The sequence below is a fragment of the Rattus norvegicus genome, chromosome 7 (assembly GCF_021556685.1).
Source record: "Rattus norvegicus strain SHRSP/BbbUtx chromosome 7, alternate assembly SHRSP_T2T, whole genome shotgun sequence".
Lineage (NCBI taxonomy): Eukaryota > Metazoa > Chordata > Mammalia > Rodentia > Muridae > Rattus > Rattus norvegicus.
Window position 1 is genome coordinate 143,857,487 of NC_141540.1, and position 122,514 is coordinate 143,980,000.

A 122,514-nucleotide genomic window follows, 5' to 3' on the forward strand; every position below is an offset into this window, starting at 1 on the left:
TATTCTTCTTAAAATGTTTAAAGAACAATGAAAGGAAGGGCTAGCAACGTGTCTCATCAGCTGAGGGGTAGCCACTGTTCTTGCAGAGGACATGAATTCTACTTCCAGCATGCTGGGCAACTCAAGACACCTGTAACTCCAGCTTCAGGTCCCTCCCCTGGCCTCATTCATATACATACACCCACCTACAGACACATGCATACCCAAAATAAATCAAAAATCTTTTATTTTAAAGGATTCTCGATGTGGTGGAGGCAGGAGGATTCCTGTGAGATCCAAGCCAGCCCTGGTTAAACAGAAGGAACCTCTCTCAAAATTAAAAAAATAAGTAAGAAAAAAATGTGATCGTAATAACAAGGATTTGGCTCGTTCTCATCACTACACACATTCTAGACTTTTTTCCTTGAGATGGGAGGCAGAGAACCTTTGTTATGGAACTGGAGGGCGGCTGGGTTGAAAGAATTTGAGGTCTGAGAGAAATGGAGAAAGTAGAGGTCATGGTGCCCCACAAAAGCTCTCCCAGAGCAGGGAAGCTGAATCCAAGGAGAAGGCCAGTTCCTCAGTGTGTTTCCTGCTCCAAACTCACACACACACACACACACACACACACACACACACACACACACACACACACACAGCATCTCACATATCCTAGATTGCCCTAGAACTCACTATGTAGCCCAGATACCCTTGAAGTTCTGACCCTCCTGCCTCTGCCTCTCGAGTGCTGGAATTGCAGCTGTGTATACCTCAGTGTGCCTGGTCTGAGAGGCAGTTTGGCCTACAGTTGAGTGTTGAGAATAAAAAGTGCACATCTGGGCTCAGCTCAGTTTTCTCTTTGTGACTCACAGGGTTCCCAGAGTAAGGAGACCAACTAGAGACTAGGGGGAGGCAGTCACTTCAAGAGCCCTGTCCCCCATCGTGGGTAGGGCCTTGGAGAAAGAGGCTTTGATGTGGTGGGTGCTGTAGGTGCTCCCGGACTTCCTCAAACTGTCCAGCTAGGGACTTCTGGGGACCTTTGGGAGCTTTGGGGTTTCTTTGTTTGGCTCTTCTCTCACTGCCTCTCTCCCTCAGTCTGTAATCTCTTAATTTTAGGTTGAGGGTGCCTTGTGCATGAGAATGGTCTCTCAAAATGGAGCCTGAGAAACATCCGCATATGCGTGTCCAGAAGACTGCTGGAAATGCAAGCTCTTGGCCCTGCCCCCGGACCCATTCAGTCCCATGTAAAGCGTGTGATCATCAGGTGATTCAGAACACATTAGAGTTGAAAGCTGTAGCCTACACTTCCAGAAAGGCAGACCAGGGACCCCCACAGGCAGAGTGCCCAAGCCATTCATTCATTAAAGCTCCTATTTGATAAACAAGCACCTGCTGAGTAAAAGATGCCAGGCACTGGGGATAAAACTGTGAATTACTCGGGGGCTGGAGAGATGGCTCGGCAGATAGGAGAACTGGATGCTCTTTTAGAGAACCTGGGTTGGTTCCCAGTACCCACATGGCAGCTCGTGACGATGTTACTTCAGTCCCAGAGGAACCTACACTTTCTTCTTCTAGCCTGCATGGGCACCAGACAGTCACCTGGTACACAGATACCTGTGGGTGCCTAGGTCTGTGTGGCCAGGCTGAGAGAACAGGTTTGTTCTCACCTAGTTGTCTAAGCCTAGCCAGCACCCCAGCTCTGCAGAACAGGGCCTTATTTAACGGAAGGCTGTCTCAACCCTGTGGCTGATGAGATCCACCCTTTGGATCAAAAAGGAGATAGGATTAGGAGCAGTGAGAATCAGAATCTGAGCAAAAGGTGGGAACTCCTGAATGTGCCCCACCATCCCAGGGGCACACTAAAGCTTGTTTCCCCACCCCCAGTGCTGAGAGGGGACGCTATACACTGAGCTATACCCCAGCCCTTGGCCTCTCTATTAGAACCCCTCCAGGGTGCCACTCTGACCTCCCACAACGGTCTCCTGACAGAAACCTCCCATGGATAACATCATGCCAGTTTCTCTTTAACCCAGAAGCTGAGACAGTGAAGGCAGGGTCCACCTAACAGGGTGACCACGGGATAGGAGACCAATGGAGACTGGTTGGGACTGGTTGAAGGACACTGAAGAAAAGTAAGGAACACACAGACTCAGGGGTTGGGTGAGAGTAAATGCTGCATGCAGAATGGGACCAGCAAGGGGAATCAGTTAGAAGTCTGCAGCAGTCAGCAACATAGGTGAGCAAAACCGGCTTTGTCTGAAATTCTTCAGGTGGAGAGAGTGAAGTCTGAGGTTCAGAATCATGTTACATTTTGATAAAAGGGCTGAGCAGTATAAATATATTCTGGCCATTAAGAACTCAGGAGAAAGGAAGAAGATGGCTGGCTGTTGGGTTCAGGGCCTGAGCCAGCTGACAGGATCAGCCATCCAAGAGGATCTTGGGATTGGTTCCGGAAGATCTGGTCAGAGTAAGGTTTGTAGCATACAGAGGACTTAGGGTAGAGAGTCACCAAGAACAAAAGCAAAGAAATAAGGAAAGAGTAGATGACACACCTCTGTGTACCTCTGTTGTCTCCTTCGAGCCTCTGTCTCATGGATGGGCATAGTCCTGTGCTCAGTAGCCCTCTGCTGCCTGTGGCAGGGCAGGTACATGAGGAACAGTCAGTCCTGGTCACTTGCTGGCAGGAGTCCCCAAGCAAATCGTTTCTCAAGGCCTCAGTTTCCCTATTGGCAAAGCAGTAAAGAGAAGGCAGGATTTCAGACCCTATTGATCTGTGCTTTCCCCCCCCCCACCGGCCAGAATGCTGAGCATCTGGAATCTTGCAGGCCCTGTCAAGAGTGAGCGGCACAAGGTGTCCAGAGTGTCTGTTGTGTGGAGTTCCCAGGCGAATGAAGTAGAGCCAGCAAGTAGCCAGGACCATGTAGATAAGGGCCAATGAGGGTTGCTCAGAATGAGGAACGACCAAAAGACCTCATCCCACATCTCTTCCCCAAATCCTTCTCAGCATGTGTTTTGTTTTTTCACTCTGTTGCAGTATTGAAGTTTCTGTGCTCTTGTCTTTGGACTCCTTAAGGATCTCACCCAGCATCACTGAACACTCCTGAATCTCTATCCCCAGTCTGGTCTTCACAGGAATCTAAGACCCACGAGCCTCCTCTACTTGGATACTTAGCAGGCATCTCACACTAAATGTGTCCAAAGCATGTCTCCTGAGGCCAGCTTCTTGGTACTCCATGACACCAGGTGATGGCAAGTTCCATATTCTGGTCACTGATGGGAAGCAAAACAACACAAAACACCTCTTAGTTTATGCTTGACTTTACTGCTTTCATAGTTCCCATCTGACTCACCGCAAACCCCCCTACAGCTGACTCTGCAAAATCCATCCAGACTGTGCTTTCCATGATGCTCCACTGCATCCTCCTGGCCCAGGCCCCACTCTCTCCTCGCTGCTACAGTGCTCTCTTGGACGTCCTCGCTCCCCACTGCATTCTCAACATGGCGGCATCACTCTCAGGCCCTGACTCTCCAATGGCTCCCTGTTCATTCAGAGTGTGAGTGGAAGTTTTGCTGTGACTCATTAGTCCCCAACACGATCGTGATTAGCTTCCCGTGACCTCTAAGAAGCCACAGCTCATTCCCTTCCTTATTTTCCCTACTCCAGTCACATCGGCTTCAATGCAGTTCCTCCAGCGTGCCAGACATGCTCGCAGGAGGATTCCCCCTTGCTGTTTGTCTGCCAGGAAAGATCTTCCCCTAAATCTGCCTGGGCCATCAGCATCTGGTAAATGCCAGGCTCCATATGTTGGGAGTGGGGGGACAGAACACAGATATGCTAGGGAGAGAACGGGAAGATGAAACAGGGGAGTTGGGTCCCTCACAAGACGTGAAATGGCTTGTCTTGCTGTCTCCCTGGGACACTGTCTTCAGAAAAGCAGGGATCTCGGGTGGGTCTGCTCTTGGTTCTTCAGCAAGTGACCCTTTTCTGTACTAATCACAAGGCTGATGGGCCCGTGTCTATCAACCTCAGGATTTCCGGACAGGAGCTGTCTGATGGTCCTGAATGTACAGGCCGGTCCTTTCTGTGCCGAGAGGATACAGAGAAGCCACCTTTTTCAATCATGCACTTGTTACCACCACCTCCAGCCTCTCCTTCAGGCCTCTTACTCTGATGCTAGGATGTGGGCTTGAAGAGGAAAGGGAATGGCTCAGGGAAAAGGGCACAGGAGGCTTAAGAGAGGAAACTGACGCAGAGAAACACAAGCTGTGTGGGGCCAGTGACCCAGAGATAGACGGGAATTGCACAGGCCAAAAGGAGTCCAGGTCAGAGGTGGATGCAGGCAGCAGGTGAAAAACAGCCATGCACTGAGGGTTGGGCGCTCTGTCCAGAGGGACAGACCCACAGGATGGGAAGGAGCCAGGAACATCCCAAAAGAGGAACGGGAGGGGCGGCACGGGCAGCAGGACCACGCGCTGCCGGGCTGCGCGGGCGGAGGCGGACGGAGGCGGACGGAGGCGGGAGGAGGCGGCGGGCTCAGCGGAGCGGGCGGGCGCCGGGAGCGGGCTCGTAAAAGCCGCGCGGCGCGGGGAAATTGCCGCCAGAATCGCTGAGCTCCACAAAACGCCGCCCGCGCAGCCCGCCGCCGCGCCCGCTCCAATCTCCAGCCTCATCGGCGCGCGGGCTGGTTATGCATTTAAATGTTATTTAATTGGATTGCGGAGGAGCTGGGGGCCAGAGTGCCCCCGCCTCCGCCCCGCACGCGCTGCACGTCTGTTTTTCCGAGTCACAGATTGCCACGCACCCCCTCCTGCCCAATCCTTTGCCTCCGACGCTTCTCTCCCTCCCTCCTGAACCCGGCCAGAGGACACTCAGAAAGACATCAGCCTATGAAGACTGAAAACTCAGAGGCTCCACACGAACACACACACACACACACACACACACACACACACACACACACACACACACACACCCTGAAGACGCACAAAGACATAGCAGCAGCATAAATTGGCTACACTCACTTATACGAGTGTCCATCTGGAAGATTAAGAATGGCATACAAAGATGGTCCCCGGGACCACAGAAGTACACAAGTGCGTATTAACACACTGGGAGCTCGTGCTGCAAAACAAAACATCACCTAACCTCTCCCGGGATAATGGCATCCACAAAGCGACATTCCCGAGCACGGGCAGGAGATGGCAAAGCATGATCCACATAGGATGAGGCAGAGACCCTCCCCAAAGCTGGGTAAGAAGGGAAGCCTGTGTTCATGCTTACACTCAGGCAGACCATCACATATTTGCTGTACCCTTTCAGGGTTGGAAAACAAAACCTTTTGTTCAGTGACATGCTGTCCTCCCAAACCCTAGCACACAAAGCTTCAAGAGGCAACTGCCTTTGTAAGGAAGTTCTTTAAACTGAACAAAGAAACAAAATCGAGTCCCGATTACAGCAAGCAGGATGGTGGATAGACACCAGGAGGGCCTTCCTGAGAGGATAGAAGCTGGAACCCCCAAGAGGTGAGGTTGGCCATGTGTGTGAGGTGGGTTTCTCCCATCTCCATAGGGAGCTAGCTAAGAAGTCAGCCGCACCATCGAGGTGCATGGGAGGACAGCATGTCCTGCAGGGGCATGTCCTCCACATGCTCCCAACCAGCAACAGTTAACTGCTGACCTGAGATGATCAGGATTACACCACTTCAATTAATGAAAATGGAAATGACAACCTGGCTTGGCCCAGGTCCCCATAGAGGACCATTCTGGGCTCTCCGCCATCCCTTATGCAAGCAGGGCCAGAGACTTGAGGATCTGAGCCGGCTGTGGGGACAAGAAGAACGGGAGAAATGTATGGGGGAGTGAGGGTGGGACTCTATCGCAGCTGGCCTGTTTGCATTGTCTGAGCATGAAGGCCCACTGGAAGAGGAGAAAGTGTCCTCACACACAGGATGATGCTCAGGCAGGCTGACAATGAGGCTTCTGAAAAGGAAAGCAATCGGTTTCCCCCTGAGCAACTTATTTCTGCCTCGCCCGATGACCACTGCTGTGCAGTCTATCCATGTGTCTAACCTCAATGTCTTATGCTCCAGTTGAACTTACTTACTTCTTTGGGGAATTATCAGGAGTGGGGCGGTGGAGGGTGTTGGGGGAGACTGACATCCTAAATAGGAATGCTAGAAAAACAGAGAGTTGGTTTGGGATAGGCCATAATCTCTAATCTCTATTCTTTTTCCCCTCTACTACTAACTAGCTCTTGGCCTCAGCTATGGCCAAGCTGCATTTCCAGAACATATTGGAGAGGGCTGGATTGTGAACCCTGGGCTTTATACATGCTGAGGGGGCAGTCTACGACCGCAACCCAGCCTTTAATTTAGTACCATAACACTCTCTGACACTGTGTCCCGAAGTTTTCCACCCCAGTAGCCACTTGAACAAGGTCTTCTTATAGAGAGCAAACTCTCTCCCCATCTTCCATGGAGATATGCCCAATCTTTGGCTCCTGCCTGACTCCTTCTGAGCCCCTCCCCTCAACCGGTTCCCCTAGCCCATAGCAGTCAGGGCTGAAAAGTATCTGACCACAGAGAAGGGAAGTTACCAAGTCTCTCTTACTGTTAAGCCGCCCTGTCCCGTCATTCCACACACCCAAACCCATCTGTCTAAGGAATGCCCAGAACACTGTGTGGACGACAACATGCTTGATCTGTCCCATAAAGTATATGCTTGTATCTCCAGTACTAGACAGTGAACACTGTGAGGATAAAGGATCATCTCAGCACCCCCACCACACACACACACACACACACACACACACACACACACACACACACACACTCCTGCAGTGCCTAGCATCCACAATAACACACAGAACATATAACGGACATCTGATGAAGTGAGAAGGGAAGTGAGAGCCCATGCAGTGGGCTTCATCCAATCTCCCTTTAAGACATTCTGTTTGGGGAAAGACGGGAAGAAGTGAGTGGATTCTTTCTTTCCTGAGACCCCTCAGTCTCAGAAGAGAGACCAAGCACAGCTTGGCCGAGAGAGAGAGAAAGAGAGAGAGAGAGAGAGAGAGAGAGAGAGAGAGAGAATGAATTAGTAAGAACTTCTAAGCCTCTATCACTCCTCAAAATCAGAACCTAAACCCTATCACAGAGCAAACACAATGACACTAGATAAACTTATGGTCATGGATTGGCACATGAACCCTCCCAAACTAGATTCATGCTTACTAGCATGTTCCTGTGAGGACCTACGTTGCACTAAGGCTAAGCACAGGGAAAAGGGGGAGAAGAGCCCTTCTCCCTGGCCTCAGGGCCTCTTGAGTACCTTGGAGAGTTAACCTGGGTTGTATAAGGGAAACCCCCATCTGGAGATCTAGACTCTGTTAAAATCCCAGCAGGAGGCTCCTTGAGTCTCTCAAATCAAAATCTCCCGAAGTAAAGCAGAGGGACTTGAATTTTTTTGAACCTCCGTGGCTGATTCTGATTCACAGCAGGGTTGCAAGACGTTGACCTCTACATTAGGGCTATCCAGCAGGACTTCCACAGTAATGGAGAAGTTCTTTATCTGTCCTGTCAGTGCCACCAGTCATGTGTGTGTGAGCACCTGAAATATGGCTAGTGAACTAAAGGAGGAAATTTTACTTAATTCTTATTAATTTAAAATGGCTTCTTCGCAGGCAGGGCAGGGGATGCAGTTCATTTAGTAAGTTGCCAGCCTAGCATGCACAGACCGTAGGTTCGATTCCCGGTACTATAAAAGACCAGACGTGGAAGCGCATACCTGCTATCCCAGCATTCAAAGAGTGAACCCTCAGCACCATAGCAGGTTCAAGGATAGCCCACGACACATGAGATTTATTATCAGTAAATAAGTTGGCTGTACAGGGCTTGTGATTGTTGTATCGGACCACAAAATTCTAGGTGACCCTAAGTTCTACACATCTTATGTTCTTTTTAGATTCATTTATTTTTATGTGTTTGAGCGTTTATATGTTTATGCACCACATATATGACTGGTACCCAAAGAGGTCAAAAGAGGGCTTTGAATTCCCTAGAACTGGAGTTATAGGCGGTTGGGGGCTGCCATGTGGGCACTGGAATTGAACCCAGGTCTTCCGCAAGAACAAATACTCTTAGCCATTGAGCCGTGTCTCCAGCCCCCTGTTTCATTTATTTTGAAAAATTTAAGGCCAGACATGGTATCACACACCTTTAACCCCAGCACTAAGGAGGTGCAGGCAGGCCAGTCTCTGAATTCAAGGCCAACCCAGTGTACAGAATGAGTTCTAGGACACCCGGGGCCACACAGAGAAACCTTGTCTATAAATAAATAAATAAATAAATAAATAAATAAATAAATAAATAAACGAACAAACGCATTATCACATGTGTGCGTGGGACTGATGTGTGCATGGGACTGATATGTGCCTATGAGTGCGATCAGGTGAACAGACAACTTTGTAGAATCGATTCTTTCTCTTACACCTTTACATGGGTCCTGGGCTCTAACCCAGACTGCCGGGTTTGTGTGGCTAGTGCATTTGCCCGGTGAGCCATCTGGAAAACCCTCAGCTTGATTTAAGACTTCACTTCTCATGGTAACGGGGTTTGCATGCGTGTTTGTACATGTGTATGCATGACTGTGTCTGTAACAGGTTTTGCATGTGTGTTTGTACGTGTGTATGAATGACTGTGTCTCTATGTATGTACATGCCTATGGAGGTTGACATCAGGTGTCTTCCTCAGCCGCCCTCCACAGTTTTGCATGTGTGTGGGGGCAGATGGGTGTATGTAAGTATTCATGAGGGTATGTGAACGAAGGCATGCAAGTGCATGTGTGTGTGCATGTCTGTGGAGACAGGAGGTCAATAGGTGTCTTCTTCTATTGCTGTCCTTACTTAAGCTTGCTATCCAGGTGGACTGACAAGCTCTAGGGATCTTGTCTCCCGCACTAGGATTAGGGCACAGGGATTAGCCTCCTCCCCTTAAAGATACTCTTATCTGAACTGAGGAATCCTCCTCTGATTTAATTGATAAAAACTGGCATGGTGGAACTAAGTCTGGACAGCTAGGTAAGTGCCCAGACCAGATTCTAAGCTTGAGGAGGAGGAGGGAGGCTTGGGGGGCTGGGGGGGAGACAGACAGGGACACTTCTCTCCTGAGCGCACTATCTTATCTGAAGTTAACCTTGGTGACAGATAAAACGACTTTGCTGCTATGAACTGAATTATGCCCCCACAGAATTCATATGCTACAGCCCTAATGTTTGGAGATAGACCCTTTAAATAAGTGAAGAAGCATTAAAGAAAGGTTAAATGAAATCCGGAGGGTAAAGCAATAATCCATTGATTGGTATCCTTCTAGGAAAGAAGAGGGACACCACGGAGCCACGCGTATAAAGATACGGAGGCCAGCTGCTGCAATGAAGAAAGGCCTGAGCAGGGCCTGAGCAGCTAACATTGTCATCTTGCACCTCCAGCGGCCAGAATTATGAGAAAATAAACTCCATTGTTTAAGCCATCTAGACTGGGTGTTTTTATTATGACAACCCTAGCAGGCACAGGACTCTAACCAGTCTCTGACAAGTCATACTGGAGGAATTGAGGGCATTAGCCCACTACAGTCAGAGCATGTAGTGACTGGGCCATAGGCTGGCCTTATGCACCACACTGGTCTCTACCAGCCTTCTGCATATTCTCACTACATGCTAATCCCCTCACTTCCCCACACCTTCCCTACTGCAGCCTCACCTCCACTATTGACTTCACTCCCTTTGCTGAACTTTGGATCTTCAGTGTTTCCCCAGAACCCATGCCTTTTAGACTCCACTAGTCTATCGTCCTACAGGGAGGTGTAGAACCTTTAAGAGGCAGACCCTAGTGGGAGGAAGTGAGGATGACACTGGGTGTGTCCTCAGAGGGGATTGTAGGACTCCTGCCCCCCGCCTCTGCCATGAGGCAAGCAGGATCTCTTCAAAGCACATCTAACATGGATGGACTATGCAGCTGAGGGCAGAAGCAACTCGATGAGCAACCATGGGTTGGGAACGCTCAAGTTGTACGCCTTCCAGACTAGGAATGTGGCTCTGTGATGTTTGCCAGCTTGGCTTGGGCTCCTTCAGCTGTGGGCTTCTATCAGATGTTTCCGCATGTGTATTCTGACTCTCCTCATTGGACTCTAACTTCTTCTACATTTCTTTTCCCACCTGGCCAAGCCTTTCCCCCTTGAATGTGATGATGCCCCTTCTACGCTCTGACCTTCCAGTCTTCCAGGCTACCCCCACCAGAGCTCCTCACCACCTCAGCTAAACATGCGAGGGTGCAGCAACTTCACCTCTCTAGCATCCACAATGCTACCACAAGGACCATCCTTGGCGGTAACTGCAGGCACACCAAGGAGACCACTGTGTGATGGTGTGATGCCCTGAGGTGGTTATGACAGTGGAGTCTGCACAAACTCTACCAGCTTGGGGAAGGCCCCCAGTATGACCGACTTCACTTCAGATACCGGCTGCACTTCTGACCAAGAGCTCCCAGAAACCCTTTGGCTTCAGTAATTTGCACAACAGAACTCAGGGGGGAAAACACTATGTTTATTTATTAAAATGTACTACAAATAAAAATCAAGGAATGTAGCTCAGTCATAGAAACTCACCCGCAAAATCCTGGGCTCCATACTCAGAATTCCAAAATGACATACAGAGCATATGAATGAATGAATGAATGAATGAATGAATACACAAACAAGCACCAAATAGCCAAAAAGAAACACATATACATGTGCTCACCAACCAGCAAGCTTAGAAGAGAGCTGGTCAGGGTTACTGTGGAGGTATAACTGGTTGAGACCATTGGCCATGAGGCTGAACTCAATCTCTATCCTTGTCCCATCCTGGCATTCAGGCTGAGCCCCAACACTCGGAGGGTCTTTCTGGAGGGCTGGCCTCCATCCTGAGCCAGACCTCGACAAATCCTGGGACACTCTGAGACTCCAACATCAATAATTACAACACTTCTATCACTGGGGAATCCTTGAAGATTTAGTCTCCCTCTCTAGAGCTGAGATAGAAATATACTAATGTTTAGAATGTTGGAGATGACTTGTATCCCAGGAGATAGGGAGACAACATGTCTTCATTAAGATGGTCCCAAGACCTGCTCCCACTGTGGCTCACTTTCCAGCCCTTATCACAGATCATCCAACCAACTATCAAAGAGACAGGTGAGACACCGGTTCCCCACTGTCCCCAACAGTGCCCAACAGTGTCCTGATGAACTTCAGGACAGGCCACTACCAGAACCCCTGTAGCTTGGCTAGGACAGAGGTCTCTGTCACCCCTCCCCAAGCTACCTGAGAAAAGTTTTTGCAAGCAGTGAGTAGGTAGGAAAAGGGAGGAAATATCCTAAAACCATCATTCTCCCACCAATAAAGTGCAGGAAGAGAGAACCAACATATGGCTTAGGAGTCTTTAATGCTTAGTCTAAAAAAAATCAGAGGCCGAGCTTCGCATAGCGTTGGTCCTTCTCCAGTGGGGCTATAGGCAAAGGTGTTCAGCATGGACAGGGAATTCCCTTGTAGAGCACGGATACGCCCCACCTCAAAGGGAGGGGAGCAGGAGTGTGTAGTGAGGACCATAAGACAGTCCTTTGCAAAGCACTCTGCAGTGTTATCTCAGTTGATCCTCACCTCACACCAGTGCAGCAACAATCCCCCACCCCCTTTTAAAAAAAGGATCTTGGTGCTTAGAGAGGTTGTTCACAAGCAGGGCAGGCAGGGTGGCACCTCCTTTTAATCCCAGCACTCAAGAGGCAGAGGTAGGCAGAGGTCAAAGTGGACCTGGTCTCCATAATGAGTTAAGGGCCAACACAATGAGACCTTGTTTCAAAATTTAAAAACAAACAGACAACATTAACAGAACCCAAACAGAGGGAGTTGTGTTTTTTTGTTTCTTCTTTTAAAATATAAGTTTTCTGAGTTTGAGGCCAGCCTGGTCTACAAAGTGAGTTCTAGGACAGCAAGGGCAACACAGAGAAACCCTGTGTCAAAAAACCAAAATAAATAATTTTTTTTAAAAAGTTCACAGGCCTTATAGGGAGGGGAAAAAGGGGTGAGGGATGAAAATCTAGATCTTTCCTAGTCCACCACACAGAAGTCTCCCTCAGATACAGCTTCAGTCTCCCTGAAGTTCACTTTTTTATTACTTATTTACTTATTTTTGAGACAGAGACTAATATATTCCAGGCCGGCCTTGAACTCAATATGTAGCTGGAGGTGGCCTTGAACTCCTGATCCTCCTGCCTCTGAGTGCTTGGATTATAGGAGTGTGCCAGACACCTGGCTAAGAAGTCCATTCTCAACATGATGTCTGTCCTAGACCCTGGAAGGACAGGAGTCTGCCAGGTGCTCTGTAAGGATGAGTAAGGATCCTGAAAAGATCACCCACTGACTGGGGAAGAGGACTGATAAGGGAGGCTGGACTCCATCAGTGTGTGGAAGCATCACACTGAACCCCACTAGTATGCACAATTAGTGTCAAAAAAAGGCTGAGGTAGATCAGCATTGGAGAACTTCCCTAGTGTGCATGACTCAATGCCAAACATAATGCCAATAAAAAGCAAAACAGGAAAGATTAAAACGAAAACTCTCTTTCCTCCAAAACTGTGACTATGACTTCAGACATCCTGATCTGGGACCTTCTGCACACAGGGGGATCCCCAGGCAAGGATGTGTGGTAGGTGGAGTGCACAAGCCCAACCCTCTGCCGATGCTGTGCATGACCAGGCACTGGAGACAAGAGGGTGAGGCTCGAGGGAAGGGGAAGACAGCAGGAGAGCTGCCCACTCTGGGCCATTAGAGGATGGCCCAGTAAGCTGAATGCAGCATGGAGCCCAGCAAGACCTGTGCAGTCATCAGCTGTGCAACACTGACTGGGTCTCTATGGTGTAGGCCTGACTGAACCCTCATCCGTTAGCAGAGGCAGCAGCCCCAACTCTTGGAGTCTTTCCCTGGCTGCTGTTTCCCAGCCTTTGTTGGCCTGCGGGCTTCGAGGAGATGGATGCAGGAGCCCCTCCACCTGCACCTCCGGGGTCAGCCCTGCTAGAGCTCTTCGAGCTCTCTGCTCTGCCAGCCGCCCCACTCCCACTACCAGCCGCACCCCTAGCAGCTGCACCTGCCGGCAGAGGGCGGCGTCGCAGATCGACAGTAGCTGCTCCCGGTGCTTGGCGGGCAGATCAGCCGGGGTAAGGTTTCGCCCGCTGGGAGCCAAGAAGAGTAGAGGACACAGATTGTGGACAAAGCAGTGCCGGAAGAAGACTTGAGGCTGTCCGCAGAGGGTCCGAAAAAAGCCCCAGAATCGGGCTCCGCTCACCTCTGACTGCGGGCACTCCAGTCCCAACACTGGTCGCTTAGGGTGCTCTTGGGGAGGGGACAGCACAGAGCCCCCAATGCCCAACCAGTCCCGGACCACATTCACTTCCCCAAAAGGTACCTGTGGGAGAAGGAGAGAGACACAAGGCGCTTCAGGCTGGAGACCTGAGCCTTTCTACCTACCTTTCCACCTACCATGACGATCTCAACTGCCCCCACAGTCAACCGACGATCTGTTAAGGACTCTCCGCCCTGTGGTTTGCCTCTGTCCATTTCCCTCCAGTTTTTCCCACCATGGACCATGACCAGCAGAAATTGTGCCTCCACTTTCTCCAGGCACAGGGGTCAAACACTGGCAGGAACGACACTGGGGCATTTGGCCCTACAGAGGGAGTGATGATTCTAATACTGGTGGACAGACAGAACGCTAGGGTAAAAGGAGATGGGACAGGCTGGCCACTGATCTCTGGGTACCCTCCCTGCCCCAGGCATCAGGCTGTCATTTCCATCGACCACCATTGATCACCTTTCATCACTCAGTTGGGGTCAATAAAAGCGATTGAGCCTCCTGCCCTGAGGCTTCTTTGCCTCCCCCATCTGCAACGCACCCCAGCTGAACAGCAGTCATTCATCCAGATCCCTCAGGGAGAGCAGGCAGCCCTAAGCCCGCCTCGCTCTAAACCTTTTGGAGACCCGGGGACTTGCCAGAAGAGTGCCCTGCAGTTCCTGTACACCCATCTCACCCCCCCACCCCCAGTCAGTCTTTCTCGGCTCCCAGGAGTCCCAGCCCTTCTCCTGACGCCAGCCACACTCAAGGGACAAGGGAGATCCGGCAAGGTAAGGCACAGGGCAGGAGGACGGAAGGAAGGGCTCTCAGAGGCAATTAGTGGAAAGCTCACAGGGGAAACGGAACTACTGTTAATGTGCTTGGTTAACTATGAGGGGAGAAGTGCTTGAGACCACAGGAGCCAGTGTGCGTCCTGTAGGGGATGGGGCAGGGGGACCCACCCGTGTCCCAGCCAATTACATACTCCTCCTCTACAGCACACCCAGGCACACATCCACACAGGAAGCCAGGCCTTTACCCCAGTTTGGGCCATGCCAAAAGGTCCTGGATTCATGCCCAGGAACAGCACTTCCTTGGGGCCTTGGCAGTAGCGAGTCACGTAGTTCCGGTGTGGCTCCCAAGCATAATCCACTGGGTTGTAGATGACACCCACAGGCTCTGGAAACTGCAGCTGGCTCAGCTCAGCATTGAGCCGAAGCTCTTCCTCCAGGAAGCCCTCAGCTAAGCTTCGAGCGCAAGGCTCCATCAGGGCACTGGCAGGCTCATGGGCAGGCCCCGGTGGGAAAGTCTGGGACACAGCCATGCCGTTGTGACCTGGAAAAGAAGTGGGGAGCATTTCCTTTAACCCCAAAAGAACGTTAGGATCTGTACTTGCTGGGAGCTCCTACTGCCATTTCCTGGGCTCGGAAGACACCCCAGGAAACCCTGTCAGTCACCACAAGCTCACCTGGTATGGAATGATGTTTTTGCTTCCCAACTCCAGAGTCCTCCCTCTTTCTGATACACCAAGCATCCTACCTTAGCTACTGGTCTTGTGGCTACAACGCAACCCGTAAAGGCAGGAGAAGGAAGGGTTTATCTCAGCTCTCAGAGAGTACAGTTCATCATGGTGGGTCATGGCTGCAAGAAAGCAAAACACATTGCAGCCCTAGTCAAAACTCAGAGTGATGGATGCCTATGTCCAACTAGATCTCTCTCTCTGAACAACCTCCCCTTGGTTCTATTAGACCGGTTCTCACTATGCAACCTTGGATGGCCTGGAGTTCGATATGCTGGCCAGGCTAGACTTGAACTCATGTCTCTACCTGGTATTAACGGTGCATGTTATCACCCCTGGCTAGAGTTCTTCTCTTTGTGCTGTGCTGGCTAGTTTTTATGGCAACAAGCTAAAGCCATGTTGGAAGATGGATCCTCAGTTGAGAGAACGCCCCCACCAGACTGGCCTATGGTGCATTTTCCTTGATTGATGATTATCATGGGAGAGCTCCCTGTGGGCAGGGCCAGCCCTGAGCTGCTGAGCCTGCTTGCTCTAAGACAGCACCTGAGCAAGCCATGGGAGCTAACCTGTAAGCAGCACTTCTCTACAGCTTCTGCTTCAGCTCCTGCTTCTATGCTCCTGTCCTGACTTCCTCGATAATGGACTGCGAGGTGGAACGGCAAGCTAAAACAAACTCCTTCCTCCCTTAGTTGCTTTTGGTCATGGTGTTATCGCAGCAAGAGAAACCCTACCACAGTCCAGGACCCCACCTCACGGGCGGTGCCACACACATTTAGTTCACGTTTTCTCATCTCGATTAACCTAATTTAGAAACTCTCTCACAGACATGCCCAGAGATCCATCTTCAAAATGATCCCAGATCTGTGGAGTTGGCACGGATATTAGCCACAGCAGTAACCCCATCCCAAACTTTCCATCAGGTGAGGCCAGAGCCACTGTTTCCTAGGCCACGCTGAACTCACAGAACCTTTTCTGTCTTCGTTCTTTCTCTGCCCTCTCTCCGTTTTTCCCCTTCAGTACTAAGAGTTAAACCTGGGTTTTCGACCATGCTAGGCAACTGCTCCACAGTCCTAACCCTTTCCACATTTTGATGGGTTGGGGGGTGGGGTGCACAGGGAGTGTCTCACTAAGTTCCTCAGGCCAGTCTTGAATTTACTCTGGAGACTGGCCCTGAACTTGTGATCCTGTTGCCACAGCCTCTGAAATAAATGGAATCACAACCTACGTAAGCAGGCGTGTTTGCTTAACATAATTTCTTTCCTCTCTCATTTGTGTTTGTGTGTGGGGGAGGGGGTACAACTCTTTTAAAAAAAAATTGTGCCAGACATCATGATGATACCTTTAATCCCAGCACTTTCAGAGGCAGTTGGATCCCTGAGTTCCAAGGCCAGCCCGGTCTAGAGTGAGTTCCAGTATAGCCAGAGCTACACAGAGAGACCCTGTCTCAAAAAAAACACAACCCCGACAAAAAAAGATTTATATTTATTTATGTGTGTGCGTGTACCTGTGCATGTGTGTACAATAAATATCTGTGGTGATCAAGGAGGCCAGAGAAGGCACTGGATCCCCTGGAGCTACAGTTACAGAAAGTTGTTGAGCTTAGGGTGGGTGCTGGGAACTCAACTCGGGTTCTCTGCAAGAGCAGTACACACTCTTAACCACTAAGTCAGATCTCTAGCCCCTTCTCTTAGTTATAGGGTCACAGGCAACCCAGAATGGTCTCGAGCTTGGTAGAAAGCTGATAGGGTTGGTCATGGACGCCTGATCTTCCTGCCTCCACTTCTAAAGAGCTGGGATTACAGTCTACAGCAGGCCAGACTACACTATCAGGACACATCTACTGTTATCCCTTCTCTCCAATGTCATCCTTAATAAAAACCAGTCCAGCCAGGATGAGCGTGTCCTGGAAACACCGTGCTGACAAATGGGATGCAGGTGCACAGCCACAGCCCAGAGACTCGGGAAGGCTAATTACAGCAGCTTCCAGGTGGCAAGCAATTGCTCTACGCCAGGTACACCTCATTGATCTTCATAACAACCCCATGAGGTGGGTATTATTGCTCCCATGTTACAAGCCAGGGGACTGAGGCTTAACAAGATCAAGCAAGTTGCCTAGGGTCCTGCAGTTAGCAAGTAATGAAGCTGGGATTTGAACCCATCACACTATGCTCTTAACCACCCGCCTTAGATGGTTTTATGAGCCACCCTACTAATTCTACAAGCCTCTAGCCCCCTTTCCCACACTCAAGAATCCTCAGAAGGAAGTAGGATGATTACGAGTCTCTGAATAGACTCTTACAAGCTACGGAACCATGGCCAGAGCCTCGGGTTTTCACATCTGAATACTAAGGATAATAATACCCACTTCATAAAGCTGTCTATGCAGGGGAGAGGGGAAGGAGCTCGGCAGCAAGCCTTCTAAATGCCAACAGCTGTGCTCTCTCACACTCCTATGCACACCCAGTGCTTGTCCCTGGCCATTCCACTCACTTTCAAAATGCTTCTCCTACCCCAACTCACAAAACTTTACACAGGTCATTTCTATAAATCCAACCAAATATGATCCTTGAGTTAACCAGGACATCAAACAGCAGCCAACCAGGAGGATAACCCAACACATCCAGTTCCCACTCACCCTTCAAGATGGCAGTGCAAACCACCTCCTTGGTAAGCTTTGCCTCTTCAGTATACGGAAACGTTCCTCAGAGCCCAGCACACCCCACAAGCTAGGATTATAAAATGTTGAAGGCTTGGTCTCCAGCTATAAGAGATGTCTGGATAAATGAAGATGCTAGCCCCATAGGCTACTGGAAGTCAGGTCTCATTGAAAGAAGTAGGTCCCTGGGGGTGTGTCACTGAAGGATGTATCTTGGCCTTGGTCCCTTCACCCCCAAGCCTCTTCTTTCTGGCTAACATATGTAGAACTTTTCCCTACACTCACCTTTCCACCATGATATTCAGCCTTAGCAGAAGCCATGAGGTCAAACAGCCAGGGACTGGAACCACTGAAACTGTGATCCAGGTTCTACTCTTCCTCTCTCTGAATTTCTGTTTTTCTCAGATATCTATCAGAGCAAAGAACGGCCTGGCATATCACACAAAGGGAGGTTGGCTGTGAAGCCAAGACATATGTATCTCAATCAAAGTGATTCAGATGTCAAGTGATGGCTGAGTCACTGGGTACTGCCTGAACTAGTAACTTCTTCATAAATTCACCCTTTGTCTCCCCAGTCAGAGTAAAGAAGACTCGAAGCCAGGTTCTAGACTATCCCCACCACACCTATAATGTCCTAGATCTTATCACCAACCCCTGACCAGCTCTAGCAGTCTTGCTTACAGCTACCTTTCAAACAAAGCATTTTTGTTTCTCTGTGCTAGGGGTAGAACCCTGGAGCCAAGCAGGCAGGGACTTTACTACTGAGCTGCCCTGATGAACCATTACTGATGGATCCCTCGCTACCACCCAGTATGAGAGAATGATAATAATATACCACTAAGCCACATCGATAGCCACTGCTGCCTCTGCTGCTTCTTCCTCCTCTTCTTCCTCTTCTTCTTTCTTTTAGACTTTTTTATCTTATGTGTTTTGAGACAAAGTCTCACTACATGGCCTTGCCTGTCCTGAGATTCAATTGACTAACCTCAAACTAGTGGCCTTCTTCCTGCCTCAGTCTCCCGAGTGCAGGGACCTGCATATGTCTTCAGCTTGTTTGTCTACATGGGCTCCCAGGACGCTCTGAAAGCTGAGGATGGTGTGGTGAACTGGGTTTTCCGGAACCTTGCTTTGTACTTGCTAGAAAAAGCAGCACAGTGATCTCTCTCAGGTCTAAGATGGGTCTGCTCTGGGCTAAAGACAGCAAGGATGGACATGCACAGAAGTGACAAGAGCCTGCTTTCACCGTTCACCTGATAGCAAGTACCACAGGCTAAGTCAGCTGACTTGAATGCTAGTCCTGGTTTTTTTCTCTCTTAAAATGTTCTTTCTCTTAACATTTTTTTTTCTTAAGTAGGGAGAGCAAGCATGCCTTAGCACTCATGTGGCAAGGGATAACTTCTGAGAGCTGGTTTTCCTCTACTGCCAAGGCTCTGAGGAGTACATAGAGGTCATCAGGTTTGGTGGCAAGAGCCCTATCAGCCAAAACATCACAGAAGGTTCTCTTGCACACGTCATTTTTAAGATTCTTCTCTCTAGGAACCACATAGTTCATTGACCTACCACCAGCAGTTGTTTATTTCTTAAATATTTATGAGTCCTTTCTTGCATGGGGGAATAACTCCTAAATAAATAAAATGTAAGACAGGCTTTGGGTAAGCCATGAAGAGCTAGGGGGAGAGGTAAACATACAGAAATACAATGCAGAAATACAATGTAATCTGAGCATTACTATCTCAGACGAAACGCGAAAGGAGCCCTAACGGTAAGTCTGACAGTCCTCCCTAAAGTCATCAACAGTCATAAGCTTAATGCCTGATGCTGCAACTCAGTAACGTGTTTACCAAAGATGAATGAAGCCTTGGGTTCAATCCCCAGCACCATAAACCAGGTATGGAAGCACATGCCTATAAACTCAGCACTCGGGCAGAAAGATGAAATCAGGGGCGTTTGTCCATCCATAGCAAAGGTGAAGGCAACGTGGACTATGTGCAATTTTTTCCCTCAAAAAGCAAACACCAAGAAGTTTAAGAAACATGTCACGCATTTAAGATTACATTTAAAAGCAAAGGACAATCCTGAGGTGCATCCAGGCCACAGTGGAATAGAGGCTCCTTAGGTAAGAGCACTGGCTACTTTTCCAATGGTCCTGAGTTTAATTCCCAGCACCCATAAAGCGGCTTGCAACAGTCAAACTGTAGTCCTATAGGATCCAATGCCCTCTTCTGGTGCGTAGACAAAACACCCATATGTATAAAATAGCATAAATAAATAAACCTAAAATAAAATTAAGAATCCAAGCCTCTAGCTGCTGCTGTCCCTTGTAGACCGTAAACCACAGGATTTAAATCAAAACAGAGCTGCAGGGCTCATAGGGGCCCCTTGTGGGCCTTGGCGTCACAGCGCGGCAACCCCTCCAGGGTCCCGCAAGCCCCCACCGCCCTGTGCAGAGATCCAGCCCACTACTCCCTCACCTGCATGAGCTCCCCATGCAGCTTCCGCTTCCTTTCTTCGTCCTGGCGCTAAGGACACTGGGAATCGTAGTCAACAGCATTTGAATAAGGAGAATGGCTAGCAGCGTCCGCTTCCGCCGGAAATGCCAAATCCCGGAAAGCTTGCGAAAAGAGCTCCATGGGTCGCTGGGGATTGTAGTTTAATATTATGATTTACCTCAAGACGTCACAGCAATCTGGATTCATCCAGCCTTCACCCACCAGAGACCTTTCCCAGACCTCCTGCTGCCCCAAGTTATAAGACATCATCTTTGCAGCCCTCCAAGGGCCATTAACTGTGTGCATAACATCTGCGGAGGCAACCGGGTACTTGTGGCAGATCTATAGAGTGAGTACCAGGGCAGCCAGGGCTACACAGAGAAACCCTGTCTCAACAAAACAAAACAACCAAACAAATATCCATGAAGGCATTTCTCTCAGCACCCAACTCTTGGACAGTGAACATCCCCGTTAACATTAGCATCCAAATCCACAGCCTCACCACTTTAATCTATTTCTCTCTTCCTTTGACATCTGCCAGCCTGTATCCTGGATTGGGTTTCTCCAGAGAAGCAAAATCAAAACCATCCTTTTATCTATGTGAGATGTATTGTGGAAATATGCTCACAGTCCTATTTAACCTGCTGTCTGTAAGCTGGAGAACCAGGAAAGCCCTCTGTGTAGTTCGGTCTGAGTCCAAAGTGTTTCTATAGATCCGCTTCTAATAGAAGCCTCAGAAATGGAAAGATCTGAGAACCAAGGCCCCCAGACAAGGCTCGAATGTTGTCTGAAGGGAGAGAGTAGATGGCCCAGTCCACAGAGGCAGAATTGGAGGCTAGTATGGCCTGTATGGTTGTATAAACCTGCAATCTAACCATTTGGGTGGCTGAAGCAGGACCATCAGTTGAAGGCCACACTGGCCTTCAGCTACACAGTGAGACCCTGGAGAGAGAGCTCTTCCTCAGTCATTTGTTGCACTGGACTCTGAACAAGTTGGTGGTGCCCACCCAGGTTGGTAAGGAGAATCTTCCTGATTTGGTCTGCCCTTTCACACCTTAGATTTTTGTTTGCTTACTAACTCTATGGGTGTCCCCTGGCCCACATAAGTAGACATATAAAAATAACACATTCTATCTTTCCAAACTCTCCTAGAAGAGTCTGCCCAGGAAGCTTTCCCCCAACAAATCCTAATCCCCAGTTGTGCCTGCCTATCCCCTCAGAACCGACTTCCAAAGCCATTCGACCCCTGCTTTGTTCCTGTCTAACTAAGCATTTCTGCGTGACTTTTCACCCAACTGGAATCTTCCATGGTATCTTCTGGGTCCCTTGCCTCCCGCAACACTCATGCCTGAGCGAGCCAGGGCTCTCTCATCACCAAAGCAAAGTCCCCAGTGGGTGCTAAGAAGAGCAGTGAACTCAGAACACAACCCCTTTCCTAAGCTCCTGCATCCAGACAAAAGCAGTGGTTGCAGCCATCGTGAGGAGTGACCCTCCAGCATTCCTGTCAGACTGCCCATTATTTGCTGAGCTGTAGTACTCAACAGCCTCTTCCCTAGGTGTCTTGCCACTTTCTTTTTTTGAAAGATTTATTTATTTATTATGTATGAGTACACTGTAGCTGTCTTCAGACACACCAGAAGAGGGCATCAGATCTCATTACAGATGGTTGTGAGCCACCATGTGGTTGCTGGGAATTGAACTCAGGACCTCTGGAAGAGCAGTCCGTGCTCCTAACCACTGAGCCATCTCTCCAAGTCACTGTTTTCTTTCTGTACAGTTTGTCACTCACCTCTTCCATAGCTTGCTTTCTGTCTCCAGGTGCCTCTGTCTTCCCCTGGGTGTACCTCAATGTCTCTACTTCCTCTGCAATGAATAAAAGTAAACTTCTAGAACAGGACTCCCTGTCTCTGTTATCTGCCATTTTCCTGTCTCCAAACAAAAATAAGCTAGAAGGTGGTTGTTGTTTTGAAACAAGGTCTCATCTTGGCTGCCTAACTCACAGCCTAAACCAGACTGAGCTCACAGAGATCTGCTAGAATTAAAGGCCCACCACCATTTAGTCTTTATACCCCCTCAGCATCTGCCTTCTCTCTGTGGGCAGGAGCTCTGCTAAAGATTCTTAGAAATGAGACCCAGAGGTGAGAGGTGGGCATTGCCCTTCCCTAGTCTCCAGACCCTCCAGATGTTTCCAACGGACAGATTGTCACTATTTGATGGCCTTGTGGGGACAGTAGATTCTGGCCGCAGCCAAGGAAGAGCTAGCAGGTGCGCCCTGAGCTGTGAAGCAGCCTCTGAGGCCCCGCAGCCTCTACTTGCCTCTTGGGTGCAGAAGGGTTAACTTGCTTTCTTGGTTCCCCCGTTTCCGCAGGCTGCAGGGGCTGTGTTGGGCCACGAGCGCCATCTATCGGCCGTTGAGGGAGTTAGCTTTGCCTCACTAAGATTTCTAAGCCACGCAGCCTTTCTCCTGCCAAGGGCTCTGGCTGCACAAAGCTTAAAATTGCCTTTTGGATGAATGCAACCCACGTTTTCCCCTCTCCGGGTACCAGGTGTCACCTGGCCACTTCCCTGGGGAACTCCAAAGGACTTTCTGGAGCTTTCTCTCCACGCTCTGATCTCCTCTCTCCCAGCCAGGTCAGCACCCGTGTGAGTGATTAGAATGAAAGCTGATAGTCTGGAACTAGGGCTTGATCTGCGGTCACGCTCTCAGCTTACTAATGGGGACCTCAGGCAGGTTACTTCACTTCTCTGTGCCTCGGTTATCCCAGCTGTAAAATGGAACAATCCTTGAAATCTCTTTGTCTTTCGTGATAAATTAACTGGCAAAGTGCTTTATTAAGGCCTGTCGAAGAAGGGACTGTGTGAAGGTTAGTCACACAGGTTGCTATGGCTACTGGCAAGCCTGAAAGAAGATGCTGGGCTGAACCCTCAACCTCCTGACCAGACAAAAAGGCACAGTACAGTACTAGTCAACTCATCCCTGCAGAGTCCCCATTACAGACCACGCCCTGCCCGAGTTAGGTGTAGGGACTGGGAGTTCAGGGATATAGAGAACCTTTCCGTTTCCGAAGGTCCGGAGATTTGATGAAAGGTCAGAAAAACGAAGGAGGGCAGGGTTTAGCTCAGTGGTGAACTACAGAGTAGCATGCACAAAGTCCTGGATCCTATTCCATTGTACACACACGCACACACTTCCATAAAAAGGCAATAAGGAGGAATTAGCAGGCATATAAAATGACCTTTTTGCTGGGTATGGTTTCACGCACCTATATCAGCACTGGAGACTGAGGCAGGAGGATCACAAGTTTGGCACCAGCCTGGGCTATAGAGCCAGAGTCTGTCTTAGAAACAAAACAAAACAAAAGACACTGGCAGAAAAGGATGGCTCCAAAAAAGTGCCTCTTACTAAGCCTGATGACCTAAACTCAATCTCCAAAACCCACTTGGTAGAAGGAGAGAACTGATTCCTGCAAGCAGTCTCTTCCCCCTCTACAAAAGGTGATGGTACGTGATCACACACTCATAAGTAATAAACGTCCAACAGACACCAAACCCACAGAATGTGCTGCTTTGGAGGAGGGCAGGCCCAGTATGTAGGGGAACCTGGGCCACTGCACCCCAACAACCTGTCCTTCACTCTGGCTCAGAACTCTCAAAGGCAGCCTGTAAAAGCATCTCTTACAGGACTCTCCAGTTCTTCAGGAACCTAACCTTCCCTGGCTTGTCTGGTGGATCAGAGACTAGAGTAGAGGAAGCTGTCTGGGGGTCCCCAGACCCATTCCCACTTACCTCCCAGAGTTGGGGAAGCAGAGCAGCCGAGTTCATATCAAGCCTTTTCCTGACATCTAATCTTTGTGTTAACCTTCCTGTATCTCGAAAGAGAAATGGGTACATAGATTTACCCAAGGGGTGAGAAGGCAGAAATGTGGGCAGAAATGTGGGCCTCCGTTGGCTAAGGCCTTACTCTGACCCTCAATCCCAAGACCACACAACACAACCCACTTAACTGGAGACAGGTGGCAGCTTCCTAATCTTACAACTCAGGTGTCCCCAGTCTCCTGGCTCTGGATGCCTTCCTTGATACCCAGGAGAGGGATGGGCAGCTACAGAGCTGACATTGCTTACTTGGGAAGCAATTATCGGAGGAGCCGTCAGCTCAGTGAGGCTCAGTTCTCACTAATCGGATTTCATCGGAGCCCCAGGCTGGGGGAGGGGGTACTGAGTAATTTGGCTTGATGCAGTGGTAGGAGATGTCCGGGAGGGGAGGAGGCTGCATAATCTGTCTGAGTGGTATTATAGTTGTCCAAAGCGGTTATCCTGAGTGGGCCACACAGACATCAGAAAGACAGTGTTCCGGGTTGGGGGAACTGATCCCCAGGTCTTGGAGAGAGAAAAATGGATGTTAGATTTTGCAGACTGAGAACATTGCCCACAGTTGAGCTGGGCTGAGCAAGTAGGAGAGGGAGGAGGTTCAGCCTGGGAGCAAGGCCACTAAGCCAAGTGAGAAGGTGCTCTGAGACCCAACATGCCACCTAGCCATCACCCAAACACCCTGGCTGTGTCCATAGCCAGTCAGACACAAAGGAAGACTTGAGTCCTCCCGTGGTACTTGCAGGCCACACTTAATCCTGTTCTGTCACCAGCCTTCTCCCACAGCCTCCCTAAACCGGTGTTCCCTTTTCTGCCCATATCACCCCAGTCCCACGTGGTGTCCTCCAACCCCTGCCCCCCTCACCCCGAAACACACAGATAACCCTCTCCTCACCTCTATAATCCACTCCACAGCTTACAGAACAGTGCAAGCATGACAGCAAGAGTCGCTTATCTACTGAGTCTCCTCCCACACCCGGCACCACACAAGTGCTTCAAGCTGGATTCACCTTCCTCTCAGCCCTCCCCATCCAGCATTTGGCCTTTCTCATCCTCACTGCCAAACCACTATTGTCCCTGGCCTGGAATTCTTTCCCTTTCTCAAGACCCCGCCCAACTCCATTAGAAGGATCCCCCTCTCTTTGCCTGTACCAGGCTTTGGAACCAATATGTCTGTTGGTGCTTTAGGGCTCATGGCTCTGCCAGCCTGTGTTTTACTGGAGGCTGGCACTTGCTTCTGTCCCGGGTGCTGCCTTGTGTCTAGTATATGCTCAGTGAATCCCTGTGCCAGGGTTGAGGTGGTGCTAAGAGGGGGACCCTGACTTAGCAGGTTCCGGGTACTAGGTTCTACCCTCAGCAACGAAGGAAGAAAGAAAATAGCAGAGTAGGCACGGTGGCTCACCCCTGAAATCAAGAGATAGCAGTGAAAGTTGGAGTCCGGAGCATCAAAAACTCAAGGTCATCCTCAGCTACATCGTGAGTTTGAATCCCGCTTGCTATGTATGAGACATTGTGTCGAAAAGACAAAGTATCAGAGCAGACCTGGGACGCCTAACTGCCACCTATGCTGGCTGTGACTCCCAGCCTTCCAAAAGGGAGAGCCTCCCTCCTAAGCTGATATTATTTCACCTGTACAGGCCACAACGACCTTCTTTCTGCTCCTTTCCCCAGAGGGTTGATGGCCTCTCCCAGCACTCAACAGTCCCTGTCACTGGGCCCACTCTCTGGTCACATCTCTTGGGCAGAGTGGCCTCGAGAACTGCCCCACCCTCACCCCCTTACAGCCATGATGAAGCCCCGGCACTCTGGGCACTAGGTGGAACCGGATGCAAACCCACCCTACCCCTCACCCAGAAGGGAGGACGCGGGAGCGGCGGGCCCCGCAGCACTAGCTCGCTTGCATACATTTGCATGCGATTTGCATGTGATCAACTTCACGTTCAAAGCCTGCCCCTCGGCCCGTGCGGGCGGGCCACCCCGCACATCCTCCTGGGTGCGGCCAGGGTCCCCGCGCCCCCGCGCCGGCCGAGCCGCGCAGCCGCGCGCCTCGCGGAGGATCCCAGCCCATTGAGGCCGCTGATTGATGGCGCTGCCCTCCGCGTGAACCCGCCTTTAATACCGAGGAAGTTATGAAACCGCCATACATCAGCGCCCGCCGCCCCGCCCGGCCGCCGCCCCGCCCGCCGGCTCCTCTTCAAAACCTCATTTGGGCTCCGGCCGCGGGGCTCACGGGGAGGGGGGGTGGGACCCCGCGCGCCCCCCACGGCTGCATCTCCGGACCCATTTAGAACTGCTGACATTTTATCTGTGTTCCATACATCACTCCGTCCCCAGCAGCTATCTCTCAGAGAGCGGCGGGGGGCTGGTCCGGGTCCTGAGCTGAAGATGCTAGGAAGCTGGATGAAGGTGGGGGAACCGCCGCTGCCTGAATGCCCCTTCCCAATCTGAGAGTTTGTGCAGGTGGGGTGCATCCTGTGCAAGTCCCTGTTGCCTTTTCTTGAAGTGGCTAGTTTTGTTGCCCATCCTCCTACTGAAGAGTATGATGGTGGTCGTTTAACCTCTTCTGTAGACCTCTTCTAATATTTACTGCACCTCCCTTCTCGGAAGTCCTTCTGAATGTCTAACCATTGTGCCTCATGCTGCTTTTTCTTCTCGTTTTTGTCCTTGGAAGATAAGAGAGCCAAGTCGCCTCGCACATGCTTTAAATCCTTTGTTACAATGTCAGAGCAGTCCAAGTACCTGCCCACACTCTAGAGTTTTACAAACATAATAGAAGGCAGACCGCTGCCTTTCACCTCAGAATGGAGAAAATGGAGACCCGAACTCCACAGGAAACAAGGCCAGGACCCAGGGCCCCGAGGCAGAGAGCAGGGACAGACAACCGATGTCTGGACTGACAGACAGCGGGTAGAGGAGGAAGAAAGGGGGATGGGAGAGAAGCGGGCAGACAAAGGGAGAAACACACAAAGCGCTGGACAGACAAAGGGACTGTGGCTGGGGACAGGCAGACAGCGGAGAGGCAGAGACAGCTGCACGTCCGCCGGCGGGTATGTGAGCGAGCCCTCCCGCCTGCCCATGTCACTCAAGGCTCTGCAGGAATGTGGCCCGGGTCCCTGGGGGTACTGCAGCTCTAGTTTACGTCTCTCTCATTTTCCTGCGGGTCTTTGCCTCCGAGCTCACCGCGCCTGCCCTCTGGTCTCCCCTGTCTGTGACCCCGGCCCAGTCACCGCACCTCATGGCCTGCCCTTCGCCCTGGCTCAGGGAAACAGACATCTCTGCGAGCGTAGGGATCTCCCCGGACTCCGCCAGTGCAGGAGGGCGCAAGGCACGTCTGGGGCTGGAGAAGGCCAAGGGCTGCCCGGCTCAACGACTAGAAGGCACGGGTGTGGCTCATTGAGCCCCAGAGGGTAGGTGTGGTCGCGCATCATTTGCATCTCATTTGCATATCCGAGTTCCCATTCCTCCCCTCAGGCTCTGCAGTCCACCCCCAAACCCCATCCTGCCTTGAACTTCAGCTAGGCCCCAGTAGCCCTAGAGAGGTGAGGAAGGGCAGGGCGAGCATGAGAAAGACGCCCGGTGGATCCTGGAGGAGTCACTACACTGCAGCACAAGTCACCCCTGCGCAGATTAAAGCAACATCTCCCCGGGGCTGCAGGGCATCAGGTCCTCTATGACCCCTGGAGCTTGCTAGCTCGTGCTCTCTCTCTCTCTCTCTCTCTCTCTCTCTCTCTCTCTCTCTCACACACACACACACACACACACACACACACACACACACACACACACACACACGCTGTTTAGCCCAACCAACCGCAGCTATCCTGTTCCATGAAGTATTTTCTAGCTACACAAGCCTCAAGTGCTGGCCTCTCCACGGCCTCTAAAACTGTCATCGTCTGACCAGAGGACGACAGGACACAGGGTTTGCACAGCTTATAGACCAACCTATGGTGGTCTCTCCAGTGGGACTGCCTTCTCCACATGCCCACCAATGAACCAAGTAAACTCTAGTGAAACCCTCAAAACCTCTCTTGGGAATCCCTCCCTGACGTTCCTCCTTAACTCACTACCCACTGCACCAGGCAGAGTCCACACATCCTGTGCAACCTCCCCGGAACACACTTAAAGATGAGACTCAGATCTTCTTGGCATTACAAGCACCAATCAGGGGCGCACCCCAGAGGAGGTCAGGAAAGAAAACAATAGAGGCCTTCTTGTTTCCTAAATGGTCCCTTTGCACAAGGAACCATGGAAGAAAGGAATGAAAAACTAGGACAATGAGAGGACAGTGGATCAGGAAGGCACAGAAGAGGAGCAGAACTCAAAGCAAGGAGAGAAAAGAGCAGAACAGGAGGGCGGAGTCCTGGGTGCTGGGTCAGATGAGCTCGGAAACAGGGAGGAGTGAGCCTTGATCCCTGCTAGAGCAGATCTAGGTGAGCTTAGTCACTCCTGCCCTGGTTTTCTGATTTGGTTTGGTTTGGGCTTTGTTTGTTTGATGGGGTCTCCCAGTGTGGCCTCAGCTGTCCTGTAACTTGCAGTGGTCCTCCAGCCTCAGCTCTTAAGGTTAGAATTATAGATGTGAGCCACCACACACACCTAGCCAGTTTTTCTGCCCGGGAAATAGATGCATCTCCCTTCTACCCTCTCCCTGACCTTGGGGAGAAGGGACAGCAGAGGGTTGTCACCTCCTCCCTGGGACAAGGGTGCTGCAATCCCGTTGTGATACTGTGGGAGGCTGCAGGTTCTATCTGGCCATCTGAGCCTCCAAGGCACACTGAATGACTGATTTCCTTCCTCTGACCCTGACAGAAGGCTCATGCACTTGTGGCGCCCGCGTGTTCATTGTTGTCCTAGGTGGCGAGTAGATGCGTAGTGCAGGTAACTGGACTGCCACTGCCCCTCCACTTCCTGAGAGAACGTAGGTGGAGGCCAGTGGGTCACAGAGTTCTCTCCTTAACACCACAGAGCCAGATCCTGGCTCAAGAGGACAAGCTGCTTTCCTGCATTCTGCCTCCTTCATTTCACCAAATCTCGTAGCCCATGGCCTTGTCCTTTCTGGTGCAAGCTTACATCTTTTTCTGATACTTTATTTTTGAGGCTCCCCAATGACAAAGCAGAGTCAGGACTCTAGTGCTCTAGAGGATGGTGGGCAAAAGAAGAATAGCTTTCAGTCTTGGATGGAGGAGTAGGAGTGGGAAGAGACTAGGAGAGGAGGAAGTACTCTGCTGAGGATAAGGAAGGAGCACCAGGAAGACTGTGAGGAGGAGGCAGCGTCCACTACCTCCTCTCTTCACCAGTTGCAGTTGAAATGGAAGGTAGACAACTGGAAGGACTAGCTAGCTGAGACAAGGAAAGAATTCTGGGATAGTAAGATGAAGGCAAAGTCTGCACGGGTCTGAGAGCGTCTGAATCGGTGCAGGCCCCTCGGCAGCAGCTACAGGAGCAGGAGCTGAGGTAACCCGAGGTGCAAAGAAGCTCTGCGCGCCAGCATTGCAGGGGTTCTCACAGCACCAGACACCAGAAGGAAAAAGACTGGTCCCAGAGCCCCCTTGTGGCCGCTCAGGACAGGACCGGAGGCGCTGCACGCACCCAGCCTGCTTAGAAGGCCTGGGCCGCTGCAAGGAGGTGGCTCTGAGGCCCGCTAAGGCAGAATAAGGCTTAACGGCTTCGGTTTTCATAGCCACCGGCCTTTGGCACGTCTCCTCTTGGGCATCAGTTTCTTCATCCATCCAAAGAGATCAGATTGATTTTGGATGGTTCCTGCACACGTATGACTCCAGCCCTGAGAGAAACTGAAGCCAAACGAGTAGGCTGGCCTCAGACTTGCTGCAATCCTCCCGTTTTACAAGTGTTGAGGTTACAAGCCAAAAGCATCATACCTGGCATACTGTGAACAATTCTAAAGACTTCAGCACGTCAAAGTCACGCTTGGTGCAGTCCCTTAGTCCCAGCACTTCGGAGGCAGAGGCAGATGGATCTCTGTGGGTTCAAGACCAGCCTGGTCTAGGACAGCCAGGACTGCAAACAAACAAACAAATAAGCAAACAAACAAAAACGACTTCAGCATGTGGTGAGGGTGAGGACTCAGGTACTGGCCACAGGTGTGCAATGGGCTCTATTCCTCTGTACTTCTCCCCAGCTGAGATCTTTGTTGGGGGGAGAGGGGAAGGGGATCATAGACAGACTGTGAAGACTCAAGCCCTCCTGCAATGTCTTCAAGGGAGGGTAATCTGCAAGCTTTGGCTTGATCAATCAGGCTGGCCTGAGGCCACCAGCAGGAGATCATCGAACCCTCAAGAGCTAGTATCCCTCTTGACATGTCATCACATGCTTGGGGTCTGTCATTCTTTTGCCACAGACACAGCCTAGGTTAGGTGGAACAAAGCCCAGAGGCTGAAGTGCTGGGTAAGAGCCACTCAGGTTCAGCATGCTCAGCCTCCCACACTACTGAATGCATAGGCACACCCCCACATTCAGGGCTCCACACATGTGGCTCTCCAGAGACTCCTTTGGCCCTAAGGAGATGGCTGAGTAAGTGAACATAACGTTAAGTCCTAGACCAGGGACAAGGGGCAAGGGCAGGATGCCTGCAGCATTGGTGGGGTCCTGAGGAGACCAGGAGCTTTGCATCACTTATGATGGAAGCCAAGGATCCCTACAAACTGGAAAATGCATGCCAAGAAGCAACCCAGCCAGGGCTTTAACCCAGAGACCACTTTTCCCCTGGAGCCATACTCTTTAGGACTACTCTCCTGGACTATTTGGAAGTCACTCCAGATATCTAACCTAGAAGTTTTCACTGTGGGGATTATTTTAGCCCTTTACCCGTTTTAAGCCTTAGAAACTATTTTGAAATTCTGAAGAGGAAAGAGAAGTAAACACAAAGGGCCAATGGTGACAGGGCAATATCAGACAGAGCTGGAACAGTCAGGGGACACACCTTTGCAGGATGAATCGGGATATGGGCTGCTTTGGAAGAGAGACCACAAGGAGGGTTTCCCAGAAAAGGGCTCATGGTGATATTTTTCTGGGAAAACAACAACCACAACAACAACAACAAAACATTAGCTAATTAAAGCTGAGCATGAGGTTGGGGATTTAGCTCAGTGGTAGAGCACTTGCCTAGCAAGCGCAAGGCCCTGGGTTCGGTCCCCAGCTCCGAAAAAAAGAGAGAAAAAAAAAAAAAGCTGAGCATGACAGTGAGAAAGAGGACAGGAGACAGGGAACGCACAGCAGAGAGAAGGCCCTAGACAAGATGGAACAGGATCTCAGGTGGAAATGGCTTGGGCTAGCCCCTAAATGTTCTGAAGTGACCTAGCCTGAGAACACCCACCCTGCTTCCCCATGTGGACTGACTGACAAGCCATGCTGAGGAATGGGAGGGGGCTTTGGTACTTCAGGGGGCTTAAGGGGAATCAGAGGCCTCTGCCTTCCTGCACTACCCCTCAGCACCCATGAATTGGGATGTTAACATTCCCCACACCCAATCATAAGTCACCCCAAGGCCTGTGCTGATGCAGGAAGGGAAACAAGGTCAGAACCCTCACCAAGCTGGCCTCCACCTGCCAGGGAGGGAACATCCACTGTCCTGACTCTTAGCACCTAGCTCTAGAGACCCTGCTGGTCTTGCTCCTGGTTCTGTTTGTGGCAGCCCCTGTCCAGATCCACTTTCAGTCCCCAGAACCAGAGGCTCCGCCAGTCTGGTGTCCTGTCCTGGAGTGAAGCTGCCACAGGAAGGACTCCCAGACACTGTGGAGTGAAATGTCACCAGGATCTGGAACAGGCCTGGGTCTCAGTTCTCTCTCAGCTTGGGCTGGCCAGCTTCAAGTCCAGGGATCCTGAAGCTACACTGGGAGCAGGGAAAGGAAAACTCTGGAAAATGGGGCTCTGGTACCCCAGCTAAGGCAGGGAGCAGGCAACAGCACCTGGCTGCTGCATGCAGAGGTGAACTAAGGAACTCATTCCCTTCCCAGCCTGGATGTGACTGATCTCCTTTAGGAGCTTCCTGGCAGCCCTGAAGCTCTCTTGCAGGAAGCTGATGCTGGCTGGCATCATTCGGGTCAGGATGGACAGGAGGTCTGAGCAGTGCTGTGAGGCAGCCAGTACCATTCAAAGCCACACCTACAAACTGGTCCAGACAGGCTAAAAACAAGTGGCCTAGAGCCCATCTAGGAAGCTGAGGGATGAGAGGAGATGCTCAGGCTGAGAGGACACAGGACACATGAGCAGCAGAAAATGTGGATGAAGCAAGAGGAGAAACCAAGACCCAAGAAGATGGAAGGAAGACAATCTGCTTCCAATAACCTCGGTGTCTAGCCCCAGCTAGGAGCCTGCCTTCCCAGAATACCAGGGATCACCAAGAGCATCAGAGAGTCCAGGAATAGGAATCCAAGGTGTGTGTGTGCGTGTGTGTGTGTGTGTGTGTGTGTGTGTGTGTGTGTGTCTGACTTACTGTGGGTTGCCTGCTTGTACCTTTGTACACTACCTGTATACCTTATGGGGACCAGAAAAGGGTGTCAGATCCCCTGTAACCAGAAGTACCAATGATTGTGAGTAGCCACGTGGTGCTGAGAATCAAACCTGGGTCCTCTGGAAGATCAGGCCTGGGAGTCCAGGTTTTGTTTCTGAATCTATTTCACCATGCTTGTGGTTTTGGTAAAGGCAGACTGTGGAGCAATTTGGAGGCAGACAGCCGGGCTGAGAGGCTTGGCCCTATCACTGTCCCTGCCCCCATCCCTTCTGCTTATTGATTGAAGCTTCCATTCACTCCTCTTGCAAAGTATTTCACAGGGCTTGGCTGGAAACTCAGGATCACAATGAGTAAGAATCTATTGGCATTCGATGAGAGCCTACCTGGGTAGGTTGTCAAGTGGCCGACACCATTGCGTGGTCGGGACCTGGTACTCAGTTAGGGCAGCCTAGTTGCTGTCTGGCTGTGTGATTTCAGGCTAGACCCTTGACCCTCCTGAGCCTCGATGTTTTGTGTATAGAGGGCGAGTGGTCAGAATGCCTCCCCTGTGGGGCTCTTGAGGGGTCGAATAATTAAGTGATGTGATGTGTGTGGCAATAATCTCTGGACAAGTGTCAGCTATAACAATGAGAGGAACAATGGTGGCTTTTAGCCTGAAGACAGAGCTCAGTTTGCACAATGCTTGCACAGTACGTGTATGAATTCCTAGGTTCTATCCTAGGCATAAATTCTATCATAGGCATAGTGGTACATGTGGATAATACCAGCACTTGGGCCAGGGAAGCAGAGGTCCAGAAATTCAAGGTCATCTTCAGCTACATCGTGGATTCGATCCAATCTGGATGATGATGATGTTGATGATGTTTGGAGAGAGATGGCTTTCTTTCTTTTCAAAAACACTGTCTCACTGTGTAGTCCTGAAACTCACTATATAGACCAATCTAGCACTGAACGCACAAAAAATTCCACCTACCTCTGCCCCCTTGCTTCTGGGATTAAAAGCATAGACCACTACACCTGACAAGGTTTACATTTTTTTATTACCAGATGTCTTGCCCTGCTTCCAACACTGGAGTCAAGGGAAGAAAGCGCTTTGCCTTCATGTAGTGGGTCGCCTGGACCATAAAGGAGAGGCCAAGGCAGAGGCAGGAGAGTTACAGCTGGGAGGCAGCAGGAGCACCCTCAGCAGGCACCCTGGAGAGGACTCTCAGGCTGCTTGCTGCGCTTCTATTTCATACTGACCAGTGCACTGACCACACTAGTAATGGCAGCAGGGATGCACACACAAACTACTGTAAGCCTGGATCAGCAGTCTGACCTCCCCCAGCTTCAGCTACCTCATCTCAAGACTAAGGCAGTGGACCGCCAGACAATCTGCATCCTCTCTGACCAGAATAAAATGATGACTCGGTGGCTGGGTGCATTCTAAGACACACATGACCTCTATGCATTTCACCTGGAGCCTACCTCACTCTCATATGCACAGAGGTTCAGAAGTAAGGGCATTGACCTTGCGGTTCGCACGCCCTTTGCTTTGCTCACCCAATGCCAAGTCAAGCTGGCACACCACTTCTGGGTGCCACAGGCCGGGCGCCTGCTGCCCCCTGCTGGCTAAGTGTAGCGTGGCAGCCTCTCCTGCCGGAGCTAAGTTTGAGAGCCCGGCCTATTTGGCAGGTAGGTTGTCCAGCTTCACCGGGTCCTTAGGATCATCCCATCCAACTGCTCCCCGCAACCCACTGCCGGGATCCCAGGAAAGGCTGTGATAAGAACGAGAAGAACTCTCCACTGGCTCTGATCCCTCTACAGAAAAGAAGTTTCGAACGTAGTGGTATTTAGAAATGAATAAACAATTGAGAGTAAGCGAGGCCCTGTCCTGCGTGCTTTAAGATCTGATAAATGTGGTTGCAGAGGTTCCCGTTTCACAGAGAAGGGGACCAAGGCGAAGATGCCCGAAGCCACATAGCCAGCAAGCTCAAACCGGAACCTTATCCCTGGGAACAAGCAAAGAGAGTCTGGGAGACAGACACGTGACGAACATCTATAGACAGTACCCGGGCTGCAGGACCACGGGCTGGGGGAGGGAAGGGAGGCGGGTTCCCCTTTGACCCCAGGGCCCCAAAGATGCTATCAGCCAGACCCTGCGGAAAATCCTTCCTGGATCCCTGTGCATTCCAGCCTCAGCCCGCTAGTTTTACAGCCTCCCGCAGCCAGGACGCTGTTTATGGCTGCCCCATTCTCCAGCCCTTGTCTCCAGGCCCCAAAGGCATCTGGCCCGGACAGGAGGCTGGGAGTTGGGGGTGGGGGGGTTGCTCCCCGCCCAGCTCTCCTTTGAACCCTGCTGGGCGCCGGAAGGAAGAGGCTGGGCTTGGGGCCTCCAAGCTGCACACTGAGCCAGAGGGGGAGGACCCCCCAGGCAGGGCCACCTAGCACCACCTAAGTGCCCCTGTTTGCTCTCGTTGTGTGACCTTGGGCTCGTGATTTAACCTTCCTCAGCTTTAGTTCATTCTTCAGAGAATGGAACTCGTAGCTCCTCACGGTTCTTTTAAGAATGTGACACGTCAGGTACAAACTTCCTGCTTCAAATTATAGTTGATATGATTAGCTTTATAGAGTCTGTAAATAAAGCAAAGAACAGGAGATTCCCTCCTCCTCGTCCAGCAGGCCTACCAACTCTGCCCCAAATCTAGTTAGTCCCTGAGGTGGACCTCCAGTGCCCCTCTGCATCCTTCACCCGCCCTCGCGTGCGTATTACCCTCTGCTGGCAGTGCGAAGAACTTCACTCTCTGCCACGGAATGTCTGGGAACCAGGGCTAGAAGGGGCTCTCCCCATGTTCCCAGGTCACCTAGAATCTGCAAAGGAGTCATAGACATGCAGATTAACGGAGTTCGAATGTAGGAATCAAGCTCTAGGGAATATCTTGGACACATAGGGCGGAGCCCTTGTAAAAGGGTTGCAGAGTCATGAAGTAGTGTGTTAGCTCAGCAGAGGGAGCAACAGGAAAAAAATGACATGGCCTTTTCCTGAGATGCTCCCAGCCCTATGGGAGAGGGGTAAGAGAGCTACAGGAAAGCCTGTAACACCATTGGAGACCTGGGGACAGAGCTGCCAGAGATGTGAAGCAAGCCCTATACCCACCCACACCCTCACACCCCCACACCCCACTCCCACAGTAGGTTAGGGATGGGAAGAAACATCAAATGTGCCTACTAGCAAGGGCAGGACTCCTTGGAACAGTGACCACCCCGAGTCTCAGCATCTGTCTGCTGATGACAGCAACTCCCACCCAGGCATGAATGCCAGAGGGGGCAACCTGGCCACCCTGCAAGTCAGGGCAAGGAGGCATGGGCAGGAAGCACTTCTTCATATGTGGGACAGTAGGCTGGGGCCCCAGGCCCTGAGCCTCACAGCCTCTCCTTTGCTCCTGCTTCCCATGTGCCAGCTCAGAGGTGATTCCGGAAGAGAGGGTGTCAAGAAAGCGCAAGGGACTTTGGGTTGTAGACCAACCAAATATCCCAACCAACTTTGGGTTGAAAGCCAAGGTCCAAATATCCCTCAGCAGAGTGGGGCTGTGCCCCTCAACACCATCCTCGCCCTTCCCAAGGTCTGCCTGGTCCTCTCCACTCCATTTCCCACCAACTGCCCAGCCGTCCCCTCCCACCACACCACCACACCACCACACCACCACTCCAGCTGCCAAGAATTCCAAACAAAAGGCCGGATCCAGGCCCTGTTTATGTCATGGCAAGCTCTGTCCAGCCAGAAGCTGCCCACCTCTGACCCCCAGCCCTACCCCCAGGGCTCTGTTGGAACAACATTGAGCAGGGATGGGTGGACAGGCCCTCCTTGTCTGAGGCTGAAGTAAAACTGTTTCTCCAGTCTTAGTTTGAGCCCCAAACAGGTGGGCCTGGCGTGGGAAGCCTCTTTTCCAGATGACTTAAGAGCACGTGGGTTGAGGGTGTTCTGCTTCTCTGTGCGTCTGTGTTCTAGCTGTCTCCTCTTTAGCCCATCTACTGCCCCCTCCCCTAGGCCTGTCCAGACAGCCTCCCTCACTCACAAGTAAACACATTGCAAAGAACAGAGCCTGAGACCCCCAAGTGCAGCTGCCCTGGGTAGGTTGTAAACCGAACAGGTCTACAGTAAACACAAAGCAGGAGCCTCTATAAACAGAAAGGGAAAGGGACTCCAGCTGAGGGACTCTCAGGACAGCACAGCAGAGGACGGTACCTGGTCCAGGGAAAGGAGGCACCATAAGGACCAAGAGTGCAGGACAGAAGTGAGATAGCACTGTATCCAGGCCACCATCTCACAAGCTCTCTGTCATAGCACACACTCCAACCCCATGGACCAGGGACAGAGTGACAGGAAGTATTGAGGAATTGACAATCAAGAGTTGGGTCCGTCGATAATGTTGGGACAGAGTCCTGGGAGCAGAGGGGTCTAGCAGGAAGTCCCCAAGTATCTATGCTGGAGGGTCAGGTTCCCAACTCCAAGGTAAAAAGTCATCTGTCTCCAGCACCCAATCTGGATTTGGTCCATCCCGCCTGACCTATAGTCTCCTTTGTTTCCTACCTCCGACATCTCCACGTTTCCGCCGGGTTGAATTTTTTAAAATTATTTTATTGTTACTTGATATGAACGAGTGCTTTGCCTGCATGCATGTCTGTGAAGCACCTGGTACTCTTCAGAAGCCAGAAGACAGCATTGGATTCCCTGAAACCAGGATTACAGAAATGGAACCGTGGACCCTTGTGAGTCTCTGTGTGCTGGGAATTGAACCTGGAGCCTCTAGGCAACAGCAAGTGTTCTTAATCACTGAGTGGTCTCTCCATCCCCTAAGTGCGTTGCATTAACTTGGAGCCTGTACGATCATTCACTTCATATTTGGACGACCAGTAGGGACTACAGCTGTAGAGACTCCCCAGTCCATCTCTATACCCAGTTTCACTTCCTTCCACCTGTGTATGTGGTCCTGCCCCATGTGACCTCACACAACCGAGAGAGAGGGCAAAGAGATTCAGGCAAACCCCGTGCTAGATCCAAGTCCATGCCTGGGTGTGAGAGTGAGGGGAGAGAGAGAGATAGGGCCCCATGAATCCCCCCAAGTTTCCTAGTACACAGGCTGGCAGACCTTACAACCATGACCTGATTCTCTATTGCCCCCACCCCCCAACTAATTGCTATTCATAGGACACAGCTGGGTGATTAATGGCCTGATTAATAATTACTCAGGCTAATAAAATAATTAATTAATTTGGCAAGCCATTATTTATCTGGTTGTCTTCAACCTGAAACTCGGAAACTAGGAGTTAGGAAATCTCCCTCCAGGTTCTTTCAAAAATATAATCTTTAACAGAGTGGGTGGGGATGTCTCTCCCCATCCCAAGACCCTTCCCAAGTGGGAGAGGAAAGGACTGGCGTTTCTGAGAATATAGACATAGGTTAGAGATGAACCCATGGCAACCTCAAACCCAGGGAGGGGCTGACTAGAGCTGGGGGCTTTCAAGAAAGACTGGAACCCTGCATCTGAGCACCCAGGTTTGGGAAATTTTTGTATGCATTCTCCCCAGCACATGATTGATGACACCATTCTCAACAAACAATCTTTATCTCTCCTCTTGTCTTCCAAATTTATGATTTTGCCCCCAAACCTCAGCTTAGGTGAATGAGGAGTAGGTGAGACCCAAGAAGTACTAGGGAGTTCCCAGGGGACCAGAGCCCTCCATCTGTGTCTAGGTTCCCAGTAAAATCAGAGAAACAGGGGACAGCCGATCTCTTGAGAGGCAAGGATGAAGGCAGGCTCTACTCCAGGGGTGACTTGTCCCATGTCTTGTAGGCAGGTAGAGGTCACACATGAGTACTTGTGTGCTTCAGTGAGTGAGATTAGGTGGGCTCCCAGCAACACTAAGTATGTGTAAGAACTCCATCTTTTTCTAGATAGAAGTATGGAAAACAGGATAATAAATAGAGCATGCCTAGGATAAAAATCTCCACAAAAGAGATGCTTCTAAAGTTCATGTAGCCTGGGAGGTGGGGGGGTCGGGTTCTATCATTCCAGCGCTAGGGAGTTGGAAGCAGGAGTAGCAATTCAAGGCCAGACTCTGCCACCAGTTGTAAAGACCAAGCTGGACTCTCCATGGGAAGGAAAACCTCAGTTTGGACATTTAAGTGGGCTTTAAGGAATGAGCAGGAACCTACTAGTGAGGACTACAAGCCATTGCCAAGGCTGTTGAGGAGCAGGACAAGTGGAAAAGTGTGTGGGAAGTAGCCAGGCAGACACAGGCAAGGCCAAGGTGGCTGGAGGAGCATCTTTTCCTGTGAGTAGTGCGGAGATAGGAGAGGGGTCCACGCTGTTTTGTGTGTTCGGAAGGCAGTTCTGGCAAACGGGGAAGAGCGCTGGTACCTTGGGGCCAGCCTAGGAGACCCTGGGAACAGGCTGGACTCCAGGCCTCCACAGTGGACATGGAAGATCCCTCGGGGTCCGGCTACTGGGGATTCCCACTCTGTCGGTCTTGAGTCGCAGCAGGACTGCGTAGGATCGCTGTTCTTAAATCTTCCCACACCTCTGGAGGATGGAGAGGAACCAAGCCTGACTTAGGATAGGATAGCATATATGGATGGGATCCATCGGCGGCCTGCAGTGGAGGCAGCGCCGCTGCCAGCAGAGGGAGCGCGCGAGACGTGCCGCCAAGAGCAGGGCCTCGCTCTGGCGGGCGCCCCCTGACGGACACTTGCGCTCCCAACCACCCCCCACCCCCTACCCCCACCCCGGTGTCACCCTCGGGGACAGGTCTCGAGGAGTTTGAGGTCCCTGCAGTGTGATTCCAAAGTGCGGCCACCCAGGGCGACTCAGGCACTGGCAAGAGCAATGTGAGGCAGGTCCTACAGTCTCTCACCGAAGCCCACCGGGCCAGCCCGGAGCAGGGGCGGGGCGCGGGGCCACCCAGCCGTCCCAGTGGGCGGCCACCGTGTGGGCACCTGGTCCGACCCGCCGCCGCTTCCGTGGGGGAAGGGCGACTCATTTCACCTGAGCTTCTTTCTATTGCCTCACCCATGGCAACATTTTTCACACCTCCTCTCCCTACCGGTTTCCAGTTATGAGGAGGTTTCAGGTTACAGTCCTCGGAACTCTCATTTTCAGCCCTTCTCCCTGAACATCCAAGTTTGACTCGGTTGGGGAAGTCCTCCCTGATGTCTGACCACCATTACTCTTACTGCAGCTGCAGCCAAATCTTCCGAGTTATAGCCTCACTGGAGAAAGTGAGTGCCTTAATTTTCTTCCCACGCTTGCTCACAATTCCGTTCCCCTCCACGAAAAGCCTTCCCTGCCACCCCATCTTGCATTCCGTTCGCCTTTTGTCATGCAGGCCACCCAACACTGCTTCTGATCCCCCTCCCATCTAATATCCTATCTCGCACTATACCCAATCCCCAAGAAGCTGGAGCCATGAATAGCCTCAGTTTCCCGGGAGAGCACTGGGTCTGTGGCTCCCTCCCGGCCCTCTCAGCGAGCTGCAGCTCCTACTAAGGGGGAGTTGATGGGTGGGGTCGGGGATGGAGGTCGTAGGCTCTGCAAAGGTGCTCGGCAAGCCTGAGCTGAGTCCCGCATCCGACCCGCACCAGCGCGGGGCGCACGAGCTCCCATTCTTAGCGCAAGGAAGACCCCGTGTGGCCGTTGTAGGAGGCGCAGAAGAGGGAGAGCGCCCAGGCTCGGACCGGATTCCGGGGTTCTGGCCTACTGTAGGGATTTATTCCCTGACGTCCTCAGCAGTGCCTTGGAATCCTTCAGTTTGTTCACACACACTCAAAACACAGCAACCTGGACTTGCAGAATGATTTCGCCAAACCACAAGGAAAAGTAATGTACTAACAGCAGCAAGTGTGATTGTCGTTAGACTTCTGGAAGGACTTCAGATAGGGAAGCAGGGAGAAGGATCTTAATGAAGGGGTGGGGCAAATGTCCCGGTCCTGGGAAGAGGGGATTCTGAGGCTGGAGTGAGTGTGGGATTGTCATGGCCTGCTTTACATGCCTCTTCCCTAAGGAACTACACTTCAAATGACAGGTGGGTGGGAACATTTCTCCATTCTAGGAGTCTGCTCTTTGCCTGTGCCTTACGCAGGATGAGAACTGAGTGTTGGAACCCAGGTAGGTCACTGGAAATGATCACCCAACAAGCAGGACCGGGACCGTGCACAGTCCACCCTAAGTGTTTTGAAGCTGGAACCTTTTGGCTCCGCCCAATCGCCATGTCATTTGCACACATTTGCATACCCAGCTGTGCAAGGCTGCCTTCCACAGCACACCTTCGATTGCTGATGGGTGCGCTGCGCTTCTAGTGAGACCAACTAGAGCGGGCCATCTTTGTGCCCAACCCCCCCCCCCCGCCGTCGCGCTACCTTCTGGGCAGGGGGGCCCACACCCCGGATTAGAAGCCACCACCTCCGAGCAGTCCGATCTTCCCACCTTTCTGAAGGACTAATGCGGTTTCCTATCCTACTATAATCCGGTGTATGTGATTGGGGTACCCTAAACTCTGGGAACTTCCCAGAATTTCGAACAAAGATTATGATGTAAGCTCTAGCTAAGAACATCCTTCAACTTCTGCTAGCAGCATTGTGTAGCTTCCGTGTGGCCCAGGCTTGTGCCCACTGGCCTTCTGTCAGAGGACTGCAGACTCTGAACTGCTCTGGCTCAACTCATCAGCCCACCCTGACTGCCCTCCTGCTCTCTTGTCTCCCAGACAGACTTGGTAGTATAGGCCTGTAGTCCCAGATGTTTGGGGGGTTGAAACAAAAGGATCACAAATTGAAGGCAACTCTGGGCAGTGTAGGAAGACCCTAAAAAATTAATTAATTAAAAATATATCTCAGATGTTAGCTGACACCTGTAATCCTAGCACTCTGGAGGCTGAGGCAGGAGGATCGTCTTGAGTTTCAGGTTTGGGTTATGTAGTAAATTCCAGGTCAGTCAGAGCTTCATAGCAGGATATAAGTATCATTATTAATAATAAAGCTTATCTTTAATGTTCAATGGTAAAGCACTTGCCTACAGAATGAAAGGCCCTGGGTTCTTCCACAGCAGAACACACACACACACACACACACACACACACACACACACAGAGAGAGAGAGAGAGAGAGAGAGAGAGAGAGAGAGAGAGAGAGAGAGAGAGAGAGAGAGATTAAAGAAAAAGAGCTTCCATTATCCTCTCTCGGGCCTCCTGGCACCAATGTCTGTGCCCAGGTGCTGCACTCCTTAGATTATGAGCTCTCTCTCAAGACAGGGACCATGTCTTGAGAGCCACAGACTCTGGTGCTCCAGGGTCACTCAGAAAGACTAGACAGTGAATTAACGAGTGAAGCCCGATCCTGTCAGACACCCATAGACACTCCAAGGTCATCCAGGCAATCTCAAGGACAACCGTGAAAAGCGCATAGGAGCGCGACACATCTCCACTCAGCTTGCCAAGCCAACCCAACTCACAACCCCGTGCAAAAGACCCGGGGGGGGGGGAGAAACCTGGGGCATGGGAGTGAAGGCCGAAAGGAGAGCTTCAGACGGGGCCAAGGGGCCATGGTTCCGACTCCGGTATGCCTGGAGTAAACCTCTTGAAACTGACTGACCCTGAGTTACGAAACCGGAGTGACCCTGGTTACCCCACTCAACAAGGGAATGAAAGGCTTACTACTTGTGCGAAAGGGCAGGTTCCCCGGCTTCAGGTGGGTGAAAAGGGCGTCGCTTGCCCCCTTGACCATGGTGCGAGGACACATCCCTGGAAACCGTGGCACTGGACGTACATTCATCCAGCATCCAGCATCCAGCCGGGTGGGACTCCGAGGGTCCAGCACTGAGCCGACCTGGATGTGATTTCCACCGTGGCTGCCAGAGGGCAGCATGAACTTCCAAATCACCTCGGGCAGCCTGACTCCGCGATTCGCCAGACAGAACTCTAACCCTGGCCTGGCCCAGCTGCTGTCTTGTATTGCCCAGCCTGCCTCTCATGGTGGTCACAGGCCCTAACTTGGTAGCCAAGGATTGAGGTGACTTTAAGTTTCTGGGAAAGGAGCTCCTCCAGGAGTCCTGCTGGAAACATGCCTGCTTCTGGTACAGGGGACCCAGACGCCTAAGGCCGGTCAGTTTCCTCTGAGCTGTATGCAGAAATGCTGAGAAAGAGCTGAAAGGTGATGGTCAAAGGATGAAAACGGTCCAGGTAGGCATGAGTAAAATAAATGAGAAGCATTCGAAATGATGAGAGCATATTAATTGGATCCAATCATTTCACACCATATACATACTGCTTCAAAACTCAGAAATTTGTACAAGTATAATTTGCAAATACTTTAAAATTAATGAGTCAATGTGTATGTGTGAGCATGCATGTGTGTGTCCACACCATGCCACAACGGATGTGTAGAGGTCAGCTTTGTGGAGTCAGTTTTCTCCTTCCACCTCTGTGTGGGCTCCAGGGTTTGAACTCAGTCATCAGGCCTTGTGCTTCACACACCTTTACACATGGAGTCATCTCACCAGCCTACTAACATTTTTTTAAATGTTTCAGGGCTGGAGAGATGGCTCAGCGGTTAAGAGCCCCGACTGCTCTTCCAGAGGTCCTGAGTTCAATTCCCAGCAACCACATGGTGGCTCACAGCCATCTGTAAAGAGATCTGGTGCCCTCTTCTGGTGTGTCTGAGGACAGCTACAGTGTACTTATATATAATAAATGAATAAATCTTAAAAAAAAATAAATGTTTCATGAAGCTAAGGAACTTTTTAAAACCCAGGTGTGATGCCATATGCCTTTAGTCCCACCACTTAGCAGACAGAGGCAGAGGCCGGCAGATCTCTGAGTTTAAGGCCAGCTAGAGCTACAAAGTGAGACGTGAGACTCTGTTGTCAAAAGAAAGAAAAAGTACGAGTGTTTGCCTGCATTGATGTCTGTGCATCACGAGTGTGCCTGGCATCCTGGGGAAACTGATACAGTTGGTTTAACTGCTGTCATACAGACTGTGCAACAACAGGACCAACAGACCTGTATCTCAGTGGTGCTGGGGTGCACATATCCGGTTGTACTTTTCCATCAGTCACCCAGCCTGACCTCAACACTTAATGGCCTTGCCCATAGCCTAGGGTGTTCAGGGATTTTTGGGAGGTGAGGTCCCCTCTGGGTTTATATTGCGTACCCTCTCTTTACCCTGACATTTCGCGTGCCCTGGGCTCCTCGAATGCTTGATATCCTTCCAGACTGTGCTGCCTCTGACGCACTCTGGCCTTCCACCTGCAGTCTCCTGCTTTTGGGTGGCATGGTAGTTTTATGTGGTGCTGTGGAACCAACCCATTGCACTTGTTGGGCAACTGATCCATATCCCCAATTCCCTCTTTCCTCCATACTTTTTTCTTCTCCCTGGCCTCTCTCAGAACGGAGTCTGCATTAAGGAGCTGGAGGGTGGGGGTGTTAGCTTAGGGACTAAATTGCATGCTTGGGGAGGAGAAAGCAATTTCTCCATAATGACTTCTTCCTCTGAGCTCAGAGAAACCCCTCCCAAGCAGCAACCCAAGCACTGTTTGCTCATTTTCATAAATGATCTGCAGATTATGCGCTGCCTTGAATTTTCCAGGCAACTGCTTCCCGCCCATGTCCATTAAATGGCTTGACTTAGACCCAGCGGAATTTAATGTAGTCAAAATGAGAACAAACATATTCAAATGGATCCTTCCTTCCAATTCATCCACATCCAGATGCACCATTTCCTTGTGAGGGACCCAGAGATGTCAGTAAAAACCTGCCACTTGGCCCTTGAGATCTGTAATAGAGACTAGGTATCCTTATCTGTGGTCACTTGAACTGCTACGTCCTTGCTCTTCCCCTCATTCCCTTTCTGGGATGTTTAAAGCAGGAGGCCTGAAGGTTGAGGGGATCCAGGTATCCCAACCCCTCTACCCTACCTGAGTAAAAATTAAAGCCATTAAAGATGCACAGAGGACCCTAAAATTATCCACATATTCTTCAGGTTTCTAGGGAGGTCATAGAGTTCAGAGGGAAGTCTATCCTTTTTCAGAACATAGGTGGGCAGATGCTGAATTGATTCATTGCCCAGAGAGAGCTCTTGGGAAGCAAAGTTCTAGCCTGCTGTTTATGGAGAGTAATATTACTTGCTGCCTGGAGCCACAGAAGCATGCACCTTCCGAGGGCTTCCTCAGTCCTTGAATCTGCTTGACACACATGACACTGATCTTACTAAGTTCTCACCTCTGCCTTTCCGCTAGTTCATTCATGTGCTAATTTTCACAGCACAAGTCTGTTTCTCTCTCTCCCCAAACTTGTACTTTACTCCCCAAACCACATTGATCTAACTCTTTAATCCATGCCCCAGACTCCAGTGAAGCAAAGGGCAGGGGTAAGGTGGGTACGGGAACATAATTTAGTTGGTAGAGTACTTGCTTTTGCCTAGCTTGCACAAGACCCCAGCATAAAACCAGATATGGTGGCACATACCTAGAATCCCAGCACTTGGGAGGTAGGAGAAAGATCAGACATTCAAGCTCACTTTTGGCTATACACTGAGTTTGAGACCACCTTCGGCATCAGGTTTCCAGCTGCCTACAAGCTCCCCAGGTTGATGAATGAAACATTTTTACAGACATGAGAAAAGAAACAAATATTTTGGATAGAAGCTAGGCATGGTGGTGCCTGCCTGTAATATGATTCAGGATGTTAAGGCCACAGAATAAGAGTTCAAGGACGGGGTTGGGGATTTAGCTCAGTGGTAGAGCGCTTGCCTAGCAAGCACAAGGCCCTGGGTTCGGTCCCCAGCTCCGAAAAAAAGAACAAAAAGAGTTCAAGGACACCCTTGGGATTCTGCCTCAAAAAGGTGTTTTTCTTTCTTTCTTTTTTTCAGAGCTGAGGACCGAACCCAGGGCCTTGAGCTTTCTAGGCAAGCGCTCTATCACTGAGCTAAATCCCCAACCCCAAAAAGGTGTTTTTCAAACAAAGAATCCAACAGTTTTATATCAGCAACTTCCAGACTTATAGCAACCCTTGCCCTGAGATGACACAAGCACACCAAAGGTTATAAAATTCTCCCAAGTTGCCATTATTGGGCTGGAGAAATGGTTCAGTGGTTAAAAGAACCTGCTTTTCTTGCAGAGGACCCAGGTTCAGTTCCTATCATCACTTACACGGTAGGTAGCTTGCAGCCATCATCCATATGTATATGTGTGGTACACAAGCAGACATTACACTTTGCCTGAATGAGGCAGTGAGGCAGAAGCTAGAGCTACTCGGTAGACAGGACAGAGGACAGCCAGGCACAGGTCTCTAACAGCTGAGCACCCCTGGCTCCCGCCATGAATGGTAACACACAAGGAAGCTGAAAATCATGGGGGAAGGCAGGCTGCCTCAAGAGGTGCTGCAGGTGTGGAAATAGCTAGAGGACATCCATTCCATGCCCACACAGCAATGGCAAGGACTTCTGCTCACCTGCCCCCTTGCCTCCTTGCAGATGTGGCAAAATTTCACAAGCTGCAGCAGCTGTGGCCAACACTGCATCTCCCTACACCCTTCCTTCTCCACAGGCAGTGGTGACAGGAGCGGGTGGGGGAGGGCACAGTCCCAGCCCCATTTAAAATTATCAGCATTTCTCCCTCCCTGGCTCACGACCAATTATCAGACAAGCTTTTGCCGAGGGAGTTGGCAGCTCCCAGTCTGGCAGTGGGCTAGAGGCTTGCTTTTCCCAGTCTGGCAGTGGGCACCACATTTCATACAGACCTGCACACCTGCTTCCAGAGACCACATGGGCTTATGAATGAGCTTATGGAGAGTCCTGGACTGTTGCAAGAAAGATGATAATTTGACAGGTTGAAATGAAATATCAAAATTAAGGTTGCTTATGGAATTGGGATGGGTAGGAAAATCAGAAAAGAGGAAAAAAGGCAGGAGAGCCAGACAAATGCACACAATACAGTGGGCAAAGAGGAAATACCATTAAAGGGGGTGGTACGCCTGAGTGGGGAGAGCCTGCACCTGGAAATCAAGATGCTACAGCTGCTGAGGGGAGGCAACAGAGGCGACACAAAGATCAGGGAGGAGTCTAGAGCCTCAGACTAGACTGTGCTTTCAAATAACACTAAATACTGGGCTCAGGGTTTGTACAGAGCCACACAGTGCTTATGCCAGATGCCCACATTCTAACTGACCCCAGCCTTCACCTTGTCTCCTTTTCCCTCCCTTCAGATAGATAGCCTGGCCTACAGTGATCTGTCTCCCAAGTGCTGGAGTTAAAGGCATGACACCATGCCCAGTGATGTCTCCCTTAAAAAACAAAACAAAAAAAGCATACGTAAGCAAGTCAACTTTGTGCAGCTGGTTTTCTCCAGATCTCTTCCAGGGATTGGATTTAGGTTGCCAGCTTCCCCATAGTAAGTGCCTTTATGCACCGAGCTCTCAAGTCACACTTGTGTTGCTCTCTCCAAGCACAAACAGGTCCATTCCAGGCTTGGGCAGCAGCTGTTGTCATGGCCTCCTCTGTTCAGTCAGGGTCAGCTCTCACCACAGAGGACACTTGGTTCTAGCTTACACTTCTTTCCATAGAGCAGAGGGCCTGGGGCTGCTGACTCCAACTGAGCAGCTGAGTTACGTGCTGTGAGCCTGATCACAGACCCCCAGTGACCCTCTACTTGCCCCAGCTACCAGCACTGCATCCACTTCGCTACCTTGGTAACTTTCAACACAAACAAGGATGAGGCAAAAGTCCAGTCTGGACTTCTCCAGAAAACAGAAAGATTCAGAGGGGAAGCTATGGCAGCAAAGAGCTAACCTGAACCAGGGCCAGGCAGACCCCTTTGCTCACGGAGGGGAGACACAACAAGATCGTTATCTAGGGCTGGTCAGACCCCCTGTAATTCTGGAGTTAGTCCGGATTCAGACAAGAACGGAAAGGGAGAAAGCAGACCCAGACCTCAGAGGTAGGAAATAAATAATGTCCAGAAAGGCCTCTCTCTGAAGTGGACCAAATGGCTCTCCTGCCCCATGTTTATGGGGTCATGGACCATTAAGCCAGCCAACCTACAGATGTCTTCATAAGACTTACGAGATTAGACTGCAGAGACCCTATAATTCAGCAGCCAGAAAGGAAAACAAGAGAGAGGAATTGCAGACAAGCTGGTGGAAACCAGGACTTGGCTCCAGGGTCTGTCCATCTTCAGGTCTCATGCTGCAAGCTCCTGCCCAACCACACCAGGTTCAGGGCCACATTACCTCACTTTCCCCCCTGATCCAATTTCCTCTGCCATCCCATTTCTGGCCCACAGGTAGGGCACAGGTTTCTTTGGTACTTGCAAGTACAAAGAGGATACAGTTACAGTATAACCATTTTGAGCTTTGTAAGCCTTACACTTTCTTGATGTACTTTATTGGTGAAGAGCACCTGGTGGTCCTTTATTTTCCATACTGTCTATGGAGAGCTGGAAGAGCAGGGAAACCAAGAAGGCAAATAAACTGAACTCAGTTCAGGGTCATAGCAGGCACAGGCAGTGGCTTATTCCCCAGGGTTAGCGCCACCCTGTGGCTGTTTGTAGCAAGTCAGAACCAACAAATCCCCAAAGAAGGTAACAGCAGCCAGTTCTCTCTTCTCTTCTTTCACAAATACTTCAGAAATGGGATGGATGGATGGGTGGATGGGGTCAGCTCAGTGAGTGCTTGCTTAGCTTGCACAAGGTTTGATGCTCAGCACTGAAAGAAACAGGGAATGGCAGAAATGGCTGACACTTCGGGACCCAAATTTAAAAGGTTTATAGACCCAGCTCTTCAAACTACCACTCAAGATCCATATTTGAAAAGCAATCCTTTATTAGAACCAATACAAGAGTATGAAAAGAGGGAAAAGAGGGTGGAAGGGGAGAGAATGATGTCTGAATCGGATGTCAGTTATAGAAAGACATGTCTGTTTTTTTTTTCAAAACATTTACACTTAAAATGCAAACATACATGTATATAGATAGATAGACCACTTATCCTTTAAAGAAATCAAAAGCAGGCGAGTTTGGCTGAAATAGAACCAAGAAACACAACCAAAACTCCCCCACAAACCAAAAAGTCCACCGAGAATTCAAGACCTCACTTCCACTTAGACACCTGGCCACAAAGTGTGGTCTGCTTCCCACTCAGAATGGCACAGCAGAGACTGAGAAAATCCAGCCTCGAGGACCTCTGAAAGCCCTCTCCATGAGGAGGTGGGAACATGGCCAGCAGGCAGGGGTAAGGCAACTGCTGGCTACTACTTGGCAGGACATGAGACTGCTCCTTTCCCATCCTCCAGAGAACCCTCTAGGATCCCTGTTAGGAGTAGAGTCCACCTAACAGTACTGGAGTGTGTACCTCCAGGGAGCTAGGACTGTGTGCTTTTTCATGGTACCAATACAAGGTCAAGTAGGGGAAAGGAAACCTATCACGAAGAGCTTGGGGATGCCTTAGCCCTATACTGAAACACAGAGTAAGGCTTTTGAACCCTCAAGTGGGCAAACAAGTGTCCAAGATGTCCTCAGTGGGTCAGATGGTGGACACTGAAAAGAGGTGACAGATTCCACACACAGTGAACTGGAAGAAGCCTTGAGGACCAATGCTCAATTCTGAAATGTTACACCTATTTCTAGAAACAAAAAAACAAAAATCCAATACAGCTTTTTGGTGGGGGAAGGGAGAGCTATGTTGCTTGAACCATCTGGCTTCTATGAGAGGGCAGAGGCATAGAAGCATGAAGGGTTCAGTAGACTAACTGTCCTAGGATCAGTCTGGAAAATGAAAGCAACAATATAAATCCAAAATACCAAGTGTCACTTCCTTTCGAAGACAGTCAGAAGTGGTTATAAGTCCATGAGAATAGGACCTTAACTCCTGCAGAGAAAGACATGCGGTAGCATTCCTGCCTCAAGATTCCTAAACCAAGGCTCTTGAATTTCTAACAGTCTCTTTGTAATATAAGACACAGAACCCACAAGTGCCTTCCCTTACATTGTCCCAAGTTAGACTGGACGATCAAGACTCCAACATTCACAAAACACTGTTAACATCTGAACTAGCAGCTTTGATGAGGGGTAAAGGGTGGGGGGACAGAAACTCGCCAAGGTCACTAACTACTTCCAAACTTGGAAGTAGCTCAGTGAGGGCTAAAAGAGTCCGACTTAAGGTATCCTCCACAGGCAATCCTAAAGGGTTGATCAGCTCTGATCTGTAATGCCTCACAACACCCCATGAGGTAGGTCAGTATTATCACCCCATTTGACAGATGGGGAACTGAGGCATTGAAAGGAAAGACTTGCCCAAGGTCAGCCATTAAGACCAAGTAGGAGGTTAGCACAGAACTATGCACTAGAACATCTCACTTTCAGTCATTTCACTGCAGCCGGATGAGTCCAATCAACACACTGTTAATTGAGGGCTGCTGCTCACCTGGAGTAACCCAAGGCTGGACAAACCACCTTAGTGCCACTTTGAAAATTAAGTTGCATTTTTTAAACACTAAAACTCACTAAGAAGTGAAGGGTTAGCCAGGCAGTGATGGCGCACACGTTTGATCACAGTACTTGGGAGGCAGGGGCAGGCAGATCTTTGAGTTCGAGGCCAGTCTGGTCAACAGAGCAAGTTCCAGGACATCCATGGCTACACAGAGACCCCATCTTGGAAAACAAAACAAAACAAAACAAAAACAGAACAAAAAATAAACAAACAAACAAAAGACATTGATTCTCAGTCTTCTACTGGGTAATCCAGGTTCCCAAGGTCCAGAAAGCAGCATGGGCCTCCTAAGGTCAGCACTGAGCATCTGAGGGCTGCAGGGCACAGTGCAGACTCCTAAGCACAATTCCCTCTACTACTGCCTGGCACTCCTCCTGTGACAGCAACCGTTCCACAGCCTGACTCATCTCACCTAAAGGGGGTAGCATCTTTACAAACATCTTAAGGACATACTGATGCTTCTCCTACTACCAGAAAGGAAAACAGAAACAAAGATGTCTTCCCCATACCTTAGAATTCCAGTAGGAAATCATTTTGTGCCTATCTTAAAACTATTGGGGTTGGGGGCACTGCTAAGCTGGTTTAGGATCAAACCCTAATGCTAATGGAAACTGAAAAACACAGACTTGCATCTTGATCATGCTGTCACACAAGGAAACTATCTTTTTAGTTTTCAAAGAATTTCAAAGCAGGACACTGCCTTCCTCCCACAGCCTTCACAACAACCAGTATAGAACTCTATATACAAGCACTCAACAGATGATATGATGTTCACTAGGGACACTCTACGACTTTAATATATATGTTTATATCCCGCTGATCTGATTAGAATGAATAGATCCATATGATAAAAAAATTCAAGGCTGGTGTTTCAGCAATGTCAGCTTAGGTTCAGTCTGTCTGGAAACTTCCCTAACAAACAAAACACTCTGAGCTAGGAATACAGTTCAGTGGTAGAGCACTTGTCTAAAATGTACAAGGCCCTGAGTTCAATTCTCTCCTACCCACCCACACAAACACAAATGCATGTACCCCTCATAATCCCAGTGCTCAAGGCTGAAGCTGGAGGGCTGTAAGCACTAGGGTCAGCCTGGGTTACTTAAAAAAAAAAAAAAAAAAAGGCTCTTTAAAATTAGCAATCTGGGCTTGGACCAACTGTTAGGGTCACAGTTGCCAACACCAAGAACATTACCAAAAAAAGATGATAAAAAGTTCATTGCATTCAATTTGGCCTAATTTCTTGCTAATAGTTTCCTATTAGATTTTCCGATTAATACTGATGGCTCTTACCTAGGCTGTGATAATTAGGTTTTGATCTATTGTGACATTAATGATCACAATCAGTTGACTTTGAAATTGTCTTTAATTAATGACTCCTTCCTTGTCAGCTTTTGCCTCCAGTGCAGGCAGGCTCTGCCCTTCCTCCACCACTGTGTTTTAACTCCTTCTCTCACTGACCTCAGAGACAAACAGCATTGGTGGACCACTTTTTCCCATAAAACAAGACTTTAAAACATATTTCTGACAGGAGCAATAAGAGATGATGTTAGGTGAAATGAGGGCCAAGAGGAAAGACAAGGGAATAAACTGTCACTGAACAGGAGAGACCCCATTTTAGACAATGACCAAAATCAAGCTTGATGCTCAAGTGGTAATGACAGAAGTAACTAAGAAAAATAAGACGAGGTAGATGAAAATTCAAAATATTCAGCACAAGCAAAAAACAAACAAGAAACTTCACATTTTAACCTTCTAGAGCAGTTAGTTGAATTTCTGGGAATTCTGACTTCTAAAGTCAGTCAATTACATCTTCGTCTTGGGCTCTCAGGAGTCAGAATAAGAACCTGAAAAACAGACCTTTCCTTCTCTGAGAAGGGTGTCACGCACAATGAGGAGCCAGAGCACATTATTCCTGTGGAAGGTTTTGATATAAGTGACACAGGAGCTGCTTACTCCCTGGCACTGAGACCCACGTGATCCAAAGGTAGCTCATTCCTAAGCTTTGTTCTAAGGAAGTCTTGTCATTAGATGGTATGTTTTGGGCTTTAAAGCCAGACTAATGTTGATTTCTCCAAAAGGGTGAGAAATTGAACAGTGTGAGCAACTTGCTAAAACGCCCACAAAGAAGAAATATACACCAGCACAGGCAATACTAACACAGTCATGAATGCTTGGCAGTCTAAACAAGACAGTTCTCACGCTCATTCATCTGCACTCTTGGTAACGAAACGAAAGCCTTTCTAGCTTTATTTCCTGCAATGCTGCCCATGGCCAGTTAACTCAGTTCATCCAAGACCACAGTCTTTCCCACAGATGAAGCAGTTAATGGCACCCTCCTACTGCAGATTTACCTTACCCCCCCCCTCCTACTGCAGATTTACCTTACCCCCCCCTCCTACTGCAGATTTACCTTACCCCCCCCCCCCGTGGAAACCCAGGGCTTCATGGATTCCTCACCAGCACTCAACCACTTAACTAACTGCCCACTAAAGACTCACCTTTTTGTATACCTGATGCTGTCCCAGACCAGTAATTTATATACATGTGCAGTATTCATTATCCAAAACTATACTGATCAACTCATCCCACACCACTATCAAAGTTCTCTAGCGAGTTCCTGAGCCAAAACTGTTTGTTGAATGAAAACAATATTGATGTATGCTAAAGTTGTAGAAATGTGAACAACACAATGTGTAAAATTGAGGATGGATCACCCAGTTCACCTGTTTTTGCACAAAGCTAGCAAAACGTGAGCACTAGAGGGTGAAGCCAGCAAGAAACAGTCAGGACTAAACAGAAAAGGGGGGGGGGAAGAAATTCAACTTTAGAAAGATGTTTTGAAGGGTGGGAGATGGCTCAGCAGTTAAGAGCACTGACTACTCTTCCAGATCTGATTCTCAACACCCACATAGTGGCTCACTCCTATCTAAGAGGATATGAGACCCTCTTCTGTCTCCTAGGGAACCAGGCATGCATATGGTGCATATACATGCAGGCAGAAATCACATATATATATAACTTAAAAAAAATCGAAATGTAAATAAGAAATACTCAAGTTAATAAAGAAAAAAAAAGGCATTTTGAGCCAGGCATAGTGGCATACAACTGATACATAAAGATCCTAAGTTCAAGGCCAATCTGGGTACTCTTTTCCTATTTTTCCTTTCACAACAAGATCTATGTAGGTGTGGCTGGCCTAGAACTCACTATATAGTCCAGGCAGGCCTCCGATTAAGATTTATCTACTTCTGCCTCCTAAAGACTGGAAATAAAGGTGTATTACACTGTACCTGGCTAGCACAGATAACTCCATATAGAAGGAGCTAAGAGCCAGATATGGTGGCACATACCTATAATCCTAGAGACTGGGAAGAGGCAGGAGATCAAGAATTCAACTTAGGGGGTTGGGGATTTAGCTCAGTGGTAGAGCGCTTGCCTAGCAAGCGCAAGGCCCTGGGTTCGGTCCCCAGCTTCGGAAAAAAGAAAAAGAAAAAGAAAAAAAGAAAAAAAGAATTCAACTTAGCAGGGCTGGAGGATGGCTCAGTGGTTAAGAGCACTGACTGCTCTTCCAGAGGTCCTGAGTTCAAATCCCAGCAACCACATGGTGGCTCACAACCATCTGTAATGTGATCCGATGCCTTCTTCTGGTGTGTCTGAAGACAGCAACAACATAGTCACATAAGTTTAAAAAAAAAAAAAAAGAATTCAACTTGGTTATACAACCAAGGTTAGCTTGGTATCAGTGACTTAAAGTCCTTAGAGCAACAAAAACAGGTGAATTTGGTGATCCATCAACTGTATGGCAGGGGAGGAAAGGGGGCAGACAAAAATGGCACAGCAGTTGCCCGGCTGTCCACGCTGGTCCTAGGTTCAATTTCCAGTACCACAAAATTAGTTCTGGAGAGGGTTAACACAGGAGAATATAGTCAGTGTTTAGGAGTATTTCTTTCACCTTTGGCCATGAACTCTTTAGAGCGAAGATAGAAGATAACTCTAGGAAACACTTTTGTCCACAGCTGCAATTCTCCAGCAGAATCAAGCTACTTGGCACAACACAGGCTGGAGGCACAAATGGGTGTCTGGCTTCTTCATACTGAGAGCTGAAGAGAATACTGGAATCCCGGTTCCCTATTTCTATATATAACCAGGAAACTTACTAAGAGGAAAACAAGGGGTTGGGGATTTAGCTCAGTGGTAGAGCACTTGCCTAGCAAGCGCAAGGCCCTGGGTTCGGTCCCCAGCTGGGGGGGGGGGGGGGGGGGGAGACACGGACAAGAGAGTTTTGGTAATAATTAACAGAAAACCAATACTCCATGAACTTTTGAGAGGGAAAAACATTGTAAAGAGCATTAAAACCAGCAGGCCACTCCTTCCCTTCATTTTTTGCATTACAAGGCATTAAATCCTCAAACTGTATACTCAGTCCTTCCACTGCCAGTTTACAGCCCACTGCTGCTGAGTGCTCAGCAGGCTGTCCTTCCCTCCAGCTGCTAATCAGAGACTAAGATCCTCAGGAACTGGGCCACTTCTGGGCTACCTTCATCTGCCCTAATTACTAGTCTAGGTTGCGTGAAGGACACATCTGCTCTCTAACCACCTGCATTTCATCAAGTTAAGCAGACAATGGTCACTTATCCAGCCTTTGAGCTTGCCTCTACCATCTTCAGAGAATGAACTACGGAGAGGTAAGGGTTAGGTGCTCTTCCCCTACCACAGTACCATTCACAGGTTCTTCCTGGCTGTCCTGTCAACTGTGCAGTATAATTGTTGACATAATTTATTCAAGAACACAGAGCTCAGTGGCAGCTGAGCAGAGAAGTGATGCTAGCAAACACTGAATGGGTCTAGGACGTGCACACACTTGGGTCATCTGTGGACCAGAGCACTCCACTCCTTCCCCTCATTACCATGAACGATCTAGAAATGGGTGGCTGCTCAGATAGCTATGCTTTAAAAACCGAAAGGAACAACAAAAACAGCCTCAGTAGTTGATAAAGTCTAGAATTAAGGCTATCTCAGCGTTTACTCCTTTTCCTCAGCTTTTGAGCTGGGTCAAGAGTGCTCAGCTCCTGGGGCTGGGGATTTAGCTCAGTGGTAGAGCGCTTACCTAGGAAGCGCAAGGCCCTGGGTTCGGTCCCCAGCTCCGGGGGGGGGGGGGAAGAGTGCTCAGCTCCAAACCCTGTTATTTCCTTACATTTAGTCCTGATTCTCAGTCTCCTCAACTATATAAGAAGAAAGGAATGAAGAGAAGATGGACATTTTCAGGGGACAAAAAGAACAGAACAGGAGCAGAAATAATAGCAAAGTAAGAGTAAATCAAAAAGGAGTAGTTTGTTGTGGGAGAAGGTTGTGTCAAAAAGCTAATGTCAAGACCTGTTGGTTTCTGAGGCGATGGTCTTCCATGAAAATAGTTTTTAAAATAAGCTACAACTAAAAGTCTGAGGATGGAGAGGGCAGGAACATTAATCCTCTAGGGACTTAGTGGTAAAGTTAAAGAGTATCTATCACTGCTGTGAGGATTTAGAAACTGATGACACTGTGGCTAATGGTTCCTTTCTAACAATTCCCAACTTAAAATAACGGCACGGAAGGGAATGTGTGGATCTGCTGATTCCTCTTTGGTACAGGAATGCTTTGGGAGGCCATAAAAGTTGGCAGGGTGCTTGGCACAAGCAAGCACCAGGCAGTCCCTACACCTACATAAATAGAGTCTAGGAATGAGGGTGAAGGAAAGAACACATGCACACCATGTGATACCAAAGACAACCGCATCCAGCCCCGTCCTGTTATCGTCCTGCACTACAGCTTACAGACCCCACAGTTAATCCTGTCATTTAATAACAAACTGATACACTTTACAGAAGCAGAATCAGGGATTGAAAGTAACGAAGCCAAAAGAGTGTGAGGGCTAAACAGTGTAAAGTCTCAAGCCCTCAAGAGAACTGAGTTGTTATGGGAGGGTAGGTGAGAATAGTCAGGAGTGGCCCAGAAGACCACACCAGGGACCCTGTATTCTCCTGGCAGAGCTAAGTGAGATTAAAAAATACACAACATGTAGGCTGCTGCTATTAGCTTTCTAAAAGCTGGACAACATCCTTTCTATGCCAGTATGTCAAAACAAAGGCCAGCTGGTCATCAATATATTCTAATTAACAACCAAGAAACTGAAGTCATCGTCATTATAATAAAATTCCCCAAAGCAACCAACCCCAAAGATCACGACTCTAAGGTGATTAAAAGTTACAGGGAACAGAAGGAAAAGATCAGGATGAAAGAGAACACTATGGGAACCACACAGCATGTGAAGGATGTAATGCCTGACTTTCACAGAGCTACACTTAGGAGTCAGACCATCAGTTATATTACAAGGGAACCAATACCAACATCTCTCCCGTGGAGCACAGTGATTGATAAGCACATCATTTTTATGGATATGTTTAGGATGGAAAGGGACGGGAGAAGCGAGAGGAGGCAGGAAGGTGAAGGTATTATATACAAAGAGAAATGACAGAGACTGCCTCCTCCTTTAGCTCTTTGCGCTTTCTTTTTCTTTGTTTTCCGCATCCTCTGGATACGCATGCCACGTCAGTCTCTCTTCATAAAATGCTATCACAATTTGTGGACATTTCACATTAGCTTCTTTTGCAAGGACCAGGTCAGCTTCATCTGTGTCTTTCCTGGAAAGAAAGGGTACAAGACTTAGAAGGAGACATGAGACTGAGACAGTCTGTCAGTGTCAATGCCTGAGGTTAGCTGGTTTGATATCGAAGTAGAAAAGGCTCTTTACAGGGCTGGAGATATAGCTCAGAGGTGGAGTCTCTGTATTTGACCTTTAGCATCAAAAAATAAACAAAAAATAAAGAGCTGAAGAAATGGCTGTTCTTGCAGAGGACCTGGGCTCAGTTCCTAGCACCTACATGGTACCACAGGACTGCCTGTAATGCCAGTTCCAGGGGATCCAACACCCTCTTCTAGCCTCTGCAGGCACTGCACACATGGTACACACACACAACATATATATATGGAGGCAAAACACATACACGTAGAAAAAAAATTAAATAGGCAATAAATCTTAAAAGAAAAAGGAAAGGGAGGAAAGGAAAGAGAAGAAAGGAAAAGGCCAGTCAGATATGTGAGTACATGCCTATAACTCTGTAACTCCAGGCCTAGGGAGATGGGGACAGGAGAATGAGTTCAATGTCCTGCACTACATAGTAAGTTCAAGGACACCTTGAGCTACATGAGACCTTGTCAAGAAAGGAGGAAGGGAGGATGGGGAAGTATTCCACTTTCTTCTGTAAGTCACTTTCTCTAATAAAGTAATTTGTGCTTTATTTCTTTATTTAGCATTCAGTTTGATGTCTTTTGTTGAAATTAATTTCTCTTTTAGACATCATTTGGTGACCCTGATCCTCAATGATGTAGGAAGTTTTACTTAGCTCTTACCCCATAGTCATAGGCTAATGATCTCACGGTAAATGATTCAGTTCTATACAGAATTTAGGTAGTAGTAATACTTTTTTTTAATCCAAATATGATTACTATAACACAACAATACCAAAGTTTGAGAATGTCACAAATTTATTCTGAACCATAAATTCCCACTTAATACTGACACTATGGATTAAATTTAGGAATTCTCAATTTCACACTCTTTCTTCATAGCAAAAACACAACTGTGAAGCACAATTCCTCTTACCATTTCATTAAGAACATTAAGTCTCCACAGGAATCTGTCGCCCCAATGATCTTTTCTGGTTCCAGTCCTCTCTCAAAGCCCCGAGCGATATCATTGCTTTGCTATAAATAGAATAGGAGAGATTGGAGCTTGCAGAGATCAAGGAAAAACAAAACAAAACAAAACACCTGTTTTTCTGAGCTACAAATCATAGCCTTTGTTAATATCATCTGTTATCATTTGTCATCAGTTCAGAAAATCCTTGCAACTCAAGAAATCAGAGGCAGCAATGTTATGAGATATTTTTGCAATAGATGTAGTCATCTTCCCTGGTATTCCTTGTAAATGATTAAGGGGGGACCCCCCACAAGTCTTTAGCACCCCAGGAGTCTCAGGAGAATCACCTGGGTACTCCACCCCTCTAAGCTACTCAATCTCTTCAGCACTGCGAGCAGACCCTCCCTCTACTGTGACTTCTCAGACAGCAAACAAGCTCACTTTCACTCTCAACTTCAGATGCTTTCTCGACAATAGCCTTTTAGACTTTTAATTTATCTTAACAGTGGCCAACAGTTTTAATATTTCACAGTCATTTATATTGTAAAACAGAGGTTCAAAGATCACCAACACTAACTTGCATATAACCTGAGAAAGGAGCCTCTGGCCTGCTCAGACTCGCTACTCACATTAATTGGGACTGGTCTGAGACTGCAAACAACTGAACTGACCTCATGAGAGGAGCACAAGGCCTGCTTTAGTCTCTGGCTGATCCAGGTGTGATGACAACAGTCAGAACAAAAAAGTCTAATTTTATACATATTTTTTTCTAAAATTTACAAGAGATAATACAAGCTCACTCATCACAAAGAAAACTTAAGATTTACCATAGGAACCAAATCCCAACCCTCTCTGATCATGACTTGCCTTTGAGCTACAAAAGCAGGCCAGTTAGACAGCTCAGTGGGCAAAAAGGCTTGTAGCCAAGCCCAACAACCTGAGTTCGATCCCTAGGACTCACAGGGTGCACAGGGAGTATCAACTCCCACATATTCCCTGACCCATACCCCTCAAAACAATGAGCAAATACAAAACACACAAACAAATGATTCTGAAATAGATACACAAAAGTCTGCACGGTCCTGGTGGTCCTCAAAGATACCAGAACCCCAAAAGGAAGGAAATCGTAGCCAAGGATCAGTGGGAAGACACTGGCTCTTTAAGACACAACCTCTTTGGGGCATTTAAGGGGAATTGGTTCCCAGATGCAAACACAGCTGCTCACAGCTGGAATGCTGGCACAGTGACTAAGTCATACATCATCTCTGGCAGCTGGAAAGAGTCTGCTACATAGGGAGGGAAATAGAAAAAGAATGTTCAAGCTGCTGAAAGGAGCTGAGGCAAGGAAAACACTAAAATCATCACAGGTAGTAATCTTAAATCAGGCATAAAACCGACTAAGAAATTTCTTCTGCAGTGGTCTAAAAAAAGGCAATCTCCCCATACCTTGAAAACACACAACTACTATGATCATGCCAGCTGTCTACCTGACAGCAGCCAGTATTGCTGAGAATGCTATCAAAGGCCCCAGACAAACATTATGATGTAAAGGGTGTCTGGAGGTTGTTTTCAAGGTCAGCAGCTCCAGAACCTAGACACGAAGCCCTCTGAAGTGGCCGGGGACTCAAATCAAAGCCAGATTACTGCCTTTAAAAGAACAAGACCTTAAGTTGAAGAAATGTTTACTATCTTTCACAATACATAGTTAAAAGTCTTTGATTATTATTTGCTACTTTAACTAGAAATGAACCAAATGACAAAAGTCAGAACACAAAGGGTTAAAAAAAGGTGATACCACCAAGCCCAAAGTTCCAACTTCAATTCCAAGACCAACCTGGTAGAAGAAGGCTACTGTCTTTTTCAAGTTGTTCTCTACCATCCACCCATGTGCAGTCCACACATGCTTAACACATGCGAAATAATAAAATGTACTAAAATATATAAATGAAATTTAAAAAGGGCACAGACAGAGTGAGACCAGCAAGGTCTACACAGTGAGTTTCAGGCCAGCCAAGGTTCATGCATTGTTTGAGACCCCATCTCATACAAACAAACAAACCCCAAAACAAAAAACAAGTCCTCAGAAAATGAAAAGTATTCTTCCCTTAAGTTCCTCATCAATACAGTTTATTATAGTCAGAATATGGCATAGGTTGCAGCCGGTGCTGGCCCTGGCCTTTAATCCCAGTGCTCAAAAGGCAGATGCAAGAGAATCTCTGTGAATCAGACATCAGCCAGGTCTACATAGCCAGCTCCAGGGCAGCCATTACTACACAGAGACCTTGTCTTAGTAAACAAACAAACAAACAAACAAACAAAGAAGTTGTAAAATTAAAATAACAAGAGAAAGAGGTCAGGGACAGCCCCCATAGAGGCCAAGAATTACACACAACCTTTATAAAACCCCAATGCTTCAGTTTACCCACAGAAACTCTCATTTAACTGATGTGAGGTTCACCTTGGTTACTAGAGGCATAGTCACAGTTTTGAGAAAAGTGTACAAAAATGGGCATCTAACTTTAGCATAGATAAACAGGGATGCTATATGAACTAATACTTGTATTTTATTAAATATTAAGCACATAGGTTTCATAACCCTGAAATAAATGGCAAGAGGGAAAGCTGGAGATGTAGAATGTTTGTGTAACATATACATTTGGCAAAGATGAGACAGAAAAAAAAGGGACAATGTGGTGTTTATACACCCTCAATCTAAAAATCAGGTAAAAGCAACTGAATCAAACCAAACTTCATAATTACTTTCCAAACTAAAGAATAAACACACAAAAGATGAAAATTATTTTCTTTTTAGGTTATACAGCTAGAATAAAATTAGTGAAAGTAGCCAGGTATGGTGCTATTTAGGCACATGCCTAAAATCCCACCGTTCAGGAGCCGATGGCAGAAGTGGAAGTTCCAGGCTAGCCAGAAATACATTGTGAGTTCAGGGTCAGACAAGTCGGTTATAAAGCATGACCTCTGGCTCCAAACAACAGAGAGGCTGGGCTCCTTAGTTCAGTTGGCAGAGTTCTCTTTCTAATATGCAACAAGTCCTGAGTTCAATCCCTAGCACAGCATAAAACAATACCACAGGCCTACCATCTCAGTACTTGGGAGGTTGAGGTAGGAGTACAAGAAGTTCAAAGTAATCCTCAGCCATACTCGAAATGTGAGGCCAGACTTAAGACACAGGACACTGTCTCAAATATCAACAACAGAAACAACAACAAAAGAAAAAACAAACAAAAAGCTAAGAGAAAAGATAAATGTTATGGATGTAAAGACAGACAGACTCCTGAGGTTCATTAGCCAGCAAACCTTCATGAATCAATGAACTCAAGAAAGACATCTGACTTTGATCTCTGGTCGTCACATACATATGAATATGTATATATGTGTACTCATGTGCATATAACAAGTATGCAAACTATACACATATCACACACACAAAAATGATTAAAAAAGTGTTATTGGAACAGAAGACAAGATAGAAAGAAGCAGTAAGCATTTCATGTTTTTTTTTTAATGTTAGTTAGTATTGTGTGTTCTGGTGGGCAGATGCATGCAGGAGTTAAAGGTCAACTTAAGGAGTCAGTTTGTTTGTTTGTTTTTTTCCTTTTCTTTTTTTTCGGAGCTGGGGATCGAACCCACTGAGCCAAATCCCCAACCCCTAAGGAGTCAGTTTTATCCTACAATATGAGGGATCGGATTTGAACTCAGGTTTTCAGGCTTGGCAACAGGCAACTTTACTCCTGAGCCAATTCCTTAGCAACTTTTCTGTAGGTTGATGTCATTATGCAGGTGAGGGCTGGCAAGTTAGATCAAGGCCATGACTGGACAGTAAAAGAATAAGGCTACAAAGTGTCTGTAGGGAGAGGAGGAGGAAGAGGAGGAGGAGGAGGAGAATCAAGATGGAGACTGAGAAGGATGACCCAGATCTAGGTGGTCTTGAATTGCCAACGTAGCCGGGATAGATTTCTGTAGACAAATTTATCTTAACCAGGTGGGCAGTTTATATCCTTATCAGTTGGTTTTAAGTTTATTGTGTGGATGTACTGTCCATTGAGCATTCAACATATAAATCTGGTTGTTGGGTTACAATTTGTTGAGTCTTGATATTACCGGGTAGCTGGGACTAGAGTTCCCGGCTGGCCAGGGTGACTAGCAATGGGAACAGAGACCGCTAGGGCCAGAAGATAGACAGCTGGGCTAAGGTGGCGTGGTGCCTCACGGAAGGCAGCTACCGCTGAGATAAACTAAGGTTGGTTCTATATGGCCCTACAGTGCCAGAACTAACGCCAGGGAGCCACTGCCTGGGTCCAAGAGTACCAGGGGCCAACCGTGGAGCAGTGACGCGAGGGAACCAGTCATGTCCCTTTTAATTATACCACAACACTTTTCTTTCTTTAAAAAGAAGAAAATCAGAAGTGTCTTCCTCTTGACTCACTGGCTAGAGAGCTTGCTCCTCTTCTAGAGGTCCTAAGTTTGGTTTCCAGCACTCACTTTAGGGAGTTCACAACTATCTGTAACTCTACCTGCAGGGAATCCAACACCCTCTGGCCTCCTCAGGCACCCACACAAGACACACATTCACACACGTTTCTACTCATGGAAGGGACAGAGTGGGTTGCACTTCATATTAATTTTCACACTTAAATACAATTAGTACTACTAGTTCTCACTCAGCCAGAAGGGGTCACTGTAGCTAATCAACACACTTCCCTGCAAGCTTTTGTTCAACAATATACCAGAAGGTTCATCCTTAGAAAATAACTAAGCCCCTGTTTGCACAACAGTAGCAGGTGGACAGTGGCAGGAGTGGGAAGCTCACCTCTCTCTTTTTTTTGGATTTAATATCATCAGCACTGTTGGAAAAACTGGATTTCCTCTTGTTTCCTTCTGACTTCTCCCTAGGCTTGTTGTTCTCTCCCTCCTTCATCTTCTTGTACTTTTTCATAAACTCAGAAATTAGTTCAGGACAATCCAAGTTCTTCTCAGGTTCCCAAGTGTTGTGCTCCCTGGACAACAACAATAAAGACAGAAAGAAAAGACTTAGAGATAAGGATAATGCCCTATTTTTATCCACTTTCTATCTCTGCAGAACTTAAGACTGGCGAGAGTATACAAACTACATCTTCAGCTATTTTCATTGCTAACGCTTGTTTTAAAGAGGACATGAAAAGAAAGGACAGGGAATCTATTAGGGATTTAACAAGCGGCGTCAAGTGTGGTTCAGTGGTAAGGTAATGCCATTGGGTCCACCTCCAGCTCTGCGGAGAAAAAGAAATCCGACACCTGATCCTCAATTTCACTGAAGAGACATGGGGAAAGTATGTTCACGAAGTCATGTAAGAATTGTTAGAGCATTAGTATTTTTTTCAGGACTGGGGATCAAACCCCAAAGGAGGATATTATGTCTGCTTCACCACCCAGCTATAGCCATATAGCAACATGTTAATAGCCAAAACCCCCAAACAAACCTGAATGCTCACCAGCTGATGAATGGATGAACAAAAATGTGGTGCATAATGGTGTATAATGGAATAGTATTAAGTAATAAAAAGAAACAAAATAAAACTTGAGGAAAATCTCAAAAACAGTATACTGAGTTTATGCTTTCTTTCTGATTCCATTTCTCTGACAAACCCTGACAAGATATATTTTAGACTAAGGAAATGTTCTGTAATGGACATCTGGGAACAAACCACACCAATCTCTGAGTTCAAAGCTAGTCTGGTCTACCGGAGAAACCCTGTCTCAAAAAACAAAACAACGAAACAAGAAACATCAAATGTACAATTTCAGTGGGTATGGGTGGCTTTTTTTTTGAGGGTGAGATTCACTCTATGGACCAGGCTGGCCCAAACTCAAGACATCTGCCTGCCTCTGCTTCCCAAGTGCTGGGATGAAAAGCCAGTGTTGGGACTAAAGGCATGTGGCACTACTGCCTGGAATAGGTGACTCTTATGGTACATAAATTATAGTTTAATAGACCCACCTAAAACTACCAATTTGAGGGTAGAGATGTTTCAGTGGTTAGAGTGCTTATTACTCTTGCAAAGGACCTGAACATCTGTAATTCCAGTTCTAGTACTGGAGACCCAAGTCAGTGCAATGTATCCCATGTAAGCACTCTACCAACTGAAACACACTCCCAGTTTTCCCTGTAGGCTTCTATTTTATTTTGTCTTATTTTATTTTATTTTATTTTATTTTCACCAAGGGTCTGTGGCTGGCCTGGAATTTGCTAGGTAGGTAGATCAGGACGACCTCTAATAGAGATTCAACCATCTCTACTTCTCAGAGTGCTGAGATTAATGGTGCAGGCCACAATACTCAGCTTCTTTATGAGTTTAAAGATAGTCTTACTGTGTAGCTCAGGTTGGTCTTGAACTTTTTGAAATTCTCTTGCCAAAGCCTTCCAAATACCTAGAGCACAGGAATGAACCAACATGTTTGTGTTTTTATATTCTCAAAATTGACCTCCAAACTTTGTATTTATAGCACAAGTTTTAGAAAATTAAAACTAGGGCTGGAGAGATGCAATGGTTAAGAGCACTGATTGCTCTTCCAGAGGTCCTGAGTTCAATTTCCAGCAACCACATAGTGGCTCACAACCACCTGTAATGGGATCTGAGGCTATATTCTGATGTGTCTGAAGACAGCTACATTGTACTTATATATTAAAATAAATAAATAAAAGGATGTAATCTTAAAAAAAATTAAAACCACAACAATCTTGTGGAATTAAAGCAAATGTACCTGCAAAGAAAAAAATGTACTACCATCCCTTTCCCTATTGAGAGGCAAAGCTCTGTTAGAGGGCAAGCACTAGGTTTTGTTTGTGTGTGTTTGTGTATATCCCACCGGTATTGAACCACAAAAGCAAAAGATAAGTTAATAAGCCACAAACACTGTAACTATAACCTGCAGTTAGCTTGAGGGGAAGTTGCTGACATTAAATCGAGCCCAACAGTGCTGGCCTGTAAGAGTTTTAGAGGGAAACCAAGACTTTACTGGCATCGTTTGTGTGACATTTTGGATTAAGAATCTGTAGAAGTGAACCTTTTGCTAGTCAGTCTTCTGGGGGAATATTTCCTCAGGGTTATCACACAGAAGCTATGGTTCAGTCCGTAAGGGTCCACGGCTGCACATCAGGGTGGCAGGACTGGGTAATATTTAAGTGTCCCATGTTGTATTGGTTTTCAAGACATGACATCTCTCATGAAGAGCATTTGATGTCTTATACCAAGGGACAGGATAAAGACCCCAAAGAAAGGCCTTCCATAAAGATGCAGCCTCAGTTGCAGTGGCAACCCGAGAACATTGGAGACACAAGGACAATGGTTAAGTGTGGCGTAGAGCTGGCCTGAACCTTGGAGACAAGCAATGTGTGTGGCTGATGGCAGCTTCAGAGAAGCAGGACTGTTCAAGTCCCGTGGTGAGCAAGTCCAAGATGTCAGACTGGGAACTACACAGCTGGGCTTGGATTTTGCTTAACTAAGTAGGACTAGTTTTTAGGCACCGATTCTGATCATAAGGAATAGAAATATTTTTGATTTTACAGAAGCCCAAAATTAAGACCTTGGACTTACTTTATTATTTATTTTTGTTTTTTGAGACAAAGTCTATGCAGCTCTGATTATCCTGGAACTTACTCTATAGACCAGGCTGGCCTGAAAGTCATAGATCTGCCTCCAGAGTACTGGTATGAAAAGTACTTGCAACTGTGCCTGGAATGGTATTTCCTAAGGAAACATGGAGAGAGCTAAAGAGGTGGATTAGTGGTTAAGAGCACTGGCTGCTCTTCCAGAGGACCCAGGATCAATTCCTAGCAACCTCAACTGTCTTAGTAACACAGAATCTGAAAGTCTGTGTGGTTACCACATCACCAGGCATGTATATAGTACCCAGACATACATTCAAGAAGAAAATCCATACATATACAATACAAAAAATAGACCTTGAACTTTCAAAGTATTGAAATATTTCATTTTCAAAAAATATAAATTTTTTTTCTTTTTTCTTTTTTTCGGAGCTGGGGATGAACCCAGCTAGGCAAGCGCTCTACCACTGAGCTAAATCCCCAACCCCAAAATATAAGATTTTTAAAGTAGGACTGGGTATGTGGGTTGTTGGATTTGGGATTTTTTTGTTTGTTTTTTTCAAGACAGGATTTCTCTAGTAGCTTTGGCTGTCCTGGAACTCACTCTGTACATGAGGCTGGTCTTGAACTCAGAGATTCACGTTGTGCTGGGACTAAAGGCTTATGCCAACATCACCTAGCCTGAACTGTTTTTTATACTGTGATGTTAACATGAATCTTGAGGACAATAAAAGGTTACACTGTAACAATTATATGCTTGTTTATCAAACTGACAAGGAGCAGACCTGGGATGCTGTCTTAGTTATCTGGGAAGAGACCTTCAATTGAAGAATAGCTTCTATCAGACTAACCTAGACCTGTGAGCATGTCTATCTGTAGAACATTTTTTTGATTGCTAATTGATATAAAGGGACCCTACCCTAGTACCATCCCAGAGGCAGGAGCAGGGTGGCAGGCAGATCTCTCTGAATTCAAGGCTTGCCTGGTCTACATAGAAAATTGCAGGACACCAGGGCTTCATAGAAAAACCTGTCTCAAACAAAACAAAGGGGGAAAAAAGGCAGCAAACCAGTAGCCAGCATTCCTCCAGTTTCTACTTACATTTCTTCTTTTTTCTTTTTTTTTTTTTAAAGATTTATTTATTTATTACATATCAGTACACTGTAGCTGTCTTCAGATACACCAGAAGAGGGCATCAGATCTCCCCACAGATGGTTGTGAGCCACCATGTGGTTGCTGGGAATTGAACTCATGATCTCTGGAAGAGCAGTCGGGTGCTCTTAACCGCTGAGCCATCTCTCCAGCCCTCTACTTACATTTCTTATCCTTTCCAAGTTCCTGCTATGACTTCCTTCAGCCATGGAATGTATGTAACATGTAGATGAAATGTAGATGAAATAAACCCTTTCCCTTCCACATGGCTTTTGGTCACAGCAACAGAAAGCTGTGACAGAAACTGACAGAAAACTATAGCACAACTTGTATCATCACAGTAAGAAAGGTTAGGTACGGGCTGGGCAGTGGTGTACCCCGTTAATCCCAGCACTCAAGAGGCAAAGGAAGGAAGATCTCTCCAGTTTGAGGCCATCCACGTGTACAGAGTTCCAGAACAGCCAGGGATACACAGAGAAATCCCTGTCTTGAAGAGAAAAACAAAAGTTGCTAAAAAATAGTAAGATAAGTTGAGACCATTCACCTTTTATAATAGTATTTTGTTAAAATTTTTCTATCAGTAGTTGTTTTTTAAAATAAAACTAAAATTTTTATTTTGTGTATGAGTGTTTTGCCTATATGGCATGAATAGTGTCCATGGAAGCCAGAAAAGGATATTGGATCCCTGGGACTTAAATAATGGAACCACCATGTGGGTGCTAGAAATTGAACCTGGGTCTTTTGATAGAATAGCCAATGTTCTTCGCTGCAGAGCTGCTATTTCTGGACCCTTATCATTAATTGTTACTGTTATTTTCTTTCTTTTTTTTTCTTTCCGGAGCTGGGGATCGAACCCAGGGCTCTACCACTGAGCCAAATCCCCAACCCCTGTTATTTTCTTAAAAGATCTATGTTTATGAATTCTTGGCCTAAATGTATATGTGCACCATGTACAGGCCTGGTCAGAAGAGAGAATCAGAACCCCTGGAACTAGAATAAAAGATGCTTATAAGCCACCACATAGGTGTTGTGAATCAAATCCAGGTCCTCTGCAAGAACAAGAGCTCTAAATCAGTGAGCCCTTTCTCCAGTTTCCGGTTAATTTATTAATATTTTTTTTCTTTCAGTTTCTCAAGTCAGAGTTTCTCTGTGTAATCCTGGCATTCCTAAACTCACTCTATTAAACCAGGCTGACCTCAAACTCAAGAGACCCGCCTGCCTCTGCCTCCCAAATGCTGGGACTAAAGATATGCATCATTATGCTCAGTTTAATTTTAATTTTTTATGGAGTACACCAGCATATTCCTTTAACCCAGGTTGGCCTGGGGTTCATTATGCAGCCAAGAATGACCTTAACCTCCGGATCCTCCTTGCCTCTACTACTGACAGATAGGTTTATCCAATGTATGCAGTTCTAGGGATCAACCCCAAACTTTCATGTATGCTACACAAGTACTCTAGCAACTGAGCCAAATTCATAGTTCCTATTAATTTTGTACTTTAACATATTAAATTCTTATAAGTTATGTATGGTACAGGAATAAACAGTTTATATATGGATGGTATCCACTGATCCAAAATGAGGTACACTCTTGCAGACAATGCTCAGGGAAGAGAAGAAAATTTGTTCCAGCCTTTAATGAAAGCCCAGGCGTTTGCTGGCTATAATGGTGCACACCTTTGATCCCAGTACTCTGGAGGCAGAGGCAGGTAGATCTCTTTGAGTTAGAGACTACCTTGGTCTACATTGTGAATTCCAGGACAGTCAGCTACATAGTGAGACCCTGTCTTGAAAAAAAAAATTTTTTTTATTATTTCTTTTACTATATATAAAAGGGTATATGTATAACAAAGGAGTCTATAATAGGGCATCAGATTCCATGGAACTGGAGTCACAAGCCATTGTGAACTGTGGGACAAGGGTATTGGGAACCTAACTAGAGTTCTCTGAAAAAGTAGGAGGTGCTTATAACTGCTAAGCCATGTCTCCAATCCCAGACATTCGTTTATACAATGCTTAATATATATCTACCCCAGCTTTGCCTTTCAGTTCTGTACCTATGTTAAGTGTCAAAAGTTCAAACAGTCTTAAGCACCTTTCAAATATACAAGTATTTCTAATGATGACTCAATAATAAATCTAAGAACAACCAGGAATTCTTCAAGCATTATTAGAAGTGCTATTTCATAGGACTTTCCTGTGTCTCACTCACTTCAACAATTTTCATGCCTAGTCGTTCTTCTTTAGAAACATGGTGATGAAACAGAGCCCAGCTGGGAAGAGTTCTTGCCTAGATATACAAAGTGTTATAAAAAAACAAAACCACCACCACCAACAACAACAGCAACAACTCCCCAAAAACCAGTGTGGTGTTTTGGGAATTGGTTCTAATGCGTTGTCCTATTTCTGCTCCCAAAAAGCCAAGCTTTCAGATCTGAGGGCTTCAAAGAATTGCTGTACAGCCACTGGCTGGGCAGGGAGACAGGGCGGGACTTTTAGACTGCTAAGGCAAAAGACCTAGGTGGCAGAGAGAAATCACCTCAACTCAGGGCAGAGGATCAGATTTTTTTTTCCCCAAAATATTTATTACATGTAAGTACACTGTAGCTGTTCAGACACACCAGAAGAGGGCATCAGATCCCATTACAGATGGTTGTGAGCCACCATGTGGTTGCTGGGATTTGAACTCAGGACCTCTGGAAGAGCAGTCAGTGCTCTTAACCACTGAGCCATCTCTCCAGCCCAGAGGATCAGATTTAAGAAGTCATCCAGCAATGCAGGTGGAAAGGGAATGCACTTTCTGGGGAGCCTCCTCCCCCACAAAGGAGGTAATGAGGTAGCAGAGATAGAGTTTAGAAGGTATTAAGCCAGGAATACTGGAGGGAAATGTATGCTGGCAGCAGGGAGGATTAGAAATGCCCAACCAGGGGTTGGGGGTTTAGCTCAGTGGTAGAGCGCTTGCCTTGCAAGCGCAAGGCCCTGGGTTCGGTCCCCAGCTCCGGGGGGGGGGGGGGGGGGGGGGGGGAATGCCCAACCATTAAGATAGTCAAGTCAAGACCAAGACCGGCAAGGGGGTGGGGAGGGGGGTGTGTGTGTTTCATTTGAGAATTCAAAGGGTTCTGTCAGGTGGGACCCACTGGAAGCATAAAGCAACAGTTTAACTAATTCACCATTACAGCGGTGGCCTAGAATCACAGCACTTGGGAAGGAGAAACATAAAGTTCAAGGTTATCTTAGGCTACAGGGTAAATTCTAGGTCAGCCTGGGCTATGGAAACAGTTTATAGAAATAGTAATCTAGGGGTTGGGGATTTAGCTCAGTGGTAGAGCGCTTGCCTAGGAAGCGCAAGGCCCTGGGTTCGATCCCCAGCTCCGAAAAAAAAAAAAAAAAAAAAAAAAGAAATAGTAATCTGGTCCAACAGATGCTAAGTATCCTGTAATTCATGAATCAATTTACCTAAAATGCTCAATGTTCCATTTGAGTAACGTTAAATCATAAAATAATATTTCTGAGGTCCTGAAGGGCCTTAACATAAAGGCACTTTATTGTGATTCTTCACAAATTAAGTTTTATCCCTTGTTTCTATATTTGCTTTCTGTGGTACCCAAACCCTCACATACATTAGACAAACACTCTACTACTGAGCTATATAGCTCCTGTGCAAGCCCTGAAGACCTGAGTTCAGTCCCCAGAACTCACATAAAAATGTAGATGCACTGGTGCTCCTACTCTAAGATGGGAGGAAAGACAAGACTGACTAGAGGAGACCGCCCAGCCTGAGAGAGGTGCACTGCACACAACCAAACCAAGAGACCTTGACACATACAAGAAGGTGAAAGTGACCTGCCCCTCACATGTTTAAAATTACTAACAAAGAGACGTTTACATTGAAATGTTAGCTATATGCTGGCCATAGTAGTACATACCTTTAATCTCAGCCCTGGAACTCAGGTGAACTACCTGCCTCTGAGAGCTGAGATTAAAGGCTAGGCTTCTTTTAAGTCTATTAATATACTGCATGTGAGCTTAGTGTACATACAATTAGAGGTCAGAGACCACCTCAGCTATGGGTCCCTGCCTTCCACCTGTTTGACTAGGGTCCCTTATTCACTGCTATGTATGACTGGCTACTTGTCCCTCAGGCTCCCAGGGATTCTCTTATCTCTGTCTCCCATCTCAGTGTATCACTGCAGGGAGAGATGTAAGTCCGACTCTATATGGGTTCTAGTGATCTAAATTCAAATGTAAGAGGTCCACCCACACTCACTGAGACCACCAAGTACTATGCCTTATCCCTGGGTTTTTGTTTCTTTTCCTCTTTTGGTATATATGTGAGGACAAAACCAGGACCCTGAGTATGCTGGGTGAAAGCTCTCTACTACTAAGCTACACCTACCAACCTCTTATACCTCTTTTATTAGAGTGGGGGGTGGGGTGAGGGTTGGGGGATTATAAAATTAGCCAATGGGCTGAAGAAATGGTTCAGTGTTTAAGAGGATTGTCTACTCTCCCAGAGAACTGTGGTCTGATTTCCAGCATTTACATGGCAGCTTACAACCACCTGTAACTCCTCTTCAAGCTGATCTGATGCCCTCTACTGGACCATGGGCACCAGACAACATACATGTAGTATATATAGGCAAAGCACTTATACACAAAAAATTAGAAAAAAAATTAGCTCCATGTGGTGGCACATGCCTTTAATCACAGCACTTGGCAAGCTAATCTCCTGAGTTCAAAGTCAGCCTGGTCCAATAGGGAGTTCCAGGACAGCCAAGGTTACACAGAAAAACCCTGTCTCAAAAAACATAAAAAATAAACAAAACAAAATGGCAAAAAAATTTAAGTTATAATAATAAAAAAAAGAAATTAACCGAGGTCATTCACCTGTATCTTAGGGGATGGAACAAGAATCTGGTCCCACGATATCTAGCTCCCAAGTCTGTGTTTCCAACCAATTCCTTAAACTACTCTTCAAAAGTAAAACCATTAAAGTATCAGCTCCATAATAGGGACAGTGTGTGGTCTGCTGCCTGTTTTGATTTTCATGACAGTATGTAAATGGAAAAAGACAGATTATGGCTCATGGACAAAGAAACCAAAGCTTTCTAATCTCTACAAAGTCTTAAAGACTGAAAAAGAAAGCACTTACTCAGAAAAGCCTTTCCACTTCAGCAGATACTCCACTTGCCCTTTAACCATGCGCCTGTCCAACACCTTTTCCACCACATACTCCTCCTCATCCTCTGATGAAGAGCTGTCGGCTGTCCTCTTGGTCTTCTTTCCCATGTTGGGTATGTGTTGGTCCACCTAAAGGAGTGCGGCCACCAGGTTCCTGAAAAGGGGGAAAGATGAAATGGTTTAATCTATCTGAGGGTTAAAATTGTCTCTTTGTGATGGAACAGAGGATATAACACCAGTGAGACACTTATCCTTCTCTTTGATCTACAATTATTATATGACAATGCTACAAATTTAACATGGGTCAATCCACACTTCTCTAACAACTTCTCTTCAGCTGGAGATCAAAATTATTAGATGGAATAATTGTTTCACTCTTTAATTTCATATTCCCAAAGAGCAAACAGCATGCATGTTACTCCTGACCATTTCTACATCTACTTGTGAGCCAGGAACTCAAAAAGAAATATGGAAAGCCTTCAATTAAAGAAACAAAGAATAAAAAAAATCTTTTTCCATCAAGGTGAATAAAAGACCCTTTCCCCCCAATGCACCTGAATTTAATTTTTCTATACTCTGAACTCTCAGGATACACACACACACATCCTGCTTGGGCCATCTCTCACATTTCCATTGAATTGGTACATTTCCCTTAAACAATTTGAGCCTGTCCTTTCAGATTATCTATCAGCTCACAGAAGCAAGGCTGACAGCTCAAACATACTAAGTCTTCTTTTTAGCAAGCTCAGTTGGGGATAAAAGGGAAGAGGGGCAGAGAAAAAAATTTCAGAATTACTCACTGGACTAGTCTGTAATTCCCAGAGCTCAACTAACCTAAATAGTTCAGGAGGTACCTTGTCTCTTAACTGAAGTTGACTTTGGGCCAAAGGAAGAGGAAGGAGAAGTCTGGCCCCAGACTCTGCATCAACATGAAGCCTCCTAAGAACACAGAGGACTTATTCATCAGCCTCAGGCCCCAGAAAAGCCACAGCAAGGCAGCACAAATGGAAACTGAGTTAAGCTCAGAAATATGCACATCAGGAGTGCTCACAGAGAATCTAGTTTTTAAAATTCCCACACTGTTGTTACCATAATCATTTTAAAATAATTCTTTAACAATGTTAAATGGCACCCATAGTCTGAATTACCAAGTAGCAAGAATTGATTCTCAGTTGACTCCATTGTTATTTTGCTATAATCTCTAAAGATATTTTTCAGAACATTCCCATCTTGGCCAGAAAGCCAATCTCAGAAATAAAAAGGGCAGCTAATCTTAAAATCATGTTCAAGTCAAAGAAGCAGAAGTTGTATTTAACAATTTATTTAAATTATTAATTTGTAAGAAATTATTACAAAAATAAAGTGTTGAAAATCCTACCTATAAAACTGGTTAGCAAATAGGTATGCCCGCCTCAAAAACTGCTTATATTAATTTCTGACCTATGGTAACTTTATTTGAGAAAGGCTTGGGGGAATGTAGTTAAGGGGTTTTGAAATAATCTTTCCATTTATTTAGAAGACTCATAAACATCAAAAAATATATAAGGTTTATTTAAAATAAACACAGCCTCCGACCTCACCACAGACAGGAAATGTCATATTCCAGGGAGAGTACCCCACCCCCACCCCCACTCACCTTGGAATTTCCGGGAGCTGAGCACTTTAGGTCAGAGCGCTGGGTTAAAACCAGCCCCATGTTGGAAGCATGCAGTTAAGCATTGTGGCTATGGCCTTCCCTGCCTCACCAGGAAAAAAAAAAAAAAAAAAAAAAAAAAAAAAAAACAACAAGGATTTACATATGTGTTCTTCAGTTTGAGGAAGAGAATTTTTTTCTTTATACCTTTATGTTGAAGAGAAGCCCTCAAAGTAGATCAATAGGGGTTCCCTACCTTACCTACCGGATCGCCCCAGTTCGTTCTTTCCCTCTGGGCTAACAGGAGGGGCCTCCCCTCCCAGGTCTGGGGCTTGGCGGGCTGGCAGCTCCCCCGCCCCCACCCAGCTGCCTGGGCGCCACTGCGCAGCTGTCCCAGTCCGTTGCCATGACAACTGGCAGCCGTACTAGACTAAGGGGGGGAGAGGCAAATGAAAAAGTTAAAAGGCTTAACTTTCCTTTTCACTGCAGACTGGGTGGAGAAGTTGGAAGGTATCTTCCCCTGGCCCCGAGGCTAAGGCTTTCAGAGCTCAAGGGAGTTAGGTTCTTTGTTTTAAAGTCCAAAATTTAGGCTTATTTCTCTAAAAGCGCTGTGAATTAATCAATAGCATTTTAGGACCACCTAACAGGATTATCGCTCACTGGAAGAAGGGGAAAAGCAAGATTAGGTACTACAACAGATCAGGACAATCAACCCTTTATCTAGAATCATTCGGGACAAAGGCTTTCCCATCATCTGTCCAGTTAATTAAAATTGCTTGAGGGGGAAAAGTAACAGGAAAGGGAGAGGGAAAATATTTTACTATGTAACATCTCTTGTTTGAGAGAATTACAACAGAACCCAAAGACTTTAAACAAACAATGACCAGGGATCAAGCTTTGTGATTTTGGGAGCTGATTATGGAAACCAGGGCATTATACTGTTGTTTTATTTAAAAAGCAAAACAACAAACCAAACAAACAAAAAACAAAGAGCCAGGATATGTTTGATAGAGCCAGGTACGGTGAGGTGGGAGGGGGTGCCTCTATGGGCCCAAGCTAAGGCATCCCTTCCCCCTGAGGTACCAGCCATATAGTATCAGCTAGAGTATGGAACAGAGTTTATTTAGGGCATGGGAAATGGAGTTGGGAAGGGAGTTGAGAGAGAGAGGCAGGGAGGGAGGGAAGGAGGGAGGGAGGGAGAGAGTGAGGAAAGGTCTGCCAGGAACAAGTGGAGGGAGGGGGAAAGGGAGAAAGTGGTCAGGGAGAGTATGAGAATAAGAGCAAGAGAGAGGAGGTGGCAAGCAGCCCCTATTATAGTTAGCAAGGCATACCTGGCTGTTGCCAGGTAACTGTGGGGAGGAGGAGCCTAGAAGAAATGCTAACCATACAGACTACTGAGCTACACCCCCATACCACCAAAGGAAAAAAAAAAGAAAAAGAAAAGAAAAAGAGGGCTGGAGAGATGGCTCAGTGGTTAAGAGCACTGACTGCTTTTCCAGAGGACCTGAGTTCAAATCCCAGCAACCACATGGTGGCTCACAACCATCTGTAATGAGAACTGATACCTTCTTCTGGTGTGTCTGAAGACAGGTACAGTGCACTCATATAAATAAAATAAATAAATCTTAAAAACAAAAAAGAAAAGAAAAGAAAAAGGAAAAAACCCTTTCAACTGAATTTACAGATGGGAAAAATTAGTTCCTTAGTTTAAAGGCGAGGGAGAACAAGTTGGCAACAGCCATCACAGTATTTATTAGTTATTCTTATAATGCTATAAAGCAGACTTTTAGTAATTAATATCCCAATATATTACTCATATATAAATCTTCATATTAATAATCCCTAATACCCAAGAAAAGAAGGGTATTATAATAATACCATAATAATAATAAAAGAGCAAAGACCATTAACAGGAAACACATCAGGAATTTAAGGTCGTACACAACTACATTGCCATGAGTTACAAGAGATCTAGTCTTAGAAAAAAAGAAAATCAGACACATATAGACATATATACAATGTCTTTTCACTTGGCTCTAATAAACATATTTGTTTCACATATCGGAATTTAAATTTTGTGGCTTCTTCAATGGGAGAGTAAAGAAAAGAGATAATCAAACAGTAAAGAACTACAGGAACTAGAGAGAGGAGTAACTCAACTAATTATGAACATTTACTGCTCTTGCAGAGGACCAGGGTTCAGTTCCCAGCATCCACAGAGTGGCTCACAACCACTTATAACTCTAATCCCATGGGATCTGAAACCCTCTTAAGGGTAACAGGCATGTATGTATGCAATCAAACACTTAAACATAAAAATTTTAAAAACTTTTTAAAAAGAAAAAAATAAAGAACTACAAGTCAGCAAACCACAGAGATACTGCACATCAACATTTATAGTAATGCTATCTACAACAAAAATATAGAACCAACCTAGGTGCCCAGCAACAGAGGGATGGATAAAGTAAATGCATACATACCCTATGAAATCTTTTTCAGACATAAAGAAGAAAATACATCAGTTGCAGGAAAGCAGATGTATATGGAGATAATCATATCGAAAGAAGCCAGTCTCAAAGATAAATATAGTATGTTCTCTCAATAGTAGCTCCTACTTCATAGATAGATACAAAATCATGTATGTAGAACTAAAACTGTGTAGGGGTAAAGAGGAACTACAGAGGGATGAGAAATGGGAGGATAGGAGTGGGTGGGGTAGGGAACTATGTTCAATATATAATACATATCTATATAAAAACTTTACAAAAGAAAAGAAAGCCAGGAGGGCATGGTGGTTCATACCTTTACTCTCAGTACAGGAGACAGAGGCAGGTGGATATCTACATTTATGGCCAGTGTGGGTGGGAGAGAGGTACTTTTGAGTAGAGAATGGCGGTAATTTTGGCTATCATACCAAAGTCAGATTATGAGAGTTTTTATGGTACTAGATTTATTGAACCAAGCACATTGAACACTGCTGGGCAAGTGCTCTACCAATGTACAATCTCTCTAGTCCATTTAGTTATTTTTATTCAGAGAAATGGTCTCATCGAGTTAACCCAAGAAGTCCTTAAACTTACAATCTCCTGCCTCAGCTTCCTGAATCAAGCAATGCTTGCCACTATGATTAAAAAAAAAAATTAAAAAAAAAATCACTAGAGAATTTCTCAAAGTTCAGAAACTTATGGACTTTTGCACCTCCCCCCCTTTCTTTAAAGGACAGCTTCTCTGTTTCCCTGGTTGTCTTGCAACTCACTAATTCTCATTGTCTCTCATTCTCCCCTCCCCCCCATAGGGTTTCTTTGTGTAGAGTCAGGCTGGCCTCGAACTCACAGAGCTCTACCTGCCTCCTGAGTGCTGGAATTAAAGATGTGTACCACCACCACCCCGGGGAACTAACAACTTAAACCAGACTGGTCTTGAACTCATAGATCTATATCTGTATGTTTTCTGTTTCTGCATCCTGAGGTGATGGAATTAGAGGTGTGTACCACTATGTCCCGCACTATCACAGCTTTTCAAATTAAAAAAAGATACAAGTGTATATACACACTATACATTAATAGTGCATACTATATACTATACATATACTATATATCATACTATATACAATATATACATATCATATATTCTATAGTATATTATGTGCTACATAGTATATACTATAATATATATATATATATATACTATGTACCATATTCTCTACACACACACACACACACACACACACACACACATGCACACATGCACGCACGCACAGTGTTTGGTTGCCTGCATGCCATAATGTTTATATGGAGATAAAAGGACACACTTTGGGAATTGGCTGATACTCTTCCTCTTCCTCTGTTGAGTTCCAGACACTGAATAGATTATCAGGCTTGACAGCAAGCATCTTTACTCACCAAGCCGTTTCCCCAGTCAATGTACCAGTGCTCTGCTACCAACATCAGAAGGTAAAAAGAGAATTATCACAAGCTGGAGGCCCATCTGGGCTATAATAAGAAGACAAATATAAAAATAAACTGAGGTCTGGAAAGGTGGCTCAGTAGTTAGGAGAGCTTGCTACTCTTCCAGAGGACCCTCAGCATCCATGTCAGGTGGCTTACAACTATTTGTAATTCTATCTTCAGGGGATCTGATACCTTCTTCTGGTTTCTACGTGCACTGCATATGTGCATGCACAGGCACGCACATATACACACACCCCGAAAAACAAAATCCCCCAAACTCTGAGACAGGATCTATGTAGCTCTGGCTGTCCTGGAACTCTGTATAGACCAGGCTAGCCTCAAACTCAGAGATCCACCTGCTTCTGCTTCCCTAGTGCTGGGATTAGAGAGGTATATCCCTATGCCTGGCCTCATCTTTTTCTTTAATTAAAGAATATAAAAATATAACCAGAGAAAATAAAATATGGTCAAAGTAGTAATTTACCAGGTAAATTACTCTTGAGCAAATAACCTTTATATTAAACCTCAGCATAACTGAAACGGAACAAACAGCTGGAGCAGCAGCAAAGGCCTATCTATAATCCCAGCACTTGAAGAGGTAGAGCTGGGCCAGGTGGACTCACTGTTAAAAGCCAACCTGGTTTACACAGTGAATTCCACACCTATATAGTAAGATCTTGTTTCAAGAAAAAAAAAAAAAAAAAAAAGAAGAAGCCAGGGCTGCATAGACAGCTTAGCACTGACAAGCACTGGCTGTTCTTCCAGAGTACCAGAATTGATTCCCAGCACCCACTGGTGGCTTTACAACTGTTTGTAACTCTAATCCCAGAGGATCTGACAACTTCGTTTGATTTCGACTAGCACAATTGACCTGGAGTACACAAGCATACACACAAGCAAAACACCCATACCCATAAAATAAAAATAAATTAAAAATCTAAAGTAATAGGTCCTCATGGCATACCCACTAGGGAAATGGCTGGATTTATATTGAAAGAGCTATATTATAAAAGAGCTATGCAAGCCTTGATCCCTGGATCCCACACAAAGGTGGAAAAGAGAACATTGACACTCAAGGTTGTTGTACTGGCTGGTTTTGTGTATCAACTTGACACAAACTGGAGTTATCACAGAGAAAGGAATTTCAATTGAGAAAATGCCTGCATGAGAACCAGCTGTAAAGGCATTTTCTCAACTAGTGATCAAGGGGGCAGGACCCAGCCCATTGTGGGTGGTGCTGTCCCTGGGCTGGTAGTCTTGGGTTCTATTAGAGAGCAGGCTGAGCAAGTAAGTAAGTTAACATCTCTCCATGACCTCTGCATCAGCTCCTGCTTCCTGACCTGCTTGAGTTCCAGTCCTGACTTGCTTTGGAGATGAAAAGCAACATGAAAGTGTAAGCTGAATAAACCCTTTCCTCCACAACTTACTTCTTGGTCATTGATGTTTGTGCAGGAATAGAAACCCTGACTAAGACAAATTGGTACCAGAAATGGGGTATTCTTGTGACAACCTGACCGTGTTTTGGGAAGAACTGTGAAAGGACTTTGGAACTTTGAGCTAGAAGAGCTATTGGGATGTTAAGAGCTTCTGTGGAAGCTTGGAAGATAATGTTGAAAACAGTGCAGAAGATGGAGACCTGGATTGTGAAATTTCAGAGGAAAGATTAAAGACTCTTATCAGGGCTGTTGCTATTTTGATTGTGAAGATGTTGTGGCTTTGGTCAGCTGGGGCTGAAGAATCAGCTGTGATTAACAAGATACCAGAACTGCAAATCAAAACCTTTGCATTTCTGGGACGATTGATACTGGTCAGCTGGGGCTAAGAAATTGGTGTTAAGAAGAAACCAGCTGGGGCTGGGGATTTAGCTCAGTGGTAGAGCGCTTACCTAGGAAGCGCAAGGCCCTGGGTTTGGTCCCCAGCTCCGAAAAAAAGAACCAAAAAAAAAAAAAAGAAGAAGAAGAAACCAGCTCACTGAGGTGAAATCTTTTTTTTTTTTTTTAGATTTATTTATTTATTATATAAGTACACTATAGCTGTCTTCAGACACACCAGAAGAGGGCATCGGATCTCATTACAGAGGGCTGTGAGCCACCATGCGGTTGCTGGGATTTGAACTCAGGACCTCTGGAAGAGCAGTCAGTGCTCTTAACCACTGAGCCATCTCTCCAGCCCACTGAGGCTGTGTTCCAGAGGTAGACAAGGTTGTACCTTGTGCTGTGCGTGGCTGGACTTGGTAGTGTGTAAGAGTCACCTAGGTGGTACTAGTTTTGAAGGAATGAAGGAGGCATGAAGAGCAGCTGAGGCTGGGCACTGTGAGAGGCCATGGAAGGCCATTGGTGAAGGTGCAGCCTCAGTTGCAACTGATGGCCCAGGACTGAAGGGGTCATGCAAAGGAGTTGAGACTTGGTACCATTTAGAGAGCCTGTGAGAGGCTATTGGTGAAGCCTAGTTGCAGTGGAAGACAGCAGTGTTTTGGAGATGCCAGTAGCATGAGATGAGCACCAAGAGCAGCAGCAGCAGCAGTGGAGTACAGGCATCTGGAGCCTAGAAAACAACGTGTGTGCTACAAAGGGCAGTGCTGGAGAAGTGACCCAAGCCCTTAAAGGAGCCTAGAAGATCATGAGTGGATCCCAGACATTGGACAGTTGAAGTTTCATTTTGCTTTTGATTGTGACTGTGCCCTGATATTTTTTTCCCTCTTAAAGGAAGAAAGTATTTTAGTATAGTCTACAGTTAAGAGACTTTGAATTTTAAAGACTTTCAATTTTAAAAGATATTGGATATTTTAAATGGATTGATCTTTTAATATGTAAAGACTGTGGAACTCAAAGTTATTTAGATCTTGGGGATGAATAAGAAAGTAAAGGCTGAGGCTTAAAGCGATGTGTTTGTGTGTCAAGTTGACAAGGGGTCAATTGAACTGGCTAGTTTTGTGTGTCAACTTGACACAAGCTGGAGTTATCACAGAGAAAGGAAGTTTCAATTGAGAAAATGCCTCCATGAGACCCAGCTGTAAGGCATTTTCTCAACTAGTATTCAACGAAGAAGGACCCAGCCCATTGTGGGTAATGCTGTCCCTGGGCTAGTAGTCTTGGGTTCTATAAGAAAGCAAGTTGAGCAAGCCAGGGGAAGTAAGCCAGTAAGTAACATCCCTCCATGGCCTCTGCATCAGCTCCTGCTTCCTGACCTGCTTGAGTTCCAGTCCTGACTTCCTTTGGTGATGAACAGCCATGTGGAAGTGTAAGCTGAGTAAACCCTTTCCTCCCCAACTTGCTTCTTGGTCATGCTTATGCAGGAATAAAAACCCTAACATAGTTGTCTTCTGGCCTCTACTCCTTGCCATGGTGTAAATACCCTGCTACGAAGTATGCTCATGTGTATGTGCACAAAACAACAAAGGACAAAATATTCTCATCATTTTTACCCTTATAAAACAACAGGAGGGGTTAGGGATTTAGTTCAGCGGTAGAGTGCTTGCCTAGCAAGCATAAGGCTCTAGGTTCGGTCCCCAGCTCCGGGGTGGGGGTGTGGGGGGGGAACAATAGGAAATAAAAAGGTTCAGATCTATTAACTCCTTTCTATCTGTAAGAGCAGCCTGAAAGGGCTTGTGAATCAAGGTCCCTTTTTCTATGGGAAATGGGTTTTCTAACAGCTGACAAATCAAATTGGGCCTGATGCCAGGAGTCAGAGTCCAACCATAATATTCTTTAAAGAATGGCATACAAGTGTATTATAAATCTCCTGGATGGTCACAGATCAGAAGCTGGCAAGGATGACGACATAGTTCTGATGGAATGTGTCTTATCTTAACCTTGAAGTTACAGATCTGCTCAGGAACTGCAGTTAGAAATGAGAAATGCACTCAGACATGGGAGGGGACATAATTCTCTTTTAGACAGTGCGACCCAGTGTATTAGGGTCAAATGAAACACAAAGCCAGATGGACAATTTAAGGCTCGTCCCTGTACCAGATGAAGCATCGAGACTGGTGGATCAAACTGAGCCTGGGAAGGAGCATTCGAGTATGAGAAATGATATAGCTGGCAGGTGATGGAGTGATTACAGCAGAATCCTGATACTATGGCAAAGGAAGAGAGGACAAGTAACCTTATCCTTATGGAAATCTTCATGGGAAGAGCTAAGGAACTTCTCAGGTTTCTAGAGAGCCTTTTTAAGCAAAACAGCTTTCAGTTGTCTCTTAAATACTAATGGAGTATACACCATAGCCTGTAGCAACTAGAGCCCATAGGGCTAAGAAAAGATCAGTACCAACAGATCTTCCTATAAATGACATAAGACAACTTCACCTTATAGTGTCCTCAGCCAGGAACATGGATAGAAACCAGTCTTGGAAAAGCAGCAAAGAACTTTGTGGTCGGGCAGTCAGACCCACATTCCAAACCACTGACAAAGGATTATTTAAAGGATGAATCTTCAAAAAACAAAGTGGTGTGTGTGTGTGTGTGTGTGTGTGTGTGTGTGTGTGTGTGTTGGGGGGAGGATTGCAGAAAGAAGATAAGGGATGCCAGACAATAGTACACAAGCCTTTAATTCCAGCATTGGGAAGGCAGAGGCAGGCCATTCACTGTGATTTCCAGGACAGCCAGAGCTACACAAAGAACCCTGAGGGGATGGGGACAAAATTCTAGACTAAAGAAAAGAGCATTTAGGGGCTGGGGATTTAGCTCAGTGGTAGAGCGCTTACCTAGGAAGCGCAAGGCCCTGGGTTCGGTCCCCAGCCCCCCCCCCCAAAAAAAAGAATACTGACTGCTCTTGCCAAGGTCCTGAGTTCAATTCCCAGCAACCTCATAGTGGCTCACAACCATTTGTAATGGGATCTGATGCTCTTTTCTGGTGTGTCTGAAGACAGTGACAGTGTAGTCACATACATAAAAATAGATAAAAATCTTTAAAAAAAAAAAAAAGTCCCTGTCAATCCAGAATAATAGGTATAGTGGCTAACTATTAGCATTAAGCAATTACTGAGTGAAACTCCCCACAAAGTCCTGGTCTGCTGGTCTGCTCTAGTCTTAAATGATCATGGCATAGCAAGCATTTTTTTTTTAAATTACCAATTAAATAAACAAAGCAATATGGATAACTAACTGGTAAGCACTTCACTGAATTACCAAGTTATTTGGTAGTAGTATCCAGATGCATAATCAATGAATTCTCCATTTTTGGATCCCAGTAAGAATCCGTAAGCCAGCCAGGTGATGGTGCACACCTTTTATCCCAGCATTCAGGAGGCAGAGGCAGGTCAATCTGTTTAAGACCAGTCTGGTTTACAAACCGACTTCCAGGAAAACAGCCAGAGTTGCTAACAGAGAAACCTTGGCTTGACACAAAACAAAACAGCAGCAAAAATTCTCCAGACAGCAAGCTCTGGCTAAAAAAGGGAAGGGAAAAACATGTGCAAATCTCCCTCTTATCACACAAATTAAATGCTATTGATCAAAGGCTTCATATGACCCAGGCTCCCTCCCCTCTATCTTCCCTCCCCTGACAGGTTCTCTCTCTATATAATCAATTATGTTGTCCTCCAACTTACAGTAACCCTCCTGCCTCTGCCTCCCTAGTTCTGGGATTACTGGCACATACCACTATACTCAAAGAAAAATTTAAATTTCTTCTCAAGACCCTTGAAGAAAGACACCAGTTCAGGGTTGCTGGGCATTGTAGTGCTGCCTCCAGCCCTCCAGTACTTCTCAGGAGGGTGCAGCAGAAGCAAGAGGCCAGCCTGGCCATAGAAAAGATCTTGTCTCAAAGACTAAAACTAGAACAAACTGGGCTCAAGAGATGGCTCAGCGGTTAAGAGCACTGAGTGCTCTTCCAGAGGTCCTGAGTTCAATTCCCAGCAACCACATGGTGGCTCACAACCATCTGTAATGGGATCTGATGTTCTCTTCTGGTGTGTCTGAAGACAGCAACACTGTCTCATACATTTCATACATAAAATAAGTAAGTCTTAAAAAACCTAGAACAAACTTTGTAGGATATGGGAAGCTTCAATTGTTAGTAACAGTCCTAACTTCTAGGAGTGTTCTATGCAATCACAGCAAATAAACAGATACAGTCAAACTTACAGAACCACTTTAATCTATTCACGTCTTTTGTTCCTCATGAATATTAAAGTATCAATGATCTCAGGTATGTAACACAAACAATGTAAAGACACTTTCTTGCACTGGATCTATAATTTCTAAAGATTGGGTCATGTAGCATATTAACAAGAACACAGCACAGCTGCACACTATAGCTGTCCAGGTGTCTGTTTCAGGTTTTGTGACATGGGGCCGATAACTAACACCCCCCACCTACACTTGTGCATATGAACACCCAATTCAGGAGAAGTCAAAGCTTTTAAAGTATCTATGTAAGAGACTCAATTAGGAAAGAGTTGAGAAGGATTAACTGTGGCCACTAACAGACCTATCATTAATAAGCCTCACACAGGAAACACAAACTTTATTACTCTACAGAGTAATACAGAAAAGTGTGTTCCCTGAGGCTAGCAGTTACAATTCATACTTTAAAAACCAGACTAAGTGGTTGAGAGTGGAGCCTGTAGTAAAGGGAATGGTTTTTTGTTTTGTTTTATTGTTTATTTTCTATGTATACAGAGTCCTTCCTCCATGAATACCTGCCGGTCAGAAGAAGGCACCAGATCCCATTACAGATGGCTGTGAGCCACCATGTAGTTGCTGGGAATTGAACTCAGGACCTCTGGAAGTGCAGTCAGTGCTCTTAACCACTGAATCATCTCAAATCCTGTAAGGGGAATGTTTAACATGTATGTGCAAAGCTCTGAGTACAATTACTAGAATATTTCCCAAAAATGAAACACTAAGGCACAGTTTCAACCAACTAATAACTACATTGAGGCTGGGTACTATTGATTCTATAAATAAAGCCTCCTGCTACAATTAACAAAAAAGTAAAGAATCTTTATTTGATTTTTGGTTTTGAGACAAGGCCTCATTCTGACTAGTACCTTAGATGGACAACAATCTTCCTGCCTGTTTTCAGAGCACTGGGATTACAGATGTTACCCAGTTTCCCTTCTTTTTTTAGATTATATGACAGACCTTGTTAAAGGCCATTCTATATTTCCATTTGAATGTTTGTGCCCCATCCCTAACTCTAACCGTTCTCTAAAAGACAGTACTACTGTGGCTGGCCCAGAGAGCAATGACAGACTCCCTCTATGTGCCACCCAAAGGTGTGTGCTACACACCCAGTTGACCACTCTCTTAAACAAAGGAGAGCTGGGGATTAATAAAGATGTAGTAAGGGCTGGAGAGATGGCTCAGCAGTTAAGAGTACTATCTGCTCTTCCCGAGGTCCTGAGTTCAATTCCCAACAACCACATGGTGGCTTACAACCATCTGTAATGGGATCTGATGCTCTCTTCTGGTGTGTCTGAAGACAGCCACAGTGCACTCACATACATAAAATAAATCTTCAAGAAAAAAAAAAAAGATGTATTAAGGCAGGTGGTGGTGGCACCTCGATCTCTGAGAGTTTGAGAACAGCAAGGGCTACACTGAGAAGTCCTGTCTCAAAAAAGGAAAAAATAGAAGGAAGAAGCAAGCAAGCAGCACAGGAGGTATGAGTAAGACATTACCAAGATTGGGTATGGGTTCTTCAAGAGGTAGTGGCCCTGACCACTATTATTTTATATAAATGAATGTGGACTATAGAACTCAATTCTCAGAACTGTTTGACATGTCAGTCTGATAAACTAGTATGCCTAGCAACTGCATACAAATTCTTATATTTCAAAATAAGGCTACTTGAATATTTCTCCCTTTCCCATTAAAATCTACTGAATTTCTCCTCTTAAGTTGTCATAAAATCTAGTTAAGGTGCTGGTAAATTAACCACTGGGCACATACTATATACCGAGCTGTTCCAAGATTTATAAGAAAGTAGAACTCGGCATCATTATTGGAAAATGTCTTCCAGATGGTGCTTCCTAAAAACTCTACCACCTCTGGAATGTCCTAACTCATCTTAAGACCCTACTCTCAAGTGGGTGTTAAACACACACACACATACCCTGTGATTTCATCATAAACAAATCTTTAAAAATATGGGTAAATTACCATGAATTTATACACACCACTTGGGCAGATTATCCTCATAAAATATAGACGCTGGAGCCAGGTGTGGTGGTGCATACCTTTAATCCCAGCATTCTGGAGGTAAGGCAGATAGATCTTTTTGAGTGTGAGGTCAGCCTAGCCTATACAGTGAGTTCCAATTCAAAACAATGGAAGATAATTTAAAAGAGAAATTAAATGTTCCTCTACCTAAATAAAACTGACATGAAAGACTTTTCAAACATCAGCCATAAAATTCAAGTCTTTACCTGGCATTGTTTACAGATTTTATAGTTCAATAGCTCAGGGCTTCAGGTCATTAGCATATACTAAGTCAGGAAATTTTGATTCGCCTAATACTGTGTTTGGTAATGGCATTCAGTAGACATAAAAATTAACCTATATAACCATAATTAAAAATATTACTAATTTAACTGTTGAGATGATTTATTTAAGTCAATATACCACAATCTGACTAATTGTATATTAATTACATGCTGAAAAGAAAGACATTTTTACATGATTAAAATAAAGTAAGAAACATCTCAGAATGTAAACTTCAGGGACTAAAGAGAGCTTTCCTCAGCCAATGGCACAGCTCTGTGCTTTTCGGTCACCTTGGCATATGTGCAACATGAATTACATTGAAGTCAGACCCTACAATTTAGATGAATAAAATCAAGCCAGTATTGAATTTTTCCCATTCCATACAAGGGTATCCTTGGTAGCTTCTGGGCCATCTATTATGATCCTGACCAATTTTGCTTTGTGGCAATTTAAAAGCTGTTAAAAAAAATACATAATGGGTGATGACAGAAGAAACAAACCCATACCAGAAGTTATTGAACCTTGCAGGTCTTAGCAAGTGTCTCTATTGACATTTAAGTGTGAGTTACTATGGCACAATATAATAAAAGTGTGTTCCACACTTCAAATATATTGATAGTTAAATGCACAGAAAGGCCATCATCAGATAAATGGCTAAGGGGATGGCTGATCTCAGACCACCCAGCTCTTCAAGTGTTTTGATGTGTTAATATTTAAGCCAAGTAAGAATTTTTTTTTTTGTCCAGTTTCCAACCACATTCCCAATTCAAATCCTGTGCCAAAAAGATGATTAATATAGTCATTCTGTTCCTTTTCTAAAACTGTTTAGCTGGGCTCTGGGATATTTGTTGTGAGCCCACTAAGTGTCAAACACCACATGGCCACTAAATCTACCGTCTTCAGCCTATGGGCTGGAAACTTAGTTTCTCCTTGGTTAAGTCAGTGTTCCATAAAGGTTTTGATAAAAACAAAACAAAAAGAACAACAAAAAACAAAATCAAAAACCAAATGAGGGGCTGGAAGAGATGACTTAGCAGTTAAGAGCAATGGCTGCTCTACCAGAGGACCTGGGTTTGATTCCCAGCACCCACATTATAGCTCTCAATTGTCTTGAACTCTTGTTCCAGGGGATCCGACATCCTCACATTGATATACATGAAGTCAAATTACCAATGTACATAAAATAAAAATAAAACAACAACAAACTGAATGAGCAAAAGAGGACTACATGGGCTTTGGAAGCAGCCAAACTTCATCTGCTGAGGGTTAGTGCCTGTGAGGCATGCAGAAGGCTGAGAGTTCAACATCCAATACTACAAAGCCAATCCAAAAGATCAAAAAGGCGGCATGGTCGACAACCTCATGGCACTCACAGGCTGAAGCAGAAGGATCACTGAAAGCTCAAGTCAAACTAGACTACATACTAAGTTCCATTAAGGCCTTAAGCTACGATTTAAGTGTCCCAAAATTAAAGTAAGGGAAGGCTACTTAAGAGGTAACATTACAGCTGTAATTGGTTCAGCTGTTAAGAGCAGCTGCTTGCTGCTCTTGCAGAAGACCTGGTTAGGTTTCCAGCACCTAGCAGTTCACAGATGAAGACTGATAGATTATAACAAGTCACAGTGTGTGTTCCCTCATATTCTCTTCTAACATCCACAGGCACCACCAGGCAAGCATGTGGCACATATACAGTCTGTATAGGTATGTTTGTGTTGGGGCACATTTGTGCCACAGCATGCCCACGGAGGTCAAAGTACAACTTGGAGAAGTTAGTTTTCTCCATCATGTAGGTTCTGGCATGGACTCCAGACCACCAGGTTGACCTTGAGTAAGCATCCATCCCCAATAAAGCAACTTAAAAAGCGGTAACAAAGTATCATTACTAGAGGTAGAGTGCTTGGACTGAAGGCCTTGTCACCATACCTGACCCAAGCACATCTCTTTAATACTGGAAAGAAGACTGCAGTGAGTAGACATGGATCCTAGCTGTATCAACGATCAAAGATGAAACAGAATAGCTCGCTTAACCTTAAATGTTAATCAATGCCCTAATTATTTATTTCATAGGTCTGCTGTGGGAGAAAAAGACAAAACAATTTGGGCACAGGGGTTTCATTAGACAAGGAAAACAGATGCATCACTTTCAGTTTCTCTTTTCCCGGTTGAAAAGTGAAAGATGTCTGGCTAGAGACTCATTTTGTAGACTAGGCTGGTCTCTAACTTGCAGCAATCCTGCTGACTCTGCCTCCCAGATGATAGGGTTAGAGAAGCACCAAACCAGGCTTTTTAATGTTTATTACTTTTCCAAGGTCTATAGGAACAACTGAGACATCAATTCTTTTGTTCCAAATTAGTTATTTATGTGTTCTACTCTTTTTGATTTATCACTCTTACTATTCTCAAGTAACTTCCAGTTTGGTTTTCCTACTTCTGTCTTTTGAGATACTCTCACTATTAGCTCAGGCTGTGCTTGAATTCATGTGGTCCTCCTACCTCTGCCTTTCAAATTCTTTGTTGTTCGGGGTTGGTGCTGAAGGTCAGCACCTTGCATAAGCTAAATTTTGAGCTACATCCCAGTTGTTTGACCCTTGAGTAACTTTGATGTTGTTTGGAGACTTCCTAGATGTCTTACTAATTTCTAATCCAGTTGCACTAAGATCAGAAAAAACTTTATATAATAGCAGCCTTTTGAATGAGACTTATATTCCATACCAGTTGAAAACATTTTGCTGTTGTGTAAACTATTCTACAGATGTCAATGTCAGACTGGCTGATAATACTGTCTTCCACTTCAATACTTTTCTACATTTGTTTTTATCAATTAGTTAAATCTCCAAATATAATCACAGAAGTTTGCTATTTCTCATGTACCTTTTCTCCTTCATGCATTATAAGACCCCTTCCACTGTGAGGCTGAGGATCAAACCCTGGGCCTAATGCATTCTAGGCCAACACTCTATCACTGAACTGTATCCCCAGCCCCTGAAGCTTTTATTATTAGCTGTATAAACACAAGATTTTTATGTCCTCTTGATGAATGGATTCTTTAATTAACTAACTTGCTGTTATTTGCCCAATCTATCTCATAGGTCTGTTATGGAAAAAGAACAAGAGAGCACTTTGGAAATAGAGGCAAAAGTTTAACAATAAAGGAAGCTAAAAAATAACTTTAATGAATTTTCTGAATTATCTTTAATTTTATCTCTGCTGTCTCCAACTACTCAAATAAAAGAGGTTTACTATGTCTTATCAGATCTTTAGACATAATTTACTGTTAAAAGATACTGAACAAATTAGCGGTATATCACCCTCCATAGCGCTGTACAAGTGAGTCTTAATGATTTAGGGATGAGAACAAGGCACACTAAGTTCAAGGATTTGCTTCAGAAACCAAAGTTAAGATTTCCCAGCTTGTTAGCTGACCTCTTTAGTACAGGGCATTTTATTCCAACATAATTATACCTGTTGGCTCAGATGCAAATGTGCTGTACTCTGAGGAATGTAGATTACAATCAGGGAGTACTTGAATTCAATGTGCTCCCCTTGGCTCCATGGAGAAGACAGGAGTACTATTTGTTATGACTGACCTTGAAACAATCTTTCAATCTCATGTATTAGCCATGAAGCATAATACAACACACACTCAGAAAACCTGTAAATTAAAACTGCACATGGAGCTCTTTGTTCCATCTATGACCTATTTTAGGGTACAAAAAAAATGTGTCAGTACTTAATTCTGAAGAAGTACTTATTACTGGAAAGGGAAGTTCAGAATATATGGCTCCCAATTGGCCAACTCACTACACTTTTTAAAAAGAAGTTATGCATATATTTAAGTACAGGTTTGCCTATCTATATTAATAGCCCAAGGAGTTAATCAACCAGCAATCAAGTATTTGCCTCTCAAGTTCTAGGCAAAATGACACAGGGCTATAATGGTCAAATGTTAGAATTATTGTTATTGTTGAGAATATATAACTTTAGTTGGCCTGAAACTGGTGTATATATAGACAAGGCTGAGAAATTCCCCTGGCTCTGCCTCCCAACTGCAGGAATTAAAAGGCATTCAGCACCAGACTCTGCTTAATTTGTATTGTTAGTTATTGGCACTAAAAAAATAAATAAATAAATAAATAAAATAAAAAAAGTTCAAGGTCAGCCCCATCTACAAAGACAGTTCAAAAATAGCCAGGATTAACAGAGAAACTGTCTTGATTGATAAATAAATAAATAAATAAATAAATAAATAAATAAATAAATAAGCAAGCAAGCAAGCATTCCCATAGCTAGCTTTGGGAATGAGCTCAAGGTCTGCCTGTGTACTTAGTTACTAGTTTCAAAATTAAATTCAGGGGTTGGGGATTTAGCTCAGTGATAGAGCGCTTGCCTAGGAAGCGCAAGGCCCTGGGTTCGGTGGTCCCCAGCTCTGAAAAAAAGAACCAAAAAAAAAAAAAAATTAAATTCAACGACGAATGGTGACTCACATCTTTTAACCTCAGTACTCATGGATTGCTGAGTTGGAGGCCAGCTTGATCTATTTAGCAAGTTCTAGAATGTCCAGAGCTACATAATAGAGTCCCTGCCTCAAAAATAAATAAATGAAGTCACGTTTTGTGGACTGGACAGATAGCTTAGTGATTTCTAAAAGTGTTAGCTGCAATCTGGGCAGTGGTGATCTATGCCTTCAGTCCCAGCATTCAGAAGAGGAGGCAGGCAGATGTTTGTTGTGAAGTCACCCTGGTCTACAGAGTTGAGTTCCAGGACACGCAAGACTACATAGAAAAAAAATCCCTGTTTGGAAAAAATAACCAGAGAGACAGAAACAGACCCACATAAAGAGATTCACATATGAAATATACACATGTAGGCAAAATACTCAGACATATCAATTAGTCTAAAAAAGTTTACAATTCTTTAGAAAAAAGATCCAGGTTTCTGAGTTTTATATTTTTCATTTGTCTTCCATTTTTTAAAATAATCCTTTTTTTTTAATTAGATGAAATTTATTGGGTAACAGTCCCCAGGGCTCACTGAAAAGATTCATACCCTAATCCTATGAATTTGTGAATATTACCTTACATAGCAATGTTATTAAAAGATGAGAAGAGGGGTTGGGGATTTAGCTCACTGGTAGAGCACTTGCCTAGCAAGCGCAAGGCCCTTGGTTCAGTCCCCAGCTCCGGGGGGAAAAAAAAAAAAAAAAAAGACAAAAGACAAAAGATGAGAAGAAATTTACCCCGATTACCCCAGCAGGCCTTAAGTACAATCACATTCATCTTTATAAGAAATAAAATGAGTTCCCAGCACGCAAAGAACAGAATGTGAAACAGCAAAGGAACCTCATGCCATAAGCCATCAGAAGCCGGTATGTACAAGAGGTTAGAGACAGGGGTTGGGGATTTAGCTCAGCGGTAGAGCGCTTGCCTAGCGAGCGCAAGGCCCTAGGTTCGGTCCCCAGCTCTGAAAAAAAGAAAAAAAAAAAAAAAAAAAAAAAAGAAAGAAAAAAAGAGGTTCAAGACATTGAATGCAGATTTCCAGCCTCTAGAATCCTCTGTAGTGTGCTGTTATAGAAGCTACAAAAAGCTAGTAAGTGCAGGAAATAAATCTTTAAAGATCAGTAACTGGGGGCTGTGGTATATATTGAACAGGGAATGTGTTCAGCATGTTCCAATCTCTGCATTCTGCCTCCAGCACCCAATTAGAACACAAAGATAAGAAGTGTGCTTCAAATAATCCCCCAAAAATGTCTAAGACTTTCCATTTTTGTTTTGAGAATCTATGTAGGCCAGGCTGACCCTGAACTCACAGATCTGATTTGACTGATTCGCAAATTCCAGGACTAAAGGTGTGGGATACCACATCTAGCCTGACTCTTTGTCTTTTTTTTTCTAAAGATTTATTAATTTATTATATACAAGTACACTGTCACTGTCTTCAGACACACCAGAAGAAGGCATCAGATCTCATTCAAGATGGTTGTGAGCCACCATGTGGTTGCTGGATTTGAACTCAGGACCTCTGGAAGAGCAGTCAGTGCTCTTAACCGCTGAGCCATCTCTCCAGCCCCTTTTGTCCCATTTTTAACACAGTGTTTCACTATGTAGCTGTGGCTATCCTGAAACACACTATATAGACCAGGCTGGCCTCAAACTCAAGATATCTGTCCGCCTTTTCCTCCTGAGTGCTGGGAGTAAAGGTATATGCCTCTATGACCAACTTAAAACTTTTCAGACAGAATTTCACTATGCTGACAAGGCTGGCTTCCCTGGCTCCAAATTCAAAATTCCACCTGCTTCTTCCTCACAGTGTAGTATGCCGTGTTGTATAAAACCCTTCATCCTTCATATCAATGGGTAAATATTTTTTTAAAAAAAATACGTGATACAGCCAGGTGTAGTGGCACATGCCTTTAATCCTAGCACTTGGGAGGCAGAGGCAGTCAGAGCTCTCTGTGATTTCCAGACCGGCCAGGGTTACATGGTTAAGACATTGTCTCAAAATACAAAATACAATTTGTTCAAAATAAACCTACAGGCCTAAGACAAACTCTAAGAGGGTTAATATTTTCATAGTTGCTAACAAGAACAGTGTAGATTTTTCCACAAACAGATAGTAGGTTGAGCTCCTGGACAGACTAAACATAGGCACAGTTGTCACTGTGGGTGTTCTGCCAGCACAAGTGTAAAGTTGTCCTCAGAAATGAATATGTGGCTTCAAGTGCCTTACAGAATCCCACAAACTCATAGCTTGTACTACATATTAGCCAACTCTTCCCAAATCACCTAGGTTCTTTTCAAAATTTCTTAAAATTCTATCTGGGTGTATGTGAGCATACAGGTACCTAAGGAAGTCAGTGTAACACTGGAGTTATGTGTAGTTGTGAGTCACCTAATCTGGGTGCTAGAAACTGAACTCAGATCCTTTACAAGAACAGTAAATGCCTTTAAATGCTAGCATAGGACTGGCCCAATTTGGAGGAAGGTTAATATATATAAAAATTATTAGACAAAAGTGTTCAGCTACACAGCAGTGAGCTTTGATCCCACTACTCAGGAGGAAGAGGCAAGCTAATGATCTCTTTGAGTTCAAGATCAGCTTGGTCTACAAAGCAAGTTCAGAGAAATCAAACCCTGTTTCAAAAACAAAACAAAAACTAGGGCTATACCGTAGTTTCATGACAGAACTCATAAGCAAGCATGAGGAGGACCTTCTGTCCTATCCTCAGCACCATGAGAAGCTAGGGGTGGAGAATCACAAACCTAAGGCCAGCATGGGCTACAATAATGATACTCTATCAAGAAAATAGAAAAGAAACTCCAGCACCAATAAACAAAGTCACTAGCTTTCCTCAGAAAACTTCACCCTGTGTTGGCTAGATACCAAACAAACCTTTCCCTTTTCTAAAGTATTGTCAGGGCTGAGAAAAGTCAATGGTAAAGCACTTGCTTAGCATGTCCAATCCCTAACACTAAGTATCCTTTCATAACCATGTACAAATCACTTCAGTTATGTTTCTTCTTTCCCAACTACCACCCTGCTTATTACTACACACACACACACAACTTTATATTTCTTTTTTGAGACAGGGTCTCTCTGCATAGCCCTGGCTATTCTCAAGTCATTATGCAAACTAGGATTGCACTAACTCAGAGATCCTCTTGGCTCTGCCTCCAAAATTAAAGGCCCACAGTTTTAGACAAACTAAATGGAATTGTGTTATTTTCTTATTTACTAATCCCTTTAGGCTTAGTTGCAAGAGTGGGCCTCTAACATTTAAACACAAGTGCTAAAGTTTTAAAATGTAGTTCAACACTTGTATTATTACAGTATGTTTTGAAAAGGCAAACATTGTTAGAATTTTTTTCTTTTTTTTTTTTCTATTTTTCGGAGCTGGGGACCGAACCCAGGGCTTTGCGCTTGCTAGGTAAGCGCTCTACCACTGAGCTAAATCCCCAACCCCTAGAATTTTTTTTAAAAAGATTTATTTATGTGTATTGGTAATCTGTGAAGAGCTAGATGCTCTTGGATCTCTTGGAACTGGAGTTACAGTTGTGAACTGACATGTAGGTGCTGGGGATTGAACCTAGGTCCTCTGGAAGAACAGCCAATGCTCTTAACCACTTCACTAGCATCCCAGAATTTTCAATGTGATAGCCTCATGTCAATAATAATTATCAGTAAAAAAATGTCCCTACTGTAGAGAAATTCTTATCACACTTACACATTGGAAAAGAACACATAAGCAGAAAGTTTATTTCCTTTATTTTCATTTTTGGGGGGTGGATGGGAGTGGTTCAACACAGGGTTTCTCTTGTACCTCCCTGGCTGTCCCGGAACTCACTACATAGACCAGGCTATCCTCAAATTCATAGATCTGCCTATCTTTGCCTCCCAAGTACTGGGATCAAAGGCATGTTACCACAGCCTAGACTAAGTTGTTTTCATAGCTTATTTCAGACCTTTAAAACCACCTGCAGATGCTGGGTGGCACACACCTTTAATCCCAGAGCTTGGGAAGCAGAGGCGGGAAGATCTGAGTTTGAGGCCAGCCTAATCTGAAGCTCCAGGATATCCAAGTCTTTGTGTACAAAGAAACCCTGTCTCAAAAAACTAAACCACCTACCCCACTCCCCTGCAGAGAGAGAGAGAGAGAGAGAGAGAGAGAGAGAGAGAGAGAGAGAGAGAGGCAGGCGTGCCAGTAAAAATAATAAAGTCCACCAATTAGCATGTGATAAATACAGTTGGGAGGAATCCACTTGGTGATGTAAGGTTGATCTGGTGTTCTGTAAGTACCAATGAATTTGGTCAATGGAAACTGTCCTACTTTCTCTCTTTTGTCTGTCTGTTGAGCCAGGGTCGCAGAGTCTGATCGGCCTGCAACTTGATATGAAGATGCTCTTGACCATCCTCTTCCATTGCCTCCCTACTGCTAGGATTGCAGGTCAGCACCACCATGCCAGGTTTATTCCCTGATAAGAGACTCCAGGATGGTAGACCAGAATTCCACCAACCATACGTACAACCTTGAAACTGACCTGATTTTTAAGAAAATAAATCCAACAGATGAGAACACAGTACTTCACATGCTTGTTTGGTGAAACTCACTTTATGGACTATACAGACAGAATCAGAGGGTCTTGTATGGTGTATACATGTAACCACATCACCTGAGACACTGAGGCAGAAGATTCCTTCAAATCAAGACCAACCTGGACTACAAAATGAGTTCATGGACAACAGAGACTTTGCTTAAAGAAAACAAACAAACGAAAAATTATTAAGAGGGCTGGAGAGATGGCTCTGCAGTTAAGGGCACTGACTGCTCCTCCAGAGGTCCTGAGTTCAATTCCCAGCAACCACATGGTGGCTCACAGCAATCCATAATGGGATCTGATGCCCTCTTCTGGTGTGTCCCAAGACAGTGACAGTGTACTCACATATATAAAAATAATAAATCTTAAAAAAAAAACCTATAGAGACAAAGAGTCTGAAATATTCCAGAGAAATGACAATACCAGGCATGGTGACACATGATTTTTAATTCCAGCACCTGGAAGACAGAGGCAGGGGTAATCTCTGGTAAAAAAAAAAAATTAAAAGCATGTAAGACAGGGATACATATCTAGCCCCTTACTTGCCAAACAGTGAAGATGTAATCAATCCTGTTTATGAAACAGAGTCGAACTATGTAGTCCCTGCTGACCTGAAACTCACAAAGCAGACTGGCTGGCCATAATCCTATGTTTACTCTCTAAGAAATAGTAAAATTTCCCTTTTTAATCTCAAGACACAAAAACTAATCTACACCAGAGGAAAAACAGTATGTAAGACGTCGCCAAGACAAGGTGGCAGTGGTGATGGCAATTCCCTCCATGCTTGCTAACTACTAAACTGCTACATATCTGAACATAATAAATTCTAGCATTAGCCACTTTAAATGGAGACTTTATTATTCATTTTCACATTTTTGATATTGTTTTAAAACTGAAACATTAAAAGAAAGAGAGGCTGGAAAGATGGCTCAGTGGTTAAGGGCACTGACTCCTCCTCCAGAGGTCCTGAGTTCAATTCCTAGCAACCACATGGTGGCTCACAACTATCTGTAATGGGATCAGATGCCCTCTTCTAGTGTGTCCCTAGACAGTGATAGTGTACTCACACACATAAAATAAATTTTTTTTTTTTTTTGGAGCTGGGGACCGAACCCAGGGCCTTGCGCTTCCTAGGTAAGCGCTCTACCACTGAGCTAAATCCCCAGCCCCATAAAATAAATTTTAAAAAAAGAAAAAAAAAAGAAAAAGAAAGAGGCTGAGCAACTGTGGCTCACACCTTTAATCCCAGCACTTGAGAGACAAGTGGCTGTGTATCTCTGAGTTCAAGACTAGCCTGGTCTATAAAATGAGTTCTAAGACAGTCAGGGCTACAGAGATGTGGAAGGAAAAAGGAATTTTGAACCATATCTAGGTAGATGCCGAGTCTAGCGTGACTTTAGAGCTCAGCACTTAAGTTGCATTATTAGCATAAATAAGTATCTCATAGTTGTACAGTATATTTGCCCTTTTTGAAGTGCCAGTGATATGGAAATATCTATTCATTAGAAACATCACTAAAATCTGTCAGGCATGATAGCACTATGGAGGGAGGACAGGTAGATCTCTTCATGTGAAGCCAGCCTGGGACATATAATATCTCAAAAACAAAACAGAAAACTAAACTGAAATCATCAGTCTCTTGTACAAAGTACGAAAGCATCTTCCTTTCTTTTCTTCTTTTTTGAGATAGGGTCTGATTAAGCTTTGGCTGTCAAGTGACTCACTACATGGATCAGGAGGCTGGCCTCAAACTCACGGATATCCATCTATCTACCTGCTAGGATTAAAGGCATTGACTACTATGGTAGGCTGGAATTTTCTTATCACAAGTATACCTCAGACTATTAAGTAAATCAACAGACACAGATAGTAAATGAAAATTATACATTTGTCTAAATCCTCTGAGAAGTGTGGGCATTATCAACACCAAGGAGATTGCAGAGAAAATACAAAAAAGATATAGGAATAATGACCCAAGAGATGGTAGAGTCTTCTGTCCCCAACACCCTAAATACCTTTCAAATGAATCAGCTTTTTCACCCAGAATCAGACATCCTCAAATGAACAGCAGAAATAGGAGCTTAGGATATCTTGAATGTTAGGGGAGAAAAATGTTCTTCGGAGGAGACACTCGAAGAATTGGAAACATGAATAGTGGTCACAAGAACATAATGACTGAAAACAAAAAACAAATGTGTCCATTTTTATTAAGGTTTTCATTGTTTCATTAATGACAATTACCCCTCAAACATACAGGCCTCGACCTGTTTCCATAGAAGCAACACGTTTTGACTTTTGACATACAGCTCACAAAAACTTTCATAGGGATACAAGTACAAATACAGCGGCCCTGGAAACGGGTGGTAGTGGTTAAGTCTATTTTTCTTGGATGTTTTTCATTAAAGTATTCATTTCACTGTAAAATTTTAATATTCTTCTTTCCAAAGAATAAAGGCACGTCCTCCAGAGTCTAAGTGAAGGGTGAAACTTTTTGTACCAAAAAGTACAAGAAAACATGTTTTCCTTAAGGTAATATACGGAATGAATGCCTTAATTATAGGAGTCATTTTAGTTAAATGTTCGCCCCCACAAATGCAAGACTAAGCTTTATTTTTTGAGAGTAGTCTGTCCTACTGGCTCCAGGTTTGCTCTATATGAATTTAACCTACCGACTCCCGCGCTCCCCACTGGAGTCCAGCCTCTGCCTCTTGGGGAAGGCCGGCCTATGGCGCGCTTGGGGTTCATTGGCTCGGAGAGACGCAACTCAGGCAAGAAAAACCCGCCTCCCACATTCCGATGGCCCAAGGACCGGTTGGTAGGCAGCTATAGGAAGACCCAATTGGCCTATACACTCGCCAGTCAAACGCTTCGGCAACGCAGCTTCACCGAACCTGCAAGGATAAAACATCCCGCCCCAGTTGTCCTATTGGCTGGCCCGACCCGTCGCGGCCCCTTCACCGTCGTCTCCCCCCCCCCCCCAGTTCAGCGGTCCATTCATTTCGTACAATAACCGGTGCAATTGGAGCAGGTTCAAGATCTCGTACGGGTAGACAAGACTCTGCCACTTACCCGGGATCTAAAGTGATCACTCACACTAAGGCCTGCACGGTTCCTCTGTGGCAAAGCGGCACCACAAGCCACCGCTACCGCCGCCTTCTGCGCAATGCCAACCGCCCGCCAAAACGGATCCTTCCCTGCGCCTGCGCAACCAATCCCGGGCTTGGACCTTTTCTCCGCCCAAAACGCCTGCGCAAAACAGAACACAGGTCCCTCCACTACGCAGGCGCCTACGAACCTCGTATCCCTCTCCCGCCCGCCATTTCACGTGTTCCAGACAGCAGGCGGAACTTCGTACTGCGCCGGCGTAAACTCGCCATTTTTATTACACATGCGCTTTATAGCTGGGAAAAGTCGCGGCGAACTACTTTCTAACGTATCGTCCTTTGCCGAGTGAGTTTGTAACATTCGGGTGTGGGGAAGGTATAAAACACATTTAAAGACGTGAGTACATTCAAATATAAATTACTGGCTAGCTAGCCAATCAATGTGGTTAAGAATAAGATCCCTTGGGGCGTCAATGACTCAAAGGGGCGGGGACTGAGTAGAACGCCCAAACGGATGCCGTTTCTTAGCAGGGCGTTTTTACAGGCCAATGGTGGGAGGGAACAATTTCAAATCTCCAATAAGACTGAAGCAAGGGCGGAGTCTACCAATGCCGAAAGCGAGGAGGCGGGATAAAAGGGAGAGCAGAAGGTAGGCTGCCGGACACGTTCGCTATCTTATTCCTTTCTGCTCTTTGACGCTGGCGAGGAAGCATCGCTGAACGCTCTCATCATCCTACCGTCATGTCTAAGTCAGAGGTGAGTTGAGCGCGCTCTGCAGCTTCGCTTTCTTCCACACTTACTGAATATGGCGGGATGTGACCTGTTTTGTCGCTGGCTCCCGTGCTTTCGGTGTTTGATCGATTACTGCTGAGGCCTACTTTAAAAAATGCAGGTCGCCATTTTGTCCTCATAGTCACCATGAGGCTGCGATCCGACAGCCATTAGTTTCTACGCACTGTTCCTTTTGGCAGAATTCTTACACTTAACGATCTGGGGTTTGTGGCCTTTTTTTCGTTTTTCCCTATCTGGTCTAATGATCTCTTGTTAAAGAGATACTAAGTCTTAATGGCGATGGACCAGACCAACCTGTGTCTTTTGTTGCGCCTGCGTATGAAGTAACAGGACGCATGCGCCGCGTGCAACTCGAGTCCCCAGTCAAGCCCAGGAAGGAGCACGTGGTCTTGTGCAGTAATAAAGAACAATAAAAAAGTGTGGCGTGTGTTGATGAATGGTGTTGATTCATTCGCCCAAGTTTCAGGCCCTCCACTAAGCCCCCTCTTTCCCCCACTTTATTTTAGTCCCCCAAGGAACCGGAACAGCTGCGGAAGCTCTTCATTGGAGGGCTGAGCTTCGAAACAACCGACGAGAGTCTGAGGAGCCATTTTGAGCAATGGGGAACACTCACCGACTGTGTGGTAAGATTTAAAAAAACAAAAGGAAGAGCTGCCTTATTTCTTCTGATTTAACCTTGACGCTTCTTAGCTAAATGTTTTGTGAAGTTAATTAATGGGATACTAAAAATCATCGTTGTGGAGCTTTGCTAACAAGATCTGTAAAAGAGCTTTTTATTTTCTGACTCTGGATGGAGTTTCATGTTTGCAGCGCTCTGACTAGGAATGACTTTTTGGCTTTGCGATCAGGCACTGTGTTGATTGAATTAACTCTAAACAGGTAATGAGAGATCCAAACACCAAAAGATCCAGAGGCTTTGGGTTTGTCACATATGCCACTGTGGAGGAAGTGGATGCTGCCATGAATGCAAGACCACACAAGGTGGATGGAAGAGTTGTGGAACCTAAGAGAGCTGTGTCAAGAGAAGTGAGTGGTTTTTCCTAATAGCTGGTTCTTTTTTAACCTGAGATTGTAATGGGGCAGATCTCAACTGGGAGATCCTCCCTCCTGAGTGAAATTAAAGGCATGTGCCACCACAGGTGTCAATCATTTAGGAATGTGCTGCTACTAAATAACTGGAGTCATTTTTCCTTTTAGGATTCTCAGAGACCAGGTGCCCACTTAACTGTGAAGAAGATCTTTGTTGGCGGTATTAAAGAAGACACTGAAGAACATCACCTACGAGATTATTTTGAGCAGTATGGGAAAATTGAAGTGATTGAAATTATGACTGACAGAGGCAGTGGAAAAAAGAGGGGATTTGCGTTTGTCACCTTTGATGACCATGACTCTGTGGATAAGATTGTTAGTAAGTATCAGAGGATTACATTTTCCTTTATGATTCTGGAGTTCACATGTTTTTTTAAAAGTCCTGAATTTAATTTTTCCTCTTAGTTCAGAAATACCATACTGTGAATGGCCACAACTGTGAAGTAAGAAAGGCTCTGTCGAAACAAGAGATGGCTAGTGCTTCATCCAGCCAGAGAGGTGTGTTTATTGCTTGGTTAGACTTGGGGTGAGGAGGACACTGTTAGTTATTACAGGTTAACCTAATGATCCAAAATTTCTTTTAAGGTCGAAGTGGTTCCGGAAACTTTGGTGGTGGTCGTGGAGGTGGTTTCGGTGGCAATGACAATTTTGGTCGAGGAGGGAACTTCAGTGGTCGTGGTGTGTATGGCTTTGTTTGGCTCCTTGTTGGTTTTAGAACTTATAACTAGTAATTGCTACCCTGTGTCCCCAGCACTTACAGGTTTTGATATTTGATAAGTATTCATTCACGTACAAAGCCTGGTTTAAAGCTTTGGTTTCTTCCAGGTGGCTTTGGTGGCAGCCGTGGTGGTGGTGGATATGGTGGCAGTGGGGATGGCTATAATGGATTTGGCAATGATGGTAAGTTTCTTAAGGAGTCTGTAAGGAGTGGTTTCTGGCGACCTCTACCTTTAGAATAGGCTACTAGAGACTAAACCTAGTGCATGACAAAGTTCAGTCAGCCCCGTAAAATGCATGCCCTGAGCAGCCTTTAGCTATTTAACTTGCGTAGATTTTTCTTGTTAAATACTTTTGTCTTATTGAGAAGACTTGTATTCTTGTAGGTGGTTATGGAGGAGGCGGCCCTGGTTACTCTGGAGGAAGCAGAGGCTATGGAAGTGGTGGACAGGGTTATGGAAACCAGGGCAGTGGCTATGGCGGGAGTGGCAGCTATGACAGCTATAACAACGGAGGAGGCGGAGGCGGCTTTGGCGGTGGTAGTGGTAGGTATCCAGTGACGCAGGTACTTGGTGCGGAGCTAGATGAGACTTCCAGGGTTTATGCCCGTCTCAGACTTCACGGCTGGCTCTTAGAGCATTGTAGGTACATTGCATGGTGCGTGCAAATAGGCTTGCTATGCTACCTCCTCCTGGCTTTAAGCTGGGGCCGCCTCCCCCAAAATGAGTAGGTGGATGAGTGGTTAGTGTCTTCCTTCCACATGAGGTAGTTAGAGACATAGCTGGATTGTCTACCTTCTGCTGGGACTTCAGGCATTTAGTTGATATATCCAAGAAATGTCTGTCTTGACCTAGAATATGTACACAAAGACCTTCGATTCTAACTTGCCACTGAGAGAAACTGTCATTAGTTAGGTTGATTTTCTTTAAATGTTGGATTATTAACTGAATGCCTCACTCAGAATGAAATGTAAGGGCTTGAAGTTGACAGAAGGTATATATAATCTTTGATTCAGGATCCTAAACACATTGGCTTGTCAGTCATCAAAGACTTTTCCATTTTAGGAAGCAATTTTGGAGGTGGTGGAAGCTACAATGATTTTGGCAATTACAACAACCAGTCATCAAATTTTGGACCGATGAAAGGAGGAAACTTTGGAGGCAGGAGCTCTGGCCCTTATGGTGGTGGAGGCCAGTACTTTGCTAAACCACGAAACCAAGGTATAGTATTATGATGTAATAAAAAACTGATAGTTAAATCTCCCTTCAAAGGGCATCAACCAGGAGGGTCATGTGATCCTTGTTAAGTCATCTTAATTTAAGCTAGGGACGTTTTTAAACAAATCGTTGATAATTACCACAAAATTGTTAGCACAAAGTATTGAAACAAAGCATTGTCTTAATACTTCAGGTGGCTATGGAGGTTCCAGCAGCAGCAGTAGCTATGGCAGTGGCAGGAGGTTCTAATTACAGCCAGGTAAGTGCCTCCTTTGTGTGTGTTCACAAAATTTTATAATTGAACCCAGTAACCCAAATGTAGCTGAGCAGTGCAACGTAGTTAACATTATAACTGCAGTAAAATGGTGGATATTAAGTTAATATGCAGTTCAGCAAAATTTGTGGGAAACAACTTGCTCTATTGGATTGTAGCCTTGAGTCTTAATGTGTTTTAGATTAACAACTTTATTCCATATTGTTCAACAGGAAACAAAGCTTAGCAGGAGAGGAGAGCCAGAGAAGTGACAGGGAAGCTACAGGTTACAACAGATTTGTGAACTCAGCCAAGCACAGTGGTGGCAGGGCCTAGCTGCTACAAAGAAGACATGTTTTAGACAATACTCATGTGTGTGGGCAAAAACTCCAGGACTGTATCTGTGACTAATTGTATAACAGGTTATTTTAGTTTCTGTTCTGTGGAAAGTGTAAAGCATTCCAACGAAGGGTTTTACTGTAGACCTTTTTCACCCATGCTGTTGATTGCTAAATGTAAAAGTCTGATCATGACGCTGAATAAATGTGTCTTTTTTTTTTTTTTTAATGTGCTGTGTAAAGTTAGTCTACTCTGAAGCCATCTTGGTAAACTTCCCCAACAGTGTGAAGTTAGAATTCCTTCAGGGTGGTGCCAAATTCCATTTGGAATTTATTTATGGTTGCTTGGGTGGAGAAGCCATTGTCTTCAAAAACCTTGGTGTTGCTAAACTGCCAGTTACTGTTGTAACTTAATGAGTTTCACCATTTAAAGGGTCATCCAAGCAAGATCACAATTTGGTTATAAAATGGTTGTTGGCACACCCTATGCAATATCAAAATTGAATAACGGTCTCAGATAAAATAACAGATGGGAATGAAGCTTGTGTATCATCCATTATCATGTGTACTCAATAAACGATTTAATTCTCTTGAATGGAATGACAACTGTATGGATTTGGGACTGGCAGAGATTTGGACTTTCCCTACCCAATACCCCTGGTAAATGTTGATTGTTTGTTACCACAGTGTAAGTTCAAAGCTCTGCCAGCATAGAAGCCAACTGCTGGTTAATGCCACCTATAAGCCCAGAGATTAGCAGTGTTGGGGCATCTTTATAAGAACCCTTAATTGCCCTAATCACAGGCTGTAGTGAAGGAAAACTGCAGTTTTAACTGGGTTGTGGGTGGGTGTGCCTCAAGGTGATTCTAGTTCGTTGAAATTTTAAGTTACAAATATAATTAACAATGTATAATTTTGTATTAACGGCAGTTTTCCTTCACACTACTGTCCTCAAGTGTTAATTGTATAGAAAATGAGTTCAAAACAGTTACTATCCGATAATTGTTACTTGTGCATAGGTTCTTACAAGTTTCCCATTTGGTGCCCCTTTTAAGTGCCATTGTACGGGGTAGCATAGATGACTTGTGTATTCCTACTCATGGGTATATATATATTGCTTGGAAGTTTTGGGGAGGGGGGAAGTGGGGAGGTGGGAGGTGGGGGTGGGGGAAGCATGGATGGTAGTTCCATGATACTGGCTGAGTTTGCAATAGCAGGTGGAACCTTAACTATTGAGGGAGTTTGCAGATACCTCAGGAATCGGGACAATGCCTTTAAAGATCCAGGAGATGTTCAGCTACTAGGAACTGCTAGCAAGTATAGCGCGAATGGCTTCCAGCTCAGAATCTCTACAGCTGAGAGTAGACACTTGTGGTATGTGGAGTACAGATAAGCCAGGGGCAGGCCACGGCACCTCCATGAAAGCTAGGAGGGAGTGAAGTTTGAGTGACCATCGCAAGGAAGGAGGCAGACGAGAGTAAGGCACACCTGACTCTTAGGACTAGCAGGCAGAGCCAGAAGGAAAGGTTTATTGCTATGCTGCTAGGTAAGAACAGATTTTACTTACATCCGTATAGTTATAAATTATAGTCCAATTTTCTGTTGGATTTCTCTTAATTATATTGAGCCAAAACTAGTCCAGTTAAGCTGCACTTGGTTTTTCTGGAGATGAATTGTTTTTATTTAATTAATGCCCTATTAGTCCTACTTGAAGGGAATGAATACATTTCTATTGTGACAATATGTTTTGGCCCTTTAATTTTATTTAACCTTCCTTTGACCCATTTTCTTAAAGCAATGGCTCAAAGTAATATTAGATACATTTCCCCAAAATGGTGGGAGGGTGGGTGGATTGTTAATGGGAGGGGGTGGGACTAGTTTAATGATGGGAATTGGCCCCACAAAAGGCTAGTTCTAAATGTTGTTTGCTTTTTTAGGAAGGAATCTGCTATGAGGCTTAACTGCTGTCATAAAATTTGTTTAAAAAACATGCTACAGAAGTTATTGGCTAAAAGGTGAGTTTTTGACTGATAATTTGTTAGAACTGTACATACAAACCAGGAGTCCACCACTGTCTTATGTAAAGCTGCATAACTGTCTTTCTTCTCCTTTACAGGAACATCCTTAAGAGAAGAGCCTTTATTCTGGGCCACTCTACTACTTCTCACTGCCATGCAGTTGGGTTTTAGCTGTACTGCTAAAAATCATTCAATTTTGTGAATGGCTTACTTTTTTTACAATAAACTTTTTAATTAACTTGGCTCTTGTCTTCCTTTGTGGCATTTTACAGCAGCAATGAGTCTTTTTACTCCTTAACACAGACTGAAACCCACATTAAAATCTAAAGACGTAATCTGGTCAGGGTGGCAAATGCCTCCAATCCCAGCACTCTGACCCAAGCATCTAATTTCTTCAGTTAGAGGATGGATTCTGTGTGGTTTACACCTAAGAGTGTTTTGAGAGGGTCTCGCTATAGTCTTGGCTGGCCTAGATCTCCCTGCCTTAGCTCCAGAGCACTAGGCTTACACCACAACTGATAGTTATGTATCAAGGTAAAAGCAAAGATACGGGATTTCAAGCTGGGTGTGCCACACAGCACCTAATATTTGAAAGGATTTGAGAATCAAGGTCATTTTCCACTACATGTAGATGGCCAGCTTGAGTTAGTGTGGGACCCTGTTTAAAGAGTATTCCAGCACCGGTCTGACTTCAAGGAGACAGACCTCTCCAATAACCAGGCTCCTGCATGAATGTAGTACATTGAGTCACATAAGAGAAAGGCTGGATTGTGGTGCCAGTATCTTTAATCCCAGCACTCTGGAGACAGGTAAATGGATCTTTGAGTTGGAGGGTACCATGGTCCACCCTGTCTCAAAGGTAGTAGTGGTAGCATACCCCAACCCCAACATAGCAGTTGTCTTAACCAAGGATTGGTTTGTAGCCTTTTCAGTTGCCTAGCTTTGAGGCTCTGGTACAATGCATGCCTGAATGTGGGACATTACTAAGGTGTGACTGAAATGCCTTCAACTTTTGAGTGCTTGTTCAAACTTTACAATCCAGTCACTTAGGCTTCAAAAGATCTTTGGCCTCTCAGACCCAGAGTGAAAAGTAAGCAGGAGAAAAAGTTTGTGAATCTATCAGGAGTGTGTGTGTTTTCCAGAGACCTTCCACAGAGGGATACAGCAGCTCTTGGCATTTATGAAATAAGGGGGCCACCAAGGACAGGAGTTCCTCAAAGCACTTGGGCTCCTGACTCTGGAAGCTGCTGTGAAGGCAGGTGGATTGTCAAATTGCTCATGCCCTAATTTTATGTATGCTTTAAATGAGCTTAGGATTTCCTTATCTCCAATAAACAGCGGTTTCTGAGACAGTTTAGCTTCATGATCCTCAAAGAAGACACAATGGAAAGCTATTTCCACACAGCTCTTTATGGACCAAAGCTTGGACAAGAGGTAGAGGTGGGGACCTGAGAAGCCAACACTCACCTGGCCTCCAGGCAAACCTCAAATACATCTTTGAACTTCCAAATGGTCTTTTGGTCTGGAGAACTCAGCCTTGATTGGGGATTGGGAAGTACCTTTATCAGAAGGGAATGAGGGGAGTTCCTAGCACCAGTGTCCACCCCCTCTAGGCCAGCTCAATCTGTGGCCTCCATTTTGGTCCCACGGGGTACCAGAAAGATGGCCCCATCAGCAGCCTGTTGCAGTACATATTCCTCTGGTGAATAACTGTTGCCAGATTCATCCCGAAGATGCTGGAAAATATCATGGTACAGCTCTGTCAGCTGTTGGCGCATGACCTCCAGAGTGCGGTCAGCCTCCCCTCTGGCTCTGAGGAGCCGCTCCCTTTCACTGCCCAGCCGCTCCAGCTCTCGCTCCAACTGCACAATGGTTTCCAGTTTTCTCTTGCGACAGTTCTGGGCTGCCACCTTGTTCTTGCCCCGCCGACGGATGTCCCGAACTAGAGCCAGCTGGCTCTCCGTTAGCGGATACTGTGCCAACAACTCATTAAAGTCATCTACCGGCAAGTTAACTATCTTGTCCGTAGGGAAAGGAATCTTCATGGCCAGGGCCCGCCGCTCATCCCGACTCCCTGCCTCCCCACGGACAGCAGGCTTAGCCCGCACTGGACCGGAGGATGACTCTAAGACCAAGGGTGTTTCAGTGGGCGGAAGAGTATAGTTGGGGTGGGCCAAAGAGTTGGGCATAAGTGAGTAAGGGTACTCCACCGGGTACATGTCCACATACTCGCTCCTCCGCCTGCCAGCCTCTGTACCTTCTAGCTCAAGAGATTCTGCATCGCTGTAGTTGAGGGATAATCCCGAGTCAGATTCTGGATCTTCTTGGGGCTTGGGTTGCCCCACTGGCAGCCCAATGTCCAAGAGAGCTAAGGGGTCTGGGAGGGGCTCATTGAGCAGGCCTGAAAGGGTAAGTGGCTTTGACACGGGTATGGCTATGTTGCCATAGGAGTATGGGAGGTCTGGAGCATGGGGAGTGGATGCTGGGAGCTCATAAGGTGGTGGAGGAAGGGTGAAGCCTGCATCTGGATGAATTGAACAGGGGCAGTATGTTGGAGGTGGCAGTGGCCCAGGGTATGGGGTGGGTGCTTGAGGCTCAAAAGATGGCTCACTTGGAACATTTAGACCCTGCAAAGAGAGAAAAAAAAAGAGGCTTAGAAGATAGACTATGCTGGACAGTGGTGGTAAACCCCTTTAATCCCAGCATTCAAGAGGCAAAGGCAATCTGAGTTCTAGGCTAGCCTGCACTATACAGTAAATACCAAGACTACATAGAGAAACTCTGGGAAAAAGAAAGAAGCTGGGCATGGTGGGACACACCTTTAATCTCAGCACTCTGGACACAGAGACAACCAGATCTCTGAGTTCAAAGCCACCCTGGTCTACAGAATGAGTTCCAGGACAACTGAGACTACTCAAAGAAATCCTGTATCAAAATAGGGAAAGGGGGGTTTGGGGTTATGAAGAGGAAAAGGCTGTTTAAGCAGGAATAAAAGTTGGGATGGAGTTAAGGGGATGTTAGCCGGGAAACAGGGAAGGAGAATAACAATCAAAATGTAAATAAGAAATACTCAAGTTGGGGTTGGGGATTTAGCTCAGTGGTAGAGCGCTTGCCTAGGAAGCGCAAGGCCCTGGGTTTGATCCCCAGCTCCGAAAAAAAGAACCAAAAAAAAAGAAAAAAGAAAAAAGAAATACTCAAGTTAATAAAGATAAAAAAAAAAAAAAGCAGGAATAAAAGTCACTGTTGAGACCCTCAGAGAAGACAACCTCACATTGAACTGGCTACAGAGTCTTCTTTATCAGGAGAAGCCCTTACTAGGCCAAATGGCTCCTGTTCCTTTATTCTCTTCAGGAAGACAAGGTCATTATTATCCAAGATGGATCCTCAGAACTTCTACTGTGGTTATCTAGAGTCAAAGGGTCAAGTTCAGGGCTTTGTCATTCCCTGGGTGCCCAGCAGAGGGAGCCAGTGTGTGGGAGGAGGGTCTAAGGGCAGATCCTGAGGACACCAGGCAGAGGTAGGCACAAAGCCCAGGCTGAGGGTTAACCCTCTGTCCAGGCCCAGGTGCAGTGAGGAGAACACATATTACAAACAAGGCCCCCAACTTACGTAGCAGAGCTATCCTGCTCGAGCCTAGCTGAGGACAAAGGCACCATTGTTAAACCAACAGACACCCCTTTGTCCAACATTCAGGAGGAGAAGGACCCCAGCACAGTCTATCTCCCCTTTCTGAGGCCCTTTAACTAAGGCTCTGCTACCTGGAGGAAAGGAGTTTGTTGCTATGGGTGAGGGGTGGTAATGAGGGAAGATGGGCAGAGCTGGAAGAGAGTCAGATCAGAGGAGAAAATAAAAGAGAGAAGTAGAGCAAAGGCTGGTAGCGGGAGATGTAAGCAGAGCAGCTGGACAGAAGCCTACAACCCCCCGGGTGTTCCTCATTATCCCCCTGCTCTCTGCTTCTGGCCGGGCAAGAGCCCACCCCATACTCACCTGCAGCTCAGTAATGGACATGATCTCTTGCCAAGTCAGTTCCATCTCTCCAAGCTCCCCAGTAGGCAGCTGTGGTAATCTGTTTCTGTTTGGCTGGGGAGGACACGGGGGCATCCTACTGTGCCAGCTGATAGCCCCAGCTTCCCCCAAGCACAGGTTCCCGCAACCTGTGTTGAAGGAAGAAAGGTATTAGGATTGCTTCTACCAGGTCGAAAGTTTGTCCTGTCCTCATGCAGAATTCCCATAAGAAAGGAGCATTGTCAGTGGTTCACGGGTGCCATCAACCACCCTATGAACTATAATGTCCTTTTCTTCAGTGGTGTACTCTCTACCTCACCTGCTCTGACCACAGTCAGTCCTCTGGGCACACAGTAGGCATCTTTACTTTTTCTCAGCAAGATGCCTTTTCTTACTCCCTAAAAATGGCGTTCCTGTCCAGAGACAAAATCCAGCCTTCTGGTGTTTGGGGATTGAAGTTTTATTTTCCATTCCGGGAGGAAACAACAGGAGTCAGTCACCCTTGTCTTCTTCTTGGGTCTTCAGTGTAATGTCTAAGCCTTTATTTATTTTATTTTTGAAACAAGGTCTCACTATGTATTCCTGCCTGTCCTGGAACTTGCTGTGTAGACCAGATTGACTTCTAGCTCACAGAAATCCACCTGCCCCTGCCTCCCAAGTGTGGAATTAAAGGCATGTGTCACCACACCTCGTATTTCAGCCCTTTCTTCCCAAGATGTGAGAGCTTGGGGATCCTCAAGGAGTGTGTTGTGGGAAGTATTAGGCAGACAGCCCCTCCCCTTCCCTGAGATAGAGCCCAAGCCTGCTGGTGATAGCAGCCCTTCCCTCTCCTCCCATCCTTACTTTAGGCTCCCCTGCCTGGGCCAGATAAGGGGTTTATCAGCTGCAGGCAGCAGAGGCAGAGGAGGAATGGGCTCCAGGAGACACTGGACCTCTACCCTGTATCCCAACCATGTCACTTGGTCGTGTCCCACCCCACATAACCATGGCTCCTTTCTCTTCCAAGGTCAACACACGACAAAGATTTAGCAAGCGCTTGTCAAGACTTGTGCTGGCATTTTAAAAAAAGCATAGCTTATCAGGCTGGATGTCACAAAGACCCTGTAAGGGGGTAGAAGGCAGACACTGAAGCCCACGCTGATAGATGGCAAGTTGGAACCTGATCACACCCCTCGCTGCTTTCTAGGCTCCTTTGGTTCCCAAGGTGCTCGCTATCCACAACCCACGCCACTATAGGCAGTCTACCTCAGCAAGTTCCCACAGCGTCTCAGGCCCCTTTCTTTTTCTTCTTCAATATCTCTTTGGGCTCTCAAGTGCTGCCTCCTCTGTGCTTCTTTTTAATCTGGGTTCTAGCTTTCAGCTCTGCTGCTAAGTAGCAGTGGGGTGTCACTGCTCCTGGTTAGTTCTCCCAGTAGTAAAGTCAGGGGGTTAGACAGCCCAATTTGAACTGGGGGAATTCCTCACTGCTTAGACAATTGCAAACTCCCACCCTGGTTTTCACCATCACCTCTTGGTCCATCCATCTCCTCATCCTGCCTCCATATTCCCCGATACCCATCTCTACCTGAATCTGTTTTCTTTGTGTCCAAATAGATTCCAAGTACACTTACTTAGCAAGGTTTTCCTGATCTCTCAGGGTCAGGCACAGCACAGCATATACATGCATTCACATCCACTCTACACACCATATAAATAAAGGAAACATCTTGGGCTGGAGAGATGGCTCAGCAGTTACGAGCACTGACTGCTCTTCCAGAGGTCCTGAGTTCAGTTCCCAGCAACCACATGGTGGCTCACAACCGTCTGTAATGAAATCTGATGCCCTCTTCTGGTGTGTCTGAAGTGTACTCATATACATAAAATAAATAAATACATCTTTAAAAAAAAAAGGAAACATCTTACAGAAGACCAGAGGATGGGGCTGGATAACCTCAAATATGACTTTATATCACCTGTCACAAAGATAGCCCCTCCTGCTATTCATTATGTAGTCCCCTCTTGGACCTACCACAAAATGTATACCCACTACCGAGTTTCCCTCTTTTTAATTTGATCTGCCTAAGGCCCTGTCTCCACCCTCTTGCTATAATGCCATCCCCAGAAATGGGAGTTGATATAGGCACAGGCTTTTGACCAATGGTTAGAATGGGTGGGGTGTTTATGTCTGTCCAGGATGCCATTTCAACACCGGAACTCCACCCTCCCCACCCAGGTTCTGGCGGAAATTGCCCAAAGGCATAGTGAATGAAGAAGGAGTTTGGGGGTTAGGCAGGGACTATACTGTTGCCTCATAGTTCTTCTCCCACTCCACCTCTCTTTGTCTCACCTGTCTTCCTGGGTCCGAATCTGAGGTACCTTACAAAGATCTTGCCCCAGAAGGCAAGGTTCTCCTGTCTTCAAGATGCATCTTGGACAAATTGCATCAGAGTTTCCAGCTAAATAAAGACAGGACTAGAGAACTCCACTACTGTGAGAAGGAACAAGCTGCATCTAGTCAGACAGACACATTCACTTGCAGTGTATAAAAACCATTCCTGAAGGCCTTGTGACTACTGAACTGATTTCATGTGCAGGCACCTAAGAACAACAATGCTCTAGACATAGAGGTGAGGCCAGTCTCTCCTCAAAAAACACACATCTAGATGAACACAAAGTCAGAAAGGGGACTAGCAAATGGTCTATATCCTTCTTTTAGCTGCAAACCCAGGCAAAGTCAGACTCCAGGTGGTACCTAGCTATCAACCCTTTCCTATGAAGACCTAAAGATGAGTCTTCTTCTTCTTCCTGGGATTTAAGAGACAGAGAGAGAGAGAGAGAGAGAGAGAGAGAGAGAGAGAGAGAGAGAGAGAGAGAGAGAGAGAGGAGGCAGGAAGAAGCTAGAGCCTGGGCTAGAGCCTGGGCAGAAGTTTGTAAAGGAAACCACCAGACCATTGGCTTGCACCAGGCACAGGCCCTTTAGGTCTTGGGAGCCTGCCTTTCAGAGAATCAGCAAGCTTGCAGCCAATAGGACTGACTAGAAGCCAGACAAATAGAATACCAGAGATGGTAGCGAAAAGAGACAGGAAATGTGAGCTAGGTTTCCAGGGACTCGTTAGCAAAAGCTGCTCTTGTTTTACACTTTGGCCTTCCTCTTCAGGCCATACAACCACTGAATCTCCTGGGCTGGTTATTCTCTTTAGTCCTCTACACTGTAGATCTGGTAGAACTTGAGCCAACTGCGGAAACCTCCATTCTTCCTTTTCACCTACCCACTCTCCCCTCTCTTCCTCCCTCCCTTCCTCCTTCCCTCCTTCCAGACCAACCCAGAACCTTGAACATACCATGCCAACACTCTACCACCAAGCTACATCCTTGGAATCTTCCAAAGATCTTTTTATGATCCCTAAGACTTCACAGGTTATGAAATTTTCTAGGGACACAGGATCATTTGCAGAGGTAGGAGAAGAAGACAGTCTATCTTCCACTGCTGGTCCAAGACTTTGAACTTCTTTGACAGGGAGCTTGCCTCGGGGTACTGTATTAAGGCTTATTAGGTTACTCCATCTCTCTTGGTGTCAACACAGACAAAGGAAGGATTGGGGAGATATGAGAAAAGCTTGGTGTGTAGATTAGAAGGTAAGCAACCTCGTTACAAAGATTAGGGAGACTTTCTCAAAGGGGAGAGGCACACAAAAGCGAAATAGAGAAGCCAATAGAATGAAGATTTGAGCCATGAAGGCTTAGTCCCCTGGGAGCATATGTGACTCAACATGATGCTAGGGAACAAGGAAAAGGGGACAAATTTCTTCTGCTCTCCTGTGACATTATCCCTAGAACCCTGGGTCGTAGGAAGTAATAAGTAGAGGCCGCAGTCCACAGATCTGGTAGCTCTCTTTCTCTTCCACAGTATCTCAACCTCCTGCTGCTAGCAGCCAAGAATTTCCATAGAAGTATCTGTACTGAGACTGAATGCCCTCCTCTTTGCAGGTCCAGCTTAGGACTGTAGAGGAGAGGCAACCGGGGAGGAACTCAGCCAACTACCCTTGCTATAGCTAGGCTCTTCGGAAGTTCAGACATCCAATAACTACCGCCCCTTTGCTTCCCACAAATCTCAGATGGTTGGGGCTACAGAATACCGTGGGGGTATTCTGTACAGGGGGGGTACCATATTACTGGAGCCTACGAGCTCCCCAAGTCAGCAGGCCAAATGAAGGGTTCCTCCTGGTCACTCCCTTGCTCCTCCAGGGTGTTTTTTAGTAAAACACTGTGTGGTCCCCAACTACAACCTCCCTCCCACCCCAAGGATCCAAGAACAGCCAGGAAGTTATCTAAAAGTGTCTCCAAAGTATCTCCAAGTCATATTACTCCAAACGTATCAATTTCCTACACCAGGGACAGTCTAGGAAGATGTCTTAGAAACATCCAGACAGAAAGTTAGGTATTCCTCCCAGTACCTCCTCCACCTGCCCAGCCTGACCTCCCCAGAGCCCACTAAAGTCTCCCTCCAGACTCGCCTTTTAGGCACCTGTGGCAGATTCCAAGCCCGGCGAGAAGAGAGATGAGGCTGCGGGTAGTGTCCCTGAGAGGCTGGGTCAGAGCTGACACCTCCTGGGCGCTGAGCGCTGCCTCTGAGCACTATTGAGGGCCGAGCCCCGCCCCCGGGCCATGGCTGGGCGCGGAGCACCGGTTGGCCCGGGTAGAAGCCGGCGCACCGGCGGTCTCTCCGAAGCCCTCAGTCAGAGTTAGCAGTGCTTCCTCCAACCCTTCCCTTTTCCCCATGGCCCTCCTCTCCTCCTGCCCCTTCTGGCCAAGAGAGGAAACTTGAGCCCGGTGTGGTTTCTGCCTGCACCCCGCCCCCGCCTCTCAATGGCGGCGGGGGCACCCGGGGCTCACAGGCTCCCGACCCTCTCCAGCTGATTCAGGACAGTGCATTCCCTGTTCTTTCACAGCCGATGGTCCACTCACAAGTGACTCCTAAGCTTAAACACGGTCAGCAGCCTCCTCTTTCTTTCAGGTGGTGTTTCTTAAAGACAGGGAAACTGAGTCATAGCAAGGCAAAAGACAGCAGGCAGTAAGGACAGGTATCTGAGTCCAATTTGCTTCGGGCAACAGCCTTCACTTCTAGAAAGCCTGGGCTCCAAGGGAGCTATTTTGGGGATGAGAGGCTGCTAGCTGCTTAGAGGTATTCTTTTACGTGTACACCCCTCCCCAAACCCTACCTCAGATGCTATAGGACAAAGGATTCTTTTTTGGCCATCTATTTATTGGTTGATTGATTGATTGATTGATTGATTGCCAACGTGTATGGGGTGTGAGGGTCCTTAAGTGGGAGGCTGTCCTGTTGGTTAATAGTCTCCCTAAAAGGGATCTTTCTTTCTTGCAGGCCAGGATACATACGTACATCAGATTCATCTCCAGGTACACAACAGCTCTGTATCAGACTACTGTGCCTTCCCAGACATCTCTTGTCTTTCTGCTTTCCCTGTGCTGGAGTTATAGGAGTACTCATTGTGTTTGCTCCAGTAACTTTCAGGTCAAAGCAACATGACTTTTTGGTCTACCTAACTTTGGTTCTGATTAATACAGTTTACACTTTTTCTCACTGATATTCAAGTAAATTTGGAAACATTTTGAGGCCAGAAAGAAAGCTGAGTATTTGGCAAAAGACCTAGAACCCCTGTACTCAGGAGGTGGAGGAAATATCAGTTCAAGGTCAACATTGCCTAGATAGAGAGTTTGAGGCCAGCCTGAAGTGCATGGGACCCTGCCTCTGAAAAACAAAATAATAAGATAGACAGGAAACAGATAAGTACTACCCCAAGGTAGAGGTATCATTCTGCTAGCCCTTTGGATAGGATTATGCTTGTGGTTAGAATAGTGGGAGTATTCTGTCCTGAACACGAACTACAGCTACTGGGAGCCTTCCAACCCTTCCATCACAAAACCGTCTTCTTTTACCACTCTAGTTCTCCCTGCTATCCTCTACAACCTGGCAACACAGTCAAGCAAGTAAGGACTGTGTCGATACCACAAAGAACCTCTCCCATCAAGCTAACATCGATGAGATTGCTCACACTCAGCCACTCTCCCATCAAGCTAACATCGATGAGATTGCTCACACTCAGCCAGACCCAAGGCTGAGTACTTCCCATTCCAACCTGATCACACACACACACACACACACACACACACACACACACACACACACACACACACACACACACCTGTATGGTTTATGTGGGACAGGAGGCAATCCAGTGACTTTACTGCATGCTGGATGTGGGCTTGGGGGCTAGTGTGGGACTGGATCTAGGTCACATGCATGCCCTTGCATACTTATCTGGGTCCTCATAGGGAATAAAAGATAGTAACAGTCACACATGCAGTTGATTATATAATATCAGGTTATAGATAATCTGTGAACAGAGTGTGTGGAATTTCAGATACATCTATACACAACATAGACCTTAGCTTTCATTCATTCAAAAATATTTATTTTCGGGGACTGGGAAGATGGTTCAGTGGCTAAGAGCACTGACTGCTCCTCCAGAGGTCCTGAGTTGAATTCCCAGCAACCACATGGTGACTCACAACCATCTGAAATGGGATCTGATGCCCTCTTCTGGTGTGTCTGAAGACAGCTACAGTGTAATCATATACATAAATAATTATTTAAAGAGATACTTATTTTCTACTCCAGAAACAAATATGACTAAGACAGTCCGTATTCTCACACACAGTCAGAACTATAGCCAGTGGACGTGATGACACATGCCTAAAAATCCAGTATTTGGGAGACTGAGGCAGGAAGACAAACATTTTTTTAAGCTACCCTGGGTTACATAGTAAATTCCAGGACAACATGTGATACATAATGAAACACTGTTTAAAAAAGAAAAAAAAAGTAGGGGTTGGGGATTTAGCTCAGTGGTAGAGCGCTTGCCTAGCAAGCGCAAGGCCCTGGGTTCGGTCCCCAGCTCCTAAAAAAAGAAAAAAGAAAAAAAGCATTCATGGAACAAAGACAAGAAAAAAAAATCACTACTCCAGGCTTGCCTGATCTATACAGTAATATACAGTAAGTTCCAGGCCAGCCAGGGATACATAGGAAGACCCTGTCTCAAAAACAAAACAACACAAAAAGTCTAGGCGTAGCACTATTCAATGAAAGAAGTTAATCCTAGTTGGTGAAGTTCAAGCAAGGTGTTCCAGTCGTTCTGGGATGTGGAGAAAAAAGAAGAGTATTCTGGCAAAGGTGTGGGTACGCCGAAGCATAAAATACAGAAATTTCTAGAGTGGCCTTGAGGTGACAAGTAGGTGATAAGCCTAAACACCCCGAGGAGGAGCTGGGGATATCACCTAGTGGCAAACATTTTCTTAGGTCCTGGAATCTGGGATAAGGAAGTCTGTGTACTTTACCAGGGGCTGAAGAGCAAGGCTCTCTGAGAATCAAACTGGGGAGCATGTATTCTCTTCTGCAGACACTCCTAGAAGTAACTGAAGTCCTTTACTTGCTGGGATGTGGCCAGGTATAATGAGCTAAGTAAGTAGCCCCTGAGGCACTACCGCCCACTTCACCTCACCCCCCTCCCTAGGCAGAGCTCTGTCCTGTGGTTTCTGGGCTGTGTCCTCCCCTCCAAGTCACCCCAGGGAGAAGGGGATTGATTCCCTTAGCCCCCTTCTGCCAGATCTGCATGTCCACAGTCAATGCCCGGCAACAATGCCTCTTTGGCTTGACTTACAATCTGCAGGGTGTTAGGGGAGTGCCACCTGAGTGGATTGCATAGACTTGGCCAAGTGACAATGACTAAGATTTTCCTGTCTCCAGAATTCTTCCACTTTAACAAAGGTAGGAGAGGCAGAATACAGATAGAAGAGAGGCCACATAGCTTTATTATATTAGCATTTTCCACTCTTGCTGCTCACCCAACCCCTAAATAGTTAATCTGTCACTCCAGTCCAATCCACCCCCACTACGTATGTGCACACCACCAGCAGCATCAGGTCAAGCCACAAGCAATGTTGCCAAACACCCCACTGGGTTATGCAACCAGCTTCCCGAGAAGGGTGAGCAGGGCGGGGTGGGTAGAGGTGGAACCAGGGGAGGGCCATGGGTCCCACAGGGAACTGGCTGCCTTGCTGGATTGCCTACTGGTGTGACCGCAGTGGCCCCAGAGGGCGGGGATAGTACTGGCCTTTTATCAGTGCCCCGCAGCATTGCACCCGCCACCCCCTGGCTTCCTCTCTCAACAGACGGAAGGGGGAGGCAGCCACAGTGGGGATAGGGGGAGGGCTGGGTGTTATCCTAAGCAGCAGAGCTGGGCGGTTGCCCCGGATGGGGGAGGTGGTGAAGGACACCAGGGACCCGGGAATACTCATGCTCCCCTTATGAAGTCGGGAGTTGGGGTATAAAATATAAACTGATACTAGATATTGGAGTCAGGTCTCCAGAGTCATCGGTTCTTTTCCTTGTGTTCCAGTGTAAGTGAGGATAGGATTTTCCCAATTTCGAGAGGAGGTCCCTTTCCCTCAAATAAGAATTCTCAGAGGACTGACTCTGAAGGGGAAGGCATGCTACACGCTAAGGTTAAAACAGCAGGAGGCTTCCCAGCGAATTGAGTGGGCGTCAGTTTCCCTGGACTCTGGCGGCTAAGAGTTGAGTCTTGCTCGAGGAGCCCAGAGTTAGAAAATCCCAGAAACAAAACAAAACAGAACAAAACAAAACAAAACAAAACAAAACAAAACAAAACAAAACAAAACAAAACAAAAACACTTTCGAGCTCCACTCCAAATAGATCTAGGAGAAAAAGTGTCCTAGCACCTAATACATCAAGGATTATGGCTTTCTTTCGTTACCTTTCCTTTTTTCTTTCTTTTTTCTTCTTTACTTCCTTCCTTTCTCCTTCTTCCTTTAAAACAAAAAACAAACAAACAAACAAACAAACAAAGAAACAAAAAAACACATTGTCTTACTTTGTAGCCTTGACCTGGAACTCACTATGTAGCCCAGGCTGGCCATGAACTCTCAGTACTGTTCCTGCCTCAGCTTTCTCAGTGCTAGGATTGCTGGCTTCATTTACCACGCCTAGTTGAGGACCAAATCTTGATTCTGCCATCCCCTCTCCCCTCCTTTGCTTTTCTCCTAGATATTGAATCTTATTCTAACCTGTGTTTCAGTCTTGGCGTTTATTATTGGAGTTTATTATTAGCTGTGTGGCCCCCGAGGGAGCACAACCTTTCTGAGCCTTACTTCCTTACCTGAAAAAAATGGAGATATTGTTATTAAAATATTCTTTAGCAGGGTGAGTATTAAATGAGTGTAGGACTAAGTGTGTATTAGCTCAGTAGCAAAGCTCTTGCCTAGCATGTTCAAAGCCGTAGGTGTGAGCCACAGTACTGCAAATAAAATAAAAAAATATATTAATAAAATAAAATAATTCATCTCTGCTTCCTGACCACAGACACAATGTGTCCAACAGCCTCGTGCTTTTGCTGTCTTCCTTCCTTAAATTAATTAAGCTAATTAGTAAAAATAAACAAAATAGCTGATTACTATCTATTTCCTAATGAGCGCTTAGGTATCAGGAAGCCATAGCCTTTTGGGGCATCAGAATTCCCTGTCTGGAGGCCACACTGATAAAAAAATATTTGAGACAGCTGAAGCCAGGAGGCAGCTTGGTTCTGCAAGGAACCCAGATACAGTGTTGGTAGCTAGACTTCCAGGAACTAGCCTCAGGCCATGGCTCTCCCGTACCAACACTGTTGGGAGGAGCTCATGCTGGCCACAAAGTCTTATGGGCTTCAGTCACCTTCTAGCAACCCCAGAATTCCTACACTACCCAACTGTTGCAATCCTCCTCAAGGGGTAGAACCACTGAGGACATCCCACCCTCAGATTGGAAGGGTGGGTGCCGAGCTATTTACTTACTCCTTTCAGAAGCATCCTGCATCCCAGCCTCCTATGATTGCCCCTGCTGCTTATCTAACTCAAAATGCCCTCCTTGGCTGTTCCAGTCAGAACAGATGAAAAATCTGGGTTTGAGCCTCAGCCTAACTCCCGGCTGGCAGTGTGAACCTGAGCAAATTGTTTGACTTCCCCGAGTTTCAGTTTCTTCTCGGTAAATGGGGAGCACTAAGCTTCCGTCAGAGGATGTGTGGGATCAGATGAGGCAATGTACAGTGTTAATTACTGAAAGTCTAGTAACACTGGTCCCGTGATCTACTCCCCAAGGCCTGTGTCAGGTTCCTGTGTCAAGCCACGTTTCCTGGCTATTTCAGTTTGGTCATATATATATATCCATTGGTCTTTTTGACTATAGAATGGTATAAGCCTAGCCTGGGCAGACCCTATCTCAAAATAAAAAGTAGAAGGTAGGAATAGGACTTGGGAGTAACTCATTGGCAGAGTACTTACTTGCTTATTATGCTTGAGAACCTAGGTTTTCTCTCTCTCTCTCTCTCTCTCTCTCTCTCTCTCTCACACACACACACACACACACACATACACACACACCTTTAAATTTAGTGATTTGATATGTAAGCTTTATTTTTTTATGATTTTATTTTATTTATAACTGTAGCTATTTTCAGACACACCAGAAGAGGGTATCGGATCTCACTACAGGTGGTTGTGAGCCACCATGTGGTTGCTGGGAATTGAACTCAGAACCTCTGGAAGAACAGTCAGTGCTCTTAACTGCTGAGCCATCTCTCCAGCCCTTGTAAGCTTTATTTTTAAAGATTTATTTTTATTATTTTTAGGTGTGTGTGTGTGTGTGCCTCTGTGTGTGTATGTTCAGGTGTGTGCTAGTGCCCATAGATGCTAGAGATGCCAAATATCCTGGAACTGGAGGTATAGGTGGTTTCTGAGCAACCTGACGACGGTTCTGGGAATCCAATTAGGGTTGCTTGTTTATTTGTTTGTTTTGTTTTCCTTTTTTTCCCCTTGTCTCAGGTTTATTTGTAAAAACAGCATAGGATGCTGGTCATCTGCAAATAGTGTGTAGGTAGGTGTGTCACAGCAGTCTATCTGTCTTCACATTGGCAGGATATGGGACCCTCACAGGGGCCTGGGCACCCTTGGGAGCCTGGGTTGGAGCTGAAGCCTGGGCCTTAGCTGGAGCTGTGGCCTCTGCCTTGGTTTGAGCCTTGGGCTTTGGTTGGCAGAGCCTACGACCCTTGGTCATATAGCTTCGAATCCTCTTCCCAAACTTGGGGTGAGCAATGAAAGCCAGACAGCTGAGTTTGTCTCTGGGGCCCTTTGGCATCTTGGGCTTGATGGCCTGAGGCTTCACCAGGGCCTTGATGGCCTCTGTTCTAGCATTTACTGCCTTTGCATTGCTGGCCTGCATCTTTTTCAGGCCTTTCTTGTTGTGCTTCTTGACAAAGTACATGTTCCTCAGGAACTTGGGGTCAACCCTTTTAAGAGATTCATATCTTTGTGACCCGGGTATCACTCCTCCACCCCCCACCCCAGAGCTGAGGACCGAACCCAGGGCCTTGTGCTTGCCTATAGGCAAGCGCTCTACCACTGAGCTAAATCCCCAACCCCTTGACCCGAGTTTCTTGATGCTGTTTCTGTGCCATTTGGGGTACTGGTTGTGTTTGGTATGGTTCTTTGACTTGGCCATGTCTACACAGTAACCCACGGCTCCCCCAGCACCTGGGACAGGAAAAGAAAGTTGTTTTTCTGTTTTGAGACAGTTTCTCTGTAGCCCTGGCTGTCCTGGAACTTGCTCTGTAGTCCTGGCTGGCCTTGAACTCAAGAGATCTCCCTGCCTCTGCCTCCTGAAGGCCAGGATTAAAGGTGTGCGCCACCATGTCCAGGTTTTAAACTAGGGTCTTTTGCAAGAGCATTCTGCACACTAACTGCTGGGTGATCTCTTCAGCCCCTATAAACTTGCCATTAAAAGAGGTTAGGAAGCCACTAAGATGGCTTGACAGGTTAAGGTACCTGAGGAGTCTTTCTTTTTTGTGGTCTTGAGTTTTATTATTACACTGTGTCAAAGAGACAACAACTCTACCTCAGTGGAAATGTAAAGAGACATTAGTTCAGATAGCTGCTACCTTGGGGCTAATAAGATGGCTCAGTCTGTTCTGGAAATGTATATATTTTTATATATTCATATTCATATATATATATATATATATGAAAGGAAGAAAGATGTTGTTACCACCTTCTCAAAGCCTATGTCTTCTCCAGCAACACTTCTCTAGAGCCCAAGTTTCAGTTGTCCTCACCAGTGTGCCCACATCTCCAGGTCAGTAGCTGGAGCTGTCCCCTCTGTTGGTGTTAGTGACCACAGTGCTGCTCCTTATTCTGCCATGGCTGCCTGGGATCAACCCATAATGGCTATCTCTAGAGGCAGAGCAAGCCACCAGGTGAGTATGCAGAGCCGAATCCAGGCGATCTGTATGGCCTAGGCATTGTGAATTACTTTTTTCTGAGTCTTTAGTTCAAAGCCAGGAAAAAAAATTCTTTCTCTGGGAGCATAGAAATAAACCTCTCCCACCTTCATGTTGAATAGAGACATAACTGATTTGTTTTTCTCTACTAAAAACTAAGCTTGACTTGAATGCTTAGAAATTCAATTTTGGTCAATTAATTCATCTTGAAAGAATTCGTTTATGCTGACCTAACTTAAAAGAGCATGACATATAAGCTATATGGTTGATTTACATGTTTCTACGTAAAACTCATAGTATCTTGGACAATTCTATTGCCTAATTCTAGTAGTTGGCTACTTCAGAAGGCAAATATGATAATTAGAAAGGTTGCTCTGTGAACAAGAAGAACTGGCTATAATTTTCATGAGTAATGAGCCTGCGTCTGTTACCTTAGTAAAGATAGCAGGCATTCATTCATGTTGGCCAAGCAGAGAACTTTTTTTTTCTCAAAACATCACTGGAAGAATAGATCATGGTGGTGTGGATTCTTTGAAGACAGCGACTCCCCTTTCTGTGAAGACAAGGCACAATTCAGTTGATTGGGTTTCAGCTCTAGCCAAGTTAATGTAATTGCTTCTGTTTATATCCCCTTCGGCCATGTTACTGTAATTGACTGTGTTAGAGCTTGGTTGCATTTAGGTTGTAGCTATTTCACTTTAAGTGATTAGGTTGCTAGAGTACAGATACATTGACGGAATTATGCTTTCCTGGAACTACATTAGATCACCTGCCATTTCCACTAACGGCTGACCTAACCTAGCACCATTTGCTCCTCCAGTTTTATCCACAGTGCACTGTTCTCTGGGGGCATTTTCTGACTATATTGTTTTTAATCGCATGTTTTCTGACTGCATTATTCTGACTGTAAACCGAAGAACTATGGCCTTTCTGTATTCTACATCTCTTGCAATCCTTTCTGCGTACGAATGTCACATTCAGCACCTTAAAAACTGCTGCTGTGACCCAAGCTGTGGTGGTGCACACTGTTAATCCCAGCACTTGGGAGGCCGAGGCAGATGCATCTCCATGAGTTCAAGCCAGTCTAGTGTATTGAGTGAGTTGCAGGACAGCCAAAGCTACACAAAGAAACTGTCTCAAAAAAAAACCAAACAAACCCCCTCCCAGAAAAAAAACCGTGCTGTGGTGCAATTCCAGCTATTTGGAAGGCTGACAGACAGGAAAACTGAAAATTAGAAATTTGTCTAGGCAATATAACAAGACCCCATATCAAAATAATAATAGTAGCCTCTGTAAAGTAGGAGAAAATGCATCTGATTTATATGTCAAGTAATGGTTTAGCATCCAGAAATCTATAATACATTGACATCGCCTATAACTTGCTGGGCTTGGTGACTTGAGAGACAGACAGGTGGATCTCTGCAAGTTCAAGGCCAGTCTGATGTATAGCAAATTCAGGCCAGACAGAACTACAAAGAAAGATCCTGTTTCAAAACAAACTTTTAAAAAAGGGGTGTGTGTGTGTGTGTGTGTGTGTGTGTGTGTGTGTGTGTGTGCGCGCGCGCGCGCGTGTGTGTGTATGTATGTATGTGATGTCTGTGTGTCTATGCAGGTGAATGCAAGTGTCTGCAGAGTCCCGAAGTGTTGCATCCCCTGAAGCTGTAGTTGAGTTTGAGGTAGTTGTAAGCCATAGATAGATATAGGTGCCTGGAATCGAACTCACTGGAGTCCTCTTCAAGAGTATTATGTGCTCTTTTTTTTTTTTTTTTTTTTTGGTTCTATTTTTCGGAGCTGGGGACCGAACCCAGGGCCTTGCGCTTCCTAGACAAGCGCTCTACCACTGAGCTAAATCCCCAACCCGTATTATGTGCTCTTAATCTCTTAATCGTCTGTCCAGGTCCTCCTCTACCCCCCCCA

At 45.9% G+C, this 122,514-nt stretch overlaps 4 protein-coding genes across 27 annotated transcripts; 1 reads left to right on the plus strand and 3 right to left on the minus strand.

Annotated features, from left to right (window-relative positions):
- Positions 1-10,551: 10,551 nt before the first annotated feature.
- Positions 10,552-20,097, minus strand: Smug1 (single-strand-selective monofunctional uracil-DNA glycosylase 1). 3 transcript variants are annotated; one of them, NM_177934.4, is given in 4 exon segments: positions 10,552-13,467; positions 14,432-14,727; positions 14,861-15,033; positions 20,039-20,097. In NM_177934.4, coding segments are annotated over 2 exon segments (837 nt in total). In that variant the 5' UTR covers positions 14,717-14,727; positions 14,861-15,033; positions 20,039-20,097; the 3' UTR covers positions 10,552-12,915.
- Positions 20,098-48,214: 28,117 nt separating this feature from the next.
- Positions 48,215-98,940, minus strand: Cbx5 (chromobox 5). Of its 12 annotated transcripts, none has more exon segments than NM_001437933.1 (6): positions 48,215-56,578; positions 57,601-57,701; positions 62,468-62,654; positions 71,548-71,730; positions 73,213-73,312; positions 97,753-97,848. In NM_001437933.1, coding segments are annotated over 4 exon segments (576 nt in total). In that variant the 5' UTR covers positions 71,685-71,730; positions 73,213-73,312; positions 97,753-97,848; the 3' UTR covers positions 48,215-56,427.
- On the plus strand, positions 98,469-104,449 carry Hnrnpa1 (heterogeneous nuclear ribonucleoprotein A1). Of its 4 annotated transcripts, XR_015623861.1 has the most exons (12): positions 98,469-98,543; positions 99,086-99,202; positions 99,459-99,605; positions 99,777-99,987; positions 100,074-100,166; positions 100,254-100,346; positions 100,494-100,568; positions 100,772-100,930; positions 101,450-101,605; positions 101,796-101,861; positions 104,131-104,208; positions 104,310-104,449. XR_015623861.1 is itself a non-coding variant. In NM_001399274.1 (11 exon segments), coding segments are annotated over 10 exon segments (1,122 nt in total). In that variant the 5' UTR covers positions 98,488-98,528; the 3' UTR covers positions 101,852-101,861; positions 102,089-102,788.
- A 1,153-nt stretch (positions 104,450-105,602) lies between these two features.
- On the minus strand, positions 105,603-118,363 carry Nfe2 (nuclear factor, erythroid 2). 8 transcript variants are annotated; one of them, XM_087558551.1, is made up of 4 exons: positions 118,121-118,363; positions 117,049-117,101; positions 108,199-108,365; positions 105,604-106,838 (listed from the first exon to the last, which is right to left on the minus strand). In XM_087558551.1, the coding sequence occupies exons 3-4, from the start codon at positions 108,310-108,312 to the stop codon at positions 105,831-105,833; spliced, it is 1,122 nt and encodes a 373-aa protein (XP_087414677.1). In that variant the 5' UTR covers positions 108,313-108,365; positions 117,049-117,101; positions 118,121-118,363; the 3' UTR covers positions 105,604-105,830. The 8 variants fall into 8 exon arrangements, with proteins under 8 accessions (NP_001012224.1, XP_087414677.1, XP_087414676.1 ...); NM_001012224.1 differs by lacking the exons at positions 117,049-117,101; positions 118,121-118,363 and adding an exon at positions 112,710-112,964 and having other exon boundaries at positions 105,603-106,838; XM_087558550.1 differs by lacking the exons at positions 117,049-117,101; positions 118,121-118,363 and adding an exon at positions 112,721-112,939.
- Between the last annotated feature and the right edge of the window lie 4,151 nt (positions 118,364-122,514).

Coding starts and splice junctions, on each gene's coding strand:
- Smug1 (XM_087557613.1), bottom strand. CDS start 14,716: ATGGCTGTGTCCCAGACTTTCCCACCGGGGCCTGCCCATGAGCCTGCC. Junction 13,468..14,431: donor TTGGCATGGCCCAAACTGGG/GTAAAGGCCTGG, acceptor CTTCTCCCACAG/GTACCTTTTGGGGAAGTGAA.
- Cbx5 (XM_087556866.1), bottom strand. CDS start 73,272: ATGGGGCTGGTTTTAACCCAGCGCTCTGACCTAAAGTGCTCAGCTCCC. Junction 71,706..73,191: donor TGAGTGGGGGTGGGGGTGGG/GTACTCTCCCTG, acceptor GCACTCCTTTAG/GTGGACCAACACATACCCAA. Junction 62,655..71,547: donor AAGTGGAAAGGCTTTTCTGA/GTAAGTGCTTTC, acceptor GTTGTTGTCCAG/GGAGCACAACACTTGGGAAC.
- Nfe2 (NM_001012224.1), bottom strand. CDS start 108,312: ATGCCCCCGTGTCCTCCCCAGCCAAACAGAAACAGATTACCACAGCTG. Junction 106,839..108,198: donor TGTCCATTACTGAGCTGCAG/GTGAGTATGGGG, acceptor CTCTCTTTGCAG/GGTCTAAATGTTCCAAGTGA.